Source organism: Marmota flaviventris, chromosome 5 (assembly GCF_047511675.1).
Source record: "Marmota flaviventris isolate mMarFla1 chromosome 5, mMarFla1.hap1, whole genome shotgun sequence".
Classification (NCBI taxonomy): domain Eukaryota; kingdom Metazoa; phylum Chordata; class Mammalia; order Rodentia; family Sciuridae; genus Marmota; species Marmota flaviventris.
This window is the reverse complement of record NC_092502.1, coordinates 108,840,819-108,984,997: the sequence shown is the minus strand read 5'-3', so window position 1 is coordinate 108,984,997 and position 144,179 is coordinate 108,840,819. Positions and strand designations below refer to the sequence as shown.

The 144,179-nt window shown below is 37.6% G+C and overlaps 2 protein-coding genes and 2 pseudogenes across 5 annotated transcripts; 2 read left to right on the top strand and 2 right to left on the bottom strand.

The window, feature by feature from the left end:
• Nucleotides 1-32,599: 32,599 nt before the first annotated feature.
• Poc5 (POC5 centriolar protein) lies at nucleotides 32,600-72,682 on the top strand. 4 transcript variants are annotated; one of them, XM_027927932.2, is made up of 12 exons: nucleotides 32,600-32,773; nucleotides 36,568-36,663; nucleotides 42,063-42,210; nucleotides 45,012-45,095; nucleotides 49,644-49,849; nucleotides 51,934-52,110; nucleotides 54,764-54,868; nucleotides 57,433-57,612; nucleotides 60,351-60,504; nucleotides 62,610-62,908; nucleotides 67,219-67,395; nucleotides 72,284-72,682. In XM_027927932.2, exons 2-12 carry the CDS (start codon nucleotides 36,580-36,582, stop codon nucleotides 72,425-72,427), a joined length of 1,758 nt encoding a protein of 585 aa, XP_027783733.1. In that variant the 5' UTR covers nucleotides 32,600-32,773; nucleotides 36,568-36,579; the 3' UTR covers nucleotides 72,428-72,682. The 4 variants fall into 4 exon arrangements, with proteins under 4 accessions (XP_027783733.1, XP_027783734.1, XP_027783732.1 ...); XM_027927933.2 differs by having other exon boundaries at nucleotides 45,009-45,095; nucleotides 49,755-49,849; XM_027927931.2 differs by having other exon boundaries at nucleotides 45,009-45,095.
• On the top strand, nucleotides 56,293-56,763 carry LOC114086606 (NADH dehydrogenase [ubiquinone] iron-sulfur protein 5-like; annotated as a pseudogene).
• Nucleotides 72,683-73,467: 785 nt separating the features above from the next.
• On the bottom strand, nucleotides 73,468-138,538 carry Ankdd1b (ankyrin repeat and death domain containing 1B). Its single transcript, XM_027927879.2, has 14 exons — nucleotides 138,346-138,538; nucleotides 129,316-129,419; nucleotides 126,745-126,843; nucleotides 118,031-118,129; nucleotides 117,829-117,933; nucleotides 107,293-107,391; nucleotides 106,055-106,153; nucleotides 96,418-96,516; nucleotides 93,743-93,841; nucleotides 90,401-90,499; nucleotides 86,590-86,685; nucleotides 80,035-80,236; nucleotides 77,305-77,436; nucleotides 73,468-76,851 (listed from the first exon to the last, which is right to left on the bottom strand). Exons 1-14 carry the CDS (start codon nucleotides 138,536-138,538, stop codon nucleotides 76,790-76,792), a joined length of 1,587 nt encoding a protein of 528 aa, XP_027783680.1. The 3' UTR covers nucleotides 73,468-76,789.
• A 3,341-nt stretch (nucleotides 138,539-141,879) lies between these two features.
• LOC114086390 (large ribosomal subunit protein uL4-like) lies at nucleotides 141,880-143,258 on the bottom strand (annotated as a pseudogene).
• Between the last annotated feature and the right edge of the window lie 921 nt (nucleotides 143,259-144,179).

Sequence of the window (144,179 nt, the reverse complement as noted above, 5' to 3'; positions counted from 1 at the left end):
CTTTAGGGTTTAAGTGATTGGTCTGAATTTTCTATTTCACCCATGTAAATTAAGCCAAAACCTCAAGAAGCATTTTTCTAAGATACATTAATTTGATATATCCTTTTAAAATAGTGCCTTTGCCCTGCATTATTCATTCTACATTCTGTGTGCTATATTCAAGAATGCTTTGAACAAGTTGAAACTAAAATCCTTCCATGTGTAAAGTCAGCATATATTTTAAATTTTCTTTTACAATTATAGTATCACATGCAACTGGGAACAAAAGCTACAGGGAACAGAGTGTAATGGATCGTGATGACTGTTTTAGAACAGCTTGAACCTTCTTGTAGCCTACAAGAAGGCTATGTGAGCTGAATTGAGAAGCATAAAGATGGATTTTACTGCAAGCTGCACAGTTGGTGGATAGGGGGCAAATATGCTTTTTTAAAATAATTTACAACAATGCAAGGACTTCCAAGTTAAAGGATTTATCCCAACGAAAAGATGTGACATCTCCCACATCCCTCCATTTTGTGCATTTCTTCTTCATATACAAATATGAATACATACAGAATAGATTCTAAACCATCAATACATTTCTTTCTAATTTCTCACCACTAATGTAGCCAATTGCCTTTTTTCTATCATTTTACTGATGTTATGGTCCTTGTCTCTTTAAATGGAATTATTACTATAGCAAATCAATTGAATTTTAATGCTTGAGGAAAAGGAGAGGTCAAAAGAGTGATCATTTGATTCATTGTCTCCATGTTCTAAATGTACCACACTTGTGTTTGGAATAATTGAATTAAGGACAGAAGGAGAAGGAAAGGAGGAAAATGTACCACATGTTCATTCTATTCTAGATTTTTAATATCCTCAATGTATATTGCCCTTGTCCTGTCTCCTTGGCAGTAACTCTCATTTGATATAAGTCCTTTTTGTTCAAATTAAATCTTCCCATGCTTAGCATCAGCACGTCTTTAATGAGCAGAAACCTCCCACATCCTGGAAAAATCATGTCCTTTCAGTGTGACTGGAATGATACCTTTCAATTCCTTGCTGAAGGATTATAAACTAGTGGATATGGAGAAGATAATGACCAAGGATATTTGGCATTTGGTAATACTGTTCTGCCACTAACATGGTTCCACCCAAAACTTACTTGAAGGCCAGGAATCTGCCATGGTCAAATAGACTGCTTCATCAGCAGAGAATGCCACTGTCAAATGGCTCCTTGGTTGCTTGAGAACCAGGACAGACAGAGAGATTTAGTTGCTCATCAAGCATATTTATCTTTTTTCCCTCAAGGACGAAAATAAGACCCTCTTGATTAGTCCCATTTCTCTTAGTCTGAATCCTCCCAAGCAAAACCCTCACACATTTCCTTATTTCTTTCTTTCTTTCTTTTTCTTTTTTTTAGCTGTGCTGTGACTTGCCAACCATTTCTGATGGAAAGACATGAGCAAGAACTTAATGGTGCAGAACAAGCAAGTCAGCCCTCTCCGCAGTGCACCCCATCACAATGAGAATATGCTCCCCATGACTCAGAATGAATCAGATGGAAAAAAATAATAGCACAAAACTGCAGCTTAAGAAATAAATGGCAATGTGTGATGTGCAGAAAGGAGACAGCACCACTGATCATAGCTACCCAAGAGCTAGTCATCCTGCCTGCTGCATTCTCCAAGGAACAGTTCAAATGTGGAGCAGCTTTTCTCCCAGAGGAAATCAAAACACTGTTATTTCGACACACTCTGGCAAAATAAGTCATTTACCTCTGTTCTTCAGGCTACATGCTATATCAATATCATGAGTATCTGTCAAAACCTGTTCTTTGCATTTATACTTTAAACTGCCCTGATTTTATACCCTTTATATGAAACCTTAATATATAAATTTGTGCACATATGCACAAACATATGCATGTTAAAGCAGCCAGCTCATGCAGGCTGGACTTGTCCTCTCATTCTGTTTGGTATTAGAATTTTCCTACTTTTCATTCTCCCCTCTCTCCTCAATCCTGTTCTCCCAATGCTTATGGTCTACATTCAATGCCCCAAGTTTTACTTCACCCCATACTTGATGAGTTATGAAATCAATGGTAGGACATGAAGCTGTCAAGGAAAGAGAAGGGAGATAAGGTCAAGAAAACTTCACTGAACATCTGTGCCTTTAACCACACCCCTATACCCTCTTCAGGAAAGAGAGGTGAAAGAATACTCCAATCTTTTCTGCTCCTCCTACCCAGCCACTTTCATCCACATCTCATAGTTGACTGGCTCAGGAGGCAAGAGAAATGGAGAAATAGATGAGAGAAGAAGACACAGTGTCTGATATGCCTATTCTCCCCCCATGCTGTGGCACAGTATAAATCCCCTAGAAAGAGAAAGGAGAGGCCCTTAGATATCTGAGATCAAGGCCTTGCTCTTTGGTAGAATACAGGCTCAGAATGCAAATTTACGTCAGTTACTTTTCTTGCACATCTGAGTTTGTAGCATGAGAATCATAGCTGGCAAAACAAGAAAAGAGGATGAATCTTCAACAGGCTAAGAAACTTCTACTTAAAACCAACAGCCAGCACAATGCCAGTAAAATACTAGCAGCATTCCCATTAAAAATAAGGGTCCAAGCAAGAAAATACACTATCATTCTTTTGTCAAATTCAATTTAAAAAAATAAAGACATAGAAATAAAAATAAGCACTTCACTAGAAACAAATACAAAATCATTATTTGCAGCCCATATGAAAATCAACTGAAAATTTTTTCATTTAATTTTTTAATATTTCAGCAAAATAGTCAGACAGAAGATAAGTATAGATCATCAAACTCTTGCCTAAGCATCATCAATGACCAAAAAGATGAAATGGGAGAAAATCAAGTGTATGCAAAAATCACACAAAGCATTAAAAATCCATGAATAAATCTAACCAAAAAGTGTGTGCGTGATACTTTTATAAAACTATGGAATTTTGCTGAGGGATAAAATAGTAATATTTATAAATTAATAGATGAATGAAAGGAAGTCCAGTACAATAGAGGAAGGAGAATGGGGAAGGGAGAGAAGAGGGAAAAGGGGAAGATCATGAACCGAAATCAATCTCTATGCATGTATGAGTTTGTCAGGATGAACCTAATTACTCTGTATAACTATAAAGCTTTAATTTTAAAAAATACCTAAAAGAATTATATTTAAAAGAGACATATTACATGCAAGGATTTAAAGACTGAATACTAATGATAATAAAAGACACAAGAAAGAATTTAAGGGCAACAGAATAATGAGAGCTATTAGTATTTTGCCGTTTTACTTAATGAGCACCTACTATGTATGCCAACGATTATTCTAGGTGTTCAATATGTTTTTAACCTTTTACTTAATCTTTCCAATAAACCTATCAAGTATTACTATCCCCATTTCATAAATAATGTATGTCAGAATATAAAATTAAAATTTTATCCACTTCAATACATTAACTTTGTAAAAATGTCTGGATTTCTGTCCCAAAAGCATAGAGATTTAAGAAAACACCTAAATAAATTCCACAGAATTTTCTTAACATATTAACATTAAACTTTTGAAAGGTTATAAAGGGTAAATAAAAAAATTTTATAGCACATGCCACAGAAGAATGAAATAGACACTAGTATACACAAATTTTAAATATTTGATCAAGAAAAATTCACAATGGAAGAAGCATTGATTGTATTTAAGTGATGTTGATGTAATTGACTATTTTTAAAAATGAGCCTTCTTCACATGACACATCAGACTAAGTACTAAACTTTTGAATAATTTTCAAAAACACATACACATCATCATAAATTTGAAAAAAACAAATAAGAGTCACTGGGATTACAGGTATGTGCCACCGGGCCCAGCCACCAAACTATTTTAGTAATTGTATTCTTCAGTGCCTTACACTCATATTTTAAAAGAAAAATAAAATAAATTTCTCTTAGTGCCTTTAACAATGCACTAAGAGGTGTTAATTCTCCATCTCTGAGCACATACCTTTTAATACTCTGTTATGAAATGGGAAGTACTCACAAAGCACTTTGCTGCATGCCAAAGACAATGGTCAGCTCAAGGAAAACAAATTGTGTGAGTATTGACATTGAAAACTGAGCTGGACAATTTTTTCCTGTAATACCTTTTTTTTCCCTTTAAAAAAAACACTGACAATGTATGATCATTCAGATTTGGACATTAATGGATATTTTTGCTTCACATTTCAATCTCTTTAAGGAAAACAATGGACAATATTTGTTGCCAATTACAAAAAAAATCCAATCTTTCAAAACAAATTAGAATACTTACTCCAATTTATTTTATCCATATCCTCCACCATGAGCTTGTCAGCTTGCCAATATCAGGGATTTTTCTGTATTAATTTACTATATGTTTATAATTTTGATAGCTATGTATAACCTTATTTCCAGAACTAAGAAATAAGGGATAGGGTGTGAAATGAATCCCAAACATGACAACACTTGCTGATGTGCAATTTAAAAGGAAAAAAATATGTTGCATAGTATTTAATTTAATATGGTCAAAATCTTATGTTTTAATATTAATATGGTAAAAATCAATAGAAGCAACCCAAACAAAACCTGTATAAGTTTTTTAATGATTTTTAAAAGTGTAAAAGTTCTTAAAATTAAAAAAGTTTAAAAAGCAACTGATTTGTCTCAACCAATGTGTGACACTCCTTGCTCTTAACAGCCCTAGCTGCTTCCATGGAGATGTAGACATGGAAGGCCCTGGCCCAGCACTGCTCTAGGAACCCTTTGTTTTTGTTGTATAACTAAGGGTTGCTTTTAAAGAAGTATATCTATAGCTGAGATCATTGTTTGGCAGAAGTGAGAGTCTGATGATTAGCAGTGATCAGGAATTTGCTGCAAGACTCACCATCCAGAAATGGACCTTTGGGATTTCCAGGGCCAAACCTCAGCTACTATCTCATGGTTTTCTGATAAATTCTCAAAGGAATTACAGGAATCATTTGATTTACTTTACAGTATGTTCCCTTTATATTGCACATCAGCAAGTATTTTCATGTTTCATTTCACATCCTAATCGCTTAGCTTGGAAATAGTTATACAGAGCAATTAAAGTCATAAACAAGTATATATAAATATATGTGTACATATATATACATGTGTGTAAATATGTATTATGTACATATAAATATATAAATTTATATATAAATACATAAACTCACTTACCAACTTTCATAAATATTTTGAATTGGAAGTGAGGAGGCAAAAATACCCAAAAGTAGTTTTCTCTTCTGCAAATCCACATAAACATCAGCCATCCTTATTTTTTCCCCCCATGGATATTATACAGCAAGAACCATTGAAGATGGCTGGCACAATTTCACCTATACTCTGGTTTCATAAACTATCCTGTTAGTTGATATTAAATCAATTTATGTTATGTTTCAGGAGATTTTTTTTTAATTGTCAAGTTGTATCTCTCTAATTTTTCCTAATAATAGACATTTTCTTCTTGTCCTTAATTTTGGCCGGTTCCGAGGATGTATTTCAGTCAAAACTCTATTCCTCCAAACTTAAAATAGTATAAGCAAAAAGAAAAACAGGAAGAAGCAGTACAAAGAAAAGAGAAGAAAGATAAAAAGAAAAGAAACATTAGCTTACAGAAAAAGTGATTCAGAAGGGCCTGAGGTTAAGTCCAAGCACAGCCAGAGTCAGAAACTAAAGCCTCTAGGACTTTTTGTCTCTATCACTTTGTCTCTAGGTGGTGGCATTCTGCAGGCAATCTCCCTCCCACCGTGGAGAGTAGACAGTGACCACAATCAGCCCCAGTCTTATATTACTCTGAATTAGCAGAAAGAGAACCTCATCCTCCCAGTATCCGTGGTTTAGTTTCTTCCCAGCCCCATTGCCTCTCATGCATATGTGCATACACACACACACACACACACACACACACACACACACACACAAACTGGTCATGAATGGATCCTATTTCCACCACAATGTGCCCAAATAGTGTACTAAGATTGGTCCAGCTCTAGTCACATACCAACCCTGGAAATGGTATGTATATTTGTAACCCATAACATACGCATGCACTCAAGCACGTGCTCACACACATACACACACACAGGTTAGATGGATTTGGGGAGAGATGGATCCAAAAGAAAAATATGCAAACTGACATAAACAGCTTTCCTCAACAACATGAGACAGAACCCCTCCTTATTTATACTCATTACTCCCACAGCTGAGCATCTTTTAAAGACATTATAAAGTTGTTACAAACAGGCAGTGACTGGCATCGTTTTCAAAATCATTGCTGCATAAATTCAAGAACCTCTGATCTGAGTAATGGGCCATCCAACAGTAGAAAACCAGTCACTCACTCACTTACGCCAACCCTACCTGACCATTAAAAAAAGAAAAAAGAAATTTACATTGGCAGTGCTTAAATTAGACTAAAAGTAAGAATAGAATTGACCTAAGCTGCCAGCACCCTGGCACACACCTGTAATCCCAGCGGCTGGGGGGGTGGGGGTGGGGATGAGGCAGGAGGATCCCAAGTTCAAAGTCAGCCTCAGCAAAAGTGAGGCACTAAGCAACTCAGTGAGTCCCTGTCTCTAAATAAAATACAAAATAGGGCTGGGGATGTGGTTCAGTGGTCCAGTGCCCCTGAGTTCAATCCCTGATACCAAAAAAAAAAAAAAAAAAAGAATTGACTTAAACAATTCATCCACTAATTCATTTGGGATATAAGCCAGAAAAGGCTACACAGATAGGTAGGAGGTAGATCTAATCAATAGCAATTTTTTTTTCCAGAAACAAGAAAACTAAAACTGTCTCTTAGTTCATTCTCAAAATAAAAGTCTTCTCACTACAGGGTTAAGAACAGGGGCCATTCTCATGTCAATGTCTCAAGCTGCAGTGACTGTAGCAGGTGGCCCAAGCACTTCCCTTTACCCTGAACCCTTCAGCCCATGTTGCCAGACTGCCACTTTGTCAGCACCTGCATTTCCTTGCCTGAGGACTCTCCTTTGCTGCTTTCTTTATATGACAAAAATAAACTACTTTGAATTGAATCCTTGTCTCAGGGACCCTTCTGAGAGACATAAGTCATGACTTTTTTAAATTCTTTTTTTGTTTTAAAAGAAGCCTCTGAGACAAATTGATCACATCATATTTTTATGTATATATAAGTATATGATAGTGAAACCCATCATTTTGTATAATAATGTGCACCCATTTTACAAAGTAAAAAAAAAATTTTTTTAAAGTTAATCCAAAAATAAGTCACATATTGAGTAGGCCATTCACACTCTTCCTATACTTTGAAGTGCGTGGGCAATATGCCATGTGTCCAGCAGTTGCCCTCTGGCTAACTTTTTAATGAACTGAAGGACCTAGATGAACAAAATAGAGAAAAGGTCTATGAATATATGCACTTGACTCCCACATGAAAGCATTTGGAGTCAGCCTCGTGCCCCCAATCCCCTTCAAAATCAAAAGCTAAAAAAAAAAATGTAAAATGAAGTTAGTGAGGAAATAACCAAGGTCATTTGGCTCCTTGAATCAACCCTCAGCCTACGTGAGTTCAAATGAACAGAAGATTAGAAGAAAATGCATGTGGGAAGGAGGGAAAAGGGAGGAGAGAGGAGAGAGGAGACAGACATGTCACTTAATAAATGGTCCCAAACTGCTGCATAGCCTCATTTTCGGATCTCCTCCTTTGTGTCTGTACACTTTAATAAACCTCAAGGGCAACACCTTTGATGAACTGACCTGAATAATAATCAACTACAGAACTTGTCGATTATATGCTATATGTTCTGCTTAAGATGGCAAGAAATCAAGCAATACATCTTGAAAAAAATGTTATTTGATTGGTTTAAAAAAAGACAGCTCTTAAAGATATAAGCTCTAAGTATTCCAAAAACTTATTCTACCAAATCTTTCCCCCCAAAGTAATAAATGCTCCTCATATTTTGCTCTAGAATACTTTCCCCTCCATTTCTTAATGAAATATTTTAAGGATAAGTTATAAAGCACTGTTTCAATCTAACAAGCATTCATTAAATGATGTTTGGTGAGTACTATACTAAATGAGCAATTTATAGACAGAAGGTATTTCACTCACAAGTGCTTATATTCAGCGTAGATGTAAATATACAAACAAAAGCCTACAAATATTGAACTCCTGTCACAAATAATCAGACTTTTAAATACCAATTTACCTTAATAGTCCACAAGCAACTCATGAAAATTCATTGTCAGGGAAGAACTGAAATGAGTCAGGAGAACAATGTGTTCTTTTCCTTTTACTTCAATTATCTTTACATAATTCCTAATTTTGTGATGAGACATTTGGGGATATTGATTGCTTTCTTAAAAATCTACTGATTATTTCAGCACATGCCAGAGGCTCTGTCAGGTATTTAAGAATTGTGTAGGAAAGAGAAGTTCTAATATATCAGACATAAATCTTAACTTTAAAATTGAATTATTTATTATGGAATACATTTTTTTTTACTTTTGGGGACCTTAATAGTCTTTAAATCAATAGTATTCCAGAAATATTTCACATTTAAGAAGAGAACATCAAATCCAGCTGTCAACATATGTAACTCCAGGGATCCAGGGATGACTGTGCTTCCCTCTGGACCCACCTTCATGGGTAGTGGTCTAGTGATTACACTGCACGACCAAAACCATCTGCCTCATAACATTTAAAATTGTACCATTAGCCACCACCACCCTCCAAATATACAGCATCCCTTTGGAGAGTCTTTCTCTCTGTTTTCACTAGAAGATGGTCAACTTAAGAATGGGTTGCTTAACAATACACTTAAAAATGTCCTCCTAAGAAGCAGAGATTGGAAGGAGTACAGAATAAGGTCATTTGGTTCAGGACAAGGTCACCTAGTTATAAGGGTGGAATATTGTGACCTCTGTATTTTTGTGTGATTCTTCATTGCCATGGTCTCATTATTCATTTTTAATGCCTTTCTTCCTGTAGTGGATGCTTCCATCTGGTTTATGTACATTTTTGTTCAGTTTAACTGTTTTATAGAATCAAGGGACCGTTGCTATGATGGCTCCAACACAGGTGAAGAAGAGCTAAAAAGTTGGTTTCACCTTGACCTCAAAGTCCCTCAAAGAGCAAAGAACTGAATATTTCTCCCCTTGAATGTTAATTGTGGACTTCTCTGGGCTCCATGAAGATAGATAGATATAATAATCAAAACTGGAAATAGCCAAATGTCTATCCACAGATGAATACAGAAACAAATTGTACTGGCATATCACTCAGCGATAAAAATGAATCAAGTACAGATACACATAGTACAATGGATGAATTTCACAGACATTACACTGAGCAAAAGTGGACAGGAATTAAAAAAAAAGTACATATTACATGATTCCATGATTCCACTTGTAAGAAAAACTGGAATAGTTAAAGCTCACTTGTATTTGTATTTCTCTCTCTCTCTCTCTCTCTCTCTCTCTCTCTCTCTCTCTCTCTCTCTCTCTCATATAAGGGATTGAAACCAGGGGTGCTTAACCACTGAGCCTCACATCCCTAGCCCTTTTTATATTTTATTTAGAGACAGGGTCTCACTAAGTTGCTTAGGGCCTTGCTAAATTGCTGAGGCTGGCTTTGAACTTGCCATCCTCTGCCTCAACCTCTCAGGCCACTGGGATTACAGGCATGTACCTCTGTACCCAGCTTGTAGTGATTTATTAACGAACCAGTGTTTCACTAGAATAAGGGTGCAGGAGAATGACTGCAAAGAAGCACAAATCATCTATGGAGAGATGGAAATCTTCTACATTTCAATTTTGATGGCATTTTAATAGTGTATGTTTTTATCAAAATATGTAAATTTCATTACTATAAATTATACCCTTAAAAGGTGATTTAAAGTAAGAATATTATTGAAAAGTGATGAATAAACAATCTTTTTTTTTTACAAAAAGTGTTTTTAAATCTCTATTTCAAAAATTTTACTTTTTGACCACCACCTTCTTTGCCTCCTACTCACTTCTTATGTTACTAATGAAACAATTCTCTGAGCCCAGAGGGCTTGCCAGTGCTTCACTCTCTCTCTCCTACCTCATGTTCTCCCTTTTTCCCTTATCCTATAAGATTCCATGGTTTATCTTTAGAATCATTCCACTGTACCTCCCACCATTCTTGCCCAGCATTTTAATTGGATAAACCATATTGCAGATTAGGTCTCCCTATCTACCCACACCCGTACCTAATCAACTGAATGTGTTTGGAGAAAACCATATGGTATGGTTTAGAAATGAGGTATCCCCAAAAGCTCATGTGATAGACAATGCAAGAAAGTTTAGAGGTGAAATGATTGGGTTATAAGTGCCTTAACCTAATCAATATATTAATCCACTTGAATGGATTAACTGGTTGTGGCTCAGGTCTTTTGGTGACAGCAGTGAAAAAGCTGACTAAAACACCACACAACCAGGCTAACTGGACTCATTTTAAATTCTTGACCACTAACCCCCAGTGGTCCCTAATGCTGCCAACATTGCCCAATTCAACCCTCTGTCCCCCTTCTCAACAATTATTTCAAATGTTGTCTTCTTCATATCTACTCAAAGTTCAATTATCTTTCCCCTTCCTTATTGTCACTTTTGACTCTACCCCTTATTCCTTAAGGTAGAAGGAACTGGAGAAGTTATAAGCATACCCATGACACAAAATCCACCTATGCCTAGGCCCTCATATTCTTGCTACAGTCAACAAACCATCTGTGCTCCTACCCATCCCTTTACCTGGAGATCCAGTTCGTCTCACCTATCAGGGACATCACTCCAGCAAGCAGTCCCTATCCTTCAACATCAGGGTTTCTGACTGTTCTAGACATTTCCAACACCACATAAACCATTGTAGTATCTTCCATTATCAAGAAAATCATCTTTGAACTTGAACCCCATTCCATTTTCTTGCTTCCCTTCACAACAACACTACTCAAAAAGTAATTTCTATCATTCCACTAAAATTGCTTTTGTCAAGGTCATAGTGGCCTCTATGTAGCCAAATCCCATGGCTTTTTCTTGACTTTAGAGCCACAACTGGTTCTTTCCTTACCCTCCAGAATTTTTCTCTTGGTTCTTCTCCTTTAATAGCCACTTTTCATTTCAGTTTTCTTTGCATCTTTTTCTTCATTTCTCAACCTCCAGACTAAAGAATGCTCCTGACTTAACCACAGGAACTATTGTCTTCTCTTTCTTTAATAATCAACCATCCCCATGGGAGCATGGAACAGTTTTCCCCTAAGTGTTAAATTGATCTACTGCTCCATCCTCCTCTGTATTTATGGCTGTAACTCACCAAAGCCACTGGGGTAACTCCAGAATGTCAGCAATGTCCTGTCCTTCAGGGAATATAGCCCTTTCTCCAAGTCTCTGCACTTATTGACTAAGGATAATGTCAACAACTCAGGAGCACTGGTGCAGAGGAGAGATCTGCTTCTCTGCTGTTCAACCACTATGGATAGTAAGTACATTTGAATGTACATTAGAATTATGGTGTCTCAGAGAGTAGTGACCCACAGTCATCCTAGAGTATCCAACATAGCACTAATAAGCTCATGTTGAAGAGGTTAGCATCAGTATATACTTGTGTAAGAATTTCATATATATATATACATACATAAATATTATACACACATATACATGTATATGTCAAGCATGCATGTGTGAGTGTGCGCATGCGCACACGTGCACACACACGCACACACACACGCGCACACATGCACGCATGCGTTTATATTCCTTAAATCTATTTTTGATAGCTACTTTGGTTCTTATGCCACTGACAGATGGGGCATCTAGACTTGTACAGGTCCTAAGAAGAAGGGCAATAGAATTTCCTTTAGATAGTGCAGTCTCTAAATCTTCCAAGCTAGTAGTATTGGAACATAAGATGCAAGGCTTAATTTTTCCACAGAAGTCCACCCTAAAGCCCTGACTAGTAGGCCCACTAGCGTTTGAACTGTCTTGTTACAGGCTTCTCCTTCACCTCAACCTTATCCTGTCTCCTGTTCTGTACATGAGGTCATAGTATCTTCTTGGTATCCTGTGGTTACATTGAGGGGAATTGGTAAAACAAGCATAACATTCAACAATACATTTATTAGACTCTCTTCCATCCCAAATGTATTAATGAGCTAGAGTTTGTAGGAGAGGATTGATGAATTAGGAAAGATATTTTTCTCAGTCTGTGCTCACATCTTGCTGGGAAACATATCTATCACCACTTATTATTCTGACACTTATCAAGTAATAGTTTTGAATATGACTCCCCAAAATGGTTTGGCAACTTAAGTACACAGTAGAAAAAAAGTGGCCAGGTGCATGCCTATAATCCCAGCAGCTCAGGAGTTCAAAGCCAGCCTTAGAAAAGTGAGGTGCTGAGCAATTCAGTCACTAAATAATATAAATATAATAATATAATATAATATAGTGACCCTGTCACTAAATAATATAAAAAAATAGGGCTGGGGATGTGGCTCAGTGGTCAAGTGCCCCTGAGTTCAATCCCCAGTACCCCCCCCCAAAAAAAGTTAATAGCACACACACAAAAAAATTTAATATTAAATGAGAAGAGCAAATTACAATACTGTAGTAATGCTCCAAATTGTCAATGTGCATAGATAGGTGGAATTATTTTATTAAAGTTGTGTTTTTCTGAGTGGTAAGTTTATGGGTTGGCTGGTTTAACATTTCTCGTGTATACTCATGCTTATGTACCTTTTAATGTTTTCCAATGCCTATATAATAGGTATTGGAATCAATCTTTTTAAATCAAAGAAAATCTAGGTTTTTTTCTCCTTAGTTTTGTTGAATACATAATGCAGACATGATGGTAGGAAAAGAGTAAATAAGTAACAAAGAATAATAGATACATTATATTACCATGACTCTTTTAGATTTCAACTGACAGAAACCCAATCAAACAGCTTAATCAAAATTGTTTAAGCATAGCTGGACCAGAGACTCAAAACAACGTTATAAGGGCTTATAGGTTCTCTATTTCTCATCTCATTTCATTCTCTTTGTATGTTGCCTCATTTTCTCCACTTAGCTTCCTCTAAGTGGCTGGGAAGAGCAGCTTACATTGTGAATAGAGCTTGCAAACCCAGTGGACAAGAGATTCTCACTCCCAGAGTTCATACATCCAAATCTCAGGCCCACATCCAAATCTCATACCCATGTACCCTTCTTGGATCATGTGCCCATATATGAACAGGGAATAGACAGGGGAGTATTTTTATTAGCCAGGGACAGGTCACCTGTCTTCCTTAGGGCAATGGAGAAATAGGCAGAGTGGTACTGGCCCCATGTTAAGCATCTCCCATAATAAAGAGGAATTCTATAACTAGAAGAGAGATGGGATACTAGTTGGACTTCTGCTTTTCTAAAAGAGTGATATTGAGCTTAATTTAGGTGTTTCCTAGTATGGCTCTGGTCCTAAAGATTAAAAATTCTCCTCTCTTAATTATAGAAATTATACTACTTATGGATGAAAATATAGAAATGATTTTATTTCTACTAAGTTGTGGTTGCTTTATCTTATTTTTTGGATCTATTTGAAGTTATAATTATTATATTCTTTCTTCCTTTCTTATTTTCATATAAAAATTTCCCTAGATTTATCATATGATAACAGTTTTACAAGTTACTCCCAAATCTGTGTCTCCTCCCTGTCCCCTGTTCAAATATGGGCACATGATCCAAGCAGAGTACCTCAGAATCTTTCCTGAGGTTTAACTGATATATGAATTCTGGGAGTGAGAGTTTCTTGTTCACTGTAAATTCTAAGGACAATGTAAAATGGTTTCTCCAGGCACAGAGGAAGCTACCTATAGTTGGACAAAAAGAAGCAACAGGAAAAATAGCATGTCCACTCATTCCTATTTCAGTCAGGGTTTTCAGTGGCAAACAAAATCAACCTTGTCTGGCTTAAATGAAAAAGGAATTAATAAAAACTAGTAGGTGGCTCACAGAAGCGCTAAAAGGGTGTGGATGCTGAGCAGTCAGGAACAATGTCCAATTACTCTGCAGGAGCTGCTATAGCTAAAATGCCCCAGCTGTCATCCGCAATACCTAAGCCATGACTTGTCAAATGCTGCCCAGCTCACATGGAGATGCTCAGGACCAGATGCTAAAGACTCTGGCCTGGATACTTCTAAAGAGCCCAACACCTCTGTTGGCCTCTTTGCCAGACAGGAAATTCTGCGTTCCCTCTTTCTTCTACTACTCACTTAGCAATCAAAGTCACATACAAGTGCATCTGTAGCAAGGGGATCCGGGAAAGCAAGTTTCCTGCTACAACCTGGGGAAGAGGGACTCAAATCAGGAAATTTTCCAAACATGAGAAGAGAGTTGAAAAGGCACTGGGCAGTCAGAAACACCCACAATAACAAATGTCCACAATAACCCCTACAGGAAAATTTTTCTTTGTGCTTCCTCTATCTTACAGTTCCAACCATACTCAGAAGACCAAATGAAATGTAGAGCCATGATACCTGCCAAGTACTGTAGAGCATGCTACTTCATGGAAGATATGTTACTGATACCAGAATATTGAAATTCAGTAGGACTTAAGCTGATATCCCAACTTCAAGATAATAAATGTATCCATAGACATGAAAAAATACTTTACACAAGTTTCTCATCTGCATCAAAATTCAACCATGCGGAAACTCTAAAAACACTGTATCTTGAAAATTGGATGAATTTCTTGATTTTTAACAGGCAGAATAGTCTGATCACTTTAGTTTCAAAGAATAATTATGTCTTTTACAGCTATTCTTATATGTACTAAATAGTCTAATAAGATTAACTTTCAATATGATCACTTTTATCCCATTATCTAAATGCCAAGATTTACTCTTGCCTGGCAGGATACATATTAATTTCTGTGAACCTGTTGACAATATAGACAAAAAACTTCTATATGGTATTCTTCCCATAAGTAGCAATCATATAAATCATGCAAATCTTTGAATCTCTGACTTAAATCCAGAAAATTGTGTTCATTTACCCTTTCACAATAGGTTATTTTCAAATATTTTCTTTATAGAGTCACTGCATTGTTTTTCCTCCTGCACTGGCTTGGTGTCTGTGCAGGCATGGGTCACACTGCCACCTGGTGTGGCTGGGACAAACTTCCTTCGACTCTGAAGCCAACCAGGCAGGGACACACACTGACCCTGTGCTGCTGAGTCATGCCGCAGGCTGAACTTTGTTTTAGAGGCATCTACAGGCCTCCATAAAATGAAAAGAGAGGTTTGGATCAACTGCAAGCAAATCATTTTATAGAGAGGGGACGAATCCATAAGTATTCAGCATTTTTAATTCAGTTAATGTTTAGGGCTCGCCAAACATAAGGTCTGTGTTTGGTGACACAAAAATGGAGGAATATAGCTCAAAAATGGGGATATAACTCAGTGATAGATTGCTTGCCTCAGGTGCACAAAGCGCTGGCTTCAATCCCCAGGACTTCAGGCAAAGAAAGTTCCTTATGGTTAGGATTTTTCTCATTACAAGGGGAAAGATATTTAATTAACAATACTAGCAATTAAATTTTGCTTTTTTAAAAAAGTAATTCCTAAATGAGAGTATCTGGTAGCTATACTGCTAGTCAGTTTCCCTCAAATCCTTTTTGCCTGAAAAAAGAAAGATTAGCATATAATTAATTAGCATTATCATATAATTATATTATATTTATGTATATGTGTGTGTGTGTGTGCATGTGTATACATAGTCACTGGCCATAAATGAGTTAACAATTTATTTTTAAAGCTTTTTAAAATGAATGCTCAAAAAATAAAATAAAATAAAATGAATGCTCAGATAATCTATGTGACTGCTAATTCCTAGAAATTCAGTAAATCAACTTTTTTCAGTAAGTCAACTCTTTCAATATCATGATAAAATTAATGCCTTTATTCTCCACGTTTTTCAGTCAATATCTTCACTGTAATTTCAGTAATTTGAATTACAACCTAGACAGGGTTATCATGGTCTCTTGTAATCTTAACTCAAATTTTAATTTAAAGAAGAACATGCTCTTAGCTGGGCATGGTGGTGTTACCGCTGTTGACCGGTGACAAGTTCTTGCTTCCCCAATGTTGAAGAATAACACCAAAGAAGCACGCCGAGGCAAGGTCAGAGTAGAAATTAGAAGTTTATTAAAGGACAGCAGAAAAGACTTCTCCCGGAGGAAGAAGGGGACCCAAGAGGTGGAATCCGTGGAAGTGCGGTTGTTTCCCCTTTTTATAGTTTTGGTGATGGAATGTAGGTTGGAAGGCCCAAGGGGTGGGACACAGGTGGGCCAAAGAAGTAATCTGGTCAGGAAGGACTTCTGAGTCAGCACCTTTTTGCTGGGGGCTGTTCATTAACATTTCTTTGAGGTGGACTTTGGCCTAGGGCCTTTTCGGGACTTCATTAACATTCCTTGAGTTGTCCTGCGTTTCCCGGAATCATTGCCAGCATGGCCTCTATTTTAGATTTCACTCAGCATTAGACCCGATTTATCTAACTACACTGACTACCTAACTTTAAATCTGGCTTCATTCCCCCCTCTAAGTTGGGAACTCCTTACTGCTGTAAGGAAGGGGGGCGAAGAAGATCTTTCTGGCTTCTTCAGGCTGAAAAGGGACGGTGTGGGGCAAGCAGTTTGGAGTCCCCCTTTAAAAATCGGGTCTATCGAGTGGTCCATGATAGAAGTCTGATTGAGAAGTAATAGTCTGGAGGGCCATTTGAGTGATGGATGGTCTATAAGAGAAACAAGAATTCATTAGTACTGGAACCATATTGATGCAGCAATAAATGCCATAGCACAGGAATATGCCAATGAGTATGATGGCAAAGACAAAGACTAACAATGTTTTCCACCAGGAAGTACCAAGAACTAGGAGCTAAGATATTGTTTCCATGACAAAGTTGCTGAGGACATGGCTTCTATCTGAGCATGTAAATCTTTAAGGATATTTGTCACATTGCGAGAAATGTCAGGGATGTAAACACAACATTTAACTTTTAGGGTTACAGATGTCCTTTTCCTTAAGATACAGTTTAATAATTTAATGTCATCTGATCTTGAAAAATCCTTTTACTAGTATGACCTCTGTGTCTAATAGAGAAATCTTTAATTCTGTTACTTAGGGCTGGATAACCATACTTGCAAACACTAAGCCTACCTGTGTAGGTTAGAAATAAAGGCTTTAAACTAAAAACTACTCTGGCAGTTCCTTTTGATAGTTATCAGACATTCCTGTCTGAGAATCTCTTTTGCAGCCTCCAGTTTACTTATTTTTGGAAGTTGCATTTAACTATTATTATTATTTAAAATGCCCAGGGATAGCTGTGTTTTGGCTTTGACTGTCTTTGCTAAGTGTTTAAGATAAAAACAAAAGTCAGTTTGACTTGCTTCATCTATTGTTAACAGTCAGCTGAGCTTCCCTGGGAGTCCTCGGGGAACTTCACAGCAGCTTCTCAGTTCAGCTAGTGCCATTTGCACTGCTAGTGCCATTTGCGCTAGGATGGGTCCAGGCCTTGCTTGACCATGTGGCTTCCCTTGGAAGCATCAGGGATGTCTCCCTTTTCTGATGACCCTCCTCTTCACAGCAAATGCACTGATTGGCTTTCTGTCCTCCACTGGTCTCATTAATCTCCCTGCTCAGGAGGTTATGTGGCCTAGAGTTGCAGAGCCCTTTGGAGAAGTCCCCTATTCCCTGATTCAGACTGACTCAGAGGGCAAGAGCCAAATTTTAATTTTAAAACTTAATCTTAAACATCCAGCAAATAAGTTAACAGCCTTATATTAAGAGCACTGGGCTTTAATGTCTATCTCTCTATCCTGTAGGTGATAACTCCTTATCTTATGTTGACTCAGGTTGTGTGTTCTTAAAGCAGTACCTCCTTAAAACATTAACAGGCAATCTTAAATCATTTATAAGAAAACTACAAAATAAAATTATCAAGAGTAAAAACATATTTAGTTCATGTAATAGCTACCTTGAATTTTGGCAGAGTTATACATTATAATCCCTTGTTTGAGATCCTGGTAATCGTGACAAAAACCAACTTTTGGACACAACTTTAAATGTACTGAAATCTGGCCTACTTCTTCCATCGTCACTTTCAAATGTAGTGAGATGGGACAGAGCCTTATCTCAAGTAAGGCAGGGCTGTTCATAAATCTTAAGTACTGTAGTTCTGAAACTGATCTTTGCTTTTTAAACATCATTTTACAAAGACTACATAAATTGTTGCTCAAGTTCACATGAATATTAGCTAACACAATATAATATCACACCTAAAACATGAATTAAAGAAAAGCTGAAAGCTTTTAACCTTTTGTAGAAAAGTAGTAATGTACTTTTGTGTTTTGCAATAAAACCTTCACACAGATTAGGCTCTCATTAACTTAAAAATACATTTAAATTGTATCTCAGTGTAAAAAGTAACATAGAACTTTACATATCTTATGGATAACAAGTCCAGTTATAGAACACAAATGATATAAATCTCCAACATGTTTTTCTTTTTAAGCCTAAAATTACCATACAACTTTAGAACACCAGCTTGATATAATGCTCTTTTAAAACTTCTACCTTACAGACTTGTATACCTGGAAGATATGGACACATTAACACCACAATTACATTGATGTTTTTATATTAATCAAGTTTAGCTTTTTAAAGAAATAACATGGCACAATTCTCTAAAAACAGTACTTGTTTAACCAGCTGTTTAATTTCTTTAAGATTACTTGCTCAAAAACTTACACTTATAAGCAACTTACACAGACCTTTTTTATATCATTTACTTAAACCCTCTTAATCATATAGACTCTTATCCAGAAACACATTTTCCCTCTATTAAATCCATATCTAGAACCTTCTAGTTTCTCTTTTTCATCTGTTAACCTCCTCCTGTTCACATTTTGAAACAATACTTGTAAATTTTTTAATTTAAGCAGATTTAACATTTTATTAGGGCCTTTTTGAACATCTAGAAAAACTTATAAGCTTAATTTAAGACCTCTTTTTTATCTATTTGCCAAATTTAAATTGAACCATTTGAATCACGTGAATCAAAGATATTTGGATCCATTTTTTAATTTTTTATGAGCGCTCCTCATCTGTCAATTGTCATATCACTGCATGATATATGGACATACACACAGACATACAGACATACAACACGTAACACAAGTGTAACACAACACAATAGTAAAGGCCTTGTAGCTTTCTCAGGTGAAATCTCATTGCAATGTTTAAAAAAAACTCCAGTTGATCAAAAATAGAACTTATCAGAAAAACATTAACTTGTCTGTAGGATCAAAATCACGAGCTCAAAAAAAATACAGAATCTAAGAAAAAAGCAAAAGTCCTAGAAAAAATTGACCGGCCAGTAATTAGTAAATGCCATACAACTTACTCTTTGGTTTAATCTAGTTTGAGTGCCCATAAAAAGACACTTTTACTCTTTTTTTTTTTTCTTGGGCCTCAGATCTGTCTCCTACTGATTGCTCCAGGCTTCTTCTATTTGCATATCAACTTAAGTCCTGGCTGAGGTCTGGAAGGAACTGGGAAAACTGGAATTCTGAGCAGAAACCTCATGCCTAAGGCATTTTAACCATAAGTCACAATTTTCAGGTTTGGATGTTGAAAATTATGATACAAGTTTAAGATACAATTTATAAAATTTCATACCTTTACATTTTCCTACACTAGAAAAACTTGCTCACACAAAACTGAAAATAGGATCTCTACCATCAGAAGAAATTTCTTTAGGATCATTAAGTCACTTCCTTTGTTCTGAAGTTCCTAAAGTAGTATTAAGTTACATTAAATCACCTGAAAAAAAATCTTAAAGAGAACCACACACTACCATGTATATCCAAAATTAAGCTTTTAAAAATTTCCAAGACTGTTGCTATTCAATGTTATTTCAATAAGCCAGACCAACGTTCCAATTCAACATTTTTTTCCTAAATCTTACACACTGAGGGGAACAGATACCATATCATAATTTACTATCCTTGCCCAAGTTAATGCACTGGTACACCTAGTGAAATCTTCTCAGGCTACCCAGTTCAAAATAAAACTAAATGATTGGGAGTTACTTGCCAACTTGGAAGTAGAATTCTTTTAATTTTCTATCCTAAGTATTTAAGTTCTCCAGCATGAATTATCTGAAATCACAAACTAAACAATTACCTAACCCCAACTTTTAACTGCAAGATTATGCAATGCTTCAAACTCATTTAGATACCAGATTGTTATAATAAAAAAAATCATCTTTTAGACACACATTTAGCCAAGATCATTCCCAAGAAACAATCTATAATAACCTTTAAAATAGAGAGACCAGATAAGAGAAAAATCTCTCCAGGTTTTTAACTTCCATTTAATTATGACTCCTATCAGTGGCACCATAGATTTCCCATGAGTGGACCAGATGTTTTCACAGAGGGGCAACTATATGTGTAAAATCAAGGGTCTCAGTGTGACTGACTTTACTGCATTCAGTGTCCCTTCTTTTTAAGTGGACAGAGATGGAGCAATCCTTACAGTGCAGGGAAAATGAGGAAATTCCCCAAAGCGAAAATGGCTCTGGCAGCTGCTGGGAATCCTCAGTTTCCCTTTTACTTACAGGATTAGCTCCTTTGGATAGATCCAATCCCAGGCAATCTGGCATATCTCCTAACTTTCCAGTAGAGTCAGTTTTTATCTGCCTTAGGTCTTGAAGGGGGAAGGGGGTTATGTACTTTGATCGGCCCAAATTTCTCTTGATTCTTTTTCCTCAGTGAGTCCAAGATTTTTTCTCTTCATGGCAGATATCACAGCTAAGTCTACTTTACACTGTTGGCATAATTTAGGATTTTCCCTTAGAGCAAAGAAAATCTGAACATACAGCACCTCACACCATTTCCTTTTTTGTAAATTTTATCAAACTGTAAAATTGTATTAAATTGATATTTCCCTCTGGTGGCCAGGTTTCTCCATCAGAGAGTTTGTATTGAGGCCAGGCCAAGAAAATGAGGCACTTTTTCTTGATTGTCTGAGGATCAAATTTATCCCAATTTTTCAATACGCAGGCTAGTGGTGCACCTGGCGTATTGGAGAGAGAGAAGCTCCCGTCTGAGTGAGAAGAACAGGACTCAGGCGCCCATGCCGCGCCAGAGAAAACTGTTCTCATTAGGGACGTCTCCCTAAGTTTGAGCTTCCTAAACGGTCCAGAAAACCCGTCTCTCACCTTGCTTTGCCAAGGGTTTTCTGGTCCCCTTTAGCAAAGTGCTAGGGTCTCAGTTTGCCCTGTGCCAGAGACCCTGGGAGGATTCAGACTTAAGGGCATTACTGCTTATCCTCCCGGCCACTAAAAACCCATTGCAAAAGAGAAACATGCGCTCTTTGTTGCCTTTGCTCTGTAGACTAAAGGAGCCGCCTAAGTGTTAAGGGATATCTACTGGTTGTAAGATAGCAGATTACCAGAGGAGTTGATTCTAAAAATGCCTCTCTAGCAGCTTAAGGAACACAACACATTTTAAACATTGGGGCGGTAAAACAGACTAGTGAAATTTACCTATGCATCTTAGAGAACCTGGGCAGATTTTACTAATTATCTCATGCCTTTCTCAGTCCTACAACCTGAATTGCTAACATTTCTGACCTGCGAAGGAAGGGGAGCATCCAGAAGGAATGGATACGAGGTTGGGAGTGTTGCATGGCCCATAGGGAGGCAAATGTGATTGGGGCTTTCCCTCAGTGCCATTCATCTACCGATCACCCTAGATACCCCTGAGGGCTGTCGGGAGGGGGCTCAAGAGAAAGGAACCTTAGGAATCGTCTGAGTGTAGCCCAGACCGGAATTCCGTAGTTGTTCCAAACTCCTTCCTCCACCTCCACGCATCCAAGGCAGATCGGGATTCGGGACACTGTGTACTCACGCCAATTGCTCTCCAGGCCCAGACAGAAAAGTTGAAAGCGGCTTTGGCAGAACCCAACATGCCTGCTCTGTATTGAACAGGTGATTGAGAGCTGCCTAGGCCGGGAAAGCTCTCACCCGAGTCTTGAAGAGTGGCGGCTGCACTAATTGCGTTTAAGTAGCCGTCGGGTGCCCACCTTACCCTCCAGAAAGAAAGAGAGAGAAAGATGCACCTCAAACAGACATGGGGTGCGTGCACTTACCTCGGTGTAGAATCTCGGTCTGGGACCTCCAATATGTTACCGCTGTTGACCGGTGACGAGTTCTTGCTTCCCCAATGTTGAAGAATAACACCAAAGAAGCACGCCGAGGCAAGGTCAGAGTAGAAATTAGAAGTTTATTAAAGGACAGCAGAAAAGACTTCTCCCGGAGGAAGAAGGGGACCCAAGAGGTGGAATCCGTGGAAGTGCGGTTGTTTCCCCTTTTTATAGTTTTGGTGATGGAATGTAGGTTGGAAGGCCCAAGGGGTGGGACACAGGTGGGCCAAAGAAGTAATCTGGTCAGGAAGGACTTCTGAGTCAGCACCTTTTTGCTGGGGGCTGTTCATTAACATTTCTTTGAGGTGGACTTTGGCCTAGGGCCTTTTCGGGACTTCATTAACATTCCTTGAGTTGTCCTGCGTTTCCCGGAATCATTGCCAGCATGGCCTCCATTTTAGATTTCACTCAGCATTAGACCCGATTTATCTAACTACACTGACTACCTAACTTTAAATCTGGCTTCAGTGGCACACACCTACCTGTAATCCCAGCAGCTCAGGAGGCTGAGGCAGGAGGATCATGAGTTCAAAGTCAGCCTCAGCAAAAGTGAAGCGCTAAGCAACTCAGTGAGACCCTGTCTCTAAATAAAATTCAAAATAGGGCTGGAGATATGGCTCAGTGATCAAGTGCCCCTGAGTTCAATCCCCGGTACCCCCAAAAAAGCATGAGCCTTTAGGGGACACTTCAGATCCAAGTTATAACAACCAAAATTTCATTAGTATTTCATTTAAAAATTCTCATGCCAGAAAATACTCTGCCTGAACCTACAAACTTGGAAATTAAAGTTTCACATAATTTTTTTTTAACAAATTTAAGTCCACAGCCTGATTGGAGCCAATTAATTGGATTATGAAGAGGTCGAATTAGACCAAAATGTTTTTCACTTGAAGTACTTAGATCAAATGTATGATCAGATATTTACTACAGGACCAGCACTTCCTACTTTAAAATCCACAGTGAAACTTTATCATTGATTTTTAGATATACATTAATAGAACTTAAACTACCATGTTTTTAATCTAAATTTTTGGTGACATCATTTAAATAACTTTGGTAGTGTTTTATAATCAACTGTGTGTGTTTAAACAATAAAACCCAAATATTATGGGTTCTTCACTACCACCTTTAGTTGTAGCAAAATCATTATGCCATTGTCTAGTTATTTGAGGAAGATAATAAGATGAGTTAGTTAACCCTACAAACGTGAAAATTTGTAGCTTAATAGTTATTTGGAAGCATTACTTCAGCAGAAATAGCAAAGTCAGTGGCTTAAGTGATACTATTTCATTTTTCTATGAGTCTCATATATTGAGGATGTTACAGGATAGATTCAGTGCCACCTAAATGGAGCTTTCCATTTCTTACTGCCACATTTAGGACAAGGCAATGGATTATTTTGCTCATGAAGATTAATGTCTCCATTAGCCAATATTAAGAGTAAGCAAATAGTAAGCAACATATTGGAGCCTATGATCTAGGATCCTCAGTCTCCTTTTATTATACCTCACAAATTCCGAAATGGAAACCACATTAAGACACATCTGCAATGTGTAAATAGTGAGATTATTATGCCAACTATTATGGTTTGATATGAGGGTCCCCCAAAAGCTCAGGTATGAGACAATTCAAGAAGGTTCAGAGGAGAAATAATTGGGTTCTGAGAGTCTTAATCCAATCAGTAAATTAATCCCCTGATAGGGATTAACTGAGTGGTAACTGAAATGGTAGGGTGTGGCTGAGGGGGTGGGAATTGGGGGTGTGGCTTTGGGGTATATATTTGTATCTGGCAAGTGAAGACTCTCTCTGCTTCCCGATTGCCATGTAAGCTGCTTCCCTCTGCCATACTCTTCCTCCATAATGATCTGCCTCACCTTGAGCCCCAAGGAATGGAGCTGGCTATATATGGACTGAGACCTCTGAAACCATGAGCCTTTAAATATAACTTTTCCTCCTCTACAGTTGTGTTGGTACAGTTGATAGTGTTTTATAATCAACTGTGTTTAAACAATAAAACCCAAATATTATGGGTTCTTCACCACCAAACTTTAGTTGTAGCAAAATCATTATGCCATTGTCTAGTTACTTGAGGAAGATAATAAAATGATTTGGTTAACCCATTTCAAAAGTGAAAATGATTTGTATCTGGCATTTAGTCACAGCAGCGAAAAAGTTGACTAAAACACCAACTCATACAGCAACTAATATAAGATTAGTGGGTACAGAAGCTCACAGTGGGCTGGGAGCATGGTGATCCCAGGATATGTCTCAGAACAGGAAATACACATCTGTTTAACACCAATCTTGCCTTGTCTACTCCTCTCCTGCCAGCTTCCCATCAATTCCCTAAGCAGCTTTCTCTACATAATGCCCTTTTTCTTTTGCATCAGCACTCAAGATAAACATACAATAAACTCTTATTCTCCTTGAATCTACTAGCCTTGCAACAGTATTGTTTTCTATATTACTTATGAACAATGTCTCAGCCTTATCATGAACTTGTAAATGACCTCAATGCAAAGATACATTTTCATTTTTCTGTAGGAAAATGCATTCCACATTATAAACAATAGACTTACAATTGAACTTTGAAGTGTGTTTGTAGATGGGAGGCAGAATGATTGGCATCACCTCTCACACAAATGGCTCCATTTGTGTACAATGAATCAAAGAGCATTCTGCTGTCATGTATAACTGATTAGAATAAATAAATCTTTTTTAAAAAATGGAAAAAACATTCAAATGGTGTTATCAAAAAAAAATGAAATAAGTTCTACCATATATTTCTAATCAGATTTGGAATACTGGATCTAGCCTCTCTTTCCTTCCCTCCATTAAAAAAGGGGGAGAGGGGGAGAGGAAAGAAGGGAATGAGGGAAGAATAAGGAAAGGAGAACCATAATTTAAAATTACAGAGATCCTTATTACTGAGCTAAAGAGCCCTGAAAACACATCCTCAAAAGTCCTAAAGATCCAAAATTAAAGCAGTTATAAAGTACTCAAAACATCAGTGGGACTTAGTAATACTATTCCCTGAAAATGAATTAATTGAGCTCTCACAGCAAGTTTTAGATTGTTTTGTAGGAGAAACAAATGCTAAGAGTAAGGAAGTGTTATGGTTTATATGTGGTATCCCCTAAAAGCTCACTTGTGAGACAATGCAAGAAGGTTAAGAGGAGAAATGACTGGGTTATAGCCTTAACCTAACCTCATCAGTTAATTAATCCCTGATGGGATTAACTGAGTGGCAACTGAAGGCAGATGGGTGTGGCTAAAGGAAGTGGTTCATTGGGGGCGTGGCTATGGGATATATATTTTGTATCTGGAGAGTGAAGTCTCTCTCTTTTGCTTCTCAATCACCATGTAAGCTGCTTCCCTCTGCCACATTCTTCCTCCATGATGTTCAGTCTCACCTTGAGCCCTGTGGAATGGAGCCAGCCTTCTGTGGACTAAGACCTCTGAAACCATGAGCCCGCCAATAAACTTTTCCTCCTCTCTACACTTGTGCTGGTTGGGTTATTTAGTCACAGCAGTGAAAAATCAGACTAAAACAGGAAATTTTTTTTATGAGCAGAAGATGCTAACTGGTGAGACTCAAAAGTGAGTTTTCACAATTAGGAAGAACAGAAGCCTAATAATGAGAGCCAAGAATCAAACCCTCTTCTGCAATAAAAGGGTCAGGGAGTGCTGTGTAATAAAGTGCAACTGTGGCATCTGAAGAATCAAAATGTTCTGAGTATATTCCTAACACCTTGCCAAGTGGTGGGCTGCCTCATGGGTACACCACTGCACTGATGTTCTCCGTCATCTACCCTACATTTCTGCCTTATTGATACAGTCTTTCTCCCTCTGTTCTGCCTCAGTTAAATATGTTCAGTGAATCCTTTTTTTGTTTTTTCCATCTCTCAGTGTGTACAGGGATTCTGAATAGACTTGTGCTTTCTGCTACAGCAGTTCTACGTGGAGACATGTTTTGTGAGTTACTTGCCCAAAATTAATCCACTGCCATCTTCCTGCCTGAAGTCAGTTTTCACTATCAAGTCACTTTTCTGACTTAGAAAAATAAGAGCATTGCTTCCAAAAAGCCCATCAATGTTCAAAAGTTCACAGGGAATGAGAGCTCCAGTGGCTTTGTCTTTCTCATCTGTGGAGAATAAATTACTGTCAGCCATTTGTAACCTGAAGAAACAGTCCAGACTGGGGGGTTGTGACAAAGGCAAGGAATTCTAAATGAGAAATACGTGAGATAAAAAAGAAAAGAGGGCTGGGGTTGCAACTCAGTGGTAGAGCACTCACCTAGCATAGGTGAGGCCCTGGGTTTGAGCCTTAGCACTACATAAAAATAGATTTTTAAAAAAGGAATTAAAAAAAAAAAGAAAAGAAGGAGCCGTGAGTGGTGGCACACACCTATAGTCTCATCACTCTGGAGGATGAGGCAGGAGGATTGCTTGAGCCCAGAAAACAGATTTGTCTGTTTTCTCATATTACATGAGCAACATAGCAAGACCCAGAAGATGGATGGGATGGGGTTGTGGCTCAATTGTAAAGCACTTGCCTAGCATGTGTAAGGCACTGGGTTCGATTCTCAACACCACATATAAATAAATAAAGGTCCATTAACAACTAAAAAAAAATTATAAAAAAAGAAAAGAAGATGATGATGGGGAAGGTAGAGGCAGAAGCAGAAAAGAAAATCTGTGAGTCTAGCATCTGATGGAAAAATAGCCATGGGTTTAGCTCATAAAGAAACAAGGTCACAGGAATCATCATGGCAGCCTCAATCTACACACAGGCCCTGGCAAGGGCTCTGTTCCTAAAACCTAAAGCCTGTTCACATCTTTACCTCCAACCTCTTCCTTCTGAACTTTTCTATTTATTTATTTATTTATTACACACACACACACACACACACACACACACACACACACCATGTGAGCTGCTTCTTAAATTTACAACTTTAAGAATGCAAACAGAGTTTTCTTAGATCTCATCATGGATCTAATTTTCTCCACCATAAAATGAAAATGATAAACCAGATCATGGTTGATACCTTGAACAAGAGTTTTCAGAGTTGAAGATCCCAAGATGAGGCATGTTCCCCAAGAGTCCCAGCTAAACAAATAATATGGTAAGAAAAGAGAAGCCTGTTCAGATGAATCAGGGATGACCTGAGGAAGATCAGATTCCAATTAGTTCCCTAACCCAAATCCAGAAAAACATAACACCAATTTCAACTCTTTCTACCAATAATATATACCCCAGACAAGCTCCCCAACCAGTACCTAGAGCCACCTTGGCTTTATGCCTGTATCTTAGGGAAGTTTAGACCCCAGATCTTATTAATCCAAAACTAATGTTCTTTCTATCTCACTTGGCTGACTTAAAAGTAAGTAAGCTTTTTGTTTGCTTGTTTGTCTGTTTTAGCAATATGGGGACTGAACGCAGAGCCTTGTACATGCTAGGCAAGGCTCTACTGCTGAACTACATCCCCAGCCCTTTTTTTAATATATAACTTTATTTTATTTATTTAGTTAGTTATTTTATTTTTTTAGTTGTAGATGGACTAGCAGAGGAGTTCTATTCCATGTGGTAATTCATACGATGCCTTTATTTTATTTTTATAAAGGATTGAACCCACTGCCTTTCACATGCAAGGCAAGCACTCTACCACTGAGCAGCAACCCCCAAACCCCCAGCTATTTGTATTTCAGCTGAGAAAGCATCTCACAAAGTTGCTATGTTGGTCAGCTTTTTATCACTGTGATAAATACTGAGAAAATCAACTTACAGGAGAAAAGATTTCTTTTGTCTGACAGTTGTAGATGTTTCAGTCCATGGTTGGCTGGTTTCATTGCTTTGGGCATGAGATGAGGCAACACGTCATGGTGGAAGGGCATGTTGGAGGAAAGTTCACCTTGTGGCAGCCAGGAAGTGAGGTGTAAGGAGAGAAAGGGGCCAGGAACAAAATATACTCTTCCAGGGAACATCTCTATTTACCTGCTTTCTCCAATTAGGCCTGACCTACTCAAGTTTCTATGACCTACTAATAATACCATAAGCTATGAACCTATCAATGCATTAATCCACTGATTAAGTCAGAGCCATCATGATCAAATCACTTCCCAAGAGCCCCACCTCTGAACACTCTGGCATCGGAGACTAAGACTTCAACATATGAGCCTTTAGGGGAACACTCCAGATCCAAACTATAATAGTTATTCAGGCTGGCCTCAAATTTGGAATCCTCCTGCCTCAGCCTTCTGAGTAGCTGGAATTATAGGCATGTGCCACTGCATCCAGCAACAGGTTAGTCTTTTTTAAAAATTTCAAATGCTTTTACACATATTACTTCCCAATGACTTTATATACTTATCTATATAGATGTAGATGTGTTATTAAAGACTGAAGCATATTTACTCAAAATATAATTATACAGGGGAAAAAAACAAGATTTGTCTGTTTTCTCATATTACATAACTAGCAGAGGAATTCTATTCCATGTGGTCATTCAGCCCAACAGTGAGAAAGGAGAATCAGACTTGAAGAAAGCACACCCTATGTCTCATATCCCAGTTCGGGCAGTGACAGACTTCACTTCTGTCTTCACTTGCATTCATCCATGGCCTCACTTATCTGAAAGGCAGGGTGGAAAATGGAGTCTAGGTAGACAGGTAATATGCCCACCTTTGATTATTTTACTATGAACTAGATATAGATAAATAGATTGATTTAGGTTCCAGTTCAGGTTTAGATTTAGATATGTTATGTTCTATTATTTTTCTTAACATTGAAGAGGTGGAGCTTTATAGTTATCAAGATTACACAATTTTCCCAGTTTTGCACCTAGTAAGTGGTAAATTGGGGGACTCAAATTTAGCCCTTCTGATATTCGGTGGGATTAGACTTATAAGAGCTTTGAATGCCTGCAATAACATGGAAGGATTCTGAGAAACAAATGATACAATCCAATCCAGTGATATTTTTTTAAAAATTATGAGCAGCACAAAGAATGTAATGTAGAAAGAGGAAATGAAGGGGTGCAATCGAGAAACACCAGGCCAAATTCAACAATGGCTTAACCAAAAATGGTGGGGATCCAAAGAAGAAACACACTAGAGCAAATTCTCAACAGTCAAGTTTCTGGTTTTCCTGTTACTTCTCCAGCACCTCCGTCTCAGTGTTTTTTGCTGATTCTTCCATTGCTACCAAATCTCCAAACATTAGAGAACATCAGGTTCAGTTATGAATGCTCTTGTATATCCACTGTGTCCCCCCACACTTTCTCACCTAGTTCTTTAGCTTTAAATATTATATCTTTATCGATTCTATATTGCTATAATAAGTCCGCATAACAAACCACCCTAACACAAAGGCTTTAAACAAACAACACTTATTTAGTTTGTGACTCTGAAGGTTGGCTGAATGGACCTGCTGGTCTTGATTGGACACAAACACCACTGTGGACATCAAGTTGGCTATAAGGTTATCTTGGATGGTCTTAGCTGTGATGACTGAGGCAACTTAGCTGTACTACATGTATCTTCTTCATTCAGCAGGCTAGCCTCATCATGCATTCATGGTTATAACTGAGGGCAGGAGCAAGCCAAGGCAATCACATAAGCATTTTAAAAGTTTCTGCTTGCATCAAGTAGATCCTCCAGATCATTAGTGGGAAAACAAGGCAAAGTTACAAGGCAAAGGACATAGATACCAGAAAATTTGGACTCATTTTTGTAATCCTCCACAGTATCTATATGCAAAAGCTTCCAAATTTATATTCTCAGGCCCTGAACTCTTTTTTGAGTTCTATGTCCAGTGGTTTAATAGACAATCTACTTGGATACCTCCAGGCATTTCCTCTGTCAGGCATATTTTAAATTGAATTTTGACTTTCCCCTTTCAGAACGAGCTCCTCTTCCAGTGTTCTCCTCAGCACTATATGAGGATGCCATCCACCCAGGTGCTCAAGCCAGAAACCTGAAACTAGGGGTCCTTGACACTTTTCTCTCCTTCACCTCAGATATAGTCCATCAAGTCCCATCAACACTACCTCCAAAATTAGCTCATAAGTTTTCTATCTCCATTGCAATTTCTCTAGTCCATATTGTTTTCATCTCTCTTCTGAACATCTAAAAACATCCCATTGGACTCATAAAATCTCATACCCTTAACACGTCCTGCACAGTTGTCTCTCTACCTCCACGTGCAGCCTCCTCCTATGCCACTTTTTTCTCATCTACTAAGTTCCAATCTAACTGGCTTTTGTTCCTTTAGTCACATATGAATACTTTCTTACCTCAAGATTTTGGTCATGCTGTTCCCAACAGTACATACTGAGTGATAAGCATATGGACTCCAAAGCTGCTCTTATAGCTGTGTGAACCTAGGCAATCTACATAACCTCTTTGTGCCCAATTTCTGTATCTGAAAAATGAGGATAGAAATAGCACCTATGTCACAGATATTCTTAGAACTGAGTTAATGAGTACCACAGTATAGTTTCCAGAACACAGTAAGCACTATATGTGTTTATTAGATAAAGTAAGTTTTTGACTGGATACTTCCTACTCAGACAGGTATTTCTTTATTTCTCCTTACTTCAAACACAATTTGTAATTATTCCTTATTCTTGTTTTCTAATATTTGTTTTTTACAAGTAGACTCTGAATTCCATGAAGGCAGACTATGTCTGCTTTGCTGACTACCGTATCCCTACATCTACAAATGCTTCACACGTGATGGATGTTAAATATTTGTTGAATGAATAATTACAAAGAGTTCAAGCTGGCAATTAAATTATTGTGGGTTTGTTTGAATTTAAATTCTCTCCTTTTCTAGTAACCCTGGGGAAAGAATCAGTTCTAAATTCATATCATCCAGATGAGGTTTGGTCTCTATGTTTCTATAGTTTCATACAAGAATGGGGATGGCTTATGTTTTTTTGTGGAAGTCTTCCTGTAAAAGGGAGATAGGGAACAGAAACTTGGAGCCTATACCAGGATGGCACATGAGTAGTGAACCAGCAACAATTACAGCGGATGGGGTCCACCAAATGTAATCAAATTAAAAAGCAGATATTAGAATGAGGCACGAATTTTTATCTATTAGTAGCAATTTGTCCTTTATAATAACCATAGAAAAGAAAAGAAAACAGACATAATTTATGCCAAAGAAATTTTTGGTGGCTCTTCTTACTTCATGGTCTGAATAAGTAGAAGTCTAACTCTACCAACAGTGAGACCCAGGTTATTCCACTTCTATCCACAGAAAAAGAAACCTCATCTTTCAGGTAACAGAAGAAAGGGAAACTCACCATATCTTATTATTTGTTCTTCAGACTGGAGTTCCCCAGAGCTGGACCCCTTACCACCTGGATCCTTATATATTATTATATACTACATATATCTATTGCCAATACAAGTTGACTCATTTTTTGTCTATGTGATTGGAGTTTTAAATATATTAACTTGTTTAATCTCCCTAACCCGCTTTTATGTGGGTAGAATTAATTATCCAAAGTGACATTGAGTACGTGGTGAAGCCAGATTAAGATCTGATTGTAAGGTCAGTACTCCACTAAAAGGGCCTGCGTTGCTGTCTAGGCCAGATATTTCTTAAAGCATAACCCCCACATCTCTGCATCAGAATTAATGGTAGTATTTGTTAAACATTCAAATTCACTGTCTTTATCCAAGACTCAAGAAATTAACAAGGGGATCGGTAATTTGTACTCTTTTTTTTTTGGGGGGGGGGGGCGGGGGGACCCCGCCGGTCGGGTACTCAACCACTGAGCCACAAGCCCTATTTTGTATATTATTCAATGAGAAGGTCTCGCTGAATTGCTCAGCGCCTCGCTTTTGCTGAGGCTGGCTTTGAACTCAAGATCCTTCTGCCTCCGAGCCGCTGGCATTACAGGCGTGCTCCACCGCCTGTAAAGTAGCTATGGACGCAGAGGATTCTTATTTAGACTAAATAATGATGACCCATGCCTAGGCTGCTGGCGTGGCTGAAAGCCAATAGTAACTCTGTCTTGACAGACGTCAGTCCCCCTCAGCAACCTCTAACCAAACCAAGCCTGTATCCCGAGCTACCGTTTCTGCAGAACACAAGTGAGCACGCGCAATTCTCAGCCCCAGGCCCAAGCGGGGCTCCCTAGGACCCCGCCCTTAGGAACCAGCCCATACCAAGGGGCGGAGCTCTCTTAAATCGCCTAATTCCGGCTTGTCCCGCGGCTGCCCAAAGCCCCGCCCCTTACCCGTGGACCAATCAAACGGCAGATTGCTGACGCTGGGGGCCAATGCACAGGGCTGTCTTTAATTCCTCCTTGCAGTTTGAAACTGTCAGGTTAGTACTAAGATAGCAGCAGGGCTTGCTGTGGTTTCAGCGGCGACGCAGCAAGGAAACAAGAGTGAGGAATCGGTATTTGGTGGAGCGCCCAGAGGGTGGATAGTGGCGCCCCGAGGGCCCTGCATCGAGGGCCCTGCATCACTGGCCGAGGTATGGTGGGAGATTTAAAGTTCCTCCACCCGGGAGACTCTGGGGGCATCTTCTCCGAGAGCGAACGATTGAGCGTTTTGTGCTCAGGGTCGAGATTTTTTTTCCCCTCCGAGGCTTTCGAGAAGAGAGGATTGGAGGGAAGGGTGGTAAAGTGTACTAGTTACTGTCGTCGTAGGTTCTGGTCATTTAAACAGTAGGGGCGGGGGATAACCAGATATAACGCTTTATTGTTTTAACGTAAGATTTAGACTAAAACAGGGCTGGATTGGAAGATGATGGAAGAAAGCTTATATCCCTTTGCTTACTTGCGACTGTTTTTTTTTTCCCTCCACTTCTAGTCCCTGCCCTGAAGAGGGGCTAGCGCACTCCCCCTCCTTGCAGCAGCTAGGATCGGTGAAGGGCACTGGGATCGTCACCTGCTGCCAGTTTGCACGTTTCTTCCTCTGCCGCTTTGAGGTTGCGTTTGAATTCCCGAATTCCTCTTTCCCTGTCAGCTGGGTAATTGCCAGGACGTTATATCCATGGCATTGAGAACCATGCAAAACTTTTTATCTTGTGGTTCCTGATACCTTATGTTAGGGAACACTGAAAACGTATTGGAATAGTGTATATCTGCCACCCATGAAAGCAATCTTAATTTTTCTGCTTTGTTTCTGAACCTAGAAACAGTATGGAAAATGTTACTGGTTGTCGGGGTTCAGATTAATTGACACACCTTGTTAGCATAAAGCAGGGTAGCTGGCAAACAGCAAATTTCCAAAAGTATAATCTTTTTTTTTTTGTCTGCAGTATCTATATTTAAGAAACAGTTTTTGAGATTTGCCCATACTTACCAGCTCATTCGTTTTTTAAATGATTGGCATCAATCACATCACTCCCCCTTCCTGTTACTTACAGGATCTGCAAACAAATCCTAAAGGAAAATGTGAATGAAAATATAAATGAACCAACTTACCACAGTGGAAGAGTTAGTCAGTGAAGCAGCCATTCCTTGCTGCAGATATGTGCTCATTTGATCTCTCTAATTGGCTTAACTAAAGACAGTCATGGGGAGTTTTAGTTTACTTATCATTCAGAGTAATGCTGAATAAAATTGAAATTCCTTTCAGCAATCTAGTTGTAGCCTATGTTTCCATTCTGATATTGCACTTTTTTCTGAATCTGTCCTTTCTAGTTCAATGTCCTTGTCTCATGTGTTTTTCAGCCCACTGTGATAGAGACCTGTTCAAATTTCCAACGAAATTATTTAAGCAAATGTCCCAGCAACTTTTTGATTGCCCAAATCAGGGCAGTGGTCATTTTTCTTTGGCATGTGACTGACTCATCCCTTCTGGAAGTCTGTGACACTGCTCTCATAGTTCTGCTATTCTGACTTCCTTTTCAGTCTTCTTTCCTGACTCTTCCACTTTAAATATTAGCAGCTATGGCTTTAACCCTCTTCTCATTCACAATAGTGCTCCTTAACTTTAGGGTTATGATCCCTCTGAACACATACATACTGGAAGCTAAAGGTCCTTTTTCTAGAGAAATACACAAGTGCATTTATGCTGAAGATGCAATTCAAATGTTTGATCCTCAGGATAAGAATTTTCTTGCACTACTTGTAATAGGTCATCTCACCCATTCCCATTTTTTTGGCAGATCCCGTTATGCTAATGATTCCTCAGACTGGATCGCCAACCTATACTTCCAGTAGAGGACTCCCACATTGCTTCACTTTACGTTCTTATTGCCTTGTATTCACATTTTAGTCATCATAAATGGCAGTCCTTGGAGTCATGTACTTCATAGCCAGTATAGCCATATACAATTGTCCCTCAATATTAGTATGATAGATTGATTCCAAGAACCACCCCCATACATAGAGACAACTAAATCTGTAGATGCCCTATTCTCTTTTATAAATGGTAAAATGTACCATTGTATTTGCATATAACTTATGCATATCCTCCTGTATACTTTAAATTATCTCCAGACTACTTATAGTGCCTAATACAATGTAAGTGCTAGGTAAATAGTTGCCATGTTATATTTTTTAGGGAATGATGACAAGAAAAAAAATTTGTACACAGGGTGCAGTGGCACACATTTGTAATCCCAGTGACTTGGGAGGCTGAGGCAGGATAATAGCAAATTCAAAGCCAGCCTCAGTAACTTAGTGAGACCCTAAACAACTTAGCAAGACCCTGTCTCAAAATAAAAAAGGGTTGAGGACGTGGCTCTGGTTGATCACCCCTGGATTTAATCCCTGGTACCAAAAAAAAAAAAAAAAAAAAGTCTGTACTTAACATTTAGTATATTGCAATTTTTAAAAAATATATTTTGGGCCCATGGTTAGTTTGATTCACATATGTGGAACCCCCAGATGAAGAGAGGGCTGACTGTACTATGCACTTGCAGTTTTATCCCAGTATTTCAGAGGCAACCTGAAAGAGAGGAATTATTGATGGCTTCCAGGTTCTGGCTTGGGTACCTAAATGGAATTATAGTGCTACTACTAAGGTAAGAAATATAAGAAGACGAGCAGGTTGGGAGGAGGAACAATGAGTTTAATATCAGATATGCTAGGCAAGGAAAAATATTCAATCCCAACATAAGTGAGTTTATAGTACAGTCAAATACATGAAAGGTCAAAGAAAAATGCTTCAGAGATATCCCCAGTGGGGCCTGTTTAATAACTTCTCTAGAATAAAAATCCATCTTTTTAATATGACAAATCGTTTTCTTCCATGATCTGACTGCTCCTTACCTTTTCATTTCATCCTTAGCCAAGCCCTCTTTGTACTCTTCACTTCAACCTTGCCAAACTTCTTGCTGTCCTTAGCATTTGTACCATGCCTCTTTGTCATTGCTTATGCTGCTTTGGTGCCCAGAATATACTTTTTATCTTTGATCCATCTCTCAGGATGAGACCTACTCGTCTTTCAGTTCTCAATGCCTGGGCCATCTTTTTTATAAAAACTTTCCTTGGCTTCTTTCCCAATTCTTCACACTCATGTAATCCTACCCTTCTTTCTATCTCCGTACTGTGTACCTCTGTTATTTTAGGGTCTAACAGCAAGTTTTTCATCTGTCATTTATATTATATAAATGTAAAAATGAATATATATGTGTATGTCTATGTATATATGTTTTTGTGTGTATATATAGACATGCTACATGTGTGTATGTATGTGTGTGTGTGTATATATACGCATATATGCACACCACGTCACAGATGGTTTACAATATAGGGACTTCATTTTACAGTTCCTCACCAATGTCTTAACATTAACTGGTGTTCACATAGTTTAAATAATCATTATTTGTCTTTTAAGGTATATTCATTTATTTGTTTTGGTTAGGAATTTCAATAATTTTTCTGTATGTGTATTTGAATCAGTTCTGTATAAGCTTGCTTTTCTTAATATAATATTCCCAAAAAGTAGGTTTCCCCAGAAGAGAATTTATGCAAATTGTTCATTTTCTGTTGGTTCAGTATCTCACAGGAAAGCACACAGGATTCAGGTTGTCACACACTGCTAAAGAACAGTGATCACAATCTATTATTCTCAACAGACCCCAATGGGAATTTCTCTAAAACACTTTTCTTTGACTTTTCGTGTATTTTACTACATATAAACATTATTCTTTCCTTGCCCAGTGATTTTTGTGTAAAAGTTCTCAATATATTAAATGAATACTTTCTTTAACACATAACATGGAGATTATTTGCAGGTAAGAATATATATTTAAAACCATTTTCATTTAAATGTCAAGGGAAAATACTAAAATTAGTTTCTACCATTTTATAGTATTTTTGCAGAATGTCATCAAATGAGGACAAATGCTCAGTTCCAGTTATACAAAATGACTCCGATCCAGGCAGTTCTGTCTCTGCAGATCTTCAGGTAGGAAGACATGTTATGACTTTTTTAATTTTAAACAAGTGATAATTTATGGGAAAACCAGGCATAAATTCTTCATTCATTTCATTTACAATCGAGTGTTTCAGATGACAAAAATATAAACTTTGGGAATTACTTTAAGATTTTTGGGAGTTACTTCACATTGTTTTAACTTTTCAGAAAAATAGTCATGAACTCTTCAAACATTTTTTTGTACAAAGAATTCAACTAACAGAAAAGAAAAAAAATGTTTCCTGATATTTTTTCATACACTACTTGTGTTTTTTTTTTAAATACCTTTATTTAATTTATTTATTTGTTTTTATGTTGTGCTGGGGATTGAACCCAGTGCCTCACACATGATAGACAAGCACTCTACCACTGGGCCACAACCCCGGCCCTACTACCTGTTTTGAAACTTTTACTTTTAATGCAAGTTGAGACAGTATGTAAGCCATCCAAAGTTCTGGAGCCTGAGATTCCCTTGTGTTCTACTTGTTCAGGTTCTATTCCTTGTTGCCACAACATTCAGCACAGTCTTTTGCACAGGCCCTGGACATTGACAGATAAGTTGACTACAGAAGGGGTAGTGTTTACATGAAATACTTTTTATTTCTTTTATTTCTGTTTCATCATCAAAAACACAGACTCAGATTTCTGTTATATTTTAAATGAGAGAATACCGACCTGGTTTTATAGTTAACATCACTTAAAAGTGGAAAAACTGCACATTGTGTTTGTATGTAAGTTCATTGATTGTGTATAATATGAGATAAATTTCAGAAAAATATTTTATTGAACAAATGGGTTTTTTAGTATATGAAATTATAGATATAGAAATTGGGAGGTACTGAAAAATATCTGAACATTTACTAGGATGAATTGGTCTATAATTGTGACATAAATATGTCATCTTGGCCTTCCCTTTTGGTGGTATCTTTCCCGTGTAGTGCTGTCTTTTGAGGTGACAATGCATTTTTGCACCTTTCATCTTTACTTCATCCAAACTTCCTTCAGTTAAGAACTTAGTAATTCATTTATAGTAAAATACAAATATCCTATAAAGTCTTAAATTGTCATTTTTGTCTAGAGTCAAAGTTTTAAATTAAAGAATAAATATTGGGGTTGGGAATGTCACTCAGTGATAGAGCACTTTTACCTAGCACAGCAAGGCCCTGGTGGTTTTATCCCCAGATTATAGTTGGTCATTCAATCTGTAAATAAATCTCTAGAATGGAATTTGAGAAAGATAAAGGGAAGAGCCTCCTAGACCTACCAGAAATTATTTTGTATAGTTGGTTACCTGCTTATAATGTCAGTCCAACTGAGAGTATGTTTATTAGTAACCCTCAGCTTTTGATCCTACTGGTTGTTGGAATAAACTTGAAAGCCTGAACATATTTCCTATGAATTCAGTGTTGTTATTTTGGATTCTAGTTCTAGAAAAACTTTAAAATATAAATATAAAAAAACCTTTAAAATATCACAAAATAAATACATACTTTTACATACATAGTAAATATGTAAAATCAAATATTTAATACAAAAATTCCTCATAAACTACTATTCCTCTTAAGGGGTTTTTGGTTACTGTCTATATTATGTGATGGCTTCATAAACCAGAAGATGGTAAATGCTGAGGCAATATCTGTGGTGCTTATTATATGCTGATAATTTCTCATAAGCACAACTCTGATCTGTGAGCAAGTTTCCCTAACTCAGATGGTTAAAGTATGGTTTGAACTGTATTTCAAGGTCATATCAGTGCAACCACTGGGGTTTGGGGATCCTCCAAAATTAAAAGCTCTAGTTCTTACTCTAGGATTGTTATTTACCTTAAGACAGATTATCTTTGACAATTTAGAAAAACAATGTTATTTATTCTAATCCTTAACTGAAAATACCCCACTTGTTGCACATCTACATATATGAAACTCAAAAATAGTTCTTTAAATAATTTATTTTTCAAATCTTTCTTCAAAATAAGTTAGAATTCATATGATCATTGAATATTATTGTTATATACCTATTTACCTCCCCTTTGAGTCTTAGTGATTATTGTGAGAACTTTCAAATATTATGTTTGGATTTCTTTTTCTTTTCCTTTCTTTTCTTTCTTTCTTTTTTTTTTTTAACTTCTCTGTTCTAGGATAGAGGTCAGGCTAAAAGCCACAAATGAAAGCCACTGACTTCTACTTTCCCCTCCCTGCCTACTGTCTGTGAAATAATATTCAGTTAACTGAGCAGAGCTGATTTGGCTAATTGCCACCAGAGGGAAGAGACCCTAAATTTTTTTTTGTAGTTGCAGCTGGACAGCATGCCATTATTCTATTTGTTTTCTTTTCTTCATATATATAGAATCAAACTCAGTGTTCACACAAGCTAGACAAACACTCTGCCACTGAGCAGCCTCATCCCCTAAGAGCATTCTTATTAGTCAGCTTGGACCTCCATTAAAAATACAGTAGAGGGAGCTGAGGTTATGGCTCAGCGGTAAAGCACATGCGAGGTGCTGGGTTCTATCCTCAGCTCCACATAACAGTAAATAAATAAAATGAAGGTATTGTGTTCACCTACAACTAAAAAAAATATTAGAAACAATTTAATAGAGGGCTGGGGATATGGCTTAGTGGTAGACACCACTTGCTTGGCATATGTGAGGCCCTGGGTTTAATCCCTTGCCTGCAAAAAAAAAAAAAAGGTAGGTAGGTAGATAGATCTGGGGACTTAAACAACAGAAATTTATTTCTCCAGAGTTCTGGAGATAAAAGTGCCAGCTCAAGGTCCAGCCAGGTCAGTTTCTGGTGAGATCTCTCTTCTGGCTATCTTCTCACTCTGTCCTCACATGAACTTTCTTTGGTGCAGTAAGTGAACATGAGGGAGAGAACACGAGCTCTTTAATGTTTCTTCTCATAAGGACACTAACCCTATCAGATCAGGGTCCTAGCCTGTGACTTATTTAACCTTAATTTCTTCCTTAGAGTCCTCATCTCCAAATACAGCCCACTTAGTTTTAGAGCTTCAGCATGTGAATTTTGAAGGGACACATTCAGTCTATAACAGCTATACTTGTGTATATTCTTAGCCAAAATTAAAGGCCTGTTTGAGAAGTATAAATTAGGGTTTGTTTTGTTTTTGTTTTTTGGCTGCTTTAACAACTAAATAAGAAATGTCTTGAATATCTTAAAGTTTGTTCCTCTTTCTCTTGTTGCTCTGCCATGCCCTCTAGGGTATTGATTGTGTTTGTATTGTGATTATGTTTGCTGGCTTACTACCACCCCTAGTCCATGGGAAGAGAGGAACAGAAAACAATCAGTTTCCTTTTTAAGGAATTCACCTACATCTGTACACATCATTTCCATTCAAATCCCAAGAGACCAGTCTTTTCACCAAACCTAGCAGCAAGGGAGGCTAGGAAATGTAGCTGGGTGGCCGTTTGCCCAGGTCAAACCCTGGAACTTTATTAACTTAAAAGGAATAAAGGGGAAATGGACCACTAGCAGTTTCCACCATAGAGAGTATATACACTTGAGTCCTTTATTTTCGTATTATTACTTTATTATATAAACTAATAAATATACATTACTTTATTATATAAACAATAAATATACATATATATACACAGGAACCAACAAATACCTGTGTATAACCCTAACTTATCAATCTCTTTGGGAACTTTATTTTAATAAGTAGAAAACATATGGCTCAAGAAGTATATTTTTTAAATTTAAGGGTATTTAAATCTACTTAAAGAATGGTAATTACTTTTGTCAACATAAAAATTAGAGTTGTGCTGGGGGCTTATCCCTCCAACGTCTACTGTGGGGAGCTTGAGGGTATGGAGAAATCCCTCCGGAGACTATTTCAGATAACAGCGTCTGCTTCATTGCCCAGCAAAAATAACTTCTATAGCAGGTATATGTGCCAATTTACATATAACAGTCATGATAGGCCAGGGGTAATACATACATATCATCTTATGGAAGCCAAAACACCCAAGAGGCCAGAAACTACTACATAGTCCAACCCCACACCAGCAGGGGAATAACTTATCAAATGAGCAAGGAAATTGTGCTTGCCAGTGTTCTGACAGCACTTTGTCCCAAAACATAGTGTTCTATGTTAGGACTTCCCTGCTGCACAATGAGCAAGATAAGCATTCCTCCATGAGGGTCCATGGTTAGGCCTGCAGCAGAGTTGTATGTTGATATTCTAAATGATTTTTTTCGTGTTAAGAGCCTTCTGCTTTAGTGCTAACCGTAAACTAAATACTGACTTTTATTTTCTATCAGAAAATGTCAATTTAAAACTCAGAAAAGTCTTTTTATTGTGATAAAGGGACATCACTAACAAAAAGGTGATTATAATCACATGTGATGGCCTATATTTGTGATCCTAGCAACTCAGGAAGCTAACTCAGAAGGATTGCAAGTTAAAGGCCAGCCCAGCCAACTTATAAGACCCTTTCTATAAAAAATAAAAAAGGGTTGTGGGTGTAGCTCAATGGTAGAGTTCCCCTGGGTTTAATCCTCAGTACAGGAAGGAAAAAAAGAAGTTGATTATAGCAATGTAAAGGGAATTCTGGTGATTAGATTTTCCTAAAGGTTCTCTTTAGAATGTCTCTGTTTCTCTTCTGCTGTTAAACTTACCATACACTGTAAAAAAAAAAAAAATCTGTATTTGTTATATCTAATATTTACTGAATATAAATGTTTATGTTAAATATGTAATATAGTTTAACACTCAAACCAACTCACTCTTTTATATTATTGCCACAAAGACTAACAGTTTTCAAACATAGACCAGCATAAACCCTTTTTTTCAAACAATTTTACTTAAAGTTCAATATGAAAACAGAACTACAATCATAGATTTATTTTATAAACTCAAATTTGTGACATTACTTTTCAAAATCAGTGAAACCAATTTAGCTGCTTGACAAATGTACATTTAAAATTAGAGGGAGATAAAAGGCCAGTGTAATTTTATAAGCCTAAGTATCCAATTTGCTTCTTTTATTTTAGATACATAATATCAACACAGAAGTTTCTGATTCTCATTATAAGGCAGTAAAAATGGTAGTTTTTTATTAGCATGCCTCATCTTCAGTTAAATTCATCTAAAGCATAAGAAAGAAATGGTAGATAAATTTTAATTGTATTGAATCACTAACAGAATCTGTCACCTTTTCAAACTTCTAAGATTACATTTTTAATCATAAATTTAAAAATCACACAAGAAGCACTTGAAGGACTCAAGCTTGAAATAAATGCTAAAACTATATTGTGATAAGCTTTAATCTATTATGGTAATTAAATTTCTTAACAAAAAGGTCCAGTCAGGTTGAATGTTTTATGCAGTATAGCTGTTAAAATACAATATTGATTTTTGGCTTCTCATAGGAAGAATATGAAGAACTACTTCGTTATGCTATAGTGACTCCAAATATGGAATCCGGTACTTCACAGTCACAGCCATCTCATCCGAAGGCAGAAGTGGTGCCAGAAGTTAGAAGTCCTACTCCCATTGATAATATTCTTCATAATCAAGGTTATGTATATTTTTAAAAATATCTCTTAATTTAAGATATTTTCAAGTTTAATAATAATACTGTATTATGATTCTGAAAATGTCTCTTCAGATCAGCAATTCTTCTCATTAATGTGATGTAGGGGATCTTTTTACATTTTACCATGTTATTCCTGGCTGGATTTTTATTTTAACTCTTTTTTTTTTTTTTAAGACTAAGGTTTTTTTGTTTTTTAATTTTTAGTTATAGATGGACACAATATCTTTTTTATTTGTTTGTTTGTTTATTTAATGTGGTGCTGAGAATTGAACCCAGTGCCTCACATGTGCTAGGCAAGTACTCTACCACTGAGCCACAACTACAGCCCAAGACTAAGTTTTTATGTATACCACTTTACTTTAAAAGTTTTGGTCCTTGTGCATGCAAAGCAAGCATTCTACCAACTAAGCTATATCCCCAGCCCAACTTCATTTAACTCTTCCTTTTTTAAAAAGTGATACAGTTAAAGCAATGCTATAGCAATTGTATGTCTCTTAATGTTGCATCTGAGTTCTTATTCCACAGTTTTATGGCTGGATTAAAACTAAATGCCCTAGCCAGGCGTGGTGGCACACGCCTATAATCCCAGTGGCTTGGGAGGCTGAGACAAGAGGATCGAGAGTTCAGAGCCAGTCTCAGCAATGGTGAGGCACTAAGCAATTCAGTGAGACCCTGTCTCTAAATATAATATAAAATAAGGCTGGGGATGTGGCTCAGTAGTTGAGTGCCCCTGAGTTCAATTCTCAGTACCAAAAAAAAAACAAACCCAAAAAAACAAAAACTAAATGCCCTAGCCCTATATTAAAGGTTGTCCCTAGGTAGTCCTAGAATCTCTCAAGTTACTTTACAAAACACATATCAGTACTGTTTCAGCAGTATTTGGGCATAGAGGATTGTTTGTGGGAGAACATTAGTAAAAGATGAACCCATAAATGAGACTGTGTCAACAACAGAATTAATAGCTGATAAAAATGAGTGAAAGGAGGGCTGGGGTTGTGACTCGGTGGTAGAGCGCTTGCCTAGCATGTGTGAGGCACTGGGTTTGATTCTTAGCACTGCATATCAATAAATAAAGTAAAGGTCCGTCGACAACTAAAAGAAAACAAATTTTTTTTTAATTGAATGAAAGGTAGAGAAAGGAGGACCTATCCATTCTTTATTCAGTAAAGTACAAATCCCAAACAGCTAACTATAAATAAGTGTTCTTTCAAAGGACACAGAATGCCTTCCTCAGACAGTCCTGATAATGGACAGATAGCATTTTGTAGGTTTATACTTATGTAGGCATAAGGATCCCTGTTCTTGAAGGCACATGACATAACAACTCAAGAGTCACACAGCTCCTGGATTTTCAGTAAGTCACAGCTCTAGTTTCTGCTCCTTACCCTCTGTACACAATTTTTTTTTTTTTTTTTTTTTGGTACTGGGGATTGAACGCAAGGGCACTCAACCACTGAGCCACATCTCTATCCCTATTTTGTATTTTATTTAGGGACAGGATTTCACTGAGTTGCTTAGCACCTCGCAATTGCTGAGGCTGGCTTTGAACTAGTAATCTTTCTGTCTCAGCCTCCCAAGCTGTTGGGATTATAGGCATGTGCCACTGTGGCCGGCTTGTTCACAACAATTTTTCGTTGCCCCTCAGTCTTCAGTCTGTGTTGGAATGACAAATAGGACTACAGGCCTAGAACCTTAAAAAAATTTTTTTTTAATTCTGACAAAATTTTCTGCTTACATTTTATTACCTTCAAAAGATAGAAACCTTGGATTTTTTCATTCTGCATCAGTGGTCTAGATCATGTTGGTTTTTTGGGGTTTTTTTTTTTTTTTAGATCATATTTTGATTACACTAAGTACTTCAACATGCAGTTCCTACTGAGCAAACCCAAAACACTACATACTCTCTTATACATTTAAATAGGAAAATTGATACTGTAGCTCTATATGCCTCTACCCTTATGGTGATTACCAAAAGGTCGTCTCCTCTTATGTTGCCAGCAATACTCCTGGTGTTACTAGTAACACAACTCCTTTCCTTGCCCTAGTTCGCCAACATTTCAAGGTAATCATCTGGCATTTAAGATCATTGCTCTTTTCTTCCATGTAAGATAGTACTTATTTGTTTACGTTCTGTCTTTTCCAAAAAGAATTTAAGATTAAAATATACAATATATAGTAAGTATAAATATCCTGATTCAGATGCAGGCTTTGTTAGAATGGACTTTGTAAACTTATCATCACGTGTTCTCTGTTCTTGGTATTGCAGTCACCTGGTGTTCTCTGTTCTTGGTATTATAGTCACCTGGTGTAAGTAGGATGTGTTCAAGTTGGGAAAGTATATATAAGCCTCTAATGCCAGTCTTGTGAGGGTTCCCTATTTTGCTTTGCTATGTATTGACTAAAAGTTCTGAAACTGAAGCAGGGAAATCCATGTTTGGGGAGAGCTAATGCTTTGGTTTGATTGCAGCTAATGGAAACAGGCACAGAAAATACCCAGTGTCATTAGAAGATAACAAATCCATTTCTAATAGAATGAGTTGAATGCTGTAATAGACTGAATTCTTTCATCTATATTTCATTGATTGAGTTTATCAATGATACAATAAGGCTTTTCTATTTTTTTCTTTCTTGTTCTTTTAGTGTTCCTGTATCACCAGCATATATTGTAGTTTCTTTGTTTTAAAATCTTACTTACATACTACTGCCTTCTTTAATTAGGTATATATGATTAAGCATTCAAGAGTGGTTCCATTTAATAAAAATAAAACTTTCTTTTTAGCAGGAAGCAGCTCTGCAGTAAGAGAAACTGCAATGGAAGTTGGAAAAGGATCTGATTTAAATATTTCCAGTCATTCAAAGATAGATGGTATGACCTTTCCTTAGCTTGTTTTTATTAATATGCAAGATTTTGTGGTTTGATAAACATTATCAATATAATAAGGGAAATAATATCAGCATATTACTTGCAGGATTTTTTAAGTGCTAATGTTACCAATTGATTTTAAATGATAATATTTACAATAACGTAGTAAATTTCAAAATAGTACAATTAAGACCGGTTAATGCATCGTAGTATTCAGTATTCTGTTTTAAAACTGCTAAGTTAGAAAATTAGTAGTTTTAAAGATTTTTTTTTTTAATCTTATTTTTTTTTTTTTTGGTGGGGTTCTTTTTTTTTTTTGTCTTTTTTGGAACTGGGGGTCGAACCCAGGGCTTCGCGAATGCAAGGCAGACGCTTTGCCACTGAGCTACATCCCAACCCCAAGATTTTTTTATATATATTTTTTAGTTGTCAATGGATCTTTTGTTTTATTTACTTATATAAAATGTGGTGCTGAGGATCAAACCCAGGGCCTCACACATGCCAGACAAGCGCTCTATCACTGAGCCACAACTCCAGCTCCAGTTTTAAAGATTTAATGGGATGTTAGACAGCTTGACTAATTTAAATCTTTTGTAAACTATAGTGCACTATTTCCCAACTTTCAGGCATATGTGTATCAATGTAATGGCTTCTGTCATATCTTTATACCATCTGTTCTCTAATTTATTGTTTTTTTAAATATATGTTCACTTTTTAGCTTAAATTCATTTCATTTTAAAAAGAAACTTTGTTTCAGTTATTTTTGAATATAAGATTAATATGCATTTGTTAAAATATGAATGTAATGGTAAAAATAAATATATTGAAAACAAAGTATTAAGTTTTATTACAACATTGTTGGGTGGTGATGTGTTGGGCCTAAAATCAGCATTTTTCTTTTTTAAAAGGAGAGATTAGCAATGTTAATGGTCTCTAGGCAAAACAAAGTATTGCAGAATGGCAAGGTTTTTGATATTTAAAATTAAATGGAGTGGGCTGGGGCTAGGGCTCAGCAATAAGCACACTTGCCTGGCATATATGAGGCACTGGGTTCGATTCTCAGCAACACATATAAATAAGTAAAATAAAGGTCTATCAACAATTAAAAAAAATTTTTAATAAAATAAAATAGAGAAAATGACAGTTTTTCTGAAACATGAGGCTAGAGAAAACTAAGGTTTTAAAAGCATATTAGAATCAGATTGAGAATAATTTTTAAAATAAAAATGGAATACTTTCCTTATTATGTGATTCAATGTTACTCTATGTGGAAACCATTTAAGCCACCATTTTAAAAATGTCTCTACCCTTTATTTTCCTTACTTGTAATAAGTCTTTGGCAGTATAATCTTGGACAGGCCTTCCAAGTTCTTAAGTTACATGATTCTGTTTCTTAGAAGGTATGTATATTTTTTCAACAATTAAAAATCTACAGAACTTCAGCAAGTTCTAGAGTAGGTTTGTCTGTTTGTTGTTGTTGTAGATGGACACAATATCTTTAATTTTATTTCTTTATTTTTATGTAGTGCTGAGAATCAAACCCAGTGCTTCACACGTACTAGGCAAGCGCTCTACTACTGAGCCACAACCCCAGCCCTAGGAGGTTTGTCTTCTATTCATTCAGTAAGGAAGAGAGCAAAGTCCTTCAATCCTGGTTATTAGAACTCACAACAAATGTGAGCTACATGAAAAATGGTGATAGTCTCTAATTCCAAACATAAATGTGTGACAAAAAATTAAACTTTCTATTTTGTGCTTTTTTTTGTTCCACATTTTTTATTGATACATTATACTTGCACATAATGATGGAATTTGTTATTATATGTTCATACATTGGCCAGTGTCAGTCAGCCGTGTTCTTACCATAGAAGAAATGTCTGCATTAAATTTGTGTATTTTGACCCATATAGTCTACTTGCATTTATATTCTTTTTTAAAATTTTTTATTTACTCTAATTTTTTATACACAATGACAGAATGTAGTTCATTTCATATTACACATATAGAGCACAATTTTTCAAGTCACTGATTGTATACGAAGTAGAGTCACACCATTCATGTCTTTATACATGTACTTAGGGTATTGATATCTAACTCATTCCACCATCTTTCCTACCCCCATGCCCCCTCCTTCCCCTTCCTCCCCTTTGCCCTATCTAAAGTTCCTCCATTCCTCCCATGCTCCCCTGGCCCATCCCCACTATGGATCAGCATCCACATATCAGAGAAAATATTTGGCCTTTGGTTTTTTGGGATTGACTTACTTCATTTAGCATGATATTCTCCAACTCAATCCATTTACCTGTAAATGCCATGATTTTATTCTCTTTTAATGCTGAGTAACATTCCATTGTGTATGTATACCAGAGTTTCCCTATCCATTCATCTACTGAAGGGCATCTGGGTTGATTCCACAATTTAGCTATTATGAATCATGCTGCTATAAACATTGATATGGATGTGTCCCTATAGTATGCTGTTTTTTAAGTCCTTTGGGTATAAACCAAGGAGTGGGATAGCTGGGTCAAATGGTGATTCCATTCCAAGTTTTCCAATGAGTCTCCTACTGCTTTCCATATTGTTTGCACCAATTTACAGTCCCACCAGCAATGTATGAGTGTGCCTTTTTCCTCACATCCTTGCCAACACTTATTGTTGTTTGTATTCTTGATAGCTGCCATTCTGACTGGAGTGAAGTGAAATCTTAGAGTAGTTTTGATTTGCATTTCTCTAATTGCTAGAGATGTTGAACATTTTTTCATACATTTGTTGATTGATTGTATATCTTCTTCTGAGAAGTGTCTGTTCAGTTCCTTGGCCCATTTATTGATTTTTTTTTTTTTTTTGGTATTAAGGTTTTTGAGTGCTTTATATATTCTAGATGTAGTGCTCTATCTGATGTGCTTGTGGTAAAAATTTGCTCCCATTCTATAGGTTCTCTATTCACCTCACTGATTGTTTCTTTTGCTGAAAAAGAAGATTTTTAGTTTGAATCCATCCCATTTATTGATTCTTGGTTTTAATTCTTGTGCTATAGGAGTCTTATTAAAGAAGTTGGGGCCTAATCCAACATGATAGAGATTTGGGCCTACTTTTTCTTCCATTAGGCACAAAGTCTCTGGTTTAATTCCTAGGTCCTTGATCCACTTTGAGTTGAGTTTTGTGAATGGTGAGAAATAAAGGTTTAATTTCATTTTGTTTTGTGCTTTTTAGAGATAGCAAGAGTTCTTTTTCTGGCTCAGGCTCTTCCCCACCTCCCTGTATAAGGACAAGTGATGGGAGTTATTTATATAAGTATATGTGTATAGATAGATGTATGTATTTCTCACCCAGCAAGTTAAAAGCTAAAAGAGTGCCTTACAACAGAGTATCTGGTAAATTAAATTAAATTATTAGCCCCTCTCTATTTATATTGTTGAATCTTATCCATATTAAGACCTATGCTAGTGTTATCATATTTCAGTGCATAATCATTGCAGATTTTATGCCAAATTTTTGTGCAAAAAGAAGAGTATGACCATTATGTGAAGCTTTTTTTTTTTAATGTACCAGTATGACTTAAAAAATCATTTATTACTAAACTGTCTTTGGGGCAAGATTAGGATGCAGTAGAATTAATGCAATGGTGATGATTATGCTATGCTATAAATTATGTTAATAATAAAGTATTAATGACCTATATAGAACCATTCTGACATTGGTCAATTATTTAATTCTTTCTGAGCTTTAGTTTTCTCATTAAAATAAAGATAGTTATACTTAAGGTAGCATGTGTTATAAGAGTTGACCTTTCAACATTTTTATTATAGGAACTTAGTACTTAGTTCATGTTAATGTGATGATATGGATGATAATACTTGCAATTCAGGCTGGATTAGGATATATAAAGCATCCTTATTTGGGATAGGGGTCATTTGCTGGGCTGAGGGGAGTGTAGGAGGCATCTCATGCAGGTTAATCCTAAATCAATGATAATACTGAAATTTAAAATAGCCAGATTAAGGTATATACCTGAAAGATAATTTCTCTCAGCCTCCATAGATAGCAAACAACTTTTTTTATTCTAATTTGTTATATATGACAGCAGAATACATTATAAATCATATTATACATTTAGAGCACAATTTTTTATATCTCTGGTTGTATATAAAGTATATTCACACCATTCATTCTCTTCATACATATATATACTTAGGGTAATGATGTCCATCTCATTCCACAATCTTTCCTACCTGCATGCCCCCTCCTTACCCTTCCAACCCCTCTGCCCTATCTAGAGTTTATCTAATCCTCCCATGCTCCACTCCCCCTCCCAACCCCACTATGAATCAGCCTCCTTATTTCAGAGAAAACATTTGGCATTTGGATTTTGGGGATTGGCTTACTTCACTTAGCATTATATTCTCCAATTCCATCCATTTGCCTGCAAATGCCATGATTTTATTCTCTTTTATTGATAGCAGACATCTTATAGCCTTTCAGTATTACTTCCTAAAAGATTGGCAAAGTTTTTAATTTGGCTCAACTACTACAATTTTTCATTTATTCTAGGATCATCACCAGTGTCATCACCAAGGAAGCCTTCTCACCCAGTCATGGATTTTTTCGGTTCACATCTTTTAGGTGACTCTTCCTCATCAAGGTCTAATTCTGCTCTTACAGATGCCCATGAAATATTTGTGGGTGATAGTCTTGTTTTTGATGAAAACCTTCAGAGGATGGAAAATACGCTTGATCTTTGGAGTTCAAATCTTAAGGTATCGGTAGTTGTTCAATTACAATATATAGTACAGTAGTTTTACTCTTTTTTTTTTTTTTGTAGTTAGATATAATACCTCTATTTTTATTTATTTATTTTTATGTGGGGCTGAGGATCGAACCCAGGGCCTTGTGCTAGGCAAGCGCTCTACAGCTGTGCCATAGCCCTAGCCCCTGTAGTTTTACTCTTGATTATTTATTGTCTTTTAAAAGTTTATCTTAAAAAATAAAATTCTCTGGTTTCCTGAGAAGATGAGTACAGTATCTTAGATTTATGCTTCTTGGTTTTTAATGTACATTTGAACCACCTGGGGATCCTGCTAAACTGTAGCTTCATATCAGTGGTCTTGGGCAGAGTCCCAAGATTATATATTTCTATTAAGCTCCCAGCTGATGCTACTAGGTTAGAAATCATAACTTTGGCAGTTTTAAAAAGTTGTAGTACTGTTCTTATGTTCCATAGACTTTCTCAGATGTTTTGAAAGGCTTAGCTTTGGTGTGACTGACACCTGTTGAGCTTTTGTCATATCCTAGTTCTGACTGACGGAGGCCAGCATCTGTCATTCCCAGCTATCAGGGAAGCTGAGGCAGGAGGATCACTTGAGCCCAAAAATTCATGACCAGCCTGGGCAGCATAGTCAGACCCTATCTCAAAAACAACAACAAACTAAGCACAATGGCACACACCTATAATTTCAGTCACCTAGGAGTCTAGAGCAACATGATCACAAGTTCAAGGCCAGCCTGGGCAATTTAACAAGACCCTGCCTCAAATAAAATAAAATAGGCTGGGGATACAGCTCAGTGATAGAGCCCATCTAGGTTCAATCCCTAATACCACAAAAAATAAGTAAATAATAAACAAAAAAATAAATAAGACAAATCTTAAAGATGGCTAATAGAAATATTTCCTTTTACATAAAACTAAAGCTTCAACTCCCATAGTTTCCACTACCACCTCTATCTAAATAACTTCCCTGTCATTAGACTCAGCCTAGCCGATAGTCCTAAATTTATTTTTTAGCAACATATATTTCATTTTAGCCACTCTTATAACAACTATTATACATAATGCAAATCTATAAAAAAAATTTTTTCAAGTATGGCAAAAATGGCAAAGTTTTTTTGAAACATAGTTTAGGAAAATTAAGTTGAATATTTATATACATGGAAAATATTATGGTCATGTGAGTTCTGTAGCATTCATATTTCTCTATATTTGGATTATATATTCTAGAAATAGATTATTCTAGAAATAATCTTTTAGCATAGCTTCTACCATTTTTATCCCCTTGAAACAGGTTTCATATTTCTTTTTATTTTTTTAGTTGTAGGTGGACACATTACCTTTATTTTATTCATATATTTTTATGTGGTGCTAAGAATCAAACCCAGTGTATCACATATGCTAGGCAAGTGCTTTACCACTGAGCCACAACCCCAGCCCAGGTTTCATATTTCTAATAATAGTGTTAAGTCCATTGGAATAATATATAATCAACATTCAAATTGTTTTGTGTTCAGTTAACCTTTTTTGTTATCCAGGTTATATTTTTTAATGATTATTTGGTCTTTTATTTATGCCAGTCAGTAGGGAGAAAAAACTTAGCAATTTGTCATAAGGTGACCATTGTGATAAATGGTTTGGGGAAGAAAGCTTCAACTCCCATAGTTTCCACTACCACCTCTATCTAACTAACTTCCCAGTCATTAGGCTCAGCCTAGCTGATAGTCCTAAATTTCTTTTTTATCTGATCCATTTTAATATGGACGTTTAAAGTCCTTGAATAAACAAAGAAGTTTAGTGAATGAGGCCTGAAAAAAATTTTAAATGACAAGACTTCATACAAGATAACTTAAAATAGGAAAAAAAAATTCCTTGATGTGGTAAATGTAAACTGCAAAGAGCCAGGACAGTTGAACTTGTATCATTAGCATGTTGTGATTTTTTTTTTTTTTTTTTTTTTGTGACTCCTATATTGACTGCTTGTTCTGACTTTTTTTTTTTTATGTTTCCTAACTTTAGTTTTAAGAAATGGTATTAAGGAACATACTACTAATTGTCAGTATATTTGTTTTTCAGACAAACGTTTTATCTGAACTAAGTAAATGGAAACTTAATTTTATTGACTGGCACCGAATGGAAATGAAAAAAGAGAAAGAAAAACATGCAGCACATGTAAAACAACTAAGCAACCAGATCAATGACTTGAAAGAGCTGCAGAAAACCTTTGAAATTTCCATTGGGAGAAAAGATGAGGTCTAAATTTTTTTCTATCTCTTTGTAATTGAGATTCAGTAAATGCCTTATTAGGTAATAAATTCCAGGAAGTAATGATTATTTAGCTCATAAAAGACCACAAAGAGAAAATCATTTCAGAAACTAATAGAAAAATAAGTACATAACCATAGGATTTAGTCTTCATATTAAATATACCAATGTAATGTCATTTGACCTTTGCCTTCGACTTTGGTGTTCTTGATGTTTTAAGTGTCTGCTAAATGTAGGTACATTCGTTAATTTTTGTGGGATTTTTTTTCTAATTTTTTTTCTTAAAAGCCCTTAAGAGAATATTAAGGAATCAGTATTACCCACTTTTTATATCATTTTTTAAAATTTGGGCATTTTATTTATCCCAAATTTTGTTTGTGACATGTCTTTCTTCCTTGATAAAGATAATTCTTGACAAAAAAAATACCTTTTGTTTCACTTTCTTTTAGCTTCCTAAGAACTTGAGGGTCATGTTCAGGTCTGTGGTAGTTTTTTGCATCCAGACAGCACCTTGAACAAAGTGTATATGCCCCCAAAGACCCCATATCATTTTTGGATAAGATGGTGGCTTTTAGAGAAGGACTCAGGGCAGACAACTTGCTGCTTATCTGCACAAGCAGCATTCAGATGTTTCAGTGAGCTAGATAAAGTTTATGTTTTGGTAAATACGCATTTCTTTAGAGGGTATAATGTAAATTTTGAACATTTTTTATGTTTTTTGAAACAATGGATATTAATGTGAGTCTTTTTCTTTATTGCCTTCAAAACCCTGTTCTAAGGTTTTTAAATATTTTAAATTTAATTTTTTTAATTTTGAAGTACCACAAAAAAAGAGTTACATATCATGTGTTTAGTTAATGAAAATGAATAAAGTAAACAGCCATGCATCACCATCCATCTTGAAATAGAATGTAATGAATGTCTTAGACTGTGTGCCTCTTCCTCTTTTAGGAATACATGTCCCCAGTTTACTAAGTATCTTTTTAATGTGGCAATTTTTAGATACATATTTCATTTACTAAATTATTTATAAGAGAAAATATTACCTTAGGATTTAAAAACCTTCATAGGTTGTGTGTGTGTGTGTGCTTTTTTAAAATATTTATGTATTCTAATTTGTTACACATGACAGCAAGATGCATTTCAATTCAATACACATGATCACAATTTTTCGTGTCTCTGGTTGTACACAAAGTAGAGTCACACCATTCGTGTCTTCATATATGTACGTAGAGCAATGATGTCCATCTCATTCCACCATCTTTCCTACCCCCATGTCCCTTTCCTTTCCCTCCCTCCCTTTTACCCTATCTAAAGTTCCTCCATTCCTTTCATGCTCCCCTGGCCCATCCCCATTATGGATCAGCATCCATATATCAGAGAAAACATTCAGCATTTGGTTTTTTGGGATTGGCTTACTTCACTTAGCATGATATTCTCCAACTCCATCCATTTACCTGCAGATGCCATGATTTTAATGCTGTGTAATATTCAATTGTGTATATATACCACAGTTTCTTTATTCATCTACTGAAGGGCATCTGGGTTGGTTCCACAATTTAGCTATTGTGAATTATGCTGCTATAAACATTGATATGGCTATGTCCCTGTAGTATGCTGTTTTTAAGTCCTTTGGGTATAAACCAAGGAGTGGGATAGCTGGGTCAAGTTTTCCAAGGAATCTCCATACTACTTTCCAGATTGATTGCACCAATTTAAAGTGCCACCAGCAATGTGTGAGTGTGCCTTTTTCCTCACATCCTTGCCAACACTTATTATTGTTCATATTCTTGGTAGCTGCCATTCTGACTGGAGTGAGGTGAAATCTTGGAGTAGTTTTGATTTGCATTTCTCTAATTGCTAGAGATGTTGAACATTTTTTCATATATTTGTTGATTGATTGTATATCTCTTCTGAGAAGTGTCTGTTCAGTTTTTTGGCCCATTTATTAATTGGGTTATTTGTTAAAAACCTTCATAAATTTTTTCAAAGGACAAGATAATATCCTTGAAGAAGTACATAAAAATGACTATTATTTGCTTTTAGAAAACTGTTGAAACCATAAAATTATTAAAGTTATTGATAAATTTCTATATCCAAGGTACCAGAAAGATATTTAAAACCTGGCCCTGCTCACAGGTCTACAGAATAAAAACTTTTTTGAATATGTAGCAAAACTTTCAAGTGTACGTTTGTTTTTCCTGAATTAAATGTTAATAACTATTAATTTTAATATTCATAAACTTTTATTGGTAGTTAACAAGATATACAGACAATGAAGATTTCTTTCCTCTCATTCTTCTGCATTCATTAATCTTTAGAGTATTAATGTGGAGAATTTTTTGGTCTTTCTAATAATGAGACTAAATTAATATGGCAGAGATCGATAGCTATTCTCTAGCATTTTTTTTTTTAGAGAGAGAGAGAGAATTTTTTAATATTTATTTTTTAGTTTTCGGCGGACACAACATCTTTGTTTGTATGTGGTGCTGAGGATCGAACCCGGGCCGCACGCATGCCAGGCGAGCACGCTACCGCTTGAGCCACATCCCCAGCCCTCTCTAGCATTTTTGATATATAAGTCAATTTCTCTGTTTCTGTTATTGTAAGATCACAATAATTAAGTAATTGCTATTTACAGGTGATTTCCAGCTTGTCTCATGCCATAGGCAAGCAAAAGGAAAGAATAGAGTTAATGAGAACATTCTTCCACTGGCGAATTGGCCACGTCAGCTCCAGACAGGATGTAAGTATAAAAAAGACAAGACCACTGACTGATATTAGACTTCTGAAAGGGTTTAGTCCCCTTATTAGAATTCTAGGTCAAAAATTTACTTTCTAGTAAGTAAAAATGAATTTATGACTTAAAAATGATTGCTCTTATTTCAAAGGAATTTGATTTTGATGTAGTTTGGCAAAAATAGTAAGAATTTATTAACATAAGATATATATTATGATAGATACATCGTGTGCTGCTCCATAGCAGTTTAATGAGGATTGTACCTAAATTACAAATGCCCTGATAGATTTTACCTCAGATGAGGTTATATAGAAAAAGAATTTGCAATCATAAAATATTGTTTGATTCCTATGTTGTTTATACTTCTAAAATACCTGTCTGGGTTCAATGCCCATGCCTGTGGTCCCAGCTACTCAGTAGGGTAAGGCTGGAGGATTGATTTGAGATCAGGCCAGCCTGGACAACACAGCAAGACCCCATCTCAAATAAAGTAAAATACCTGAATACAGCCCTTTTTTTTTAAATACTTATTTTTAAATTGTAGTTGGACACAATACCTTTATTTTTATTTATTTTTATGATGCTGAGGATCAAACCTAGAGCTTGCATGTGCTATGCAGGCGCTCTACTGCTGAGCCACAACCCCAGCCCCTGAATACAGCCTCTTCATAAAAAACCATTACTACATTTGTAATATAGTTGTGGATTAAAAAATAGTACCAATGTTTATTGTGTAGACTTGCCTTAGTATAAGAATCAAAGCCATGCTGTTTATCTTTTTTTAGTTTCTATATAATTTAAACCTGAACATTTTTTATTTTAATTAAATAAGAACTAAATTAGATATCAAAATAGTGAACTGAGAGAATAATAAATTATTGTATCAAAAGTGAGTAGAAAAGTATGAGAGAGAGAGAGAGAATGTATGTGTGTATCATACAAGAAAACAGTATGAAAACCCGTGAGTATAGGAGATGGAAATGTGTGTGTGTGTATATACACATATATACATACATATACATACATACACATATGCATACATACATATTCTTTTTCTTGTGATCTTTGAAGTAGTCTCTGTGCATTTAGTTTCCAAGAGATTAGTATTTAAGGAAAAAGCTATTGTTGTGGAATAGAATTTCTCCTATAAGAATACTCTAGTGTTTTCATTGTTTTATAAATCCAAATGAATTAAATCCACGTTAATCATATTGAAACAAGCTATTTAAAATGACTATACCATATTTTGAAAGTTATTTGTCAAGAGACACATAATAAGAATTAATACTTAAATGTTGGCTGGAATAGTTAAGGTTCCATCATTCTTTAGATAGTTTTTCAAATTTAAGAAAGTTGTACATTAGAATTACTTCTTCAAAAGAATTCATTGATTGTCCTAAAGTTGAAACCAGAAAGGAGACAATGACACTATGCCTTTTCTTTGACATGAGAAAACGATGGGCATTAACATAGATTGCCATTTGACAATCCAAAGTACTGAACAGCCCTACAAGATTCCTTCTTGGGGGCTGGGGTTGTGGCTTAGTGGTAGAGTACTTGCCTAGCATGTGTGAGGCACTGGGTTTGATCCCCAGCACCACATAAAAATAAACAAACAAAATAAAGGTAAAGTAAAAAAATCCTACATTAAAAAAATAAATAAAAAGATTCCTTCTTAATTCCATGCTTTCAAAAAAGAACACTTAGAATGCGCACATGAGATTGGTAATATCTGGTCACAAAAAGAGTATAAGATAGAATATGATAATTTCATAAAATTTTGCTTCAGCAAAAATCTAATGTAACATGTGAGAGCCATCAAGCAGCTAGACAAGCTCAAAAAGGAAGGGAAGTACACCCCTCCACCTTACCACATGGACAAGGGAGATCCTAGGCCCTGAACAGAGCAGCTCCTGATGGCTGAAGGCTGATTTTCATGTTCTCTCTTTGCCACTGAAAGATGATTGAAAACTTCAAGGTGTATAAAATAAAGGATTGTTCCATCCTTAAAAAAAAAAAAAGAATCCATTGATAAAGATTATGTTCCTATTTGGATCTGTTTGGCACTATATATAATGGCAAGATGTCTAAGTTAAATTAATCTTGTTTCTGATGGTGGCCACCAAGCCCAAGGGGAGGAAAGCAGTGTTAGTATCATCTGAAGCTACAGCCACCACCCTTTTTGCCTTCCAGCCACTCTTTGTTACTTACCTGGCCTTGCTTTCAATTAAAAGGCTAATGCAGATTTGTAGCTAAGATGGCAAGTTTCTCATTTCATTTCTTTTGTTTTGTTTTTAAATTTTTTCCACTAGCTTTATAAGCAGTATCAAGCCATGATATAATGGATAGAAGCTCACTCAAATCTGACTAGAGAGGTTACTTAACCTGTCTAAGCCTATTCTCCTAAATGCATCAAGAATAATATGATTATACAAAATTAAATGATAACGTATGTACATTATTAATGTAATATCCTTAACACATTACCACTATGTTACGTTTATTGTTATTACTACAATATAGTTACCATCCCTTGTGTTTTTTTGAGGTTGTACATTACTTTCTTTCAGGTTTATGAATGCAAACTAGCTGACCAGTACTTCCAGAGAACTTTACTGAAGAAAACCTGGAAGGGCTGGCGTTCCATAGTACAAAGACAATGGAAAGAGGTGGTAGAACGAGCTTGTCAAGCAAGAGCTGAAGAAGTTTGTGTTCAGATTTCTAATGATTATGAAGCCAAAGTTTCTATGGTAAACTCTTTTAATTTACTTTCTTTTAATGTAGTAAATGAATAGATTCACTATTAATTTAGAGTTAGGCTTCTTTTCTAGTCTTTATGTAGTCAGGAATAAAAATTTAAAATGTCTATTCTATATTAATTTAAATTATGTTCTTATAAGCAGATGTAAATAAATCAGAAATTATTTTTCTTTGACTTTTAATAATAAATTAGCAGTGTTTCCATGGGAAAATATTTGGGACCCAAAATGAAATAAAAACCATTCTGAAGAATACAGAGGTTTCTTGAAAACAAATGCCTAAGAGAAAAAAATTAACATTATGGCATTAAATTCTTAGTATTATATAAAATAAATTTTCAAAATACAAATAATTTTCCCCAATTCAAAAATAACATTCAAAAAATGCAGTTTAGGTTTGGTCTATAGGAAAATGTGTTGTTCACTTGGCACTTAAACTTTTGTAGATAATTGCCAGACATAGAGCAGCACACCTTTAATTCCACTGACGTGAGGATGAGGCAGGAGTATTGCAAGTTCATGGTCAGCCTCAGCAACTTAGTGAGATCCTATCTCAAAATAAAATAATTTTTAAAAATGGGAATGTAGCTCAGTATTGAAGCATTCCTGGGTTCAATTGCCCATATCAGAAAGTAAAAAAAAAAAGAAACGTGGAACTGGCTTTCTGGGTATTCAAAAACCAAGACTTGGACACTAAAATCAAGGAGAATAAAATGTTTAAGAAAAATAGCCAGTATTTTGGTCCCTGCCCTCCAAGGTCATCCAGGAACAATGGGACCCACCTAAGGGCCCTGCAATTCACCCAACCTCCTGATCAGGGGGATCACAAGGACTCTAGAAAACAGGAAGACAACCAGTGTACATTCTGCAAAGAGAAGGGTCATTGGAGAGGAAAATGTCCCCTTAATGCTTCCAAGGCAAGCCACTTGTGGTCAGCAAGACTCACCCATCCTGGCACAACTGATAGAGGAAAAGACTGAAGAAGCTAGAGGTGCCTCTAAAGTTCCTAAAATTAACTCCTGAAGAGTCTTGGCTGATCTTAACAACAGGAAATAAATAATTTTTGGTCAACACAGGAATCACCTACTTGGTCTGGAAATATAACCAAAGATAAGTGTACAAATATGAGGATGGGAGAAAAGTCAAAGGACATTCAAGTGTGGACAATTAAAAGGGCAAAACAGTGGCCCTTTAAAATGTAACTTAAGGGCTGGGGATATAGGTCAGTTGGTAGAATGCTTGTCTCGCATGCAGAAGGCCCTGGGTTCAATCCCCAACACCATAAAAAAAATAAATTAAAAAATAAATAAAATAAAATATAACTTGAGATGTGCACTTGTGTCAGCCACACCAACAGTTAGTAAAGCCTAGAAGTTATGCAGAAGGGGTTCTTAAACATAATTACCTGACACTAAAATCCTTGCACCTAGCATCTGTATACAGAAGGTAGAACTCATAGCTCAAACAAGGACCCTCAATTCCTATTTTTTTTCCTGATCTTAATTATAATATTTTTTAGTAGTCCATTCTCACAAAACTATTTAAAAGGAAGGAGAACCCTTACACAGTTATTTAATTGAGTATCTTCAGACTTTGACTCTTTTTTGTATTCTGCTTTATAATTTATAATAGTATTTATACTTTTCGGCTTAAGCATCTGACTCTTTGCTTATATGCTTTAGTCATTGTTTAAGACTGGTTATCAGAAAACCAAGAAACCTGCAAAGTCAGATTGGCAGACACCCTAGATCCCTCAAGATTGAAGAATAGACTGAAGACAGGAAGGAACTGTAACAAAGACTTAAGACTTTTTGTTTTTGCCCATAAATGTCCAATGGGTATTTAAAAACAGGATTAAAGACTTGGTATCTGTGCTTCCATTTTGCATCTGTCTCCTTTGGTCTGAGTCACCTTGGATCCCAGGAAAAAAGTCTAATCTGATAAACATCTTGTAATGAGTGACTACCCACCCCCACCCCCACCGCCCCAGGCAACTGCAATTTTCTTACTGGGGACAAGACCCTGCCTGACCAATCCTGAGGTGAGAACAGACAGACCACACCTGATCAAGATCACCTGCTTTGGCAGCTGTGAAAAGCCTCCAGTGTGCAAACTTTCCAACCCTTGATCTCTTTCTATAAAACCTCAAGGTCATTGTTAGCTTCTCAAAGCCAGGGCTAAGGACATGTGTCCCCTTGTCTTCCTAGTGTAGCTACAATGATAATGTTCCTTTCATGCTTTTCAAAAGAAATTTTTTTAATAAATTCTATCGATGACATTTACTTTTTAAAATTTCTGTTAAATTGCATCAATTTAGCAGTTTTTCCCCAAAGGGATTAAGAACTATCCATGGCTCATGTAAGTGTATTTTGTTTAATATCCTGCATAAAATCTTTTTTATGGTAAGGAATAACATATTTGCATAATGAAAACACCAGCAAACTTCATGGGGCTGATAAAAAACCCTTCTTATTTGAACCTGACTTGATGGTTAGGAACAAAAATGATTTGTCAGTGGATACACCTTTGCAAATAAGTTGAATCACAGAACAAGTATGTGGCAAACTGTTTTTAGTATTTCATATAAGAGTAATCTCACGCTCTATATATGTAATAAGAATTATAATACATTCTGCTGTCACAAAAATATTGCAAGTAATTTAGATCAAAGTTAACACAGTAATATTCATCCTGTGTCTCAAATGTTTTTCTTTTAATTCTTATTTTAGTTATCTGGAGCTTTGGAAAATGCAAAAACTGAGATTCAAAGAATGCAACAAGAAAAAGAACACTTTGAAGATTCCATGAAGAAAGCTTTCATGAGGGGGGTGTGTGCATTAAATCTCGAAGCCATGACTATGTTTCAAAACAAAAATGATTCAGGTTGGTCTCTCATTGAAGATTTTCTGCCTATTTTCAAAAAATAATTTGAGGCTGTTCCAGTGATTGGGGTGGTTTGTCATGCTAATATTCTGCAATGGATGTGTCATCTAGGTACTGATTAGTTTTAGTTTCATGGTGTCATATCCAGCTTTAAGTCCATCATGAAAACTAGACATAATTACTTATGATATTTTAATATGTATTGAGGTTCTTTTAATGCTGCCAAGTAGGAAATTTCTATTTTTGTTTTTTTCTAATTATCCTTGGATAATTTTGTTAAGTAAATATTTCTTACCTACTCCTGGCTACGAAACACCTAAAAAGAGATACGCAGCATCACTTTCTGTCAAAAACATGTTAAAACTTTGTGTGAGCAGAGAGGGGTGGGTTGTTACTAGGAATTGAACCCAGGGGCACTTGACCACTGAGCCACATCCCCAGCCCTATTTTGTATTTTATTTAGAGACAGGGTCTCACCGAGTTGCTTAGCTGCTTTGAACTCATGATCCTCCTTTTAGCCTCCTGAGCCACTGGGATTACAGGTGTGTGCCAATGCACCCAGCATGTGTGTGTGGTTTTAAAGCAGTGATCTTTTATATTGAATTAATCCCTTTCATCAGAAGATTTCAAAGGATCTAGGCACTATAATCAATGTTTTGTTAACAAAGTAACTTTTTTTTTTTTTTGTACTAGGGATTGAACCCAGGGGTGCTTTACCACTGAACTACATCCCTAGCCCTTTTTATTTTTTATTTTGAGACAGTTCTCCCTAAATTATTGAGGCAGGCCTTGAATTTGTGATCCTCCTGCCTTAGCCTTGCAAGTCGTTGGGATTACAGGTGTGCATCATGTTTTTGGCCACTGTTATTCACTTATACACAGCTAGTTTTAAGAAAAAGATTTATGCAGAAACCCAAATTTCTAAATGGAAAGAAGATAACAGAAGATCATTTAAACATAGGGTATACATAATATCCTATGTCCTGTCTCGTGAATTATCTTTGAGCTAATTACAGAGATGTAATCTTTTAAGTGGAAACTAACCACTTTCCAATACTAAGGGGGCAGGGGATGTAAAATATGAAAAATTTTAGGTTTGTCCTAGTTTTTTGAAACTGAAATCATTTACTTCTTGAATTATGGTTAAGATTCAGCTATGGGGAAAATTTAGTCTATGGAGTAGTATTCCTACAGTAAAGTTTGCAGATTTGTTCTTTCATGATATGCAGAATTGTTACTTATATAGCCCACCTGTAAGAACCCATTTCTTTTTTGACACCCCCCCCCCCCCCCCAGTGCTGGGGATTAAACTCAGGACCTTACACATTCTAGGCAAGTGTTCTACCACTGAGTTTTACCCCCAGCCCAAGAACCCATTTCTTGCCGGGCATGGTGTTGTATGCCTGTGGTCTCAGCTACTTGAGAGGCTGAGACAGGAGGATCACTTGAGCCTAAGAGAGCAGGACCAGCCTGGGCAATGAAGTGACACTCCAGATCAAAAAAATAAAAAATTGTTTTAAAGAACCTATTTCTTTCAAAATTCTTTCTTTTAATTCTTATTTATCTGAAGTTATCGGGAGGTTTCAAAATGAAGGTTTTAGTTTTACTTATTGTTTTATTATAGTTTGCTAAAAGTCAGGAATAAGGATATGTTGTTTTTGTTAATAGAATAGGAGCAATAAATGGAAATAAGGAAATAGGGTGATATCAGAAAATAGTTCTAAAAATCTAAATATGTGGCCATTTATCAGGATAGTTATATGAAATGCAAAGAACATAAAGCCTTGGGCCCTGTATGACCATATATATTACTGTGGTAGTTGTGATGGTAAGACAACCGAGCACATGATTTATTTTTATCTTTTACCTAAAGCAAATCATTAGCTTTCATATGTTGAAGGAAGAAGTCTCATGTTTAGTGGTTAATGCTGACATTACCAGTTAGTACTGACAGACCGTGTTAACTGAACAGTTGACTCCAGTAAATAACAAATGTCTGCATTTTCATTAGAACCAATTTTAACCATTATATATTTTCATTGTTTAGGGGAGAAGAATAATCTTAACTTAAAAGAATTTTAATGAGATAAATTTGTGATTTATAGGGATAGATTTCACAAATAATAAAAAAGAAGAATACAACCCTGGTGTTCAAGGAAAAGAATATCCTACTCATTTGGATCCTTCAGTACCTCCAGTGCCCTCAGCAGTTCCACTGCATGTGCTGCAGCCCTCGCCTACAGTGCCAGTTGCAACAGCCAGCGCCACTGCAATTCCTTCTGCTGCTTCCGTGACTTCTGCTGGGGCTGCATCTGCTTCTTCTGTTCACGTTCACTTTCCAGTTCCAGTTCCAGTCTCCGTTCATGGTGCAGCATCCTCAGCTACTACTACATCTGAAGAAATGGTTAGTACAGTTTATACAAATGCTAATTATGAAAGAATTCAAAATCTGTTTTTAAATTTTATTTTGTTTATTTTAGTGTGTGTGTGAGTGTTGTTAGGGATTGAACCCAGAGCCTCTTGTATGCTAGGCAACAACTCTACCAATGAGTACATCCCTAACCCTGTAAATTGCATATTTTGAAGTCAGAACATTTTTCTGTGGTGAAAAATATCTTTGTATTAAGGCCAATCCATACAAACTATTCAGTATACAAAATAGCTAAAACATTATTTGTAATGAAAATCATAATCCAAAAGTAGTGATAATTAAAACAAAAGAACCTTTTCTTTTGTTTTAAAGAATAATAATAAAGAATCTTTTCTTTACCTTTTTTCAAAAAAACATTCAGGAAAAAAATAGTTTAAAAATTTATGATGGACCTTTTTCTCAGTTTGAAGCAAGCTAATGGGTATTTTCAAGGGTTTAGGAGGTTAATATATATTTAATTATACATTTTCTGTTCAACTCTTAGCTTTTCCTTTTCCTGGATACAGATATATCAACCAGCAGTGCTCTGTAGTGACTCCATCTTGATGAGGTTGTTAAGTTGTGATTGGAACCCAGAAAGGAATAGTTTTCCTAGACTCACTGAGTTTCTATCAGAGAAATGCTTAGAGCAGAGTGTTGAATGGGGATAGTGTTTGAGCACTTGCCAGGAGTGAAATTAAGCCCCTGACACAGTCATCATGGCTGTGATCCCTCAGTCTCCTGCTCCCCTCACTGTATTCTTCAAACAGTGCTTCTCAAAAGGGAATGAAGGGACTCGGGCCTAGCTAAATTTGTCAAACCCACCTTTGTGGAGCTTTTTAAAAACAACATTATGGCCCTCTTCCCTACTCTGGCACAAAGGCTTTAGTTTTGTAAAGCTCCTGAGATGATTCTCCCTAATTCCTAACTTCTCACATAACAGAAAAGATGATGACAGAATAGATTTTTGGTCTTAACCCCCCGCCCACCCTGGCAGGCCACCAGCAAGTACCATTTCCCTGGAAAGTTCTCTGTAGCAAAAGAAGGCATTCTGTCAACCAGAAAACTGATATCTTAAGTCTTCTAGTTGATTTGAATTTCTACCTTTTGTGAGCTACTAATTTTAGAGAAAAATATGTTGGGATCTGCTATTTATCATGTTTGTTCTTAACAAAGGTTGAAAAATATGTAGTACACGGCTGCTAAGAGATATTTGAATATGTGGGGGAGTTTTGATTTAGAAATAAGACACTAAAATCAATCCTGACATATGTTCAGCTGTGTTTATTTTCCATGATTACACATTTTGAAATGTGATCCTATACAGATGAGCTCAGTGAGTGTTTATTTAAATTTTTGGTTTGTCATTCATGTTGCATAAGAAGATAACACACAGCTAGATTTTTCAGAATTCCCTTCTTAAAATATACCAGTATATCTGCATTTATATGAAAACCTGAATATTGCTTGAGGAGAACCTTTTTCTTGCAACTTTTAAAAATAATTTGACCACCTGAGATAATTTTGAAGTCTTTGAAACATGAAAAAAACAGCACTGTGTAAACAACTCTTTTCCATCCCCCCATTCCCACACACTATATCCGCCCCTTCAAAAAATTCAATTTCATTCAACTAAGTACAACTTCTAGAGCTAGGGAGAAAGGAAAATTATAAGTAAATCTCTTTGTGAGTATAATACTGGTGTTCTTCTTTCCATATATAATTACAATATCCAGATTTACCTCAAATGTGACTTGTTTTTAAAAGAATCATAATAATAAATGGTAGAAACAAATGTTGACTGACTTAATGTGAAAATAGTCATTGTTGGGAACAGGAAAAAAGATTTATGACCCAGGTCTGGTTATATATCATTCTTCATTTTAATCACAGAGGCTTCCTATGATCTAGTCTTCCTCGATATTTCCAGTGGCTAAAAGGATGTGTGTTCAGAAAACAAAGAGAATTAGGATCAAGAAGCATTCCTATATAATGTAATAAGAAGATATCTTTACCTTGTTTTTCTTTCTACTGACATCTTCATATGTTAAAGAAAATGTCAGTATTTCATAGTTGAAAACATTTTTCAAAAAAAAAAATTAGGCAGTTATACAAGCAAATTCATTGCAATTTACAAGGTTGGAAAATAGGTGGCAGTATACTCTTAACTCCAACTGAAATAGTTAAGGGAAAGTATTTTTACTTGGATTTTAAAGCTATTTGGTAAAGCTATTTAGGAAGGTTTCTTTTCTAACTTTCCTTTTAATCAGAATGAAAAGTGATAAGGTATCATCAATTGGTACTGCTTCTTCCATTTTACAAATGAGGAAATTGAGGCATACAGCATAAGTAACACCCCTGGACACAACTAGTAACTATTAGAGTTGAAATTTCTCCTGCCCAATAAGTGTATTGTCTCCCTCTCAAATATTAAAATATAAATATTGGGTTTTTTAAATACATCATTTCCTCCCTCACATCCCTTCTGATTTTGTTGTTTATGTTGATACAACTTAAAATGCTAGAATTTTTATTTTTACAGAATTAAGTCAGCTTAACTGATACATAATCTCTAAAATGATTGGAAAATGGTCATTTACTAAAAAAATCAACTAAAGCAAAGAATTATTTTTAAATGACATGTACAGATCTATTATTTTATCATAAAACATGTATTAATTTGCCAATTTTAATATGCAGCCACCTGGATATAATTACTGATTAAAATTGTCTTTTTAAATATAAGTTATACGCAATGTAATTTGTTGTTTTCCAGTGTTTTGATAAAGTACAACATGAACTAGCAAAACTTTCAAAGCTGTCTAATTATAAAATCATTCTAGGTTTTTTTTCCTCCACCTAAGTTAGCAGTAATTTTTTCTTATAATGTATATTTATATATTCTTTTTACAATGTTCATAAACACTTTTAAAACAACTTTTTTATCATTTTATGCCATTTTACTTATGTATTATCAAGTACAAGTGACAACCGTTTGAAAACAACTGACTGGTAAACATGCAAGTCATTTAAGGTAACTTCTTGTTTGATTCAAATGAGAATATAGAAATTTCTTTAAAAACTCTTTTTTTTACTGGAGTACATATTTTCTTCTTACTTGAGGCATTCTAAAGTGATTCTCAGCTAGAGTGCAGCTTATCATCTGTGGGTATTTTTTCAGCTACTCTGCTATTTCTCAGTCTGAACCTCTCCAGTTTTATGTATTCTTTCACCTATTCAGGTGAGAATAGCTGCTATAGAAGGCAGTATTTATACCTTTCAAGTGAGATTGGGCAGGAATAATATTCCAAGCTCTATTTTATTTCAGTCTTCAAGTGTTGGCAAAGAATTTTCTTGTCAGCCATTAATTTTTTTATTTTTAAAGTGTTTATTAAGAATTCAGGGGCTGGGGTTGTAGCTCAGCGGTAGATCGCTTACCTACCATGGGCGAGGCCCTGGTTTCAATCCTCAGAACCACATAAAAATAAACAAATTAATTAAAGATATTATATCAAACTACAACAAAAAATAAATATTAAAAAAAATTCATTAACACCTAACCAAGCACGTGGCACAAGCCTGTAATCCCAGTGGCTGGGGAGGCTGAGGCAGGAGAATCGTGAGTTAAAGCCAGCCTCAGCAAAAAATGGAGTGCTAAGCAAATCAGTGAGACCCTGTCTCTAAATATAATACAAAATAGAGCTGGGGATATGGCTCAGTGGTCAAGTGTCCTTGAGTTCAGTCTGTCTACCACCATCCCCCACAAAAAAAAAAAAAAAAAGACTTCATAATGGTTGACAGGAGTGAAGAATGGTTAGAGGAGGGAGGAGACAGGCAAGACTGTAAATGGTAGCATGAGGACATCTTGGTGAAGGAATAGTCTGCATCTTGATTGTAGTGATAGTCCCAGGAATCAACACATGTGATAAAATGATACAGATCTATACAGAAGCTTTATATCAGTGTCAGCTTCCTGGCATCAGTGTCTTTGTGTACTTTCACTATATATAAGGTATAATTATTGCAGAAACTGAATGAGGAATTCACAGGACTTCTCAATACTGTCTTTGCAACTTCCAGTGAATACATCATTTTTCAAAATAAGTGTTTTTAAAGTCCCTAAAATCTTATAGTTTTATTTTTTCTATATCAAAGTTGACTGAATATACAGTTATTTTAAATGCTGTGTATTTTCTTTGTAAGTTATAGAGCTAAAAGTAATTTAGATTTTGCCATGAATTTTCTACCAACAGTATATTTCTTTGTTTTTCATTTGTTTGGGGGTTTTTTTGTTTGTTTTTTAGTATGTGCCAAGAGTTGTAACTTCAGCACATCAGAAAGCTGGAAGAACAATTACAGCCCGGATCACAGGGAGATGTGATTTTGCTCCAAAAAACAGAATTAATAGCAGTTTAGCTATAATGGGAGTTTCTCCACCCATGAGTTCAGTTATCGTGGAAAAACATCATCCAGTCACAGTGGTAAGTCCACATCCCATGACATATTGTCAAAAAGTCTTTTTCTTGAGTGAGAGTTTATAGACTACTCAATCCTTCAGTGTGGTTTTGAGAAGATGAGAATTCATGATTGGCACTTGTTCTGCCTCATACTGTTGCAATCTGGATATACTTCCTCTTACCAAATCTACCTTTCCCATTTTTAGCAATTGATTTAAGAAACATTGTTTCTTCTAAATAGTATAAAAATTATCAAATACACGGGGCTGGGGTTGTGGCTCAGTGGTAGAGTGCTTGCCTATCATGCACGAGGCACTGGGTTCAAGCCTCAGCACCACATAAGTGTGTCCACCTAATATATTGTGTCCACCTAAAACTAAAAAATATAAATATATATTTAAATTTTTAAAAATTATCAAATACAAAAGTAATCCAGCGTCTGGGTGGTCAAAACAGTAAAGTATATAATGATTTAAGACAAAAACGAATTACTTATGAACCAGTTATTCATTCAACAGATAATTAATTATAAGAAAAATTTCCTACTTTTATAGTTTTTTTTAACTTTTGCTTAACAGGGCACTTAACCACTGAGCCACATCCTTATCTCCTTTTAATTTTGATCTTTTTTTAAAAAATTTTTCTGTAGTTGTAGATGGACAGCATTCCTTTATTTTATTTGTTTCATTTTTATATGGTGCTAAGGATCAAACCCAGTGCCTCACACATGCTAGGCAAATTTTCTGCCACTGAGCCACAGCCCCAGTCCTGTTTTTGATTTGAGACAGGGTCTTTCTATATTGCACAGGCTAGCTTTGAATTTTTGTTCCTCCTGCCTCAGTCTCCTGAGTCTCTGAGATTACAGATGTGTACCACTGCACCCAGCTTTTGCTTTTTTAAAAGGTCTTCTTCCCTTTTTTCAGTACAGTTGCCAGCATATAGCTCTAGTATTAAAGTTGCAATCAATTATGTGATATAAAGAAAAATGAGCCAGATGTCGTGATGCATTGTAATCCCAGTAGCTCAAGGGGCAGAGGCAGGAGGATCTCAAATTCAAAGCCAGCCTCAGCAAATTTATAAGGCCCTAAGCAACTTAGCAAGATCCTGTCTCAAAATAAAAAATAAGAAGTGCTGGGGAGATGGCTGGGACTCAGTGGTTAAGCATCGCTGGGTTCAATCCCCAGTACCAAAAAAAAAAAAGAAAAGAAAGGTGCCTGGAATTTGAAACAGAAAATACCTAACTTAATACCTCACCTTTGGTTCTTATTGCTTTTGAGACCTACAAATCAAGTAAAATACTTGAGCTATATTTTCTTTTCTGTAAAATGGGATTGGTAAGAGAATTCAGCCCCTGGGCTTGTTGTAAGAATTCAGCATTAAATGACATAATGTGAAAATTAAATGAGATATAAAACTAACTTTATAAACTGTAAACCATAAGCAAATTTCTTTTTTTTTTTTTTTTTTTTTTGGTGCTGGGGATTGAACCCAGGGCCTTGTGCGTGCTAGGCAAGCACTCTCCCAACTGAGCTATAAACCCAACCCCATAAGCAAATTTAACTCACTAAAAATTACCAGAAAAGGAACATGGGAAATCTGTTTTATTTCTTACAAAAGCATGTGAATCAAGAATTATCTCAAAAATTATAATTTTTAAAAAGAGTTATAAGAACAAAGTGGCTGAGGTGGTAGCTCAGTGGTAGAGTGCTTGCCTAGCATGTGTGAAGCATGAGGTTCAATTCTCAGCACTGCATATAAATAAGTAAAATAAAGGTCCATTGACAATTTAAAAAAAAAGAAGAGAAAGAGAGAGAGTTATAAGAACATATCCCTAAAAAGAAATATTGATTGTTTTTAAAAGAGAATGAGGGGGCTGGGGTTGTGGCTCAGAGGCAGAGTGCTCGCCTAGCATGCGTGAGGCACTGGGTTCTATCCTTAGCACCACATAAAAATAAAATACAGACATTGTTTCCACCTATAACTAAAGGATAAATATTTAAAAAGAGAGAATGCCCTCTGGGCTGGGGATATGGTAGAGCACTTTCCTGGCATGTGAAAAGACCTGGATCCCCAGATCCAGAAAAATTTCTAAAACATTAATTTAAAAAAAAAAAAAAAGCATTTAAGAGAATGTCCTCTTTATAAAATTCCTCAACATTAGACAACATTTCTGTCTACTAAGATGTCAAAGTATTAACAAAAAGGTGTATGCATTCTTTTTTTTACCCTTGGTACTAGGGATTGAACCCAGGGGTTCACTACCACTGAGGAGCTCCATCCCCATTGGCTCCCCACTCTTTTTTTTTTTTTTTTGAGACAGGATCTTACTAAGTCACTAAGGCTGACAGGGATTATAATCAGGCATTTGCCACCATCCTAAATGATTTTTTAGTCCTTTCTGTTCTGGATACTGTGTGGTTACTAGATAAATGAATCAAAGCAGCTGGATTAAATTGAACCTCACGTGAAGTTTGACCTTAGGGAAGTAAAAGAGATGGAAGAACCAAATCAAGAGATATGGAAACAATGGAGAATTTATTTTAGTTTTATGTTGGGTTTCACAAGTTGGACAGGCCCTAAAATCCATAGATGACTATGACTTCTATAAATTGTTTAATGTGTGGCATCAGTTATCAAAATTGACAAGAAATGAAACCATTTCTATTTTTATCAACACAGAGAACTTGTATAGATACCCCAAGATTGTCCATTTGTGAGGTAAGGCATAAAGAGACTACATGTATGTTGTGTTTTTTTTTTTTTAGATGTTGATGCATCTTTATTTTATTTATTTATTTATTTATATGTGGTGCTAAGGATCAAACCCAGTGCCTCACACATGCTAGGCAAATGCTCTGCCAAGCCACAACCCAGCCCATGTGTTTATTTTTAATTGGGACAACCTTTGTTTTTATAATAGTGATAGGAAATTTTTTTCTTTTTTATACCAGGGGTTGAACCCAGAGGCACTTAACCACTGAGCCACATCCCCAGCCCTTTTTAGTTTTGAGACAGGGTCTCACTAAATTGCTTATGTTGGCTTTGAACTTGCAATCTTCCTGCCTCAGCCTCCTAAACCACTGGGATTACAAGGATGCACCCATGCCCAGCTAGGAACTCATATTTTACAGAAGAAAAGTCATGGAACTAAAAACTTTCAACTACATTTCTGTTATTTCTTCCTAACTGCTCTGCTTATCAATATGTGCAGTATTTCTCTAGTAGTTATGAATTGGATACCCATAAACTATTTTCATTATTTCTTAACTTGGATTACATGATAGTTTCATTTTTATCTTAGAAATCAAGATCTAGAACTACCAGAGACAGTTCTTACGAATAAACTTGTGACCCCTTAGTCCCATCTGCTGGGTAATTGCTTGCTCCTGATCTACTTCATTAACTCTGCCATATTTTGTATATCATAACACCATTGGCAACTTTAATATATTTCAACAGTCCCTCTTGCCTATTCTACTCAAGAAGAAATAGCTTATTTGATGGATCAGATTAGGTAGCTGGCAACTAAAATTTTATAACAGCTACAAAAATATTTCTAATTTGTAATGGCTATCCATTTTTTTAAGAACAAAGAAACATATAAGATACTTTTTAAAAATTTGTTTAGTGTTGATGGACCTTTATTTATTCATTTATTTATATGTGGTGCTGAGAATTGAACCCAGTACCTCACACATGTGAGAAAGCGCTCTACCACTGATACTTTTACAATGGAAGTTATTTTTCCATTTTGTTAAAGAGAATTTTTCTTATTTTTAAGGCAGAATCTGACATACAGACCTTTTTTTTAAAAAAAAGAAAGTATATCTTAACAGTTTTTTAAATACATAGTAAATGTTTTGACCAATTATATATAACTTCACTTTAAGTATTTTATTGTTTTTTGTTTTGTTTTTTGTGGTGCTAGGGATTGAACATAGTGCCTCACATGTGTTAGGCAAACGCTCTACCACTGAGCCACAACCCTAGTCCTACTTTAAGTATTTTAAAGATGACTTCTCTAAGTGGAAGATCCTAATAGAAATCTATGTGTACCTGAGTGAGAACTTAATTTGACATGAGAAATTATCTTGATTAAAAATCCCACTGTTGCTACTAAGAAGTTGTGTCAGGTATAATAGAGAAAAGTCTGAGTATTCATATGTACATATGTAATGTGTACTTGTGTAAATAACATGTACTTATACATATTATACGTAAGTGCCCTGACATTAATGTTTCAGTGCTCGTGTCCAAGATGTTCCCCTGACCTCTGAGGTGGTGGACATATCCTCCCCTCTATGTGTGTCCTCAATATCTAGTTGTGTCCTTCTTTCAAAAGTTGTGGTCCATATTAAGGGAGCACCAGGCTTCTGGGAATATGTACTCTTATATGACTATAGAAAGTTTTGTCTGCTTCCAGGTGAACCAGGTGAAATATGAGGCCCTTCTTTTTTACTCTGATTTGAAGCAAGGACCAGACAACATACTCAGGGTTCCCTATGCCCCCACAATTGGACTCCACATAGTAACACTCAGAGAGGAGGAAACTGAAATGAAATGAGGGTATGGCTTAGGGCTGACCCTCTTCCAAACATCACAGAGTTCCTTTCTATACCTAGTCTCTATAACCTTTTTCCACTTAGTTCTTTTTGAGGACTCTGGCTCTGAAATACAGATATTTGATATTAAATACATTTAATATCAAATTTAATAATTTGATATTAAATTACAGGTATTGAACTACATATGGGTTCCTTTTGGAGAAGGGCTTGGTCTTTTTTGAATATTGAATTCATTGGTATCTGTTTGATGCTTAACAAAGGTTTGTTGGGATAAATTATAAATGACAAAATGATACTTTATATATAAAGTCTTATGGGATTATTAAAACAGTTTTTTATCTTTTCAGCAAACCATTCCTCAAGCATCAGCTGTAAAATACTCACGGACCATTCATCCTGAAGGTGGTACCTCAGTTTCAAGATCTCTTGGAACCAGAACAACCCACACCCAGTCTCTCACAAGCATTCAGTCCATAAAAGTGGTTGACTAAAGTGAATATGTTCACAGCAAGGTCCTTTAATTCCTCTGGTAAAGACTGTACCAAGAGTTGGAAGTCTTTAGTTTTTAACTTTTCTGAATTGCTAGAACATCATGGATACATCATGTTCATCTTTTCAAAATTATAAGAGACTTTTTCAAGATATACCATCCTTTGTAACTATACTGTAGAAAGTATTTTAATGTTATTTTATTTAAGCAATTAAGTAAAACTTTTTTAAATTAAAAAAGAAACTTCATTTTTTAATATGTTCAACCTGTCACTGATTACATCATCATTTCATCATTTTTTTCTATATCATTTATAAAACAAATAATTTCCAATGTTACTTAACTGTAATTTATATAAAACTTTGAGAGGGAACTTTACTGAAAACAATAAAACTAACAAAAACTAAGTTATTTTTACTTTTAAATTAAAAAAATTAAGACCAAGATTAATAATGGTGGTGTGACCCTGCTAGACATGGGCAGAAATTCTTCAGTAGTTGACCAATATGAAGAAAACATCTGGGCAGAACTGATTTAAGACCTGGCTTCTCAATGGCTTTATTACTGGCTGTGTTATCTTGGGCTTGACACTTAATTTAAGTGAATCGCAGGATCCTCCTCTACCTACCCTACTTATTTCATTTCACACTTATATAGAGTACATAAAAATGGTTCTGAAGAGGCTGTCAAAGGCCCCAATTTCTGTATCTTTAACAGAAATGGATGGTTTAATAATCTGAAACCTCTTCTATTTGAACATGATCTAGTTATATTCTGTAACTTTATTATACAAAATAGTTGCTGCCTCATACTCTTAAGAGGACATCAGAAACAAAACTGATATAGGCAAACAGTTCCTATTTTCTAATGGAACACCATAAGGCTTTTCTGAATTACAAGTATCAGGCTGTTTCTTAATATCTGTTAGATATTTAAGCAACACTTGTTCTGGGTTCTGGCCTAGCTCTCATTGCAAACAACTTTGCTCAGCAAGGACTTCAGCAGGCTATGTGAGCACAAAGCAGCAGCCCCTTATCTCGCACCCTTTGTTTTTTTAATTATTATTTTTATTTGTTCTTAGTTGTACATGACAGCAGAATGCATTTCAATTTATCATACACAAATGGAGTGCAACATTTCAATTCTCTGGTTATACACGATATAGAGACGCACCGTTTGTGCAATCAGATATGTACCTAGGGTAATGATCGAACCCTTTTTGTGGACATGCCTTCCCCAGGGCTTCTCTGTTAACTCTCCGTAGATCCAGGAGAGATAGAAGTTTCCTCTTATGCCACTCCTATGACCCACAAATCAATTATTCTTCTTTCCTCCTTGTATGAATTGTCCTAAGATACACTAGTCCATTCCATCTCTTGGAATAGAGTAACCTCAAGATCAAATAATTTGTGAAGCTTGATACCAAGTAGTAACCAACTTAGTAACACCTATCTTGACTCTCCTCCTTCCCCAGATCTTTTCCTCCACTCCTGCACCCCTAGATTGACACTCCTGTAAAAAGATGTTACACATAAACCTTGATCTTAAGCCCTACATTCTGAGGAATTTAGACTGCAGCTAGGATGCTTTTCAGTATCCAATCCAAAGCCATAGGGACAAACTAAAGCAAATATTAATGAGTGTTATACTTAAGAATAATGGACAAAACCCAAAGACAACATCATAGTGAATAAGGAAAAACTGAAAGTATTTCCTTTAAAATCTAGAACAAGACAAGGATGTCTGCTCTCACCACTCCTATTCAATATACTACTAGAAATTCTAGCCAGAGCAATTAGACAAGAGAAGGAAATTAAAAGGATAAAAATAGGAAGGGAAGAAGTTAAATTATTATTATTGTTTGCAAATGATATGATCCTACATTTATAAGATCAAAAAGCTGCTAGAGCTAATAAATTTCACAAAGTAGCAAATTAAAAAATTGACATACAAAAATCAATAGCTTTGCCATACACCCAAAATGAATCTGCTGAAAAAGAAATTAGGAAAACAATCCAATTCACAACAGCTTTAAAAAAAAAAAAATGAAATCACTGAAGACCCTAGGAGATGAAAAGACTTCCCATATTCATGGGTAGGCAGGATTAATAATGTTAAAATGGTCACAAAAGGACTATATAGAGTCAATGCAATATTCATCAAAATGCCAATGATGTTCTTCACAGAACTAGGGGTCCTAAAATTCATTTGGAAAAAGAAAAAGAAAGTCCTAAAATTAATTTGGAAAAAGAAAAATAAAAGACCCAGAATAGCTAAAGCAATTCTAAGCAAAAAATAAATAAATTTTAAAAAAAATTAAAACCCTGACTTTAAACTATACTAAAGAGCTATAGTACCAAAAACTGCATGGCACTGGCATAAAAACACACACAGAGACCTATGGTACAGAATAGAAAACACAGACAAACCACAGATAATGGTCATCTGATCGTAGGCCAAGATTCCAAAAACATTGGGGAAAAGAGCCTTTTTCACAAATGGTGCTGGGAAAACTGGTTATTCATATGTAGAAAAATGAGACATACTTCCCCATCCAAGGCAGAGTTATCTGTTCTTGAATGAAGTAATTCAGACTTGAGGATGGCACCAGAAGCTCTCAGAAATGACTATGTCCCAAATTAATGAGGGAATTAAAGTACTGGACAGAGAATACTTCCAATATAGCCTTTGAATCACCTCTTTAAAATCATAGCCTCTGGGACAGGAATCCCTTGTGATTCTCCTTTGCTAGGAAAGAAATAAAACTTCTTTTTTCCTTTTTCTCAAAATTAAAAAAAAAAGAAGGAAAGAAAAGCAAAAGAAGGTCAGGGGCATATGTTTTCTCTCGTTTGGAAGCTTGAGAGGAAAAAGGAAAATAAAATTATGGGGTGGGGCATCTCATGAAAATTGCAGGAAGATCAGTAGAGTAGAAGAACGGAATGCAGGGTGACGGGCGCACCAGGGAGGAAATAGTGGGGAATGATATGGGCCAAATTATATTGTTATGTTGTGGGCAGGTACAAATATGTACAATATATCCCACCATTATGTACAACTATAATGAACCAATAAAAAATATGGGAAAAAAAAGAATTGTAACTATCTGTTTAAATTTATCTAAGCTCTAGAAGTTTTTGTATGTTATCTAAAGCACCAAGCAATTAATTTTGGCCTAAGTAAACAAATTCAACAATAAAGCTTTTTATACAATAAGAATATATATTTGCTTATTTTAACTGAAACAGGTTACTCAAGTTTGTGGGGAGGAATGGCAGTGAGGTCAGTGGAAGCTGGTCATAGTTTAAAAAACAGATGGAGACAAGACTTTTCACTCAATACCTTTAAAAAATTTTTTTTGAGATCATGTAAATATATTACCAGTTTTGAACATTTACAGCATTAAGTGAACCATCTACAATCAGAATGAGACAAAGATATAAAAAAATATATAAATTCATGATAGAATAATCGTATGAAATCATTCATGATTTATTACCTATCTTGTAGATTTAGAGTCAGAACTTGACAATGGAGGACCTTAAATGATAATGAGTAGAGGAACATAAACTAGTACAAACTGATACCTGATTTCACATTTATTTCATACCTTTCTTAGACTACAAAAATAATGTGTGTTCATTGTGGAAATAAAATGGAATATACCAAAAATACAAAGGAAATAAAAATCACTTGCAATTACATCATCAAGAAATGAAAAACTATATTTGTGTATATATTTCTGGTGTTTTCTAAGAAATCTATTTCATGTATGTGTGATTTAATGCCACCATATTTCCAAACCCTTACTGAAGAGAAGTAACAGTTCATGATTTCTATGCAATGGTCAGATGGTCCAGCATTTCACAGGATTCTGTCTTCTTCTCCCCAAACCTATGGAATAGACATTTCCCACTTTATAGAAACGGAAAGTGAAGATCTGAGAACTTAAATAATATTAACATGTCCAAGGCTCACAGCTAATAAGTGGCAAAACCCATTTCAAAACTATCTCTATTCTAAAACCTTTGGTTTTTCCATAAGTCACCATGCTGCTCTCACTATCAGACTTTTTAAAACATGAGGTACAAAAATACTCTTCTAGATCATGCCATTACAGGTGTTGAATCAAATGACAAAAGTGGGAAAGACACAACTTGCTTTAAGCAAAAGCCAAAAAGAATAAGTAACCTCTCCATGGTACGAAAGTCTAACAGTATTACTCTTTTCCCATTTGCTAGCAGGTCCTGTCACCACCATCTTCATAGTTAAGATGAAAATCAAACTGCTGGAAGAAATAAGAAACTGCATTTAAAAGAACCAAATGCCAAGGGAGAAGTCCCCTTAAAAAAATTTCTTTAGGCTTTTATGAAACTGTACACTTCTTGGAGCTTGAGTCAGTTTTGCTTTTGAATTGACGAATCTTTTCTGGAAAACATAGGGTAACATTAATGATTAATAGCTAACATTTTGTAAGCACTTATAATAGACCAATCATGATTACTCATTTAATCCCACAACAGCCCTCTGAAGTGGATGTTTTTATTTCCCTCCCTAGTTAATCAATGGGAACGCTGGCACAGTGAGGTCATAGAACTTGATCAAGGTCATATAGTATGTGTTGGAGTGCAGAGGTGAACCCATGCAGTCTTGCTTCAGAGCACAGACCCTTCACCACTTCCATGGTCTTCCCTGAGAGTTCTTATGTCAAGAGGATTGACTGGGTGCCTCACAGAAGCAGAAGTCCCTTCCTCAGCTCCATATTTTGGGTGAGCCACAACTGACACCAGCTGAGACTGCTGCTCTTCAGGGTGGGATTTCTGTTCACTGTCCCCTGTCATTGAAGGGTGGAGTTTCTGTTCATGAAAAACTATAACTCACCAGCTAGTTCTGGGAAACCAGCACGTACCAGCTCTTCATACAGGTGCTTGGCAGGATCGAGCTGTGTCATCAGGACCCCATGCAACCAGATGAGCAGAGCCCTGTGGCCATGCTCACGGAAGCTTTCGTTTCCTGCACCAAGCACAAGAGGTTCAAGGTGACACATCACCAACTGGATGTGTTATTCAAATGTGATCTCAGTTCTAACTAAATGTTCTGTGGTCACACATCCATTCCTTTTCTGAGAGCTGCCAGTTCAAAAGCCCAGTGATGGGAGGAAGCCTGTCTAGTTCCCCTCAACAGTGTGTGTTATGACCAGCGTTCCCATCCACTTCAGCTCTGGCCAGGCAACTGCTGTGCTGGCACATACACAAAGGATTGAACAGCTACAGTGCCTGCCTGGCGGCAATGTCAATCTTAATGAAATGTGGAGCTTTGAGACAGTGTGTCTCAGAATCCAAGTGCATACTGCACTGGGGCATCTTGTTAAAATGCAGATTCTAATCCAGTATGTCTGGGCTGAGAATCTGCATGTCTGACAAGCTCCCAGATGTTGCTGCTGCTGATCTATAAATCGCTCTCCAAGCAGCATGTACCATACCACCACTCCAGTTTCAAAAACATGGCCCTGATACGAGTCTGCAACTTCCTGGGTCAGGATTATTCACTTGGTAAATAATCCCTGAATAATTAACCCCTGAAAGATGCTGGGATGTTGAGATGCTAGATGAGATGTAATGCAGAAACCTCTGTCACTCTCAACAAGAATTCATAGTCGCAGACACATAACAGGCTCCCTTGCAGAATCAGACAGATTTCACAAAAGGGAGGGCCTGAGCTGTAGGAGTGAGGAGAAAGTTCACTGTTCACAGTAGAGGGGCAGGCATTTGGGAAAGAGGAAACTGCATGCATGAAGAATATGCTCTTGGGAAGGCAAACACTCTATTCCTTTCTTAGTCTTGTTCTTGACAAACTTTTCTTCAGTGCCATTTGATATGTCACTCTCTGCCTCAAAGGTCCACAAACTGCCCAGTCAATGCCAGTAGCCTTAGCGTGGATTACCATATGTAATTATTGTAAATGTTAATGTTATTGGGTCAACAAGATTATAAACTCTATCCCACATGCACATGGCTTAGTATTCCTTGCTTGGTGGAGACATATACATTTCAGGTATTCCATAAAGATTTTGTTTTCTATTTTTCAGTCCTGAGGTTTGATTCCAAGGGCCTCACACATGCTAGGCAAGTGCTCTACCACTGAGTTATACCCCCAGCCTTTCCATAAAGATCTGACTTAAACACTTTAAAATCCCCTTTATTCTATAGGCAAGTGCTTTTTTTAATGTTTATCTTGTTTATTTCTATGTGGTGCTGAGGATTGAACCCAGTGCCTCACATGTGTGAGAGGCAAGTGCTCTGCCACTGAGCCACAACCCCAGCCCAGACAAGTACCTTTTTTTTTTTAAAACTGGGAATTTAACCCAGAGGTACTTTACCACTGAGCCATATCCCCAACCCTTCTTATTTTTTATTATTTTGAGACAGGTATCACTAATTTACTTAGAGCCTCACTAAATTGTTGAGACTGATCTCAAACTTGTGATCCTCCTGCCTCAGCCTCCCAAGCCACTATGATTACAAATGTGTACTACCACATTCAGCTCAGGCAAGAATTCTTAATATACACCATGTTTTCAAGTCATTTAAGTTAGAGAGATTTTCAAATTCAGCTCAAATATCTCACAGCTGTCATAGAACATTATCTGCCTAATTAGCCACAGTGACAAAAAGAAATCTTTTCAGAAACAAGTCAATATTCCATGTTTCTAATACATTATATTCCACTTGTTCATATGAAAATGTATCCTTAGAATCAGCAATAAAGAGGTGCATAATTTGCTTGTATGTAGTATAAGTAGACTACACTCATGGAGCTGGGGTTCTACCATTTAATTCTAAGGAATAACTAAGGCAAATCAACCTCTGAATGAGGGCACCTTCCCACCTCAGAATATCCTTGTAAGGGGAATACTCTGAATAGAAAGCTTTGCAAGAAAAAAAAAGTGACAAAGTTGAATAATGTAAAGCAAATTTTTCTGTATTTCCCAGGTTTGGGTCAAGTCATAAAAAAGCAAAGCTAAGGAATCCAGCTGAGCTAACCTCACTAATCCTGACAGCCTAAGTCTGACTGAAATGATTTCATTGCTTGGAATCATCTAACCAATGGAACCCTCTGAGTCTGTGTCTGTCATGGGATAGCCACATCTTCCCCAAGGCCATGTCCTCTTTCCCCTTGACCTGTTGAAGGGATTCCCTCGTAGAGTATAAGTCCTAAACAGTGAGCCATTCAACTCATTCACCCCAGTACAATCTGAAGGGACACCAGAAATTAGACTGGCTTCCCAATAGCATACCACCTGTTAGACCCTTGCTTCCTTTGTGTCTCTTCAGTTGGAAACATTAATTTCTCTATAGGATGATGACCACCTTTTCAATATGGCTCAATTAAAGTAGTTATCTTTTGAAAATTTCAGTTTACTGCAGATTCCCAAGTGTTAGCTTTCTGCAAAGTTTCCAATCACTTCCATGGTCCTAAGTTATCTGTTACTCTCCCAGGAGCCCCTGGACTCTGCTCTTCCAGGCACTTATTTGGAAGATCCAACAGCAGGAAGGACTGCTGCTCCTAACACTGCATGTCTCCTGCCCACATCATCTAGTGCACACTCACCTGACCACTGTTCCTCTATGGCTCTGATCTGGTCATCTGTAAAGTTCCAGAAGTGAGCTAGCCTCTGCCACTCATTGGTTTTCAGCTGACGGTAAGCCAGGTTCCAGAGGAGTGTGCGAATGTGCCTCGTCTCCAGACTGTGGTCTTGCTTGAATGTCAGAGTAAAGCCTGCTTGTGGCTCCCTGATGCTCTCAGGTTGCTCCTACATTCAAAAATAATTGTATCTGGTTATTACAGACATGCCCACATATTGCCTCATTTCAGAATGTATATGTTTTAAATAAAAATTGGTAAGGTGTAACCAAGACCATGTTTTCAATGTCATCTGTGACTGGGTCATTTTTTGCCACCCAAGATGGAGACAAATGTCTGAAATAAAAAGCTTGAGTACCATCTATCTGAAAAGAAAGCATGAGGAATTTTGCAATCTTGTGTCTTGTGCTGCTGTTTGCCCACCACAAAAGAGAACAGAGGGGGGCTGGGGATGTAGCTCAGTTGGTAGAGTACATGCCTACCATGCACAAGGCCCTAGGTTCAATCCCCAGTACACACACACACACACACACACACACACGAGAGAGAGAGAGAGAGAGAGAGAGAGAGAGAGAGAGAGAGAGAGAGAGAACAGAAGGGATATCCTGGCAAAGACAATGTCACAACAAACATATTGTTAATGGTCTTACTTTCAACCCACATCCCCCTTTCTTCTTTTGGATATTTGACATTCTCATATTAAAGCTTCAGTGGAACCTAGATTGAGCCCCATAGCTGGTCCCTTGATTCATCCTGTTCTCTGGTGAGTCTGAGGAGAGAAACTAAGAGCCTAACTCAGGGAAAGGATAGGAAAAGAAATGGCCATGAGAGAGACAGAGTGGATATCTTTGTGTAGTAAGCACTGCAGTTATACTCAGCCCAACAGCACTGTGCCTAGATTGGTACATTGTTCTCTGACTTTTTCAAAGTTTCCTCCCTTCTGCAGAATCAAGCCAAAAACACTGGAGAATTTCTGAAAGAAATGCAGTTGTCAAGGATTCCTAGAACCGCATGTCATGCACATGCCAACAGGGCTCCAGATAATCCCACTGCAGAAGGTTGCAAATCAGTTAGGGACTTGTGAGACAGCCCCCCAAGAGGCTTGGGATTTCCTGTCTATTCCCTCCTTTTTCTTGTATAGTGTCTCTATTTTTGTCTTTCACTTAAATAAAAGTAAATCTCAAAGTAAAAGCAGGTGTCAAGGCTTCAAGATATCTGAAGAACAAGATGGAAGTTAATGCTGGAGCAGAAAATGTACCAAAAAAATGGGACCCGAATTTTCAACACCTACGAGAAAAAAAAAAAATTGGTGGGGCTTGCTTATTAGCCCTTGTCATGGGATCAGCCTGCACCCTTGAGGGCATCAACAACTTCCTCCAGGAAATTCTACCAACTCCTGCAAAATGTAGCTAAGGAGAAGGGCAAGACCTTTCTTAGGGTCTATTCTTTGGTTTGAATCTCTGCAGCTTCCTCTATCCTAATAAATCTTAAATTTGGTCTTTTTGTGCTATCCCAAAATTCTTGGAGGTTCTGTTCGTGGTTTCTTACTATCGTCACTGTGGGGTCAACTTTATTTTCAAGATTATGTATTTTTGTCTTCACTGTCTGAGGTTCTGTCTTCCATGTGATCTAGTCTGTGGGTAATGCTTTCTATTGAATTTTTAATTTGGTTTACTGTTTTCTTCATTTCAAGAATTTCTGTTTATTTGTTTTTTTTAGAATCTCTCTTTTTTGAAGTGATCTTTTGTTGCCTGTATTTGTTCTCTTATCTCTTTATTGGACTGATCAATTGTTGCCTTTATTTGTTCTCTTATGTCATTCTTTAATTCACAGATCATTTTAATTACGTACATTTCTTCTACTGTGCTGTGGCTTCTATTGTTGAATCATCTTGGTTTGTTTGGGGAACTTTCTTCCCTTGTCTTTTCGTGCTTCCTGGGTGTCTTCCCCTTTAGCAGTGTGGATCCAGGATGTTACAATTTCTACCCTATAATCTTGTAGTGTCCCTTCAGGTTACTGATGTCTCCGTCTTCATGTTGGGCTTCCAGTTCCCGACCCGTGTCCCAAGATCGAAGCTGCTGCAACTGAATAGTGACATCAGCAGCAGAGGTAACCTGAGATACTGGTAGAGGTGTCCCGAGATGGAGGCAACCACTTTCAGAGTTGGGGCTGAAAGGGAGGGCTATCAGATGGCGTTGGACGACCTGTTGGCACGTGATGATGCAGCAGGCAGCTGCCTCTAGGCCCTGTCAGCTGTTAGAAGGTGGGCAGGGCTATGGTGATGGCTGCAGTGTTCCAAGATGGAGGCGAGCAGGCGGGGTGGACAACAGCCTTGGTAAACTGGGAACCTCAGTGAGGGCTCCACCACAGTTCTGTGGGGCTATCCTGGGCCTGTCTGGGCTCCACAGGGGTCCGCAGACCTGACCTGGGCCTGCCTGGGTTCCTTGCCAGTGGGTGGTCCTATCCTGGGCCTGCCTGGGCTCCACTGGGATCAGCAGGGCTGTCCTGGGCCTAGGCCTGGACCTGGGCTGGGACAGGGAAGGGGTGGAGGTGGGGGCTGACCTGGGCCTGCCTGGGCTCCACGCAGATCGGCTGGACTTGGGGTCTATACTTTGTATACAGAAGTTGGAATAGGAATGGAGATATGAATTACCCAACTATTGTTTAAGAGGCTAAGAATGCAAGATCTTCTCTAGCCTCACCTGAGCTTTATTTTCACAGTGCCTCGCTTTCAGGAATCCTAAGAGATAAGGCTGAGGGTGAAAAAATCCAATAAACTTGGGAACTATAGGTACTTCACCTCATTCCATGTACTGAAACAATGATGAGCCTATCAACATCACAACTCCAAACAACCAAGGTGAAAAGAAGAGGGTAGAATGATTTTGTATTTACCTTTGCATTACAGCATTCATAGGAGCAGGATGGATACTAGGGATCAAACCTGTGGCCTTATGCATGCTAAGCAAGCATGCTACCACTGAGCTGCATCACCAGTCCTGTATTTTATGAAAATTTAGAGAAACTTGCATGTTTCATGCATACCAGGATCAGGCTGATTGGAACTTCAAACCTCCATAAGAAAGGGCTCAGGATTTGGAAAGCCCCAGTCATTTCCAACATTTAGTAAAAGCATTAAATAGACAAAGTATCTGCCAAAGCACTAAACTATTTGCATTAGTAACACAAGCCAAATCAGTAGAGATTAACACTAGCCACATTTTAGGAAGCTCCCTTTTGCCTCTGAATCATTGAATTTAATGATAGATGATTTAAGCTGGGCACGGTGGCGCACACCTGTAATTCCAGCAGCTCAGGAGGCTGAGGCAGAAAGATCCAGAGTTCAAAGCCAGGGAGACACTAAGCAAGTCAGTGAGACCCTGTCTCTAAATAAAATACAAAATAGGGCTGGGGATGGGGCTCAGTGGTTGAGTGCCTCTGAGTTCAATCCCTGGTACCACCCCCCCAAAAAAAAATGATGGATGATTTAATGATGGTTAAATTGCTATATAAATAGATAATGAATGTGAGAGGAAATTTAAATCACATCTTTAATCCTTTTATTAGAAAACATTTCATATGAGTCCAGAATACAAATTTGATGAACAAATATTTAAAAATAATAAATTCATTTGGTTTAAAAAAGTTAAGGCTATATATTAAAAAACAAGTCTCAGGTCTTCCTCCCACCCTAGACCTGTCATCAAGATTGATAACTCTTGCTGGGGCAGTGATGCATGCCTATAATCCCAGGAAATCAGGACCCTGAAGCAAGAGGATTGCAAGTCTAAGGCCAACCTCAGCAACTTACTGAGACCCTGTCTCAAAATAAAAAGGGATGGGGGTGCTGGGGTTGTGGCTCAGTGGTAGAGCACTTGCCTAGCATGTGTGAGGCACTGGGTTTGATTCTCAGCACCACCTATAAATAAATAAATAGATTAATTAATTAATTAAAGGTCCATTAACAACTAAAAAAAAGCTAGGGTGGGAGTTGGGGATTTGGCTCAGTGATAAAGTGCCTCTTGGTTCAATCCCAGTACCAAGAAAAAAAAAGATTAATAACTTACCATTTCTGGGACCCTCCTTCAGCTATATTTATAAATTACATATGGTTTTCAAAGTTTCTCTCTTGTATCTTAAGGATTTGTTGGGAAAAAGAGCTTATTCATTTGATGGAAAAATCATTTATACTCATCTAGCCACCAAGAATCTAAAGACATTATCAGGCATTAAAAAATAGAACAAATGACTATATCTATTTTCAAAGAAAATGTGGAAGCAACAATTTCTTTTCCCCCGCCCTGCCAGTTCTGGGTATCCAACCTAATCCCTTGTACATGCTAGGCAAGCAGTCTATGACTGAGCTATATCCCTGGCCCTGGAAGCAATGATTTATAATACTTTAATTTTTTTTATTTTTAGTTATAGATGACACAATACCTTTATTTTACTTATTTATTTATTTTTATGTGACGCTGAGGATGAAATCCAGTGCCTCACCCACATAAGGCAGGTGCTCTGCCACTGAGCCACAACCCTAGTCCCTGGAAACAATGATTTAAAGAGCAAGATGAAAGGTGGAAATTTGAAAAGTTGTCCTCAATAAAATAGGCAATTTGAGAAAATGAGCTTAAAAGGAAAAGGGGCAAAGAGGAGGAGGAGGAGGAACAATAGAAATAGAAGAGGAAGGAGAACAATAATAGAAATAGAATATTAAACAGGGAGTTCTATTTGTTTTTTTTTTTAACACTAATGTATTTTCTTTTTTTTTAAAGAGAAAGAGAGAGAGAAGAGAGAGAAAAAAATTTTTTTTTAATATTTATTTTTCAGTTTTCGGTAGACACAACATCTTTATGTTGTTTTTATGTGGTGCTGAGGATCGAACCCAGCGCCCAGCGCATGCCAGGCGAGTGTGTTACCACTTGAGCCACATCCCCAGCCCACCAGGGAGTTCTATTTGTTAAAAAAAATTTTTTTTTAGTCACTTTACAGATATTACGGTTTGGATTTGTAAAGTCCCCTAAAAGCTAGTGTGTTGAAAACATGGTCCCCAATACACCAAAGTTCAGAGGTGAGGCTTTTAGGGAATGATTGGATCATGAGGGCTTTGACCTAATCAGTGGACTACTGGGAGGTAGGACCTAGTTGGAGAAATCAGGTCACTGGGGGCATGCCCTAGGTTTATTTTATCCTCAACTCTCTCCTTTGCCCCTGTCTTTCTCTCTTTCTCCCCCTCCCTACCGCCCACCTCTCAGCTTATCAACTCCATGAACTGAGCACTTTTCCTCTGCCATGTCTTTCCACCGTGTTTCTACCTTGGAATAGCTGACCATGGACTAAATCCTTTGAAACCATGAGCCAAAATAAACCTTTCCTCCTTTAAGTTGTTCTTGTCAGGCATTCTGGTTGCAGCAACAAAAAGCTGACTAACACAACAGGCAAAACATAGGCGAGAAAAGTTGCAAGGACCATGGTGTGGCCTTTAAAGGGATCCAGACACAGTCAAGTACTGCATGATATATACAATGACATATACACTGACAATAGCTACATCATAGCATACAGGTGTGGTGGGGCAAACCATCTAGGTTTGTGTAAGTACACTCTAAGAGGTTCACACAATGATCAAATTGCTAATGACACACTTCTCAGGAAGTGTCCTAATCCTTGCAACACATAACTGCATATCCCAACTACTGAGCTGATTAAACAGGACTGTGAGAGAGTAGACAATAAATATTTTTCCCTTTAAGGATTTAAGGCATATTTCCCAGGATGGGCCGAATGGACAGCAATCTAGGTGTGTGGCTCCTCCAGGAGAGACACCTACATGATGAGAACCCGAATTCTGCTGCTAACATTGGAGGTGTGGTAGCCATGCAGCCTCAGCTGGAAATGATGCATCGCTAGAAACTGAGGCTGGTATCTGATAATGAAATCCTGCCTGAAGGTATAGACTTGAATCTTGGAGGAGAGGACAGTCTATGGAGAAGCTGCACAAGTGACAGACATCAGAGCAAATAAAAATGAAAGAAAGGAAAAGGTGAGTTAGAGACAAGTTTTTTTTATGTTCTCAGATGAATAAGGTTCTGTGACTGTCACAGAATACTTGAGTGGTGAAGAGCCAGTAGAGGGTGCATTGAAAATTACAGAGCCATAAATAGGAACCTTTTAACCAGCCATTAGAGTCTCCTGTAACAGAATATGGCCAGAGACCAGAGGACAGAGGCACAGCCAGGGAGTCACCCATTAGGGACTTGTCCACTGTACCCATTAGAGCCAGCAATAATGAGCCCAGCTCAATAGTGAGCCCAGCTCACGAACTCCCTCTACTGCTGATGCTGGCAAAGGAAAAGGAGAGGGAGCAGGCAGCTGTTCGTTCTGTGAATGAGGGCAGCACAGGACAGAAAGGACAATTATAATTATAGTGGCAAGGGCTTCTGCCTATGAGAGCAGAAACACTGCCCAATAAGAAGACAGGGGTTGCTAGAAGAGCCTCCTGCTCTGCTGACATTGCCTTACCTCTCTCCAGGCATAGTATCTCTCTGCTTTAATAAGCATGTCCACAACAAGGCTGTGGTTGCTCCTAGATGCCACAGCCAACGCAGTCTTTCCTTGCTAAAAGTTAAAAGAGAAAAGTAAGTGTCAGGTGCTATCACCTGGTAGTTAGGAGCTGTAGCTTTGGAACAAGGGATCTGGGTTCAGATCTGATCCTACCACTTCCTTGTTGGGTGAATTTTAGCCAGTCCTTGGCTTCTCTGGGGCTCCAAAATTACACCAAGGTGTAGTGGTGAGGATAATGCATACAAAGTACTTAGAGCATGTGCCACCATTAACCTCCCTTGCAGTTAGGTAAGTGACTCACATTCTGGCCAATGGTATGTAAATGGAAGGGCATAGGCAAACATGGGAAACATCTTTTTTTGTTTTGTTTTGTACCAGGAATTGAACCCAGGAGTACTCTACCACTGAGCCACATCCCCATCCTTTCTTATTTTTGATACTGGACCTACTAAATTTCTAAGGCTGGATTTGAAATTTTGATCCCCCAGCCTCCTGAATCACTGGGATTATAGGCATACACCACCATGACTGGCTATGGGAAGTATTTTTAAAGACAGGAGAGATGTCATTGTCCTTCCATTCCATCTCTTCCTGAATGGAAAGCTGATAGGATGGCAGAAGTTTGAAGTGGAAGTCTCAAAATATGACTTCCACTTCCTTTTCTGAAGTGGAAGCCATGTTTTGAGGAGGGCAGAGTAATAAGACAGAAAAGAGCTGGATCTTATTAATTATCAATAACACAACTAATTCATGTATAAAATTCAGTTCACTGGACTCATGGCTAGAAATTTTTTTTTTCTATCATAGCACACTAACAAAAAGGGTGAGGTATCACCACCACTCTAACAAAATAGAATGAGCAAAAGAGACTGTCCTGGACATCGTGTGGAGCATGTTCTTCTTGGAGCCCATATGGTATCATATACAAATTACAAAAAGGTGCTCCTTTCTCAGGATGAATATAGCTCAAAGCCAGGGTACACAGCTTTGCAAACAACATCTCTTAGATTTTATTCAGTGCACAACTTCTACAGCTATACATTTTTCCCTGACAAAAATGGTAGTTCTTATTTGTTTTTCAAATGACCCATGAGGAATTCACTTAGGAATCCTGAAAATAATCAGAATTCATGGTCAGTGGTAACTCCAGAAGTTCTGCTCTTAGGAAACTATGGTTCTAACCTTACAGATCTAATCTATCCCAATAATTCTCGGACATGGCTGGATATTGGCAGCAAGTACAATTCCCACCCACACAAATGCCTGGGCTATTAGTCCAGGCACAAAAATCCAGGTGAGCTGGAAAATTGGGGATGAATGTAATCAGCCTCTAATCAAAAGAGACAGTAATGAAATTAGGAAGAACTACATTTTGCAGGCATTTAGCAAGCCTCTAATTGCATGCTGCCTAAATTCTGGCTTATAAAGCCATTTGAATCACCATAATTAGCCTATTTTGGGAAGGCAGCATCTGAAAGCCAGAGTTTTCAGACTCATGAGAAAAATCTTCCTATAGAGTAGATGCTGGAATGAAAGTCCCAGCACATCTGCCCTTGCAGGTAAAGGAGTAGGTGGCTGTAAGGCCCTTTGGGAGCTTTGTGACATCTCAGGCCCCAAGACAAGCTTCTGGGAAAATCAAATCCAACCCAACTTTTACTCCCTTTGTCCCATCCAGACTTTAATGCAGCTTTAGAAACACTCATCTTTGGTAAAAATCATGGGAACAGGTAGAAAACATTGTTTTTATTTACCAACTAAATATGTATTGGGTGCCAACTATGGGCCAGACCCAGAAAAGAAAAAGGTGGACGGAAGGGATATCTGGGAAAATCGAATTGCAAGGCCTAGTAACACTGGGCTTTTGTTTTGAGAACAAAGTCAAGCAGTAGCATCGACCATGATTACTTGGATATCCAGTCAATAGCACCAGAAACCCCAACATGAATTTCTACCAAATGCTATGGATTCTCTATTCACAAAATTGCCCTGAGCTTGTGAGGTATGAATGAAAAAGTTGAATAAATTAGAAAAGAATACGTGGGTAAACACTAATGGTAAATGTTAACAAAGTTAACTAGCCACAATAGGGGAAAGTGGTGGAATTCCACCCAAGAGATGGAATTATGGATGGTTGTGTTTTCCTTTCCGTATACTTTATCTATTTTCCAAATTGAGGGCTTGTTACTTTTATAATTTGAAAAAAAAAACAGTTGACCAAATTATGTACATGTGTGAATACATAGCAATGAAGCCCACTATATTGCACAATTAGAATGCATCAGTTTTTAAAAATCTTAAAAAAAAAAAAAAACAGAATCAGAGAAAAGCAAAATAACATAACTACTTCAGATTGTATAAACATAGCATGTGATTTTGAGGTAGATAGCATGAATTAGGGAGGTGCTAAGCTAATGCACTGCATGGGTGAAAACAAGGAAGGAAAAATTAAGTTTTGAACAGGGAGTGTAGAGTACATGCATGATGTCCTGGGTTTAAACCCCAGCACCAAAAAAAAAAAAAAAAATTAAGAAGGTAAACTTTATGCTATGTGTACTTACCACAATTAAAATTTTATTAAATTTAGAAAAAAAACAAGTTTAGATACATATAAGTGTGTTCCTTGCAGCTTTATCAAAAGCTGAGGAACAACTTAAGAACCCATGCAGCTGCAAAAGAAAAAATGAAGAAACTCTTCATAATTAATATGTAAAGTCCTACACTTTAAAATTCTTAACACTAGAACATATAGCTATGTTACCACTGTCTTAAAAAAGATGGAAGAATAAAATAAAGGTACAATACACTTATGCTTGTTTACATATTCAAAAAGAACTCTGGAAGGAACAGAAGAAATTTATTGAAATGGCTGCATATGGCCATGGTAGTACAGGAACCAGACAAGTAAGAACAAGGATGTGTGTGAAATTTTTACTGCAAACCTTTTGTATATATATGCTTACATAGAGAGAGAAAATATACTATATTTAGAAAAAATATATATATGGTAAGGGCTTACAGTAAAAATTATATATAATCTTATAAATATTGTATATAACAATATATATGTGTAAATATGATTATATGTCATATAATTATATATTATTATAATATATTATATATCATATTATATATCATAATATATGTTTAAAATATTATGTATAGGGGCTAGGGATGTGGCTCAAGCAGTAGCACGCTTGCCTGGCATGCGCGGGGCGCTGGTTTCGATCCTCAGCACCACATAAAATAAAATAAAGATGTTGTGTCCACCGAAAACTGAAAAATAAATATTAAAAAATATTCTCTCTCTATCTCTCTTTAAAAAAAATGTGTACAGTATTTTTATATTATAAAATAATATATAATATAAATATAAAATAAATATATACTAAATATATTTAAAATATGTATAATATAATATTTATACATAATATGTTAAATATATAAGCATACCATTACATAACATATAAATATAATATGAAAATATTATATGTAATATAATACACAAAATTTTGGGGCCATGTGAATCTATGATCTTTTTAAAAATTCAATGAATAATTTGAATCTTAAAAGCACATATTTCATTATTTAGAGTAAAAATTTTTACTGACTATCTCAATCAAAGTTGGGATGTTTTCATGACTATGAAAATGCAAGGTCTCTCCAGTTTGTGCCCATTTACCAAAGGGAATACCGATGCTTCCCCTACTGGCAGCTGACAAGGAGACCTCCATTACCATCTCCCTGACCTGAGTCAAGTTGGTGCATTTACCTTATCAACAACCTTTAAGTCACAGCCAGCCTTCAGCAGGGTTTCCACCAGTTCCACATTTCCAAGATCAGCTGCTACATGCAGAGGGGTTTGCAGTCTCTGACATGAGAGATCATAAAGAAGTAACAGAAGAACATTAAAGAGGGGTAAAGACGTGCATAGTAAAAAGGGAATGTATGGGTGTGCTGTATAGGCTTGAGGAAAAATGGATACAACCATGTGTTTTTTAATGGGGACAATCATTGCAGTATTGTTATATTTTAAAATTATTATTATTATTATTATTATTAGTAGTAGTAGTAGTAGTAGTAGTAGTAGTAGTATTATCAGGGGTTGAACCCAGGGGTGCTTAACCACTCAGCAACATCCCCAACACTTTATATATTTTAATTTAGAGATGGATCTTGCTGAGTTGCCTAGGGGCCTTGCTAAGTTGCTGAGGACACCTTTGAATTCAAGATCCTCCTTCCTCAGCCTCCTGAGCCACTGGAATTACAGGCCACCATGCCCAGCTGCAGTATTATTTTTAATAGTAAAAAAAAATGAGAGGAAGTTATACATTTAACAGGGAGCCATTAGACAAATTATACTACATCTATAGTAGACAACCATTAAAAGGTTATTTCAGAACCTGGTACAGTGGTGCACATCTGTGTCCCAGCTACTCAGGAGACTGAGGCAGGAGGATCACTTGAGCACAGGAATTTGTCACCAGCCTGGGCAACATAATGAGATCCCATCTCAAGCCACAGAGAGAGAAAAACAGAGACAGAGACTGAGAGACAGGGATTTCAATGAGTTACCTAGAGTAGTCAAATTTCACAGACAGAAAGTTAAACAAACAGTGGTCACTAGGAGTTGGGGTAGAAGGAAATAACGAGTTATTCTTTAGTGGGTGTGGAGTCTCAGTCTGAGGAAATGAAAACAGTTCTGGAGGTGGATGGTGGTAATGGTTGCACAACAATGTGAATGCAATTAACATCACAGGATGGTAAGCTCAAAAACCAGTAACTTCTATTTGTATTTTACCACAATAAAAACTCAAACATTATTTTTATAGGGTTGGGGCTGTAGCTCAGTGGTAGAACACTTGCCTAGCATGGGAGGCCCTGGGTTCAATCCCCAGCACTGTAATCAATAAATAAGCATATAAGTAAATAAATAAAAGATTATTTTTACAAATAGAAAATATTTATGATGTAGTGTTAAGAATCTTAGGAGACAACAGCACTATACCTAGCTGAGTTTAATTTAAGATACATACAAAAAAAAGACAGGGAAATATAACAATGATAATGGCTAGATGAAGGGATTAGAGGTTATTTTCATTGCCTTCTTGATGCTTTTCTTTGTTCTCTAAATTTTACACATAATAATGTGAAAGGAGTGAAAGACTTATTTCTTTTGTGGGTAATCATTTTCCTATGAGGGTGTTTCAAAAGAAACGTGTGCTCTCATAAGAAAACCACTCATCTTAACCTTTCACCAAAAGTAATGCTGATGTGAAGACATTTTTCAAATACTAGGACAAAAAGGAACTTGGATATTATCGAACCCAACCCCTTAAACATAGAGGGGAAGCAACTTCTCCTGGGTCACACAGCTGGGCAACAGCAAGAAGCCCAGTACTTTCTTTCTACCAGAACACAAGGCCAACTCGCTTGAGGTGTTGACTTGATTATGAAAAAGCATTTATTAAAGGTCCACCTGTAGATGGCAGTGTGCTCCACTGGAGCTCCATCATTGAAGACTCCACCCTTTTCACAAACCTTCCAAAGGTACACACCAAAATGGAACAGAGATAAAGCATAATACATCAGATACCAATAAAATTGCATTTGGATATTAAAGCTATTAAAGTCTAGAAGACACTAAATGCACCAAAACATTAACAAGAGTTATCTTTCTTTGGTGGAGACACAAACACATTCACCTTTTTACTATCTTTATGTTATTTTGTATAAATATTTTATATGTAAAACATGAATTTTCTACTGTGGGTGGTGACACATGCCTATAGTCTCAGCTGCTTGGGAGGCTGAGGCAGGAGGATTGCGAGTTCAAAGACAGCCTCAGCAACTTAGCAAGGTTCTAATCAACTTAGCAAGATGCTGTCCCAAAATTTTTTAAAAAGAAATAAATAAAAGGGTTGGTGATGTGTTTCAATGGTTAAGTATCCCAGGTTCAATCCCTGGTGTGTGTGTGTGTGTGTTGTGTACAAATTTTCTGATTTCACATGTGTATTTTTTCTGGTCTAATAAAAAGATTGAAGTGATCAAATCTAGTTCTATAAATGCTCCTTCCCTAGACTGCATCCTGCCAGTTCTTGGAAACAGATCACACATGAACACAGGTTTTGGGTATTTAACAAACATTTTTACCCATTAGAAAAGATTCATGGTATTAACATAATCCAATAAGTAAATATATTTAATAACAAGAGGGTTTTCCCTTCACTCGATCTTTTGTGATCGTGAAAGATATAAAAACGAAGGAAGAGTTCCTGGAGGAGGAAAGAGACAGAAATGGAGATACGTCTTCCTTTAGCTCACAGCAAAAATTAACTCAGAGGTTGGAGGTGGAGAAGACCGCAGAGACCTGAGTCATGCTCTGGTTTTGCATAGGAGGAAATGGGCACCCCATGGTGCGTTAGAACAAACATGCCCACTGCATATAAATAAATGCCCTATGCCCTAACTTGCAGGGCATAGCTGGGGTTTCCTTCTCCTGACATCCACTGGAAGATGGCAGCTCAGCCCCAGAGAGCAGCATGGCCAGACAGCTCCGCTTGGCTCTGTTGTTCTACCTAAAACTCTCATTTTCAACCAGTGACAGATTGATAGCTTTTAGGAGGCATTTGATTCTGCTCCCTTTGATTGAATTCCTGGTCATCAGTGTATTCCAAGAGGTCTTTTTTGCCTTCGGGCAAAGCAAGATACATTTACCGTCTCTAATGTAGAAACAAAGCTTCCTTCTTGTGGGGAAGGGCTCTTGGCCAAGGACAACATTTCACACATTTCACACAGCAGGAGTGGCTTTTGATTTAAAGGGCCTCTGGCAATTTACCTCTGAGCTACTGTTTATCACAAGTGCTACAAGTGCTACAGCTGTTCAATGTGAACAATCTGATCATGGACTGGCTAAACCCCAGTTACATCTTTTGAAAGAGAAAGTATGAGGGTGTAATGGAAGTTACAGAAGAAAAAAGGATAAAAAAAGACGCACATGCTTCTCCCAGGAACCTTTAAGGCAACTTGAACTCCATCAGAACTCCCCATAAATGCACAACTGTGTTGAAAAATAAGAAAATAAACTCTTTGGATTCTGATTTGCTTGGCTTACCTGATTTAAGATGTCAATATCATGCTGTGCACTTAATAAGCTGTTTACCACTGTGACATGGTTGTTGATAACTGCTAAATGAAGAGGGGACTCCTTAGGCTGCAGAAATAAGAAAAATTTTCAAATTCAAAAGATTCTGGTTTCAACATTCAAATCACAAAGCGACTCATTTCAGCAGACATTTCCTGATCTTCTCTGAGTACCAAAATTGCTCAACCCAGTGGTGAGCACATAGTTAAGAGTTCTGCAAATATTATCATTCTGAGGGCTGTATGTGAAGCAAGCCAGCTCACCAGCAATCAGCTCTCCCCATCCACTGTTCTGGAACTATATACTGAGCACTTAGTATGGGCCAGTCTCTTTTCAGAATGCCAGGGATTTAGTAGTGACCAGAGCCCATTCTCAGAAATCTTCTAATTTACTGGGGCAAACAAATGTTCTTTTTGCTTTTTTTTTTTTAGAAAGTCACATGAATATGTAATGAAATTGTGATAAGTGTTTGGAAGGAAAGGTCAAAAGTGCTGTGAAGGTATGCTTGGTGGTTGGGGAAGGGTTGACCTTTCAGGAGGACAGAAAATGCTTTCCTGAAGAACCAACAGCTGACCTCAAATATGAATAAGGAAGTACTAAACAGGTTGAACTGCAGGACTTCTCAGAGCCTTCAAAGAGCCAAAAGACAATAGAAACAGCCACAGAAGGGGAAATGTATACACATTCAGCATTTCCTGAACTGATATGATCTAAAGCCCTCAATCCCTTGAATGTCTTGCAGAACCGGTATCTCCACTTACTCATGCGCTAGGTTCTCAGGTTCAGCCTTCCTGCCTCCACAGAGTCCAGCCACAATGTATTCATCAAACCTTTTGAAGCCTTCTCCCTGTTTGTCTCCTTTGTGGCTAAACTGTCTATCTTCTGAGCTTATGACCCCTCTCACCCATCTCTACCCTGGCTTCTTACTACCCTTCAGACTACAGAAACAGCCCCATCACCATCACACACTTTGCCTCCAAGCTTCCCTGCTGCCTCACCTACCCAGCTGCACAGGCTGCAGAGGCACAAGAGAAAACATGACTCAGGGAGGAGACAAGGAAGCTGGAAGGGAGTAAGAGGTAGGGGAAAGTCGATGAAGTGGAGAGGGGGGGCAAAAACAATTAGGGCAGGAGAGGGGTGGGGAAGGAGCATCCGGTGAGGGTCATGAGGGAGGGAGGGGTGCAGGTGCAAGAGAGCTTGGGCAGAAGATCCAAGGAGACTGTGTGCAGGGGTAGGGGCATGGTAGGAGAGACAGGAGCAGAGTGAGTGGAGAGAGGGGACACAGATGCATGCGAGAGCCAGCTATTAGGACAGAAGAGTGCAACGTCCATCAAGTGTAACAGGTGATAACGATAAGCATCAGTTGGGCGCATTCAACACATTCTCACAATGTACTTACTACACACTTCCCCCCAGCACTAGGGAAACTGTCTTAAACAGTAGGTTAACTGACAGCTTTTCAGAAACCATGTCATTCACGGCAATTCTAGCACTCGATTTTATATTCTCCACTTTATACATTAGACACGGAGAGGATCAGTAACTTTGGCAAGGCCATAGAGCAAGAAAGTGGGAGAGACCAGAATTGAACCAAGACCTTCCTGACTTCCATATGCAGCAGACTCCTTCTCAGGAGACAGGGGAAAACAGATGGAAGAGAGATGGAGTGAGTTGGCAAGTTTCACCAGCACACAGAGGAAGAGGAGAGGAAAGGAGGGGCAGGTAGGGCTGCTGCCTGAGCAGATCAGAGGCTGGCTGAGGGGGAAAAAGGAGAAGATGGCACTGAGGAAAGCTTGTGGGTGCCATCTGAGGGTGAGGCTGCATAGGCCTCCTTTGTTCAGGAATACTTCCTCCCTTGAAGCTCTAAGCATGAACACAGAGAAAGCATCCTTCACCTCAAAGAAGCAGGCAGCATCCTTCTTGCCAGGGCCACCCGCCTTGTGGCGCCCAGCTCCTCCTGAGAAACAGGAAGCATCCTTGGCCTGAAACCAGTTAGTTCAGAGCCAGTTTCCCTAACTCCATGCTCCAAAAACCATCAGACAGGGTTTAAATCACATCCCTTACTCTCAAGTTAATGCAGTAAATAATAATGTCTCAGCAAGATCTGAGGAAATAATATTCTCACAAGAGAAACAAGAATACAGTGAAAAATAAAGGAAAGCTTCCTGTCCAATTCCAGCACAGAGGGCCTTTGTTAATTCTACCAAAGCCAATTCAAACTTCAGAAAACCTAAATCATTATAAAGGATTGTCTTTCACAAGAAAAACAAGATCACTCAGCAAGATGGAAAAATTATCACTCTTCTTCATGTTTACAGCAGCTTCATTTCCCAGACTGATGAGATTCCAACAAGAGTCACGGCATCTCTAGACGCACGAGAAAGTTTTATTGCAGCGAATATAAATATTTAAAACACAAAGATTTCATTTTGCTCTGGAACTTCAGTGACTTTCTAAAATTCATCCCTGAGATTGTATTTCTCAAGATTAAGACTTAGCCTCCAAAAACAGTCAGTCAGGCTTCCCAGAAAGAATCCCTCCCTTGTGAAACATCTCATCCCACACATCTATCTGTGAAGGACATCTCCCTGGCCGCCAGCCTGGGGCGCCAGGACCAAAACCTGTGTAAACTAGAATAGACTCACTTCCATCCTCTGGTGCAGATCGATGTTCTCACTGAGAAGAAAGTTGACAAGGGATGTGTGGCCATTCCGGGTTGCAGTCTGCAAAACACTGACATTGAGCTGCAAGAGAGAGGTCGAGAGAGCAGGGAGGATCCCCCATCAAAACCCAACATGCTATGCAGTGTTCATCATGCGATGAATAATTAGTATAATGACAAAATACAACTATTTTGAAAAGGAAATCCAATGTGTTACCAATTATTTGGGAGGGTGGGCAGAGACTGTTACCTCAAAGTGTCTCCCATTAAGCTGTCAGAGTTCAGGAACATTTGTGCAATGGACTACAAGTATCCCCTCAAAATACATATGGTGAAACCCTAATCCCAATTGCCACACATCTTTTGGAAGTTGGGCCTTTGGAAGGTGATAAGGTCATAAGAATTGAGCCCTGGTGAATGGGATTCATGCCCCTATTTTAAAAAAAAAAAAAATACAACCAGAGCACTTTCTAGTCCTCTTTCTGTTATGTGAGGGCACAACAAACAGCTGTCCATAAACTAAGAAGAGCACACTCACTAGAACTTCACCCAACTAGCTCCCTAACAGACTTCCGGCCTGCAGGGCTATGAGAAATAGCCCTGTTTGTTGTTAAAGCCACCCAGTTTGATGGTATTTTCTTATAGCACCCTGAGTGCTAAAGTTAAGACAAATTTGCTGCAGGTAAATAAGAGTTAAATCCCTGCTTGGAGAAGTAGGAAGTGAATTAGAACCAGGTCGACTCTCTACACTTCCCAGCAAATGCCTTCCTTGAGTGAAATAGGTAACTTGGTTATTGGTCTCCAGAAGGCCTCAGTGGGGGTTGAAGTTGTGGCTCAGGGGTAGAGCACTCGCCTAGCATGTGTGAGGCCCTGGGTTTGATCCTCAGCAACATATAATTATAAATAAAAAAAATAAAGGTACTGTGTCCAACGGTAACTAAAAAATAAAACGTTAAAATGATTTCCTCCCTCCCTGTCTCTGTTGACTACCAGATCTCCTCTTTGCCAGGTACAGCTTCACAGTTTAGTATGATTTCCACCCTTGGGAAGGACTGCCTCTCTGTCCTTTTACCTGTCTCCTTTAGCACCTTTTTTCTACTCTGCTTCCAGCTGCCTCCTGAGGCTTCCCTAAGCTCACTATCTGCACTTAGCACCCAAGCTAGATGGCACCCTGTTCCAGGGCACAGCCTGCTCTTGGTAATCCTTGAACTTCCAACCTGCCCAGCATGGCACCTTGCAATAATGCAATTAGTTGTTGACTGATCAACCATAAGACTGCCACAAAGTATTTTCAGGTGCTCCATAAAAGGGTACTCTAGGGCGGGGGTTATGGCTCAGAGGTAGAGCACTCACCTGGTGTGAGTGAGGCACTGGGTTTGATCCTCAGCACAACATAAAAATAAAATAAAGATGTTGTGTCCACCTATAACTAAAAAATATATTTTTTTAAAAAAAGGGTACTCTAGAAAACTGCTTTCCCTAAATGGCTGCATTGGTATCCCGTCCCACATGCTCTGTTGCAATGTGACTTTGCCATTCTCCCTCAGGAGGGAGGGTTTGCTTCTTCACTCTCTTGAATCTGAGTAGACTCTATAACTGCTTTGGCCAACAGAGTATGGTAGAAGTGATGGCATGACCCCTAATCAGGCTGGCAGCTTCTGCTCTCTGCCTCTTGCGATAATTCCTCTTAGTCCAGATGCTATGGTGATGTAAGAAGGCTCAGGCACACTGAGGTTCCATATGTTGGTGCTCAGGTCACGAGCCCATGGCGAGCTCCCAATAGAACGAGCATCAACTGCCAGAACCACAACCTTGAATTAAGGCCATTGCAATCCACTCCCCCCGCCCCCCCCACACACAAAAATATTTCCACAAGGACATTTGCCCAACAACTGTCTATTTAATCTTAGACTGCAGCCACCTTGTTATTAATTCGAGTAGCCAAAGATTATTGTTTCAAAATATTTTATGTAATCCTTCTCATTTTGCCTTTAAAAATTTCCCCTGGCCTTAATCTCTTTGAAAAAGCACATAATTTACTTCTATGGCACACATCATCCCATTGCAATGCTCTGCTATCCCATATAAACTTCTTCTTTAGAGAATCTTTCTCCTATGCCATTTGGGTTAACACCACAAAGCTATGGAATATAATACACACTAATGTTTCAAGCCACTGGGCTTTGGGTTGTTTTGCTATGAAGCAATAGGCAACTGGAACAGATGTTAACAGGAATGATATGTATATCTCTGACTAACAGAATCCTAGCTTGGGAGGATGCTAATTCTTATGTGACCCAGAATGAAGTGGCTTATCAAGTATGGGCTCCTCCATCTTCATCTATAAAAATGGCATAACCACCTACATTTGTTTTCTCTGCTGCTATAACAAACTGCCACAAACTTAGTGGCTTAATAGGAATGTATTATAATTCTGGAAGTCAAAAAGTCTGAAATGGATTTCACTGGGGTCAAAAAAAAAAAAGGTGTTTTATTGAAGACTGTGTTCCTTTCTGGAGTGAGAATCAGTTTCCTTGCCTCATCCAGTTTTTAGAAGCCTCCTACATTCCTTGGCTCACACACCCTTTTTTCCATCTTCAAAGCCAGCAGTGGTTAGCTGGGCTCTCCTCACACTCATCATCCTGACCTCCTCACCTGCCTCCCACTCCTACTTCAAAGGACCCATTACATGAGGCCCATCTAGATGATAACTCAGAATAATCTCATTTTAATATTTGCTGATTTTTAACCTTAATTCCATCTGAATTCCCCTTTGCTAAATAACCTAAATATTCATAGGTTCCAGGGCTTATGTGGACATCTCTGGGGCTGGGGAGATACCTATCACAACATCCTACCTCTTTCTCTCAAACTACAGTAACCTGGGAAGATAAATGAACTAGGAAATGTGTACAGTAATCATAACTACCATTTTATTCATTCTACAAAAATTATTGAGCACCTATTATGTGTCAGGCAGTATGTTAGATAGTAGAGGGATATGTTGGTTAAAAATAATTTTTAAAAATATTTTCTTGTATTGGTCAATGGACCTTAATTTTATTTATTTACTTATTTATATGTGGTGCTGAGAATCAAACCCAATGCCTCACACATGCCAGGCAAACACTCTACCACTGAGCCACACCCTTAGCCCTGGTAAACAAATTTGATAAGATCTATGATATTTCATCCCAATGGAGGTAAACAATCAATTGGTCCAGATTGGTAGACTGGAAGATCAGTAAATCAGGAGATTTAGAATAAACCTATTTAATAGATTCTGGATATTTATTTAAGAATAATAGTTATAAATGCTATAATGAGAAGTGAGGGAACATGACTGGATGGCTGTTTTCCAGTGAGTGACCAAGAAAACTTTCCTGGATAAGGGGACACTTCAATCAGAATGGTCAGAAGTGCCCCCACTGGGAAGATCCAAGGCTACCTAAAGCAGGAACAAACTTTTCAAGAACTCAAAGCCAGATTCCTACAGCCGGAGGAGCTATGGGAATCTGCAGCATGCTACCTGTGAGACACTACAGACATGTGTAGGACCCACAGATTTTTTAAGAGGTAAAGGAATATGTGAAACCTAAAATTATATGTATTAGTTCCAAGATACCAAAAGAAAACCATGAAATTGAAGTGAATAAATATTTAAGCAACATCTTCATACTTTATTGATTGTTAAATGTAATATTCATAAAATATTCATTGCATTTGTAAACAATTTTATAGGTTACATTTTTTCACCTTCTTCAATTTCCAATTATACACAGAATTTTAAGAAACCAGAGTCGATCATAAATTGGGTGCTTATTGTAGCCAAGTAATTGTAAAAGCCAAAAATAAAAAAGCCCTTTAGATAACTAACAGCAAAACAAAAATTATTTAAAGTGGAATGAGGGGGGCACTTAAATATATTTGATAAGATGTGGGGTAGGGCCTTTAGAAATCTGCATTCTTAGGGTCTACAAAAGTCCTAAGTGAACACCCAGACAGTTAGCTAGGCCCTGGGAAACCCCTCCATTTAGCACAAATGGAGGAAGCCTGCTATCAACCAAATCCATAATCTTACTCCAATTACCTCCTCAGAAATGACTCCACTATGTATTCTCTCTCCTTAGTGATAGGGAGAGGGCAAGAGAACACAAAAGCAATCTCTTGGAAACCAAGACAAATCAGTGCCACCAAGTGAAATATTTCCAAGATCAAACACATCAATCACCTACAGAAATGAAAGCAAAACAAGTCCAACACATCTGTGATAACATTTGTACAAGCTGCTGGCTTTTTTGCGTCACACTGCTTGTTTCCCTGGGATTTTCTCTGGGATGGCAAAAATGGATCTAGGCAGTGGTGGTGGTAGGTTACTGACCTGGGAAATGTGCTAATGAACTTAGGCAGAAACTCTAGAAGAAACTGCATTAGCCAGCTTTCCATTACTAAAATTAAGTACTCGAGGCAAGCCAAATTATAAGGAAAAAAAGATGTATTCAGCTCAAAATTTTTGAGGCTAGATGTCGTGGCTTCATCATATCATGGCAAGAGTATGTGTTTATCTCAGTCTACATGGTCTCTCTCTCTCTTCTTATAGAGCTATTAGGATACAAACATTACCAGAATACCATCACGCCAGTGAGCTAAGTGATTATCACTTACCAAAGACCACATCTGTAAACATTATAGTTAGATTAAATTTCCACCCACCTTAATACCATTAACATAAGACTTTGGCAATTAAATTTCTGCATGAGCTTGGGGGCTAATGAGGGATGGGGTGGTAAATCATATTCAAACCACAGCACTAGTAAAAGCTGAGAATGGACTTCTGACAGTTTCTATCTGCCTAGAGGCTACTAACTAAGCACCCGAGGCCACAGCTATAAGGATGTGGACAATGGAGATGATGAAGTCTTAGTCCAGTGGGGAGAATGTTTGCCCATGCATGTGAAAATCATTACAAAACAAAATATCTATGAGAGCAAAATAATTAAGCAAAATAATTAAATATGAGAGCAGGTACAGAACAATGGAGCAAGCCCAAGAGAGTTTTACTAAGCAGAGAGGCCTTCCCCAGGGACTTGCAGGTGGTTACAGATTGGGGATAGGGGCAGGAGACAGGGGTATTGTGTAACAACTAAACAACAACACAGCTCTTCACATGCTGAATATTCCATGACTCCAGAAATTCTTGATGCTGTGTTTGTTTATTGTGTCAGTAACCTTTCAACGTCAGTAAAAAGCAATTTACTATCTTCATTTTCTATTCTCTCTTACAATCCTTAACCATTTAAATATAAATCTACTGTTATTGTATTAATACTTACTATATACCATATATTGTTATTTTAATTTTATTTATTATATATATTTTTATATGAAATATATTTTCAGTATTTATAATTATAATTTTAATGGCTACATAATTAAAAAAAAATAGATATAACTGGAGTTGTAGCTCAGAGGTAGAGTGCTTGCCTAGGACATGTGAGGCTCTGGGTTCAATTCTCAGCACCACATATAAATAAGTAAATAAAGTAAAGGTCTATCAACAAGTTAAAAAAAAAGATATACCAATTTTTTATTCCAGCCTTCTCCTACCACTCATTGCATATATAGGTTGTATCTAATTCTTTGGCTACTGATAACAAATCCATCATCTATCTTAATATATGTAGATAGATTATTCCCTTAAAATAATTTCCCATACATAAATAAAAATAAAATGTCAAAATGCTTTTCAAAAGGGTTGTATGAAAGTATACTCTACCAGCAGACTGTAAGGGAATAAAACATTACCTATTTGGGACTTTATTCTTATTCTAGTGTTTAACTTGTACCTTTTTGAAAAGAAATTGTTTACACATTATGCTGATATAAAGATCCTAAGATATCAGCAATTAAAATAATAACAACAACCAGGCGTGGTGGCATATACCTGTAATCCCGGTGAACTGGAAGGCTGAAGCAGAAAGATTGCAAGTTTGAAGCCAGCAATTTATCGAGACCCTATCTCAAAATTAAATATACAAAGGGCTGGGGATGTAACTCAGTGGTAGAGTATTGCTGGGTTCGATCCCCAGTACCAAAAGCAAATAAATAAATAAATAAATAAAACAAGATACAGAACAGTATATATAGTATATGGTGTGCTACCATTCATGTCATATCAGTGTATGTATGAGTATGCATTTATTTAGTCAAGTCACACTTTCCACATGAATGCATAGAAAATTCCTGGAAGACTGAGTAAACTAGTGTTGATTTTAGTTTCAGAGAATGAAACTGACCTGTGAGGTTGGAGTAAGATACTTTTTATCATACACCATTTGGTTCTATCCAAGTTTTTTGTCATGAGTTATTTTCATCATAATTTAATACTAATTAGGAAAAAAAAACAGAAAAAGAAAATAAACTATCTGAGGTCAAGGCCACCGCTGTGGTTAAAAGTGAAGGCACTGGAGTCAGAATGGGTTCGAATCCTTGTATTGCCATTGACTAGTTGTCTGATCTTGGCTGAGTTCCTGTTGTGGTTTAGATATAAGGTGTCCTCCAAAAGCTCATGGGTGAGACAATGCAACAAAGTTTAGAGGGAAATGACTGGGTTAAGAGAACCTTAACCTGATCAGTGCATTAATCTACTAATAGGGATTAACTGAGTGGCTGGTAGGGTGTGGCTGGAGGAAATAGGTCACTGGGTGTGTACCCTTGGGGTTTATATTTTGTCTATGGTGAGGGGAGTGGTGTCTCTGCTTCCTGGTAGCCATGTCCTGAGCTGCTTTCTTCCACCACACTCTCCTGCCATGATGTTCTGCCTCACCTTGGACCCATCCATCAATGGAGCAATGGAGCCATCCATCAATGGACTGAGACCTCTGAAACTATGAGCAAAATAAAGTTTTTCTCCTTTAAAATTGTTCTTTTGGTCACAGTAGGAAAAAAAAAAAAAACCTGACTAACACAGTTCATTAGCTTTTCAAATTATAGCTATCTGTTCTTTTAAAAAGTGAAGATAATAGTCTTGAGAGTTTCAAAGGCTCTTGCAGCATCACTAATACAAAAGTACTCTGTGTTTAGAAGGTGGCACCATCCTGCCTTCTTCAGGCCCCAGGCTTGAGTTGATCACTTGAGTTTTCACACAATCAACTTCTATTTTTTTTTTTTTTTTAACATCTACAGTGTATGAAACAGGAATGTGTTAGTTGCTATGGAGAAAACAAAGTAGAGTAAAAGTGCCTGTCTTTAAGATGTGACAAGTACTTGCTCCTTTTGTCCAGTTTTCATTTATTCCTTCCCCAGATGAATGGGAGGAATGGCATTGCTTTTGAGGAGATGTGAATGGAGAATGTCAGAGGTAAATCATTCTTACCCAAAACAAAACATAATATAAACATTAATTCTACAAGAACCCAGTGAGTGATCAATGCGGGGCCAGAGTTACCAAAGAACCATCTAAGTCCCCCACCCACTGTGTAAGTGAATGGAGCCCAAGGCACATACTTTATTTGGAATGTTGATATCACTTCCTGCTGCCAGTAGCACTTTGCTGCATTCTTCATGACCTCCTTCAACTGCCAAAAAGAATGGTGTTTCTCCATTCTGACAAAAGAGAAAATAAGTTAAAAATTAAATGACCCTTGCAGTGGAATGAAATCACTTTGAGAAACAGTGTGCTTTCTCTATACCTTTTGTACTTTTTTTTTTTTCACAATGAGTTACGTTCTTTCTTTTTTTAAATTTTTTTATTAGTTGCTCAAAACATTAAAATGATCTTGACATATCATACATTTGATTCAAATGGGGTACGTAATCTTAATCTTATTTTTCCACGTGTACAGATTGCAGGATCACATTGGTTGTACTTTATTTTTTAAAATGGATATCATTCAGCATCTATGTGCCAACATATACTGCCAAGATGATATGCTTTGGCACAGCCAAATCATACAACAATCTTGTGAGGTCAGGGTTAATATTATCTTCATTTTACAGATCAGAAAACTAAACCTCAGATTAAAACTGACAAAGCCAGGACATGAGTCCAGTGTTTGACTTCAAAGCTGGCACTGTCTACTCTATTTAAGACTTTTCATCCACCATTCATAATTAACCTCTACTAACCTTTCTATCAAACACTTATTAGGCTATATGAATTGGGATTGGAAAGATGGATTGGACACAGATCCTGCCCACAAGAAAGTAACAGACTATTAAGAAAGATAATTTTGGGAACAAGGAATTATAATGCAGTATGAAACATACAAAATTAGAAGTACAATTGCACCAAGTAACAGCTTGAATCTTTACAAATGATTTCAAATGTTTCATGTTGTTTAAAAAGCAATATTAGTCTTTTAAAAAGTGATTCAGTACTTCAGTTTTCTGAAACTTATGGTAAATGAAAGTGGAAAAAAGTTGAGAGTTTTGTTTAGACCAAAACATAAAGGAAAAAGAAATAATTGGTCTCACGTAATAGCTGCTTGGATATGTCCCCTTCCTCATGCAAACTCTTTCCTAAAATCATGAAAGAAATGCAGAATTCCTTCCCCACTTTTTAACCATTTACCCCTAAAACATTATCCTACTTAACAAGTGCATTTGGTAAGTCCATAGGTTGTACTTGTAGCTGATTAGGAGTAAGCAATCATGTTAACAGAGAGGCAGGAGCACAGAACCAGTGCTCTGATCTGACAAAGTGGGAATACTGCACCACAGTGCCTAAGGCCTGCAATCTACCTAAAAAGGAATCACTCTGCATAATCTGTCTTCTCATTTTTCCAGGAAAAAAGATGCCAAAAGGCAAATTCCAAAGGGAAAAATATTTGCAAAAAAAAAAAAAGGAAAAATGAATATATGATTACATGTCCACTGTAATTCTACATCATGTACAACCAGAAGAATGAGAAGGTATGCTCCATTGACATATGATATATCCAAAATGCATTGTACTGTCATGTATACTAATTAGAACAGATAAAAATAAGGAAAATAAGGAATTCACCACTTTGATATATCAAGAGCCTAGTCAATGTTCATATTTTTGACCCAAAAATCAACCTCTAAGAACATACCCAAAGGAAAGAGTAAGAAATTCAAACCAATGTTTATATACAAAGAGTTTCTTGACAATATAAAAAAGACTGAAATAAACTAAATGTCCAAGAGCCAAAGCTTACTTAAATGAATTCTGGGCATATGCTAAAAACATATTTGTGTTTAAACATATATGTGTTATACACACACACACACACAACACATGCAAATACATACATACACATCACATATATTCTTTTAAAAATGTATATTTTAAATATATACACACACATAACACAAAGAAAACTGAAAGGGCAAAATGATGAATATAAGTTGAATATAAGATAATGTAATATAATACAAGATGAATATAAGATAATTCTTTAGTGTGAAAAAATATAAAACTACTATTTATGTTTACTTTTTTCTCAAATTAAAAAAAGTAGAAATATTTTAGCATCACATTTTACAGGCTGTGGCACTAATATCTTTGTCTTCCTCCAATTCCATTCTTGAAGCTGTTCCTCTGACTCTTCCCCATTTAAGTCCTGAGTCCAGCTGGAATGAGTATTTCCACATACCTCATTGGTCTCATTGACTTCCTGCCACTGAGTTAGCAGCACCTGAACTGCAGGACTGTGGCCATGCATTGCAGCCAGATGCAAGGCCGTGTTTCCTTCCTGCAACAGAGACACAATGCAGGTAGAATCTCCTGTGCCAAGGAGCACACCCCTCCAATTGTCAGGGCTGCAGGGCTGCAGTGGGACTTTTAGAAGCTTTCTTTTTGGTTAAAGCCACAGACCAGAATGTGGGCCACATTATCTACAGTTTTTTTAAGATTTGTGTATTTTTAAGTTTTAAATGAAGACATAGCTAAGTGGACCAGTAAGGAAAAAAAATCCATTGATGCTCCTTGTTCACCTTTCTTATCAGTTTGCTAGCAAAATGTGGGAGAATAAAAGTAATTCCACATAATCCATGTGAGGGTGAACTAGTTAAAGATTTCTCAGAGGTAATTTTAGTAACATATATCATATCATATGTTAGAAAATAATTTTATTTTCTTAATTTTATTTTTTATTTTCTACTTTTTTGGTACCAGGGATTGAATTCAAGGGCTCTTAATTACTGAACGATATCCCCAGCCTTTTTATTTTTTATTTTGAGACAGGGTCTCACTAGGTTGCTTACAGCCTCGCTAAGTTACTGAGGCTGGCTTTGAACCTGCTATCCTCCTTCCTCAGTCTCCTGGGAGTACAGGTGTGCATTACCACAGCCTGCTTCAAAAGAATTTTAGAAATGTAGAACCCTTTACCCACAATTCCACAATATAGGAATTTCTCTTAAGAAAATCATCAAAGATGTTCATATAGGGCTGGGATGTGGCTCAGTGGCAAAGTGTTTGCCTTGCATATGTAAGGCACTGGGTTCGATCCTCAGCACCACATAAAAATAAATAAACAAAGTAAATATATTGTGTCCATCTATAACTAAAAAAAAATTTAAAGATGTTGATATAGATACAGATATCTACCCTGGTGTTTTTCCCTTCCCAATTATGTGAGATTTGAGTCCACAGCAGACCTCAGGGGAGGAGGGGAGAGGGTTGCAGTTGACAGTGGGAAAGTATCCACATAGTCAACTGAATTCAAAGCATTTATGGAACAAAACTGCCAATCTGGGTAATCCACAGCAAAACTGAATGGATTTCACCTGGATGGTTCAAATATCCAAATCTGTTGTAGGCCAAAATGCCATCACCAAATCTACACACCAATTGTTACTACCCTTTCAGCAAAGAAATCAAAATCCAGCTCACCTTGTCCTTTTCCAAAGTATGCAGATTGAGAAAGATGAGTTTTTCTATCATTTCAACGTGGCCTCTCTCGGCTGCCAAAAGAAATGGTTTCCTTCCTCTCTGAAAATAAATCACAAACTCTAGCATTTATTACACACTTGACAACATTTTAAGGGTAACGAGGTGGTCAGCAAGGTCCTTCTGGCCATAGCATTTCAAACTACTTAGGGGAGGGAGTTGACAAGATTTCTGACCCCAAATCAGATTCAATTTTGGGCTGTCACTCAAAACATGGACTCAGTTTCATGGTAACAAAGAGAAGCACTGTTCAAAAGAGACCCTCCCAGGCTGAAAGTTTTCTCTGATATGCGGATGCTAATTCACATTGGGGATGGCTAGGGAAGAAAAGAGTTACTTTAGATTAGGTAGAAGGGACTGAAAGGAGGGGAGGGGTTTGGGGGTAGGAAGGATAGTAGAATGAATCAGACATTATTACCCTATGTACATATATAACTATATGACTAGTGGGATTCTACATCATGTATAACCAGAAGAATGAGAAAATACTCCATTATATATAATGTATCAAAATGCATTCTACTGTCATACATAACTAATTAAAACAAATTTTTAAAAATTTTAGAAATAAGAATAAGAGAATAAAATAAAAGAAGAAGAATAGAGCCTCCCAAGCATCAGAGGAGGTGCTTCCTCACAGCCAGAAGACAAGATTCCATTTTAAATATAGCAAAATGATAACGGTCACATGCCACATCAGGCCAGTCAATCAGAGTCATCCGTGGGTTTCTTTCTTTCTTTCTTTCTTATTTCTTTTTCTGGACACATATTATTTTTACTTTGGTGTCATCAGCTAAGCTATCAGTAACTAGCACAGTGCAAAGCAAACTGAAAAGTAGAAAGAGATTAAGAGCCCTGTTGATGGGGCTGGGGATGTGGCTCAAGCGGTAGCGTGCTTGCCTGGCATGCGTGTGGCCCAGGTTCGATCCTCAGCACCACATACAAACTAAGATGTTGTGTCTGCCGATAACTAAGAAAAAAAATAAATATTAAAATTCTCTCTCTCTTTAAAAAAAAAAAAAAGCGCCCTGATGATATCATTTGAGTTCCTGGATTCAGGTATACTTGAGCCATTCATATGACTGCTTTGACTGAAACAATAAAGCCTTTTTTTTTTCTCCTTAAAATAGTTTGGGTTGGGTTTCTGTCATGTCACTGAAGGGCTTCCTTAAAGCAACTTCCCTACGTCACAGAACTATGAGAGTAATTTAAATGTGCACCAGGGTATCATTTTAGGTTCATCTAAATACTTCAGACCCAAGCAATTATCACAGGCCACATTTGGCAGCAAACTGCTCAGAAAATGTAGAACAGAAGCTGCAGCTTATTGATGTCAGCAGTGCCTCTTCATATCATGGTCCACACAGCTGTCCAGGAGTTATTGTCTTTGGCCCTTCAGGTGACAGCTTAGTTGCAAAGTGACTTAGTTGTAAAAGCCACATTGCATGGGTGTGGGAGCCACCTCAGCTTAGAAGGCCCACAGGAACAAATGTTTCTTATAACCATCCCTTGGGTGCACCTTCCAGGGTCCCCATAAGACATGTTGCTGGTTACAACAATCACTATATACAAGAAAAATCCAGTCTGGCTTCCTCGGGTACTTAAAATTCATCTTTAGCTCCTCCCAGTCCAGATATAATGCACTAATTAGGAGTCCTTTTATCAGAAGCAATGTTGCTAAGTAAGGTAGTTAATCTTCTATCTTTACATACTTTGCAAGGACACAAGCCAGAAAGTTAACCAAAGTTTAAATTTGCATGCAGCAGGTGAAGCGTTTTTGTTAGTTCTTTACTTACAGAGACCATAAACACTGTGAGCGTGCTGTGTGTGCCCTTTTTAGCATGTATGCCCTGCGTGGACATTTATTGCTTTTGCCCTTATTTCTTCTAGCAATAGCACTTTTGTTTTCCTCTGGAGAACTCCCCACAAAACACACACACACGCACACACACACACGCACGCACACATGCGCCATTTGGTGCAATTAGTGCTGCCAACCACCAGGTCTTACCTGTCTGCCTCCTGTCCCATGAGGTGATCACATAATCCATGTTGATCATGTATCCACAGTGATTGTTTCAGTATGAAGCATATGATTCAAACAGGGCCAAACAATTATTTCTGAGATTTGTGTGTCAACATTTGATGAGAGAGGATTTTTCTTTCTTACTGATAAAATCCACAAGGATATAAACCTGAGGCTGCTAATAGCCACCTTTCCCATTGTGTGAAGAGTATATCTATGAATAATGACAATACATAGCCAACCAAAGTCTAGGAGAGAAGAAAAACTGGATCCAGTCAAGCCTGAAACCATTCAGATACACCCTCAAACACTTTAGTTAGGAGTTAATAAATTACCTGTATTTCTTAATCTAGAATAAGATGGAGTTTTGTTGCTTGTAACAGAAAGGATTCTAATACATCTTTATTGGTTTGGGGATAGAATTAGTCTACTTTTCATTGCTATAATGAAATTCCAAACGCTGGATATGTTATAAAGAAAAGTTAATTTTGGTTCATGGTTCTAAAAGTGCAAGGTCTAGGGGCCTCATGTGGTAATGGCCTTCCTGCTGACAGAGTCCTGAGGCAGTGCATAGGGTCCTATGGCAAAAGATAGGAAATGTGTGTCTCCCTCTATGCAAAAAACCACGAGGACTCAATCATGGAGATTCCATGCAATGACCTTATCTAGTCTTAATAACTTCACAGAGGCTCCCCCCTCTAAACATCAGTTAGATTAAGTTTTCACCCTTTTAATACCATTAGCATTTTACTCTGAGGATCATATTCCTGAATGAGTTGGGGGGTTGGTAAATCATAACCCACTGGAAGGATCAGAGATCTGTTCAACTTTAAAATAACATTTCTCTTTTACCTTGGTTGCTACAAAGCTTTGTATCTTTACATAGCTAAATAAAGAGATAGTATCCACTCCCAAAGTCTAAGACATGGGAGGTTCTGAGAAGACTGCAGTTACTACAGATGAAGCATCTTCCTCTCCAAGAAAATAGCAATGACTTTGAACTTTTAGTGCCTTTTAAAAGTGTAATCATCAGGGACTGGGGTTGTGGCTCAATGGTAGAGTGCACACCTAGTGTAGGTGAGGCACTGGGTTCAATCCTCAGCACCACACTGAAAAATAAATAAATAAAAATAAAGGCCTTGTGTCTACCTACAACTAAGAAAAAATTTTTAAATGTAATCATCAAGAAAAAAATTGTAAAAACCAAAATATACAAAATAAGAATGTTTACTATCTTGTAAGTACATCAAAAGGTAACATAGCACTGGGGATATAGATCAGTTGGTAGAGTGCTTGTCTTGCATATACAAGGCTCTGGGTTCAATCCTCAGCACCAAAAAAAAAAAAAAAAGTAGCATAAATTAAGATGAGGTGATAGTGAAATGATATAAATCTTTTCTCCCAACTAGTACATGTTATTAGGTAAAATAACAACAGGAATTTCAAAGACTTATGCATTTTTCAAAAAAAAAATAGTTTCTTCTTTTTAGGAAGAAATTGACACAGGCTATGCTGTATTGAAACATACCTCTGTCTTAGAACAAGTCACCTCAAGGTAACTCTGACTCAGCCTGACCTAAACCCCCATCAATACTCAGTTGTCAAGAAAAGAAATCCCAAACACTCCATCTTTATGAGAAAAGAAATTGTTATCTAGGACTGAAAACACCTTAAAGGCCCTTCCCTAATCCCCCCTTCATCACTTTCCTATGTACACAGGCTGTAAATGGGGTCTCAGTCTCCACTCCGCCCTGTGTAGCTGCTGAGCCACCTCTCCTCTCTCTCTATTTCCTTCTTTCAGTTCTTAAACATTTTGTTTGAGTAGGGCTGTCTCCTAGGACTTCCTTCATTTGGAAGGCAGACTCTTCAACCAGGAAGATAAAAGAGTGGGATGGAGGCTCGGGCTTCAGGCTGTAACAGTGGTTCACTTGATGCTTTGAATATAACCCTTGCTGCACTGGCACTGCAACTGATTTTGAAAAAGGACATGTTTCTTTCTTCCTCTTTCTCTGATCCTCCCTAATCTCAGGGGAAACAGAATTACCTTTCTTCTCCATTTTAGGCAGATTTATCTGTCCTTCAGTAGACATCAACATAGGAATGAAGTAATCCAGATTTGGAGGATGGTACCAGAAGATCTCAGAAGTGACTATACCCAAATTAACAAGTGAATTACAACTCCAACAGAGAACACACGGAATGTAGCCTTTGAGACACTTCTTTAATAGCTCCCTATTCCAGAGGCAGAATCACAGCCTCTGGGACAGGAATCCCCTGTGTTTCTCCTTTGCTAGCAAAACAATAAAGCTTCTTTTTCCTTTTCCTCAAAGCTATGCATGTCCTCATTATTGGATTGTCATCGGGGACAGGACCAAGCTTTCGGCAACAAGGCCTGGGACAGATCACCATGCCTCCCTGGCTCAGGATCCTGATTCCATTTCCCAATTAAAATAAGGAGGATCCAGGATTCTTATTCCTGTTTTCATTAACTCAATGTGTATTTAATGTTTTAAATCATTGCACTTAATTTTTTTTTTGCTTGTGAACAAATCTTAGGGGCTGAAATTATTTAATAAAAAAATTTTAGCTCTAAATTTAGGGCCAGGGTTATCTAATTCAGCAAAAAATTGCAAACAGACACCAAAGTCCCACCGATATTGTTTATCATAGGCATCCTTGAGATGTCACCCAGGGAAACCCAGCACAATAGTTCCACAATTTCTCCTGTACACATCCACATCCCATAACATTTTTTATTACTTGGGATGATGAATTTAAAACAATCCCAGCATAAGTGGAAACCTGAATAACTAAAGATTTCAGTGGGGAAAGAATATGTGGAATGAGGTCAAAAATACTGAGAGCTACAATCAACCTGAAGCTGTGGCACTGACGTGGGCATGGAATATGACACAGGATGATTCTCCATACACACCACAGATTATATGTTTAGCTAACTGTTACCTCCGGTCTATATAGTTGGGCCTTTGTATCTGTGGGTTTCATATCTGTGTATTCAACCACTTGCATATCCAATGTATTTGGGGGAAAAAGTGTCTGTATTGACTATGTACAGATATTTTTGCTTGTCATCATTCACTAAACAAATATAGTATGACAACTACATAGCATTTATGCTCTATCAGGTATTGTATTATAAATAATCCAGAGATGATTTAAAGTATCCAGGAGAATATATATAAGTTGTATGTAAATCCTATACCATTTTATATAAGAATTTGAGCAGCTGTAGATTTTGGCATCCAAGAGGGTCCTGGAAGCAATCCCCTGTGGATACTGAGGAATGAGAAAATGAATGTCTTCTCAAATTCCCTGTATTCACTTTTCCCACCCCATCAAAACAAGAAACTTGCTTGCATTTGCCTTCCAATGACTTCCAATTCAGTCTCCTTGAGACCACTAGGTGAAAAAGAAAAAATAAATAAATAAAGAGAAAAAAAAAAGATAAAGCCCACTGGATATTCCCTTTCATCTGTAGTTGGAACCAACACAACTGTGACAGTAGTCCACTTTATGCTTTAAATATAACCATCGCTACTTTGCAATTTATTTTTAAAATGAACATGTTTCTTTCTCTTCTTTCCCTAATCTCAGGAGAAGAAATTACCTTTCTTTCCCATCCTAGACAGAGTTTATCTGTCCTTGAGTACAAACCCACCATAGGAACGAAGTAATCCAGACTTTGGGGAAGATCTCAGAAAGATCTTTCCAGAAGATCTCAGAAAGGACTATCTCCTAAATAAATAAGTGAATGACAACACCAACAGAGAACTTATGGAATGGAGCCTTTGAGTCACTCTTTAAAAGCCCCCTGTTCCTGCTGATGAATAACAGCTTTGGGGACAGGAGTCCCCAGTGTTTCTCCTTTGTTAGCAAAGCAATAAACCTTCTTTTTCCTTTTTCTCAAAACCATGTATTCATTATTGGATTGGCATCAGGGACACAGACTGAGCTTTCAGCAACAAACATTGTAGCACCAAATTCTTGTAAATGCCCAACCAATATATGAATGGCTGGTGAGGCCTTCCTTTCTATTTCCCTCCCTCCTCAAAATTTTCATCTGAGTATTTGGTTTTGATCACCAGATGGAAGTTCGCAAGTAGATTCAAAATATCTAGACTACTTTACCTATAGCTTCTGGCTCCTCTAATCTCTTCTTGCCTGCTAAGGGATTCCCAGGGCTATGGAACTTGGAGAAACCTCAAAATAATTCCCAATGCCCTGCATGCCCCCAGCTCCACCCAAAGTCTCTTGTGCCCAGTGAAGTCCGTTCTCTTTTAAAAGCCTCCTCCCAGTAAAGTTTTCCTTGTTAGAATCTGGAGTTCCCTCTTTATCTTAGAGGATTTTTACTAACTCTGGCAAGTAAATAGGCTCTCCATACTTGCTGTTGATAAGAATCAAGACGAGAGTAGTGCTATGAAGATACAGTTGTCTTTTCTATCAAATCTATTTTGATGAATAGTCTGACAGACTGAACAGAGGCCCCCTTGAAATTGTCCTTTTCCCCCTCCCCTGCCTTTTTGCCCTCATACCCCTCTCTAAACCTTTGGCTGACGAGAAGCCCAGCTAGATGTTAACTGCTAAACCTTTGCTTATATTCACAGAACCAAGATGATCTTTGCAACACAAGTCCTTAGTAACTAACTGCAGGGGCTGAAATCCATTGTGATGTCCTAAAGAAGACACTGGCCCTCACTGAGAAGCGTCAGACTTCACCAGCCTGAAGCCTCACTACCTTCTCAACTCCCCCCACACAAAAAAAACCTATGCAGCCCTGAGCTCAGGAAGATAGAGCCTTGAGGAGCTATCCCTTCTACTTTCTTCAGGGCTGGCTTGGAATAAACCCCATTCCTTCCTACCAACACTCATCTCCCTAGCATTAGTACTTCAGCGTCAGGCAAACCAGACATCTGACTCCAGTAACATGACCATGAGTTCCTGAGTCCAGCTCCAAATTGGCTTCTTTTTCCATTTTATTATTGTGTTAAAATATTCATAACATAAAATTTACCACTTTGACCATTATTAAGTATATAGTATATAGTTCAGTGGTATAAGGGGTATTAGTTATATTCAAATGACTGTATAACTATCATAACCATCTAGCTGCATAATCCTTTCATCTTGCACAAGTAAAATTCTGTACCCATTAAGCAATTTATTAGACAATAAATCTCCACACACACCCTCAGTCCTTAGCAACCATGATTCCAACTGACTTTTGTCAACATATTTGACCTCACTCATATATCTTAGTAAAAAGAGGAGATTTTGTTGTCATTTCCATTGATAGATCTTTTAAATAATTTTCATGTAAGACTAAAATTGGACTCAGAGAGTCTTCTTTCCCTACATGACCCAGTGGTCTTATCATTCACTCATTCTTGTATGTCTCTGAACCCATCTTAAGATATTTTAATAGAATGTGGCTATGCACAGTCTCTGCCAGGAATCCTCAGTGTTTTCTTCAACAAAGCAGAAGGAAGAAGCATGAGACAGGATAAGCCCCAAACCAGCTGAAATGATAATGGACAGGAAGCAGCTGACCAACTGAAGCTCAAGAAATAGAAAAGCTCCCAGTAAACCTGTTTGGCCTTTGAATTCAACAGCCTGCCAGATCTTTCCCACACACTGCTGTCTCCCATGGGAGTCAGAGTTCACTGAAAGGGGAAAGAGAAAAAAATTGTGTGTATCATACATAACCAGCCCTCAAAAAATATCTGCTGAATTGAACTGAATGGAATTCATTCATAGGCTGCATCCCTGCTGAATTAGTCAGCTTTCCATCTCTATGACAAGATGCCTGAGAAAAACAATTTAAGAAAGAAAAGACTTATTTTGGATCACAATATTGTAAGGTCAGGCAACAGCAGCAACCAAAAAGGAGGCAGGTTTAAAAGGCTGCTGAATGAGGCTTTATTGAGATTCCACTCCTGGAAGAGCAGATAGGAAGAGGGTCTGAGGAGAAACCGCATGGGGGCTCGACAGGACTGGAATTTTTATGGAGCTTACAGCAGGAAGGAAGGGCTTGGGACAGGAAAAAGGAGTTTTAGAGTTCCTTGTCCCACTGGAGTGGTTGGGGAACTGGCTGAGATCCAGGATTGGCCAGGAGACCCTGTGGATTGATAGGTAGTTCCTTTGGTGCCTGATTGATGTTTCTTTCACGCTCAAAGGCTGCTTGGTGCTTTGTTTCTAAGTCACTGCCATCCACCTGACAAGTATTATTTATTTATTTATTACCAATATTATTTGGTACTGAGGATTCAACCCAGGGGCACTCTACCACTGAGCTACATCCACAGACTATTTTATTTTGAGACAGGGTCTTGCTGATTTGCTGAGGGTCTCACTAAGTTTCTGAGGCTTGCCGTCCTTCTGCCTCCACCTCCTGAGTCACTGGGATTTCAGGCATGCATCACCATGCATGGCTTGGCTCACACCTGGCTTCATTGTTATGGGCATCATTCTGGAAAGGCAGAAAGAACATCATGGTGGAAAGGCATGGTGAAGCAAGCTGCCCACCTCATGGCAGTCAAGAAGCAATGATGATCAAGAGAGGAAGGGTGGGGAGAGAAAGGGTTCAGGAACAAGATATGCCCTTCAAAGGCATGACCCTAGTGACGTACTTCCTCCAAACAGGTTCCACACCCTAAAGTTTCTCCCGCCTCCCAATGGCCTATTAAAGTATGAATCCATCACAACCTCCATTAAAGAGTTTAGTGCTCTCATGGTCTAATCACCTTCCAAACGCCACACCTCGGAACACCTGCTACCTTGGGAACAAGGCCTTCAGTACATGAACTTTTAGGGGGATGTTTCAGATCCAAACCATACTACCTACTCAGCATGGATCAAAATGCAAAGATCAGCTTCCTCACACCAACACTAAGTGGTGTTTGACGATGATATAGTGAGCACTTACTTTAAACCTAGCTCTTTGCTAAGCATTTTATAGTCAATACCTCATTTAAGCATCCCAACAGTAACAGCTCCAACATTGCTACATAGGAATGGCTTAGAAATGATGTCTAACTGGAAGGGGCACTGGCTCATCATAAAGCTAACTTACACCGGGCATGGTACCGCACACCTGTAATCTCAGCGGCTTGGGAGGCTAAGGCGGAAGGATCGCAAACTCAAAGCCAGCCTCAGCAATGGCAAGGTGTGACCCTGTCTCTAAATAAATACAAAATCAGGCTGGGGAGGTGGCTCAGTGGTTGAGTGCCCCTGAGTCCAAGCCCCGGTACTCCTCCTTCAGAAAAAGAAAAGCTAATTTACATAGGCACTTTTACATAAGATTGAGGAAGTATCAATCATTTACATCAAAGAATGGAGGCTTGCCAATAAAGTGTGTGTGTGGGGGGGCTTCTCTCACAGGGGATCTTGGTGCTACCATGAAGTAGATTTTATCATTCCCATTGTACAGATGGAGAAACCCAGGCTTTCAGCAGTTGGTAAACTTGCTTCAAGTCACATAGCTAATGTCATAGAACATCTGTCTATCTGCCTCTGTAAGTGGATAGTTGTTTGGTCATATGCAAAAGAAGTAAAAGAAATTTATAGATCTTATTTGAAAAAAAAATAGTTTTTGTTTTATTGTTGTTTCTAAGGTTGAAGTCAGAAGAAAATGTAATTTTTTTTAATATAGGTGAAATGAAGTGAATAGTACTGACCAACTTCTAGCAAAATGTCATGAAGAATAATAGTCTTGTGGCATAGAGCAAAACAAGTCTCATTCATCAAGTACAGTCCACTGCTGAAAAATCAAGGGTATTCCTCTATTCAAAAGGCCTAGACGGGCACGGCAGCGCACGCCTGAATCCCAGCAGCTCAGGAGGCTGAGGCCGAAGGATCTCGAGTTCAAAGCCAGCCTAAAGCCAGCCTCAACAAAAGTGAGGCGCTAAGCAACTCAGTGACATCCTATCTCTAAATAAAATACAAAATAGGGCTGGAGATGTGGCTCAGTGGTCGAGTGCCCCTGAGTTAAATCCCCAGTACCCCCTCAAAAAAAAAGAAAAGAAAAAGAATATAGACAAATACAGTAGAACTGAATTATATTCCATAACTGGTTACTTCATAGCTTTGGATCAAATACATTCTTAAAAGTTCATGCATTAAAGAATAAAATTTAGGCACACATTCTAATATTTAAAGGGGTAGACACTGTCCACATCCTGGACAGGATGAAAGAATAAAGAAGAAGGAATCCAGCTGCTTCCTCCATACTTCGAGTTTTCCCCACATGCAGAGGCCAGGGTCACTGCCAACAGCAGCACTTCCCTTCTGTGCTGTGGTCTGCCACAGTGATGGAGAAGCTGGTTACCAGGCCAGGGCTGTCTGTGCTTGCTATTTGGGCAGCTGCACCAGAGGAAGGAAGAAAGCTAGGTTCAGTGGGGGTTATGTGAAACCTGTTCCCCCCACTGCAAACACACCTCATCGGGCTGGTTCAGGTCCTTCAGGTGCAGGTCTTGAATAAGGTACTCCACAATGTGCACATTATTACTCTGAGCTGCAAAGTGAAGGGCATTCATTCCATCCTGAGGAGAGTGGGAGGGAAAAGATATGGCCTTGGAACTTCTCCCTCCTGCACAGGTGAGGTGAGAGCTCACATCCATGTGTGATCCACAGACCTACCTGGTTCTTAGCTCTCTGGTCTGCTCCAGCTCTAACCAGCATGAGCATGATCTCAAAGCTTCCAGTCCAGGCTGCAAGGTGAATTACAGTCAAGCCGTGCTTCCCCGAGAAGAGAGAAGAAAAGACTCTATCACATGAATGAGCCATAGCCTACAATCTCAGTCAATAAAGGACTAGTTAATACCAGATTATTGAATATTAAGAAATGGAAAATTTAATATACAAAAAAAATTCAATTTTATGTGAAAAGTGGGTATATTTAATAAGCGATAGGCACAAATGATTCTCTATCCAAAAGAAATATATAAAATTAAATGTTTTTTTTTTTAAGAGAGAGAGAGAGAGAGAGAGAATTTAATATTTATTTATTTTTTTAGTTTTCGGCGGACACAACATCTTTGTTTGTATGTGGTGCTGAGGATCGAACCCAGGCCGCACGCATGCCAGGCGAGCGCACTACCGCTTGAGCCACATCCCCAGCCTCCCAAAATTAAATGTTATATTCACAAAAAATACATAAAAAAATAAATATATTAGGACAAAAGTTAGATTATAATATATACTCTCTTAACTCAGTTTTATAAAAAGGAAAAATAGAACATACATGAAGTCAATAAACAAATTACACTTAAGAATATATCCTTTATATATATTTTAGAATTAATTAGAAAAAATATAATTTTGTTCTAATATATTTATTTTTATGTATTTTTTGTGAATATAACATTTAATAAAGATAAATGGCAATTCTCTATTATATGAGGTACTCTCACAAATCAACAATGACAAAAAAGCCAGGTTTGGTGGTACAAGTTTATAATCCCTGCTACTTAGGAGGCTGAGGCAGGAGGATGGCAAGTTCAAGGCCAGCCTTGGAAACTTAGTGAGACCCTGTATAAAGGGCTGGGGATATAGCTCACTGGTAGAGCACACTTGAGTTCAATACCCAATACCACCAAATAATAATAACAAAATAAAACAACAAGAAAAAAAAAACAGAAAAATGCACACAGGTGCTCTCTTGAGGTGTTAGAGGAAATAGATACCATTATTGTCTAACAATCTAGCACTATAAATTTAAAATGCAACCAGCAATCCTATTCTTGGGAAATTATACTATGAAAATAAAATTTCAGGACCTAATGTTAAATATATGAACATATTGTTAGCTCTGAAAATTGGAAACAAGGTACATGTTCATCAATAGGGGAATGTTAATAAATTATGAAATAGTTACATCATGCAACCATTAAAATAATGAATTAGCTCTATAACAATAGATTTCTATAAGCTTTGTTAAATATGGGGAAAAAACATAAGACAAAATATAATCCCATTTTATATAAATGATACAGTGAACAAAACCCCCATACGTGTAAGTGTATATCTATATCTATTTATAGGTGGGTTGGTAGCAGATAGAGATATTGACATAGATATGATCACATGTGCATGGAGATAAGTACAGAAATGAACACACACCTATCTCAGAAACAAACAAACACCTAGTGATTGTTGAGTACGGGGGATGGTACACAAAGATAAGAAAATTGAAAAAGACAAGTTATATAGGGTTCCCATTTATATAGAATCTATCTAAAAGGACTCTGTTTACACAAAATTATATAGATGTGTGCATAGTATGTGTTTAGGCTGAAATAGAGATTTGGCTCAGGACTTACTGACCTGTCAGTTCTGGGCAATTGTATGTAAGTAATATACTGAATTAGGAGAAAGAAAAGTGTGGAAGGAAGCAGCCAGTTGTCAACATTGGCTATCTCAGGACAGTGGGCTTAGAGGCAAGTAAACTGAGAAAACCTCATCTGCACCTTCAGTGTCAGGTTACTAAGCAATAAACAATAGTCTTTATGATCAAGTGGAACTGACCCCAAACTCTGGTCACTTTTTACCACTTTCAAGTACTGTGATGTTAGTTAACTCAGTTAACTCTCAGCTTCACATTCCTTATCTTTTTTTTTTAAGAGAGAGAGAGAATTTTTTAATATTTATTTTTTAGTTTTCAGCAGACACATCTTTATTTTTATGTGGTGTGAGGATCGAACCCAGTGCCAAGCGCATGCCCGGCAAGTGCGCTACCGCTTGAGTCACATCCCCAGCCCTCATGTTCCTTATCTTAAAGTTCATGCGTCTCCTTTTCTTTTTCCTTTATTCTCATCAAAACCTAAGCCATTACCTCTGCACAACTGCCTGCCAAAGGCAAGCCCTCTCCCTACATCTCATTTGTCCTCCAAATTGGTTGTGCTTGTAATCCAGGATACCCGTTTGTTAGATGCACACAGAAGGAGTAAATAAACAAGGAATGAAGGTCTTCAGGGCACTCCCTATCATATCCTCTACTGAGGTCTTGAACATGCTAGACAAGTTCTACCACTGAGTTACATCTCCAATCCTTTTGCCGCAGTCTGGCTGGGCACAAAATAACCGAGCCGCCATACAGCTTTGTAGGTTCAAAACAGGAACTCCTTTATTCTCCGCAATAATCACATTCATGTATTCACTTATTCTCAGTAGAGCTCAAGTTGGGAGAGTGAAATAGCAAATCCCATATTATCGAGTTACAAATTTTAAATCAATGTTCCAGAGAATATTTTTAAGTGTCTCAAGACATTTTGCATAGTAATGACTGAGGGGTACTATGGGCACTTAGTACGTAGAGGCCACGGATGCTGCTAAACATCCTACAATGCACAAGAAAAACCTCACAACAAATAATTATCTGGCCCCAGATGTCAATAGTGCCACTGTTAACAAACCCCGCTCTAAATGTACATATGTTATTAAATTTTCATTTTAGCTGTCACACTACACAGTGAGTCGGTCCATTTAAATATTTAAAATTCCAGAGTTTTCTTCAAATTCTTCACAACTTCTTCACTCTTTTACAAGGAACATTGATATATGACCTCTAGGTAAGGTTCTTTAAAAAATGTATTCTAACCACAGTTCCACCTCTTGATTTAGGCTTCCCTACAAATCAGTGCTCCATATTCAGTACTTCCAAATTTGGTTTTACATACGGGCATAAAAGACCAGAAATATTTGGACAGGTGATAAACTATATTTTAATAGGAGCTCTATTTCTTCCCTAAGAGGTCATTCCTAATCTTGAACAGCCAACATTTAAAAATTCCAAGTGCTGATTATAAAATCTAAAAGCTGGGAATGGAATCTCTGAAACCACAAATTCTGAGTGGAGCCATTGTTCCTCTGAGGCAATGAATCACTACACAGAGACGTAAATTCCCACAGAAGAACTTTCCTAAAACAAAGTCTTCGGCTATGCAACTGGCATGCTTAAGAGTATGTGTCATGAATTACACTCACAGTTGCCTCACATGCTCTGGAAAGTACAAAATGCCAGTCACTGACAAGTTATCTGCATTACCAGTCTGGTCATAGGTGAGGTTAGTAATTTCCTCTGGGGAACACTTAAACTTTAAGAGCTTCCCAGAGAAGCAACTCAGAAAGCAGATGCTAGTCATCTTCTAAGCACCTTAGGCCTCCCTTTATCTGGTCTGTCACTTCTCAAAACTTGGGGATGCTACCCACTTTGACTCTGGAGGTCCTCAGTGATGGGGTCATGCATTTGACCCTAAGCATGCAATACCTTGCATAGTACTCATATATTATAGTCTCTGTCCTTGCTCCCCAGATAGATAACAGGAGACTCAAAACCAGGACTATATCTCATACCAAATACAATCATCTGGGGATCTTTTTCCCCTCTTTTGGTATTGGGGATTGATCCCAGGGTGCCTTAGCACTGAGCCACATCTCCAGTTCTTTTTCAATTTTTTTACTTTGAGACAGGTTCTTTCTAAGTTTCTGAGAGTCTCACTAAATTGCTGAGGCTGGCCTTTGATTTGCAATCTTCCTGCCTCAGTCTCCTGAGTCAGTGGGATTACAGACATCACCACTGCACCTGGCATTGGGTAATCTTTTTAAATTAGGGATTCTGATTCAGAAGATCTGGCTTGGGACCTGAAATTCCTCATTTCTAACATTCCCAGGTGGTGGCCATGCTTCTGGTTGAATCCCCAGTAACTGGCATTAAGACTTATGATAGACACTGAATATACATTGAAGGTGAAGGGTTTCAATTGTTAGTTCTTTGCAAATGGGTGTTGAAACTTTGAAGACAGATCAGCCAAATCAAATTGGGGGCTTATCACTCAGATAAGACAGTTGCCAGAAATGACAAAACCACGGTAGTACTTGCATTATGATGATAAATATTTTATCAGTTATGTACCAACATCTCTGTGAATGATAAAATTCATTACAAAAATCTTTGGTGAAATTTCTAAGGCTGGCACCAGAGATACATAAGGAATTTCCCATCTGATAGCATTTCAATTTACAAGGCAACATTGATAGAAGCTGATGTTAATTAGAGACATGCTTCAGATATGGGGTAACACAAATATATGCTTAGAAAGCCTTGAAAAGAACAAGTTGGTAAAAACATCTCTCCATCATTTCAGGAATAATTTGCTTACACTCTGACATAAGCCAAACCTGAATTTAATACATTTGAAATTTGGCAATCCTCAGCTATGCTAGCTTGGAGAAAAGATGCATTCAATCCAGGCCATGGATTCACAGGTGTTTGTTGTATGATTTTGTCTACTTTAATATCAGGTTGAAGATTTTGGGTTATGGTTATGGTTAAAATAGAGCAAATGCACTCCACCCTGTCTCTCCTACCAAATGCAACTAAAGACTCTGAATAATATTCAGCTATCTGAAGACTCTGAAAAGTAAATGGTTGCAGGTAGCTTAGGAAAGGAAACCAGAACTCAAGATTTGTGAGTTTATCTTCTTCCTTCCATATCTTCCAACTTGGATTTGAGGCAGCACCAACCACGAAACTATACAAGGACAGAAAGAGTTCCAAAAGAAGCCCTTCTTTCTAGTCTAAGGAGCAGAGGGAGCCTCTAATGAATAAAGAAGGTGGGGAAAATTCTTTGCTTCTTTGTACTTTTCTGGTCCTGCAAGCTCTGGGAGGCTGAGAAATGTGGGGGAGATGATCATGGAGAGGAAAAAGCTGATGAACTCTAGACAGGGCAAAGGGGTGGAATGGGAAGGGAGGGGGCATGGGAGTAAAAAAAAAATGGTGGAATGAGATGGACATCATTACCCTAAGTACATGTATAGAGACAAGAATGGTATGAATATACTTTGTATATAACCAGAGATGAAAAATTGTACTCTATATGTGTAATATGAATTGTAATGTATTCTGCTGTCATGTATAACAAATTAGAATAAAAATTTTTAAAAAAGAAAAAGAAAAGAAAAGAATCCTATGAGGTTGGGTATACACTCCTGGGCTTGCTCCTGAACTGTACATGGATGAACTCTTAACATTAGACAAAGACTTAAAGAACTGATTTATGTGTTGACCACTGCCAGTATCAGACTGGTTCCTGGGACATATCTGAACAGAACTAAAAAGGTTTTTAAAAATGAAATGACTTTTAAAAAGTGATTGTTGATGTGCAAAAAGAAAGAAAAAAAAATCACAACCTATTTCTACCCTGAACTAAAATTAATTCAGAATGAACCATTGTCTTAGTCTGTTTTGTGTTGCTATAACAGAATATCACAGACTGGGTAATTATAATGAATAGAAATATATTTGACTCATGGTTCTGAAGGCTGGGAAGCCCAAGATGGATGGACCTATCTGGTGAGGGCCTACTAGCTACATCATAAAGTAGAAGAAGGCATTACATGAATGAGGGGAGGTGGGGAAGATGGTCCAAATTTGTTCTTTTATTCAGAATGCTCTCCTGAGATAACAGCATTAATTCATTCATGAGGGCAGAGCCCTATGCACTAATGAACTTCCAATAATGTTGCATTGGGGAATAGATTTCCAACATATAAACTTTGAAGGACACAGCAACTATAGATCTAAATGTAAAATACGAGGGCTGGGATTGTGAGCGCTCGCCTAGCATGGGCAGGACCCGGGTTCGATTCTCAGCACCACATAAAAATAAAGGCATTGTGTTGTGTCCATCTACACCTAAAATAAATAAATAAATAAATGAAAATAAAATACAAGACTGTAAAATTTTTAGAAAAAAAATGAGAAAATCTTAATAACCTTAACTTAGGCAAATCATCTTTACATATAACTCCAATATCAGGATTCATTTTTAAAAATAGGTACATTGTATTTCATCAAAATTAAAAAAATTTGCTCTGGGAAAAACACTGAAAACACAAGCTATAGAGTGATAAGATAATGCAAATCACATACCTAACAAAGGATTGGTATGCTACAAGAAATATTTGTTCAGATTCATTTCATACAAGGCAAGAATGATCCATCCACAAACCCCACTGGACTCCCCAAGTTTGGTTGTCCTAGGTTAAATGGTTCACCTGTTTATAATATATATTTTTATAAAATTCCACAATAAGAAAACAATTTGATTTTTAGAAATGTTCAAAAGATCTGGCTGGAAATGTTGCTCAGTGGTAGTGCTTATTTGGCCCTGGGTCCCCACCCCCCAGCACCACAGGTGGAAGACAATCTGAACAGGCTTCCCCAAGGAAGATATGAAAATGGCAAATAACATATGAAAGATGCCACATACCATTAGCCACTAGAGAAATGCAAATTAAAACTGCAATGAGATGCCTACATAACTGTGAGAGTTGCTAAAAATTAAGGCGGGGGGATGGCAATTCCAATGAGGATGTAGAATAAGTGAAACTCTTCTGCCTGGCTGGTGAGAATGAAAATGGCACAGCCAACCTAATGAATAGGCTGGCAGCTCCTTGTTAAGTTATGCATATACATAGTACTTAGCCCAATAGTCTCACTCTTGGGTATTTATATTAGAGAAATGAAAACCTAGGCATAAACAAATTCTTATACATGAATACCTGTAGCAGCATTAATTATAATAGCTAAAAACTAGAAATAACCCTAATGTCCTCCAAATGGTGAGTGGATAAACCTCTGCCATATCCTTAAACTGGAATAATATTTAGCAATAAAAAGGAGGAGTTCTTGACACATGCAACAATATGAACGAACTTCAGTTATTTTACAGAATGAAAGAAGCTGGTTTAAAAGGTAATATACTGTACGATATCATTTATGTGACATTCTCAAGGGCATATCCTTAAGAGTGGTTTGGCTACAAAGAGGCAGCATGAGGGAAATTTATGGATGTTGCAACTGTCTGAATTTTTTGTGGTGCTGGGGATTGAAGCCAGGGCCTTGTGCATGTTCATCACATTCTACCACTGAACTACATGCCCAGCCACTTTGACCTTCAGATTGATTGTGGTGGTTACATGAATCTGTACACGTATTAAAATTTATAGAACTGTACACTAAAAAGAAAGCTAATTGTACAGCATGCTAATTTTAAAATTAAAGTAAAATAAAAATATTATATCAGATTTTCAATGACTGATCTATTACCAATGCATCATTTGCAGGTTAAGTAATATGCAAAATAATCAAATTACAATTTCTAGACTGAAGGACACATCTCTTAGTTACCATAGCCACTAATACAAGTAAACATATTTGCAAAGTCAGAGTGCTTTCAGTGGTAATTTTTAATTCTGATTTTCTTACATAGCAATCAACTTGCCCACCAATATCATAGCAATAAACTAGAGAGGGATGTGCCCCACTGGTGACACAAAGAGAAACTCCCACCATCATCAAGTCTACATCTTGTGTATGATGATTAACAAAAACCAACTAACTGGTACATCTGACTCCATTTATCTTCCAAACATTTACTAAGCACACATAAAGTCAATATGGGAAAATAAGTAAAGCCCACACACAACCCCTGTGAGATATGAAGGTAAAGCCATGCTGAGCCTTACCCTCTAGGGAGTCCCAGACTAGAGAAGATAAAATAGCTCTGGGAGATTCTTCTGAACAGTTTAAATTTAAGAACCATGGTCCACGGAATTAATTAAGATTAAAGAATTTTCAAATAAGTCTATCATATTCTTCCATAATTAGAGACGCTAAACATAATATTGAGTCTCTATAGCTGATTTCCTTATGCCCTGATAAAGCATTAAACGAAGGTGAAAATCCTCAGGGTGGGTTTTGAAATCTAGGCAGACAAGTAGTTAAGCTGACTTGTAGCTAACAGCATGGTCTCTGAGATCAGACAAATTGGGTTTAAATCCTGCCTTCACTCCTTCTCAGGTATAATTTTGGGGGGCAAGATATTTAATCTGTGTCTCAGTCTCCTCACCTGTAAATTGAGTATTACAACACTTTTATCATAAGGTTCACTAGGAAGCAGCATTAAATACTAAAGTCCTACTACTTTGTGCCTGGTACATAGTATGTATTTAGTAAGTTTTATTTATCATCAGAGTCCAAAGGGTAAAATCTAGATTTATTTTCCTGGAGCCAGTTAGTTTCTGTCTTCCAAGTGCCAGATTATGCTCTAGACAATTATCATACTCTTGCAAATGCATGCTATTGGCCATAAAGTCAATATGGGAAAATAAGTAAAGCCCAAGTCCTTGAGATAATGGTAAACAATTTAATCATCAAATACAAAGATCTCTTCAAAATGTGTTAATGGAAATACTTTGTGGGCATGAAAGATGATCAGATTGGAGTGATCAGATTCTCCTTATACACTGGTTATACTATAATTCATTCTACCAATGGAAGATGAACTTACCTTATCAGCAATGTCAACCCTGGCCTTGTGATTCAGTAAGAAATCCACCGCAGATAAATGATTTCCCCCCACTGCAAAATGCAAGGCTGTGCGGTTCATCTGAGGAAACATAATTTGTGTTCTTGGTCATCTGATCATTATTTAACTTTTTTTCTGGATACCTGTTTCTTGAATGGCTGTAATTTTCTGTTGAGTATTTGGATATTTAGCTCCACTTTTTGCTACAAAAGTTATAAGAACTGTGTTCAGAAAACTCCTGTTATTATTAGATGATAGAGAATTTGGCAATCCCCTGAAGGATACACCAATATAACAGATTGTATTTGAACAGTAAAAGTTGTATTTTTCCTTGTATGCAATCATTAATAATGAGATTTTTTTTTTCTGCTGAGAATATGTTAGTCAGATTTCCATCACTGCAACAAAATATCTGAGATAACTTATAAAAAGGAAAGATTTATTTTGGCTTATGGTTTCAACCCATGGCCACTTGGCTTCATTGTTTTTGGGTCCAATGGGAGGAAGAACATCATGGCAGGGAGTACATGGTGGAACAAAGGTACTCATTTGAAGATGGCCCAGAAGCAAAGATAGAGAGAAATGGCAAAACTGGCATACTCCCAGTGACTTAACTTCCTTCCAGTAGGACATATCTCTTACCCTTCTTTTTCATTAGTGCATTGTGATTACACACAATAGTGGAATTTGTTGTTATATACTTGTATGTGCATACATTATAACAATATAATTTGGTCAATTTCATTCCCCTGTGCCTCCCCTTTTCCATCCCATGGACCCTTTCCTCTACACTACTGGTCTCCTATTTTCATGAGGTCTCTCCCCACCTTTTCTTTTTTCTATTTTTTCTTTTTGCCCTCGAGCTTCCACATATAAGCGAAAACATATGACCCTTGACATTCTAAGTTTGGTTTATTTTGTTTAACATAATGTTCTCAAGTTCCACCCATTTTCTTGCAAATGACATAATTTCATTCTCCTATATGGCTGAGTAAAACTAATGTTTACTGTAATCCCAGCGGTTTGGGAGGTTGAAGCAGAAGGCTCTTAAGTTCAAAGCCAGTCTCAGCAACTTAGTGAGGCGTTGAGCAACTTAGCAAAACCCCATCTCAAAATACAAAATAAAAAACAGGGCTGGAGATGTGGCTCAGTGGTTAAGCACCCTGGGGGTTCAATCCCTGGTTAAAAAAGAAAAGAAGGAAGAGGAGAAAGAGGGAGAGGAGAAGGAGGAAGAGGAGAAGGAGAAGGAAAAGAAGGAGAAAAAGGAGAAGGATATGAGGTATCAGTACCCTGACAGGGCAGGTTCCTGTTCAGGACGTGTGAGCCGCCTGGGAAATAAAAAGCCTGAAATGGTCTGTAAGAAATAAAGACAGAGCCAGAAATTAGATATAAAAAAGAAGAGTGTCTGATGGGTCTTCCAGTCCTGATGGGAGCTGGAACTGAACAAGGCCCTGATTCTTTATTTAAGGGGGAGTACATGAAAGGCAGGGAGAAGGTTTCAGAGGGAGGAGTCTTGGTTCAGTGCTTGCTGCTAGCCAGGGCAGGGGTATAGCAGTAAACAGATTGATTGGCATTTGGCAAGCCACACCCATCTCCAGGAGGCTCTCTGGCTTCAGCAAGTCATTCCCATCTCTGGGCCTATGCTAGAACTTGAGCGGTGCGCTAGAACAGGGTGCCAACCTGAAGTAGGCTTTCTCAAACCAGGGAGTTCCACCTGGGAGTTCCTACAAATTGGCTTCCCTGCCTAATAGCTTCAACATTGCTCAGTTCACACATGGCTCAGTTCACATATGGGTCATGAATGGCTTCCAGCAGTAGAAGGAGAAGAAAGGCCTGGACAAGTAAGGGCCTAGAAACTTATTCTTCATTGAGCTCCAATAATTGTCTTAAGCAATTGATACAGCCCCAAACCTGTTTGTTTTTGATATATATTGGATTGAGAGGCTGTCAAGAAATCTTCATAAAAGTAAGCTATAGGGAAACCATGCTTCTGACAGTGGACTTCTATCCCCAAACCTAGGCGCTTGAAGAACAAGCAAGGAAGAGCAGGTTTTCAGAAAAGGTCTCATTGCCCAATATGTCAATGCTCTATATTTCAAAAGCAGTACAATAAAAATCCACATACTCCTTTGGATTTTAAACTGGAAACCCAACCACAAAGGACCTTGCTGAAGAGAAACAACCCAGACTGTGTAACAAAAGATGTTCTGCCTTTGTAAAATGTGAGGTCAAAATGATCCACAGGGAACAGTCTAGGACCAAATCCAGGCCCATAACCCTGACAGTGGGTTCCACTGCCTACCCAAAGACTTTGCTCAGATGTGCATAAAGACTCTGTGCATTCCTCCTCTCATAAGATCATAAAACATCGAGAGCCTTTTCTACTGCTTGATTTTACCTTTAGCTTAAATACTTTGGAATTCCCAACAAAGGAGAGCTCCCAAATCTCAGCCAGCCTAATCTTTTAAATTTTTATTATTATTTCATCTGACCTGTGTAAACCCAAGCCACCACTTAGAATAATCACTTGTCATATTTGTGACTTCTACTCACATTGTTCACAGCATTAATGTTAACCTTCTTTTCAAACAGCTTTTCCATAAGATCCAAATTATTGCTTTTAGCAGCATTCTGAAAGCTTCTCTCTTTTGGCAGTACTGAAAGAAAGCAAGCAAGCATGACCAAGGGAATTGAAGGAGGCCACAGAGAAATCACATGTCATGTGGCAAAGCTTATAACTCTAAACACTTGAAATAACAGCTTGAGTCTTTCACATTCTGCTTTTTAGGAAATGGAAACTTTATTTCAGTATTTTATGAAGTTGTAGTTTCAAGACTCCACCTTCTCCTCATACTGTGTTTTCACAGCCTTGTCATTGTTCCTGGCCTCAAAGAAAACATTATTCATGAGGACCACCCTGAAGTCAGTAATGTGATATGTGGCTTAGGAGCTCACAGGGTGGCCACAGACTTCCCATGGGACATCATTTGTAAAATGTTTGTAGAACATTAGATGGGGAGGAGTCCAAATGCTCTTATAGCTTACAAAGATAAAACTGTTGTCTGCAGAATTCTGTATAGATGCCTGATCTCAGGAACAAAACCTTAAAATGTAGCCCATTATATAAAGATACACAAAGGCTAGCATGAATGAATGCATTTTGTTCTCATTTATATGAAAGGACATAAAGTAGATTCACACCTATTGTAAACATTACATATCACATACATACACATTCAGATGGTAGGATTTATTAACTAGTACAGAGAAAATTCTGGGATTTTTTTTTTTTTTTGGTTGTTGTTGTTGAGGTTTTTGTCATGGTGGGGAGCTACAGGACTCTGAATGGAAAGCCCCAAACCTGGGGGATAAAATCAGAGTTGAGTTAATCAGAACCAATAATAGACCATCTCAAAAAAAAAAAAAAAAAAAAGAGAGAGAGAGAGAGAGAGAGACCCTTCAGAACACTGCCAAGTCTACTCAAAGGCCAAGGAATATCTTCATGGAAGATACTATTTTGGGTTGAACTGTGTCCTTCCAAAATTCCTGTGTTAGAACCCTGACCCCTAGTACTTCAGTATGTGGCTGTAATTGGAGATGAAGCCTTTAAAGAGGTAATAAATATAAAATGAGGCTACACAGGTGGGTTCTAACCTGATCTGCTGATGTCCCTATAATAAGAGATGATTGGGACACAGACACACATAGAGGTAAGATCATCAAAAGACAGGGAGAAGGAGGCAATCTACAAGTCGAGAGGAGGCCTGAGAGGAAACCAACCTGCTGACACAGTGATCTTTGACTTCTAGTCTCCAAATGTGTAAGAAAATAAACTTCCGAAGTTTAAGCTGCCAGTCTATGGTACTTTGTCACTTTGAGTATAGATTTACGTGTTCGTTCTTTCTATCACTGATCACTCACTTGCTTCCTTATCCCTACTCTATTCATTTTACTAGACAACTTCAACATCCTTATAGATGACTAGTCCAACACCCTGGCCACTTAGTCCCCGAACTAAGTTCCTTACCTCTCCCATCCGACCTCAAGCATCAAATTTCAGGGACACACTCTTGACCTAATCATCAAACTATACTACCTTTGATATCTTCACTTCAAGAATCCCATTCTCTGACCACTATTTCTCTTCCATTCACTCACCTGCTACAATTCATCAAGTCCAGAAATTCTGCAACCTAATCAAGTCCTCCTAGCTACTGTTTCTACCATTTGTTCATATTATTCATCACCAGGTCCTTCCTTCTTTCCTTATTCTGTTTAGATTTCATGATATCTGTCTATTTCTGTCATTATAACAAAATATCTGAGACTGGGTGATTTATAAAGAACAGAAATTTATTTCTCACAGTTCTATAGACAGAAAAGTCCAAGACCCAAGGTGCCAGCAGATTCAGTTGTCAGATGAGGGCTGCTCTCTGCTTCTAAGATGGCACCTGTTGTAAATGCTATGTCCTCACATAGCAGAAGGTAGCAAGGCAAAAAGGGATGAACTCTCTCTGTCAAGTCCTTTGCTTTATTCATTTTTTTATTTTTTGTTTTTTGATATTCATGACAGTAGTGTGTATTTTGACATATTATACATACCTGGAGTGCAACCCGTTACAATTTTGATCTCATTCTTATGGTTGTACATGATATGGAGTTACACTGGTCATGTATTCATACATGAGCATAGAAAAGTTACATCTGATTCATTCTACTGTCTTTCCTTTTCTCATCTCCCCTCCCTTCTGTTCATTCCCATTGTCTAATCCACTGAATTTCTATACTTCCTCTCCCTACCTCCCTTACTATGGGATAGCATCCACATATCAGAGAGAACATTCAACCCTCCCTGAGTTCACATTCCTTCATTTTCAACTTGGAAAATTTTCAACACTTCTTGGAAGTGTTGTCTAATTGCTCTCTCAATTTATTTATCTCACAATCTCATCTAAGGTAATCATTTTTCCCCCTCCACTCCACTGAAATTGCTCTTATGAAGTCACTCCATCTTGCCAAAATCCAATCACGACTTCTTTATCAAGTACACTGAACCCTTGGCTGACGTTGACACCAAAGACCACAGTCTCCTTGTAACATGTTTTCTCCTGTCAAACTACTTGTTGAATTCCAGTTACTGGCTCTTCCTCCTCTGCTTTACCTACAAATGTTGGAATGTGATAAGTTTTTTATACAATAAATGATCTGATGGACTAGAAACTTTCATCCCCATCTTACAGATGAAGTTTTCAAACAGATTTAAACATTAAGTCACTTGCCCATGTCTTAAAGATAATTAGTGTTTAAACTGTCCCAGGAAATCAGAATCAAATTCCCAAGCTTTCAAACACCCCACATGTCCAGGGTATGAGTCTGGGGGGAGACTGCTGAATTGGAGAATCAGATCACCCACGTCTGTCGTATGCTTTAGCTAATGCACTCTGCCAGCTAGGCTGGACTTCTCTTAGTTCCCTCTCCTGGTTCCCACACAGCTCTGGCCTTAGCTCTTTGCCCCTGTGTATTAAAATAATGGGACACAAGTTCAACTTCCAGGTCCTTGTTCCTCTTTGGTATGATCCAAAGCAAATGAAGACATTATTGTGTCCTGAAATATGACACACGGATTCTATTCTCTTTTGTACCTGAAATGGAATATCTTTTTCCTTTTCTACCACAATCTATAAGAAAAACAAATTTTAGATTGCTTCCTAAAACAGTAGGGAGCACCATAAAAGACTCTTGATTCATTAACTCAATAGTTCTCAGCTCTGGCTTCACAAAGAAAATAACAAGAAATGTATATCAGGTTCTCAGCCCAAGCCAATTACATCAGAACCTTTGGGAGCTCAAGATGTTCAAAATGCCTTGTTCACAATTTACTAATTATGTAATCTTGTAACAATTCTGAATTTTAGTATCCTAATTTATGAAATGAGGATCATAAAACCTACTTTCGGGGTATGCAGGAGCTATCTTCTACAGATTTAAAAGAATTGATTGCATATTCCCAATTCTGTGTTCAGTGATATCATATTGTACGTTGAATCAGGTGGGTTGAAGTATTACACAAAGGAAATTGGAAAGTGCTACAAAAGGACTTCTCCCTTTTCAAGCCCAGAGAGCTGATAGTCAAACATTTACCAGCACACCACTGATAACCTTCAGCTAATAGGTGACAGAGTTGGGAAAATGACCCAGCCATCATAAACACACCAATTTTTCAGCTTAGCTACTTAATATTTGTAGGGATATCTTACAATATGTGCTTTTTCAGTTGCAATGTATAACATCAAGGAAAGGTTAAATGATCATTTAATCCTTTGGAGGTCAAAACTCCAATGTCTTCAGGAGCTGGGCAAGTATGAGGACAGAGGGTCAGGAGAGGAGAGGGTCCTTGCTGAACTACAAAACAAGTTGAGGCTCCCTCCCTCATTTCATTCAGGCCCCTACTCAAATGATACTCTCTGTGAAAACTCATATCTGACCATACAATCCTCTTTCTCCTGTCACTCACTCTCTACCCCATGCCCTACTTCATTTTCTTCATATCACTTAACATTAGTTGACATCATGTTTGTTCACTTGTTCATTGTTTTGTTTCTTTCTCCAGAATACAAATTTCGTGAGAAAGTACTTAGTGCTAGTAGGTGTTCAATAAATATTTGTTGGATGGATGAGAGGGTGGGTGGTGGGTGTATGGTTTAGGTAAATACTACCCAATTCCAGAAGAATATTGCTTGCTAGGGAATGTAGGCCTCACATTATCAAATCTTTTCTTTTTTTTTTTTTGTTTAATTTTTTTTTTAAATATTTATTTATTTATTTTAGTTTTCGGTGGACACAACATCTTTGTTTGTATGTGGTGTTGAGGATCGAACCCGGGCCGCACGCATGCCAGGCGAGCATGCTACCGCTTGAGCCACATCCCCAGCCCCTCAAATCTTTTCTTCTTCTTCTTCTTCTTCTTCTTCTTGTTTTTCAATTGAACCATGGATTAAAAAAAAAATTCCCAAGGGAAATTAGAAACTATTTTGAACTGAATGAAAATTAAATAAAATATGTCAAAATGTGTGGGATGCAGTTAAAGTAGGACTTAGAGGGAAATTTATAGCATTAACATGATTGTGTTAGAAAAAAAGTAAGTAAATTAACACCTTAAGAAAGTAAAAGGAGAAGGGCAAAATAAACACCTAAAGCAAGCAGAAAGAAGAAATGTAACAAAGGTAAAATATGAGGACAGAGGGTCAAAGCAATAATCAATGGAATTGAAAACAGAAAAATAATAAACAATAATCAAGGAAAACAAAAGATAGTTATTTGAAAACATCAATGAACCAATAAGCACCTAGCCAGACTGACTAAGAAAAAAGAGGGGAGACATAAATTACCAATATCAGCAATAAAAGAAGGTATAGCACTAGAGAACCCACAGACATTTAAAGGACCATAAGGGACTACTACAAACAGCTCTATCCACATAAATCAAACAATGAAATGGAATAACTTCAGATGAAATGGAATAATTTTTTAAATATAACATACTAAAATTCACTCAAGATTACATAGATAGCCTGAATAACCCTGTAACTATTAAAGAAATTAGATTTGTAGTTTAAAATATTCCACAATAGAAATCTCCATGTTCATGTGGTTTCATTGGTGATTTTATCAAATGTTTAAAGAATAACACCTAATCTAGGGGCTGGGGTTGTAGCTCAGCGGTAGAGCACTCACCTAGCACGTGCGAGACCCTGGGTTCAATCCTCAGCACCACATAAAAATAAATAAAATAAAGGTATTGTGTCCAATTACAACTAGAAAGCAAAATATTTTTAAAAAATAACATCTAATCTATATAATCTCTTTTAGAAAACAGAAGAAGAAACACTTCCCAAGTCATTTTAAGAGGCAGCATTGCCTTGATTCTAAAACCCCCATGAACACAGTATACAACACTTCTCAAAAAATAAGCAAATCAAATCAAATGATACATAAAAAAGTATAATACATGATGATCAAGTGGGGCTTATCCTAAGAATATACTCAATATTTGTAAATCTATTATGTAATATCTCATATTAACAGCCTAAGGAAAACTACATGACCATATTAACTGAGGAAAAAATATATTTTAAAAAATTCAACATCCATTCATGATTAAAAAATTTTTTAAGCAAAACAAACCAAAATCTTCTCAGCTAATCTGGAATAAATGGAAACTTTTTCAACCTGATAAAGGAGAATTACAAAAAAACTGACAGTCAGTATCACAATTAATCATAAAAGTCTGAACATTTTCTTTGTCTCTGAGATTAGGAATAAAAAAAGATTTCTACTCTCTTCACTCCCTTTAAAAAAATTTGGTATAGGTAAATAAAAAGGCATATAGATTAGAAAGAAATAAAACTCTCTCTACTATAGTTTCAGATAACTTGATTGTCACACATAAAGTTCAAAGGAATATACAAAACAGCTATAGTTAGTTTAGCAAGGTTGCACTATACAAAGTCAACACATAAATATCAATTATATTTCTATATACTGACAATCAGCAAATAAAGCCAAAATTTTAAAGACACAATTTATGCTAGGTGTGCTGGCATACACCTCTAATCCCAGTGACTTGGGAGGCTGAAGCAGGATTGCCAAATTTGAGGTCAGCTCAGCAACTTAGTGAGGCCCTGTCTCAAAATAAAAAATAAAAAGGGTTGGGAATGCAGCTCAGTGGTAAAGTGCCCCTGGGTTCAATCCTCAGTATAAATAAATAAATAAATAAAACCAATTTATAATTGATCAAAAAATAAAAAATAAAAGTACTTGCATATAAATCCAACATACAGTTTCTGAATACTACAGAAATACAAAAGGTCAATGAAAGAAATCAAAGACTAAATAGATGAAAAGGTAAATCATGGATTCATGGATTGGAAGATTCAAAATCAGATGTCAATTCTCCCCAAATTGATCTATAAATTTAATGCAATGCCATTTTGTAGTTACAGACAAACTGCTTCCAAAGTTTATACAGAGAGGCACAAAACAATTTTGAGTGGCCCAAACAATTTTGAAAAAGAAGAATTAAGTTAGAGGCATCATAGTACTTGATTATCTGGGGCTGGCATGAACAGGAGCTGAGCACTTAGGAGCTAAGCACGTACCCCTAGCCTTGAGAGATGGAGGTGTGGAACTGGCTTCCACTGTGGCTTGAAAGCAGGTGGACCTCACCATCGCTTAGCAAGGAATTACAGCTCCGGGAGTGGACGTCACTCAATGGGATTGGACTACACCCCCCTGAAACCTAATCACTTACCTCATTTGGGTGGAACTTTCTCAAGTGTCTTCCCCTCAATATATAGGATGGTTTCAGGCGTGCTCTGGCTCTTTTGCCAGCCTCTCTTACCTCCCTTATAGGAACTGGGGCAGAGGACCTGTCACTGAACCCCAAGAAAAAGGTACTTTCTGTGTCTGTGTGATTTTTTAGTGCCAGCTCAATTCACCTGAGTGACCCTGAATGATTAAGTCACCTGTGGCGGTACTCAATGTTTTTTTTAAATCTACAATAATCAATACAGTAGGGTATTGGAAAAGAGACATACAGATCAACAAAATAAAATACAGAATCTAGAAATAGATGCCCAGATATGACCAACTGATTTTTGACAAGGGTTTATAAGTTTTGACAATGGAGAAAAGTTAATACTTTCAACAAATGTTAGGAATCACATGACAATAAGAGATAAAATTGACATTGGACTTTACCGACCATAAAACTTTCACTTTACAAATAACACTATTAAGATAATAAAAAAGGCAAATTACATTCTAGAGGAATATATTTGCAAATCCCATATCTGACAACTGACCTATACCCAGAATGTATAAATAACTCTCAAAATTCAACAGTAAGAAAACAACAGTCCAATTAGAAATAGAGAAAAGACTTCAATGGAACAGGGAAATGCCAACTAAAACCACAGTGAGATACCAATATACATATATTTGAAAGGCTAAGACTTACAAAGAAATACTGACAAGATCAACTTGAAGTCTCTTTCTCAGGGCATTAAGACCTTGCATGAACTGGTTCTCCCTACTAACCAGTATTAGTCAGCTTTCCATTACTATGACAAAATACCTGAGATAATCAAAAGGAGGAAAGGTTTATTTTGGCTCACAGTTTCAGAGGTTTCAGTCCACAGTCACCTGGTCCTGTTACTTTGGTCCCATGGTAACACAGTATATCATAGCAGGAGTACATGGTAGTAAAGGCCTGTTTTCCTCACAGCAATCAAGAAATAGAGACCAGAAAGAGCCAGAGTCCCCCCACCTCATATGTTCCAGCAATGCTGGTCATTTTCCTCTTTTTGGAACATAATAATTTCAATCTTCTTCATCATTTGCTTATTATGCTTTCCTACCTGAAATTTCCATGGCTAGCTACTTCCTGTCATCTAAGTATTTGCCCAAATGTCCTCTCTGCCTAGGTCATCAAATCTAAAGTCCTTCTGTGCCCCTGGCTCAGTCACATCACTCTGTTTCATAGGCTTCTAGCACTTAGACCCATCCCTTATATTATTTTGCTGTTTTTTATTTCCTTACTTACCTATTATCCCTTCACCACCACAAAAGAATGTGAGCTTAGTCAGAAGAGGGGTTGTCTTTTTTTTTTTTTTTTGGTACCGGAGATTGAACTCAGGGGCACTCGACCACTGAGCCACATCCCCAGCCCTATTTTGTATTTCATTTAGAGACAGGAGCTCATTAGTGAGACCTTGCCATTGCTTTGGGCCTTGGCATTGCAGAGGCTGGCTTTGAACTCCTGATCTTGTCTCAGCCTCCAGAGCTGCTGGGATTATAGGTGAGCATCACCACGCCCAGTGAGGGGTTGTCTTGTTCTCTGCATTCCCACATCTACAACATGTCTAGCAAATAGTAGGCCCTCGAAAATATTTCTAGAATAAATGATTGAATGAATGAACTACTTGCATATTATATTAAGGAATTGGCACAGCGCTTCCAAGGCTGGCCTTTAGGAAATGAGGCCATCCCTGCCAGTATGTGGTGTGCTCTTGTTAACAGACTCAAATCACTTTTAACTTCTGAAGACCCTTCAAAAGTGTGCCTCATTTTATGCTATATGTTATTCTCAAGGCAAAGATAATCTGCTCCATGCTTTAAACCTTAAGTGCAAGAAGATTAAGTGACTTAGGTCACACAGAAATCAGTGCCTAAGTCAGGATATAAGATAACATGAAACTCTTATTTGCAAAAGGGCTTAATCATTTCTTTAAATAGGCTTCTCCTTAAATTGGAAAGTAATACTTTCCTACCACCCACCATGAGGGTGGGGAACTGTGACTCAAAACTTGGGTGGGGTAGGATTCCAAAGCTGAAAACCAGCCAGCAAGGGGCTCAGTGTTGGAGGATGGACTTGAGAGTCTTTTAAGGCTGAAATCCCCGCACGGGCTTGTTTCTCGCCTCATGGCCGCTGCACTGGGTATGCTCTCAAGTCTTTTGGCCGCAGACCACCCCACTGGCCATCAGGAGGGTCTGCACCACATGAGACCTTGTCCCAGGACTTACGGAACTCGTGTCCTGCAGCCTCCACCTCCTCCTCTCGAGGTCCTTCCTGCTTCGGGGTCCGGGACAGGCCCTTCCAAGGCCGAGCGGCCGCGCCCCTCAGATCTTCCCGAAGCCCCTTTGCTGCCGTCGCAGCCCCGAGGAGCAGCCGCCTGGCAGCGGCCCCACTGTCCGCGGCGCGCCAGGAGGGGTTCATGGCTTCCCGGGAGCCTGCTGAGCCCAGCCCGAGCCTGACCCCGGCTGCTTGAGGAGGTCCGCCAGGGCGGGAACGCTGGACCGAGTCCGCTCCCTGTTGGGGCCCTTCGCCGGCCACAAGCTCCAGGTTCTCCAGTCCTGCCCAAGACAGGGCAGGGCTGGAGAATCCGCCTCCAGGTGTGGCACGCGTGGTGCTGTGGTTTGGGTCTACCTGAAATGAAACATCCCAAGAAATCCACAGATATAATCAACTCCCCCTTTAGACTCCACTAATTCTTTGTACAATTTTGAGAAATCTCGAGGTTCCATTTATAACTAACACTACGGGAACTTCAATATCAAATAATTCCTAAATAGGCTTTCAAAATTTTCTTTGGAATAAAAAAACCATGACTTTTAATTTCTCATTTAATCATCACACAATTATCATTTTTCTTTTGAAAAAATGAAATAATACAGAGACTGATCAAAGAAATTCTGATCCCCCAAATAAACTTCAAAAGTGAGAGGTAATTTGCTTTTCATTTATTTTGTATTCTTACGAATTAATGAGACCTTTCATTTCAATATAAATTTATCATTTCAATGGTCGTTTCAAACTTATTTTCCTTTCAAATTATAGTGCATCAAATTTGAAACATTAGATTCAAAACAATATTTCCTCATCATTGAAAAAAGAAAACTGTGGCAGAATATTATTGTATTCAGAACACTGCCTATAACTTCAAAGTTTCTTTTTTGAAAAAGAGTGAAATGATCTAGTCATGGTGGCACCTGACAAAAATCCCAGTTGCTTGGAGGCTGAGGCTAGGAGGATCTTCAAGTTCAAGACCAGCCTGGGCAATTTAGTGAGACCCTGCCTCAAAAGAGAACATAAAAAGAGGTGGGATTCAGCTTAGTGATAGAGTGTACCCATGAGTTCAATTGATATTCAAAAAATAAAAATTAATTAAATAGGCCTCATGTTTATAAATGGGATACTATCAAGACAATAGCAAATACACTGACTTGAATATTATACAGAAATACCAGATTGTACCAAGATTAAAAACTATGTACAATATGTAAATGAAAGAATCGAACACAAAATTATATGTATATATAGTATGCTTACAATTCAATTTCTAAAAATCAGAAGAAAATATACACTATAAATAAAGAATGACAATGGAAACAGTGCCAAAAGACTACCAGTGGAAATTGAACAGCCAAGTACACAAAGATCTGAATTGTGCTATCCAAATAATTCATGGCATGCAAATTGCTTTCTAATTCTAAACCAAGCAGTTTAATTTTGCTAATACCCTCTTATCAATGACTGGAGAAAATGCATCATCATCTTTTTCTTTACGCCTTATAGAAGTACTGTGATATGAACTACTTTAGCAGAGGAGACAAAAACCCCAAGGCTATGCATTGTGTAAATTATAGCCTTGGTTGAACTTCATTTTCTTAATATTCCTGAGAGCTTGGGCTACATGAAAAGCTAGGAATTATATTGTGAATATTTCCCTTCCTGTTTCAAATAGCAAATTAGTTTCCAACCAGAAGATTAATTCTAAGTTATGCTAATTCATAAGAGATATCATCCCACGTGTCTCTGATTTCTGGCCCTACAACTCTTTCTCATTCTTGCTGCTATTTCAGTGATTCCTGCTGAAGAGCTATTCAGCTTCCATTTCTCTCTGCCTTTTTTCCCCCAACCCCACTTCTGAGTTTTTTAAAATGGTTTGGCCATTCATATGATTATGGTCTCAGATTTCAGGTTAAATGTTACTTCTTCAGAGGAGCCTTGTCTGATCACCCTATTTTAAAATATTCTAAACAGTATCCCCTGCCTTCACTCTCCATTCCCTTACACTTATCTCTTTCCTGTATTGTACTTGTCACTGAAATGATAGCCAGTATTTGCTAGTGTCTGACCCCAACTAGAAAGTAGGCTTCATGAAGGTATGATTTTTGTTAATTTTTCCCACAACTATATCTCCAGGTGCCTAGAGTAGTACCAGGTCTGATATATATATTTGTCTGAGATTTATTTGTCAAATAAATATGAATAATTATGAATAATTTATTCAGGTAAATGGTAACCTATCAACAAAGGAAGAAGCCTACAGTAAGGAAATGTGTTCAATTTTGAAGTAAACCTTTAAGTTCAGGCCCTGTTCAAGGATTCTTTATCCTTAAAAACACCTGCCTTGATTTCTTTTTCTTCTCTCCTGTCATGATTTCTTCCTAGATTCCCACTTTATATATCCATCAAATATAGCCCTTCCTACATAGGCTGGAAACTGTCACGTGGTGACTCTTCATTCCTGTGGACAGAGACCCCTTATAATCTTTGTGTCCTACATCATCTAGGATTCAGCTACAACCACCAGGAAAACCCAAATATCTATACCTTAAACAAGGCATCTCATGCAAGTTTAGAAGCCACAGGCCTGTACTGATGTCTCTGTTCTAGAAAGTCCTCAGGAACCATACCCAACAACCCATTAGTTCATCATCCCCAGGTGCAACCCCCAGCTCAGGTATAAGAAGCATCTGCTTCCAGGTAACAGGAAAGAAACAGGAAGAAGAGGCCACAAGGATGTCACAGCTGCAACAGAATGGAAGTTCTCAGAAGTATCACTCACAGATACTTCCTTTATACCCCTGGCTAACATTCAGGTTACATGGCTGTACCTGGCCTATAGGGTTGTGAGTTGCAAGAGTATGAGATAATTTTCATTAATTCTGAAACACCCAATTTGCATATTTTAACATCTCTTTAATTGAGATATTAAAACTACCTGGATTGAATTTGGGTTCTTCCTAAGAGGAAGTGCATTTGCTTCTGTTAGATACAAGGAACAGTATCAATCTGAGATCACTTTAAATTCCCTACTTGAGCACTTTTGCATCACACCATCTGTGTGAATCCAGACTACAAGCTTTTATGTTACTGGTTTGTAGTTAACATTCTCAGGGGGAGTCCTGCCTACCAAGGCCAAGGCCAAGGTTGAGCATGCAGGTTGCTTTGCTGCCTTTCATCATGGAGAATTTATTTCTATTTTATTCTTGTTCTGAACATACAAGCTTTGGTTTCCCATATTTATGCAGTTGTAACCTATAGAACTCACTGTCTTGGATATTATTTTAGATATTATTCTTTCTTAGTGATTTCTAAAATAGAGAATTAATGAAATACATTTGTCTCTTCTGGGTGATCCTGTGCTTAGCTAAAGTTCTCTTCCTTTTTTTTTTTTTATTTGTATTGTCACTGCCTCTCTGATCAGCTCTATTCAAAATAAGCTATTCAAAATCATTTCATTTCAAGGAATGAAACAGATTTTTTAGGAGTTAACACACAGGCTTCTTTTCTTCTGAGACAGGTTTATTTTTGGCTGTTGGTTTCTTGTAGGTGCAGCCATTTCCCCACAGGCTGCTTCTGCTTAATACTAGCAGCCTTCTTTCCTTGTTTCTTTACCACAGTTCCCTTCTCATTTCACTTGGCTGCTGCTACTTTATCCACCTCAAGTTTGTGATTCTTGGCATGGCAAGAATGGTGTTCCAGCGCCTGGTCTTTGCTTGTGGGTTTAGTTACAACTTGATCTTCAGGTTTTTCAATGGATTCATTTTCAGGACTCTGTGGTGAATGGTCTTAATATTGTGCCCTGAGGGCTGTTTGGACCTTTAGACTTTCCAAGATTCTGCTAACGTCTGTATTGATCATGTTGTACAAAGGGAGGTTATACTTACTCTTGAGGGAAGCAGCCTTATGCCAAGTGCCATACGGTTATGTCTAACTTCCAAAAACACTTTTGATCCAAATGCAGAAACGTCCCACATACCCACCAGGAGCAAGTTTCAAAATGTTCAGTTTGCTTATATTGAGTAGTATAATTGCAGGAATGTTTCTGAAGGCCTTGATGATAGATAGCACTGTCTGCATTACAGGTGATACAGGGCCTCCTGCGCTGAATATGGTGATGGTTTCTCATTTTGCCCTTGGCAGCTCTCACTGGCTGAGAGGCATAGAACTTCCTTAAATTATTCCAGACTTTAAGAAGAACAGCCTCCTTGATCTACTTGTAACCTTTAATTTTTTTTTTTTAATTTTTTAGGTGTAGATGGACACAACACAATGCCTTTGTTTTTATGTGGTGCTGAGGATAGAACCCCGGGTCCCGCCCATGCTAGGGGAGCGCTCTACCACTGAGCCACAATCCCAGCCCCTGTAACCTTTAATTTTATCTTCAACTACCAAAGAAAGTCCAGGAACTTCCTCAACTTGATGACCTTTAGATACAACCAGAGCTGGTAAGGCTGAGGCAGCCAAGGCAGAGGAGATGGCATATCACTCTTGTGTTCACTCTACTGTGCTGATAAAGCCGAGTTTTGGTTGGTTCAAACATGAGGCCTCCTCTGTATATGTTTCCAAAGGCACCATGGCCAGAATGGTAAGTCCTGCCTCCTCAAACTCTGGGAATTTGAGTCATAGTTCTGTCAGAACCCCAAGACTCAACACTGGTCTGATGACCTGCTAGTTCACTGACAGTATAGGGCTGTCTGTTGTTTTTACACAAGTTGACGTGAACAAAGTACACAGTATCTAGCCAAATTGGAGACTTGAACACAGTAGGCAAAGTAACATTTTTGCCAGATGACTTACCTTTTTTGGAGTCCACTGATATCAGGGGTCAAGCACACACCTTGTTCTTAGGCTCAAAGTTTTCCATTTTTGGCAGATTTCAAGTTTTCTAAGATCCAAGGACAGCCGGTCTCTTTGAGAACCCATGTGTTCTAGGTTGCTTCCAGGTGCACCCTTGTGCAGCCTCAAGGTGGTCACCAGGTCCCACACAATCTGGTTCCCTCCAAAAACAGAAGCCTTTGGATCTCTGCCTCTCCTGGATTCTTCCCCTGTATATTTTGTGTCCTACACCCTCCATCCTTCCCTTCTTGCCCTGGAATCAGGAGGAAATCCAGCCAAGACTCACAGCAGGGAGAAAAGCTCTAATAATATGACAGAAAAGTAGAAACACTGAAGGGAAACCAAGATTTCTGCCCTGAATCCCTAGCTCCTAAGCAGTATGTCTGATGAATGGATTATAAAAAAAGAAAATGAAACATTGGCCAAATTGGAAGTGTAGCATGTTCTAGGAGTGAAAAATTTTTTAGCTCTCATTAAACAGAAGTAGATTTGACCCCAGAATTGACCCACCATTTTTTGTCTCTGATTTAGGGCTCTCTCCCCCTCCCCTACCTCTGCACCCTGCCTCTTTGTGCATGTGTGTGATAAGATTGTGAAATAATAATAAATTATTATTTATTATTAGATAATAAATAGTCTAGAGACTGAGGCTAGAAGGGTTGCTACCATCTGCCTCTAGATTCTCTATCTCCCTCAACTTTCTACTGACTGTATCAGTTATTAATTGAAAACTGTCATAATTAGCTTCACACTTGTAAGGGGAACAGCTCAGTATTATGGTTTATTTAATAAATGAAATTGTTTTCAGTACTATTCACCATATTTAAAATCATTTCAGGGTTTCTTTAACTTATAATTCAGTTATTTATTACAAAGCAAAAGTGAGTATTCCTTAATTATATAAGAAAGAACATTTTTTACTCTAGGGAAATAAACCACCACTGTGAAG

Bases quoted from the DNA above. Each gene is read 5' to 3' on its own strand.
- Poc5 (XM_027927931.2), top strand. From the start codon at position 36,580: ATGTCATCAAATGAGGACAAATGCTCAGTTCCAGTTATACAAAATGAC. The intron at 36,664-42,062 runs GTAGGAAGACAT...GGCTTCTCATAG, and splicing joins CTGTCTCTGCAGATCTTCAG to GAAGAATATGAAGAACTACT. The intron at 60,505-62,609 runs GTTGGTCTCTCA...TGTGATTTATAG, and splicing joins TCAAAACAAAAATGATTCAG to GGATAGATTTCACAAATAAT.
- Ankdd1b (XM_027927879.2), bottom strand. From the start codon at position 138,538: ATGAACCCCTCCTGGCGCGCCGCGGACAGTGGGGCCGCTGCCAGGCGG. The intron at 90,500-93,742 runs GTAAGCCAAGCA...CTCTCATGTCAG, and splicing joins ATATTGACATCTTAAATCAG to AGACTGCAAACCCCTCTGCA. The intron at 76,852-77,304 runs GTGAGTTATAGT...TATGTTTTCCAG, and splicing joins TGGTTTCCCAGAACTAGCTG to AAAAGATTCGTCAATTCAAA.